Here is a 144179-nt window from a genome sequence, read left to right as displayed (position 1 = left end):
GAGGACAACATTTTAGAAACGCCTCTCAATATAATAGTCCAATACTACACCAGCTTCAACCATGACCTCATTAATGTTTGTAAAGGTAGAATTTATGTCGGAGCAGTTGTAATGGATTGCAATAGATCGTACAGAACAGAACTGTGCATGAGGTACAGTACAGAGGGAAGTTAAACTGATTAAAGAAGAAGACAACACAACACCCATCGAATCAGAATCTAGTACTGATCATCTAAGCAGCTAAAAGAGCAGTAAAAACTGTCTTTCCTGCAGTCATTTGTATGTAGGCTGCGTAACAATTCACACTGATCTGCATTCAGCTCCTAAAGCTATGTTAATGTTTTCCTCCGTACCATGAAGTCACACAACACATTTCTAATCTATGCAGGAGGGACATTGGCGTTTTGTGGATGAAAGAAAATAAATTAGTAGAGATGCAAAGCTATTTAGGCCAACCTGTAAATGCCATTTTAGGCCTTGGCCTACTTCTGCTTCACTTTTTACTGGCTACAATAAACTGTGGGATTAAATGAATGTCGGCAACAATTCAAGACAAGCATACAAGTCATTTGGATAAATCAAGGAACATAAACTACTAGTTGACTGTTTTGTACCCTAAACAACAAATGTTGGTGTTGTCTGAATTGACTTGCATGCATTATGTTATTATTAGTTTATTATTTTCTCCCACGATATAGACGTATACATATCTGGGCAAAATCTCAGCAAAAATACATTTCAATTTTTTTTTTAAACTCCTCCCCAATGAATCATGCTCACGGCCTCCCTCTTTTATCAACACTTCACACAGGGAAAAATGCCTCTGCACCAACATGTGTTACATGTAGACTCATCAGGAAGAATATGAACTGCCCAGAGAGTGTCCTACTACAGTCATAGTCACCAATATAAGCAATAAAACAGATCCTGTGCATTGCAATACACCTGCTGAAGTATTGGAAACGATGTCTAAGCTGCTTTCTGAGAAATCAATAGTGAAGCAGGTTTGGTGAAAAAGACTTTTGGTGCAAAATGAAGGCAAGGAAAGTGCCACCTCTCTAGAGAAACGTTTGAAGGATGCAGACATGGAGCGGGCCTCTCTCTCTCAGGTTGAATCGGCTGATTCAAAAGGCAGCGATTTTCAAGGTGCTTAAAGGCTTTTCTGATGACGCCCTGCTGTGTCCATCTATTTACTCAGTCAACCAAGGCTTCGTTGCTTGAGTAAAATTGCTGAAAGGCTTCAGCAAAGGAAATCAGAACCTTTTTTTAGAAAAATGTGCTGAAAATGAGAGGAGCGTTGCAATAGGTGAGCTTTTTGCTGCCCCGTTGCACACAATGGCATTTATCCAGCTGATTAATACCAAAAATTGGATGTGTTTTCACTAAACAGCTGTTTTTCTTGCCTCAGTTACAGGCGCCATGAGAGCTCACAGAGCTGCTGATGTTGTTGCTGTTCCCACTGGTCACCAACAGAGGTCAATAAAAATCTGTCAAGAAGAACTCTTTGATTCTCCTCAATATGGCCCGGACCATAACTCTGATCATTACTTTATCCATAAGCATCGTGTTGATCGATGTACTATCAGTATTAATGATAATTGGAAAAAGATGAAGAAGAATGAGAGAAATAAGAATTATAAAAAGATTACAGCGCTTTTCCCAAACAGTATTTGCTTTACAACAGCATTTGGAGAAGTTTGAGCAATTAAATTAAATTAAAAAAATAGTTTTAATGTGCACAGATTTAACAAATGAGATATAACACGCTTAAATGGTAAAATTGGATTAAAGGTGGTGATAGATATTTTGTTATCTTTGGACTGAGCCTGGCCAGCTTTGTTCCCCCCGTTTCCAGTCTCTTTACTAAGCTAACCAACTGCTGGCTCTAGCTTCATTGTTGGGGTAGAAATAATCAGAGTGGTATTGATCTTCTCATGTCACTCTCGGCAAGAAAGTGAATAAGCCAATTTCCCAAAGTGTCACACTGTTCCTTTAATAGGGGTAATACGCCCCCCCATAAGAACAATGTATGTTTTATTTTACAATATATATCATTTGAATATCATTATACCATGTAAACAAGAGCTATGCTCAAGTAAACACAGGTATAGGTTAATTGAACCATAAAAGACTATAAATGTATTGTCATAAAACAGAATGTAAAATCTTGTAAAGGGGCCTCTTCCCCCACGAACCAGGGAAGATCTTGCCTCATGAGTAATTCTTCCATACAAACTTGGTATTTGTGCATTAAAAATGTTTACATTGCGCTTACTTTACCTGCAAGATAAATGATACATAGCAAGCGAACCACCACGGATGCTTATAGCAAAGAACTCAAGCTAGCTAGCTAATGCTACAGCAAGCTAATGTTGCTATCTATAACATTATCATCGTAACATAAAGTCAGTTAGATAATAATACATTTCTTACCATTGGTTTGTTGTAGATGATGCTGTACATACTTTCTCGGAAATTTAACATTAGCATTGATGCATCGGGTTCTTCTTACCCTGATATCAGAGTGGGGGGGATACTTTCCTCAAAAGTCAAACTCTTACAATCCTTTCATACAGGACGCACCGTAACTGCAATCGCCCATGGATTCCTCGCACATTAAGGTAGCACTCGGCAAGCGGAGAAACGCAACCCACCGTGGTGCCGTGTAAGCCATTGAAATTAATAGGTTGTAACGTTGTGTGTGAAAGGCCATTTACATATATTACATATCCCCAGGGGGTCATCTTACCATGGTCTACACTAATTAGCACTAGCAGACATAGAAAAGTCATAATAAACCTTTTTCATAAAAGTTGGTTTAAAAGAGGAGATAGCCTTCACAGAGAGGCGGAGAGTTCCAGAGCTGAGGAGACCTTTCCACCTAGCTCAGTGCTATTTGTGCTCAACAAGTCATTCTGCTTTCTTACCATCTTGCAAATGTTTGGATGTCCTTGCCATCAGAGCAGTCAGGCTTCTTTATAGTTTTCAAATGCGTCATATTCACAGACCTTTCTTACAGCAGACCTTCTGACTTGACATTTTGAGCACATCAAACTACTGTAATAACATTAGCGCTGGTTCCATTCCAGCAATGATTGCAGAGCAATGAAGCAATACAAGTCTGCGTTTGACAAGTCTGCAGTGAGAAAACTCTATTCACCTACTTCTTTAGCTGGTTCATTATACCAAAGCAGCATTATGTAAAAGTGTATTTCTGCCCGCCCTGATTTATGCTATCCTCCATCTCTCAACTCTCCAGCCTGACTCAGCCCTGCTGTTCTCCTCGGCCCACTTTCCACACAGCCTCTGTGTGTAATCTCATTATCGACTTGCCAGTGGAAAAGGGATTTATTTAATGTATTTGAGGAACAAACTACCAGAAGCTTAAAAACACTGTCTCCGGGGGCTCAGGGCGTCGTCTGTTTTTTTTGTATTGTTTCCCTAAACCAGTTCCAGCCTAAAGCTAAGCCTGTTTGACTCCCATCACTTTCAGATCTGATGTGGCTGCCAGCAGCAAGTCATTACAGGACGTCGAAAGAAATATGAAGTGATAAAGTTGTATGCACTTTATTCCCCTTCGAAGAACCTCCCAACGACTCCTGCTGTCTGCTCCCCTCGGAGGTTTTATGCATTCATTTGACATTATGAAATGACCCATCCTCCATGTCACATGACAGTAGTGATGACAAGATGAACTGAAAATTTCATTAATGTGTGTGTTGGTTGATAGTTAATGGGTGAAAGGTCTGGTTGTTTCCAGACATGAGTGTAGATTCCAGTCTCAGCCGGATCTGCAGTAAAGCAGATCACTGCAGAGAAGCCTTGACTAAGGGGATTTCAGGGAGAGGCACTGCACGGATATCTTATCCCTCTGCCTTTAAACTGGATGCCTAATTGGCGCATCAGTGTTTTCTAACCATGTTTTTACAGTTGGTGGGAATGTGAACGTTTTAGCAACGTTTTATCAGATCGACTGACAATCAGGATACAGTCGCTAAACTTCCAGAGGAAACTCCCAGGAAGTGATGTGTTTAATGCTGGAACTGGAGCCTGAACAGTGCCAGTGGTTAAACGAAACAAGACAGAAAATGGACAGGCATCACATTAAAGATATAATTGCAAAACAACAACAAAAGACCAGGCAGTACTTACATTTGAGTACTTGCCAAGAGTACCAACATAAATACTAATACCATTACAGTTCTAACCATGAGTTTGAAAACATGTTTTATTTTCATCAGATGTTCCTCACTTTCTGACTGTCACAAATTAAATATACCACATGATTTTTTTGCTGACATTTCAACATTCAACATTATGTTTTCCTGATACATGCAGAGCATAGTTTGCAGTAGGAATGTTGATAAGTGACCATTAAATCATGCTATTAGTTAAATAGAAATGTTAAAAATAAAAATGGTCACATGAAGAAGAATAACTGGTCCACGTTAAAGGTCAGCCCACCTTGATGGGGCCTGAGCCGGAGTTGTTGCTAACTCCAGGGCTAAAGCTGACAACCTTGCAGCTAAATACACACTGTGTGTTGTAAGTGGACACACACTGTGTGTGGACACACACGCATGTGGACATGGGTCTACAATGTTTGTTCGAAAGATGTATCCAGGATGTCAAACTGAGTCAGCAGTGAAAACAGATTAAAGAGATAAAGATAGAAGCTAAAGCTACAGTTTTAAAGTGAACCACCACATCACCTGGAGATCCAGACTGAAGACAATGACATTAAGGAACAACAGTGTTCCTGTAAAGCCAGGTAGGTCTTTACATATGCTGCTTTTGCTTTTTAATGATTGTAAAACCAGGACTAGCTCTAAATCCTCTAAACCAGCCTGAACATGAAGAACATCTGAAACTTTTGATGAGGGTCTGTGGAGCAGAGCTGGAGAGTTGTTGGGCCCTGGTCAGCATTGGCCAGTCTGTGTTCAAGGGAGGGGACTTTGTGAAGGGTCAATTCTGTATTGAGAACCTTAGACCTTAGTGTTTTAATCTATTCTTCTTCTTGTGTGACCTATATTCCATGTTGAATGACAGACACTTTCACTCCCTGAAGTGAAGACATAACCTGCTCTGACTTGTATGATGTATTTCAAACTCTCTTTCATGTTTTTTGAATGTGTTCAAAAAGGCTCATCACATCAACAACAAAAAAAAATAATCCTGCCCTAAATGATGCTTTCAATATTTCTTATTCATTCTTCATGCACTAGACTGCAGCAAAAGACATCGCAGCAAAAGACATTGCATGGTATCTTTAGAAGTTGCTATACTGCTGCACTACATTCATTAAACTTCTGTATGATGTTGTGGGATCTTTAAAATAAAAAGGAGCTGACATTAGAAGGTCTTCTGCACTTTAGCATTGGGTTAACCTAGAAGAGTAAAGAAAAGAATTAGGCATCTGAAAGAAGAGAAATGGTGGTCGGACAGAGTAGATAGATAGATTCATTTAACTAAGTTTCCCCTGGGGATGAATAAAGTTTATATTAGTACTGAAACTGGTTTGACCACTAAGCATTAGGTCTTCTTTGATCATGACTGTGACAGATTTGGGATATATGTCCAATTAGGTAAACTGTCTCAGAAGTTGTTGGATATACTCCAGGTTTCCTAGAAAAAGGTTAGTATATTTGTGATTTCGAAGGAGACTTTTTGGAAGACGATTTTGAGACAATGGACTCTTTTTCATTTATCTGATGATCCTGAATACAAACACTTTTAGAAGTAATGGAAGCTCAACATGCCTCATGATGTAAATCTTCAAATATGATGAATAATTCAAATGTAACAAATAATCTGTAATATCAGGATTGAAAAATAATGATCACTTCTTCTAAAGCATTTGTTTTCATTATGGGCTTTACACATTGTTTAAGACCCCCTAGAAATATGCAAGAGCAGGTGGTTGGATATTCAGTTGGATAAATATTGAATATTACTTTCTTAATACTTGGGTATGTTTGAACTCTGACTATGTTCCATTTCATCTGTTCAGTGAATTTGGATTTGACTTGTTCCAGTTGCACTGACTGTGCACCAGAGGGCACTCCTGCTGAAGCTTTGAAGGTGGATAGACCAAGTTTACACAGGCACTCATAACTATGGCTGTCTCATCTCATGAGTCTGCTACTGATCATTCTGTGTATTCTCCATAGATGCATACACGTTTTTTTGTTTTTTTTTATCACATGCAGACTTTTATCTCAGAACAACACTATTGTCAGACTCTCCAGTCAACCCCATCAACTAACCTTCAAATCGATCAGGCATATTAGTTCTTAGGTGACAGAGGACCAGACGACAGCCATGAACTTCTTTGGCTTCACTGTTATTTGATGGGAAGATCTAAACAGTGGTATCTTTGAAGCCTTTTTCCTGTCTCGTCATCATTATGATCAGCATGGCAATATCACCATGAGGACCATCAACGCACAAGTTGCTGAAACTACATTTCTGAAACTAGAGCCCTCTTTTTCAAAACTCTACACACAGACACACACACACACACACACACACACACACACACACACACACACACACACACACACACACATTCAAGGTGGACCAGCTATTCGCCCCTCAGCATCGGAAATAAACCCTCAAATGCACCCTTTAGTGTTTCTCAAACTGTGGGGAGCGCCCCTCCAGTGGGGCGCAGTGGTATTACAGGTGGGGTGCAGGGGGAAATGCGGATTTTTTTTATTTCAAGAACTTTGTTGAGAACTTCACATATTACAAAAGTACACAGACATAAAACTAAGTCATTAATAAATACATTGCGAAATGCCTGTACTTTTGTGTAAATGTTTACGTTACAGCGTTAACAGGTTACGCTTGCGCATGCGCGACGGTCAAGATCCTTGGCGACTCACGTGAACTCCACTCATTGGACAGAGGGCTGAGGGCATTCTGCTTCCTCTGTGAGATCGGCTTTTCTGCTGTTGCCTCTCTCAAACCCAAATACAGATCTAAGCTCAACAATGAGCATAAATTGAGAGAGGCCGTATCAAGTCTGCAACCCCGTTTTCAAAAAGATTTTTAGTGGAAAGCAGGCTCATTGCAGCCACTAATACTGATAAAACTTGATGGCTCACACATTATCTGCACTAATTTTGTTTTGTTTTGCACAGGTTGCACGTTATTGTTGTTTTGAAAAGATATTCAGTGCAAACAGGTTAATTGCAGCCACAATAAGCAATTTTTTGCCAAAAAATCCGTTATTTTTTGCACAGATAGAACTTTATTTGCATTGTTCTAACAAAGTGATTGCACATTTTATTTGTTTTTGTCTGATGGAGCAATCTGGTTTACTTGAAAGTGATTGCAATTGTCTTTATTCTATTATTTGAAAAAGTCCAGATGGAGGAGTCAAAATGTTTTTTCAATAAAAATTCACCATGGACCATTTTGTTACAATTTTGTTGGGGCGGTGAGGCATGAACATTTTTCTTCCTCCAAAGTGGGGCGTGACAGAAAATGTTTGAGAAGCACTGCTTTAGTGGCTGTATGTGACGCACCAGGCTTTCAACTAACTCCATTGTAATCCATCCAGCGGCATTAGTGGACCGTAAGAGCATGTGATGTGATAAAAAGTGTGTGACAGTCTGCTTAGGTCGGCAGAAGGCGTGGTGCATGGGTCAAACAAACACAGGACTCTTGTCCAAGAGAACGGCATTAGCGTCCTGAAGTCCTAATGGGCAGGTGGCACCTTGCATGGTAGCCATCTCTGCCATCAGTGTATGAATGTGTGTGAATGGATGAATGATGACATGTAGTGTAAAGCGCTTTGAGTGGTCGGACGACTAGAGAGACGCCATTCACCATAACTTGTCAGTCGCTAGTGGCAGGAGTCGTTCGAAAAAGTTAGGTAAAATAAATGTCAACCACGCTCTTTTCCTAAACTCAAGTGGTTTTGTTGCCTAAACCTTACTTCCGGTGAAGACGGATGTATATTTTGAAAGGACACTGTGCTTGGAGCAAGCAAATATTGACCCGCCACACATTATAATGTGCTTATGGGTCTTGATAATCGCAAAGAACTGTAACTTGGTACAGAAGACTTATGCATACCCATGCATGTGCTACATCCATCAGGGAGGAGCTCATTCTCCTCCGCTCACTGTGTTATGAAGGTTATTTGGTATTTTCTTCAATGAACCCGCACAGCATCTGGAATACAGTAACCTTGTTAGATGATGAGACACTGGACTGGAAGCTGTATGTTTATCTATAACAGAACTCAAAAATCTGATTTGAAACAAGACAGCTATACTGACATCTTCAGGAAGCTTTACATTGATGCAGTGCTATGAGCAACTTCTAATACAAAAATAATTGCCACAAATTTAAGAATAGTACAGTTTATCTTAGATTGCAGAGTGGTGGTTTAAGAGTCCTGGATTCATATTTAAAAGCAATTACATTTTAATTATTCTCAATTTGACACCAATTTGTTGTTGTTAACCCTGTGGTTTTTTGAGAACCTTGTTCAAGTTGTTGTAGATTTATTTCAATTAAATCATAAATAATAACTTTAGAGTTGACTTCAGTAAAAAGTAAAAATAGTCTAATTTATTCATTTGAATTTTTGATTTTAGGCAGAGAGGACAGATTGACAAGTCACAGAGAAAAGCTAAAACAACTTTACTAGACTATGAGTTACTAATCAGCTAAGAAATATGAAATATATCGTGGGTAGTTATTATAGTACATTATTTCTAATTCTGTCTGCTGACAGACCTTTGAGCTTGCCACAAACCAAGGCTGTATCTGTGTGGACTACAAGAATAGTTTACTTCCCTTTACTTTAATATTGAACACAAACTGTAAAGATCACATATATATGTTTTGTTAGTCCAAGTGAGAATGGTGATCATAGGTTAACCTCTTCTTTTTGCAACTCCATCCCTGACAGCTGGCTGAGTGTGTGTAAACATGCATGTACCTCTGGTTTTACCCTGATTCTGATTATGCAATAGTGAAAGAAGGCGTCATTGTTGTTGTAGTCCACATAAAATGCATGAGAGCTGATGGGAAAAAGATATTTTCACTCAAGTAGTACATATTTTAGGAGGGAGTGAAGGTGGATAGCTCTAATAGGCCCACTGCTTCTTGAAAACTGTGTGGCTGATTGTCAAAAGACCATAGCAACCATTTTGCATCTTCCTCAAGAGCTAGAAACAATTCATACAAAAAGAAATGGTAATGTGAAGCAGAGACAGACTGGGCTATGGTGGAAAGAGGTCTTCTACAGTTTGTCGTTGCTAGTGATTTTCACTATTCACACACGCCTACATTCAGGAACATTTCCCCCTTGCGTCTTTTCACACGAGCCGTGGCAATGTTGCAATAAATGGGCCAAGAGATGGTGGAGGTAATGCAACACTTGTGTGTGCCAACTGCCATAAAAGACAACAGAAGAGGCGAGGCCAGATATACGTGTATGTGGCAGAAGTCTGTTATTACTATCAGATACACGGCGTGCAGGGAGCTGTTTATGTCCTGTGCCAATGTTTTTGTCATGTATTAAATATTCGACAAGTGTGTGAGATGTTTTTTCATGATCTACTTGAATCAGAAACACGCATTCAATACATCAGCAAAATCGCCTGTCGCCATCTTGGCAGCGACGACACAGTTTAAGTCTCGTCTAATCCAAAGACTGGCAAAGAGGTGGATTGTTGGTGGAGCTGAGTCAGGCTCAGGTTAGGAAGCAGAGCAGACAGCTAGCAGCTGGCGACCTCACAGCACCCACCTGTCACTCAAATGTCCTTATTTATGCATAACTTTAGGCCTTGCTATAAATCAAACGGATGAGTTATATGAATGTAACTCCTCCACAGTTGTCATGGATGGAGAAATTAGCTAAAGAGACCAAAACTATTTTTGTTCCAGGTTGTAAATGGTAAATAGACTTAAATAGATATCATTTCTTACCACCTGCACAAATTTAAATTAAAAAAGATGGTACAGTCTTCAGGAGCAATTTGGGGTTCAGTATCTTGCTCAAGGAAACTTCAACATGCAGACTAGTTGAAATGGGGATTGAACCACCAATCTTCCAGTTCGAGGGAAAACTAGAGTACCTCTCAGCCGAGGCTGCTGCTTTGTCTTAAAGTGGGAAATTGGCGGTACTGATTTCCCTGCATATTGATCCCAATCACACACATGATCCCATGCAGGAAAGGTTCCTGAACATTACAGGGATATACTGCATGTATGAAAGGGACTTAAGAGAGCACTTAACAATACTGGTCTGAATGAGGGCGCAAAGCTGTCTCTGAATAAGAGCACAAATGCAGAAGAAGTTCCGCTTTTTCTGTGCGATAGACGACATAAAATTGTTTGTATCCAACAGGACCCATATGGTTGAGGCTATTTGGAGTGGAGGCACACAGCCACAGTTAGCAGTACAGGTTTTAATCCCCGGCTTTCCCCCTGCACAAACACAAGCCCGGCCCTGCTCGAGGTGAGCGAGTTGCTGGCCAAGCCACTCCAGTCTGGTCCAGACAGACATCTCTGCTCATCCCCATGTCTGCTGCCTGTATCGACTCCCCTCCGACGCATAATTCCATTAATCAGTTCAATTTCCCTGTGGGCAGTGGTTTATTTCTGTCATCAAATGCCTGATGAAATCTTTAGACGCTGCGTATTAGGGAACAATCCCTACAAATAGCTGATAGTGTTAACCAGTCACAAGCTGCGCCGAGGCATCGCTCAGCTCTAATTTGAAAGGGAGTGAGGTGATAATGCGATGTGTCATCCTTTTGTGGGCGTGCATTAATGGCGCCAGCCAAGATGGCAATTGATGGCAAATCAACTTCTTCCAGCGGGAAGGCAACAGGGGAGGGAGGGGGGCCCGGGTTGGATGAGAGAAAAAGAACATTGACTGGCAAACTGCAGAGCCTCAGCGGCCTTTAATCCATTACTCCTCCTGATGGGGAAGGTTTACTGCATCTCAGCCGCAGATGTAGCATGTCTCTCTCTCTCTCTCTCTCTCTCTCTCTGACTCAGCTGCTGCCTATTACTAGGAGAGCTGAGTGGCTTGATGTGTGGTGTTCAGGATTAATGCTCTTAATTCATTCTAGTTTTGTTCATTTCCTCAGTGGAGTGTGTGAGTATGGAAATCTATAACAGGGTTGGATGAACATTTTGAGGGTGTATTGTCTTGGAAGACACTTATAATATTGTGTCTACACAGCAGGCACAGCTTCCCTCTGCGGTACTGTTTCCACTGATTCTCTACTATGCATTGTTTGTATTCACAAGCACATCAATCATCTAGAATTGATGGGAAACACAAAATATCACAGAGCATAAAGCGACAACTTTTTCGATGTCGAGCACCAATTTACAATGATTATACTTTGTCATAATACTCCAATACTACCAAATTGCTCTACAATGCTAAAAAACAAATATACTAATGACCTGTAGCTTATTATATTGCAGGCTTCAGGTGGAAATATGTCTGGATGTCATAATATATATCTCTGAGACGCTGCGTGCGAGAGACTTACTTTTGCTGAGAAGCCAACTGATGTGCGGTTATGATGAGTGCTCCGATGTGATCGTATCCCTTTCAGAAGCCTTGCTTGGGAATCTTGTGTGTTTTATCTTCGTACCTGCACAGGCTTCAGACAACATAAAAAACTGATATTTAGGAAAAGCCATGGGCTGAAAGGCTACGGCATTATCAAAACCCTGACGCTCCGTCAGACCTACTGTTAAAGCCTAAATTTAGGTTTGATATTCTGCTGACATCTTTTTAATACTGTGGCAAGAAAAAACACATTTGGGAAACAGCATGGACCTCAGTGCAGCATGGTGGCTGATTTATAGTGACTAACCAAGGTCAAAATATCCCCCAAACACTTTTAAAGCTTAAAATTGCCATCCCAACACACATTAGAGGAAATGAAATACTGTGTCCTTGACTTGTGGAACTGCACCTCCATATTACCTGTAACCAAGCCCCCAGGAGGAGCGCCAGGCTTTGAGAAATGGCCAAATGGTGGAATTACAACTTCCAGGTCAGTAACGTGATGCCATTGGGCCCAAATTAACTATTCCCATAGACTTACATTGAGAAAGAGTAGTCTGTAAATCAGCAGATTTTTTTTTTTAAGTGAATCAACTTCTCAGTATATGAACACTTGAACTGCCCTTATTTAAATCAAAAGTTGTACAATGCATTAGTAGCCATATCCAGAGTTCTTGAACTGAATAATGAACTGCTGTTCATGTGAGCGAGCTGAGACCGAGCAGCTGGGAGGCGGGATTAAAGGAAACGCTCATGCACTTGCTCTGTGGTAAGATCGCCGGAATATCCGGGTAATTTTTTCATAATTTCTTACTCCGAAGTTGAGCTTTTCTTGCTTCAAGAGCTACTTTCATAGGAATGCAATCAGTTTTCTGTACACTGTGTAAATCACCAGCTAGTGATACATGAGCGGAGATGTCTTGTATGTCACTGAGACTAACTGAGGCCAGGATCTGTTTCAGCTCCTGTACATATGGCTGTGTTGTTGTTGTTGTTGTTTTTGTATGGGCAGCATATCATTTTAATTGATTCATTCCACTCCAAAGGCTCCTTGTCTACCAGCCACCCAAACACCCTCAATGGTGTTTTCATCATCACTGCTGGAGCTGCCATCTGTCTGCTTGGTGCATCCACCTCCCAGCTGGGTCCTCACACTCATACACAGCGGTGACGGCACACAGTCTGTACGCATTGTTTCACATACACAAGCTACTTTTTGGAGTAAATATGTGAGGTACTTCTACTTCACTGATCATTTCCATTTCACCTACTTTGTACTTCTACTTCAGTGCATTTGAGAGGTAATATTAAACGGTTTACTTCACTATATTTATTTGACAGCTACAGTATAGTTTATAGTATAGTATAGTACTTTGCAGATGGATATTTCACATATAATCGAATCTTCTTGTAAAATATGATGCATTCGATTAAACTATGTAACAGTATTGCATTAATTAACTTGGCTCCACATTGACCAACTATGACTGCTATTTGTTAATGTATCAATAATTATAATGCTGGTTTGTTATTGAGGGCCATGTGCTTATGTTTTTGTTTTTGTGTCAGCCTACAGTTTTCATACCCGAGTTCCGCCCTCTACCACGCCCCTCTCCTTAGGCTCAGCTGTGGGTAATTCTGATGATCATCTCCAGCTGACTTAAATACCTGAGCTTTCCGCCGACACGCCGTCCGTCCGTCCGGTTACCTGTCTGGATTTTGTGCCACGTGAGTCTGAATTGTTTGTTTAAGAGAAGATCGTTCTAACCTCTCTGGCTGTCTTCTGCTCTCCTGAGTCGATCCCCGGGTATTCACCAGCGCGAAGAGGCCGATCCGCGTAGTACCACGGAGTGCACCGATCGACGTCCTGTTTGTTCCCTGTCCGGACCATTTCCAGGTGTGAGTTCGGTGGAGTTTCCCTCCCGACTCCGAAGGCTGCATGATTCCTTCTTCGGTGGAGTTTCCCTCCCGACTCCGGAGAAGCTTCGGTTCGCTGGACACGGTGCCGTAGCTTTTTGTTTGTGTTTTCTGTTTGAACTTGCTTTTGAAATAAAGTCCTTGGCTGGATTAAACCTGCTGTGCAAGTGTGCGTTTGGGTCCACCTCCTACACCACATAACAGAACGGACTGACCAAGTATGGAACCAGCCACCGCAGCAGAATCTCCTCCGGCGGATCATCTGCAGAAGGCGATTGCCAACCAAGGCGTTCTCCTTGGCCAACACCATCAGTGCTACAGGACTTACTAGCCTCCCAGTGTTCGATCGGGTCCCAGGTGACTGAGATAGGAAGCCTGATGCAGGACCTCACGCTGCGCCGCTCTCCTCCCCCAGAACAGGTCCCCGAGGACTCATCCAGCACCTGCGAATCTTTTGTTCCCTCTCCTATACCCTATGATGGAGCATCCAGGGAATGTAGAGGTTTCATGCTCCAGTGTGGATTTGTTTTTAGACAGCAACCCCGCACATATGCTTCGAACAATGCGAGGGTAGCCTATACGGTGGGGTTGCTGTGCGGCAAGGCTCTGGTCTGGGCTGAGGCTTGGCTCAACAGACGCAGCACTGACCGGGTTTCCTACCAGTACTTTTTAGAGGAGTGTCCAGGGACACTGTACAGCGTCTTCTCAGTCTTTGCCAGGGTTCCACCAGCGCAGCGGAGTACGCAGTGGATTTCCAGATTCTGGCCGCGGAGTCCGGTTGGGACGAGGAGGCGCTCAAGGGAATATATCAACAGCCTTTCGGAGGTTTTGAAGGATGAACTCGCTGTTCGAGTCACTAGAGGAACTTCTCTCTCTCTCTCGATCAATATGAACAACCGTATCTGGGAACGTCTTCGGTTGCTGAGCCCGTCCCGACGGTACAGCCCTGCGTGCTCTCCTGCCCCGGCGCCTCCCCCTTTGGAGGCGGAGGAGCCGATGCAACTCGGGCGGACTCATAGAGCGACGCATCCGCTCTGGAAGCTGTCTTTACTGTGGTGAGTCGGGACACCGCGTGGCTGCTTGCTCTGTTCGGCCAAAAGAGGGAGGTCGCCGGTAAGAGTGGGGGTGCTGGCGAGCGATTCAAGGAGATTTCCCCATCCCAAGTCTCGATCACTGTTTCCTGCCACCCTGTGTTTATCATCCGGGCCTGTGCACCTGTCTGCACTCATTGATTCAGGGGCGGAACAGTGGAGGCGTTGGAGCACGCTCTGTTGGAGAGCGCACTGGATGGCAGCTCACTGGCCAAGATAACTCACCAAACTCCGCCAATTTCCCTGCACATGTCCGGTAATCACACTCAGAAGACCTGGTTCTACGCGTTTCCATCCCCATTTTGTTTTTGTTTACATTGACGACATCCTTATCTACTCCCCGAATCCCCAGGAACACACTCTCCATGTCCGCCAGGTTCTGCAACACCTGTTGGAGAATCAGCTCTTCATTAAGGCTGAGAAGTGTGAGTTCCACGTCACCTCTGTTCAGTTCCTGGGTGACTTCATTAAGGAGGGTCAGGTGAGAAAGGACCCTGAGAAGGTCAAAGCAGTAATGGAATGGCCGGTCCCCACCTCACAAAGAAAGCTCCAGTAGTTTCTGGGGTTCGCTAAATTCTACGGACGCTTCATCCGGGACTACAGCCGGACGGCAGAACCGCTGACACGACTCACCTTCTCCAAGGTGCTTTTTTCATGGACTCCAGAGGCCAACAAGGCTTTTCGTGCCCTCAAGGAGCGGTTTGCCTCGGCTCCTATCCTGGTCCACCCAGACAAGACCCACCAGTTTGTCGTCGAGGTGGACGCCTCGAACGCCGGAGTTGGAGCTGTACTTTCCCAGCGGTCAGCTTCCAACTCCAAGCTCCACCCATGTGCTTTCTTCTCCCGTAGACTTTCTCCGGCGCAGAGAAACTACGAGGTAGGCAACCGAGAACTGTTGGCCGTCAAGTTAGCCTTGGAGGAGTGGAGGCACTGGTTGGAGGGATCGGTCCTCCCTTTTGACGTGTGGACTGACCACAGGAATCTGGAATATATCTATACGGCTAGATGCCTCAATTCCTGCCAGGCCCGCTGGGCCTTGTTCTTTGCCCGTTTCAATTTGACCATCACCTATCGGCCGGGGCACAAGAACACCAAGCCGGACGCACTCTCCCGTCAGTTTGCCACGGACGAGGGAGACCTTACTCTCGACACCATCCTACCCGCCTCGAATGTGCTCAGTGCTGTTACCTGGGAGATCGAGATGGTGGGTGGTACGTGAGGCCCAGCACACCCAACCTGACCCTGGAGGGGGCCCCCCGAATTGCCTATTTGTTCCTCTGGCTGTCCGGTCCCGAGTCCTGCGGTGGGTCCACGAGTCCCGCCTCTCTGGTCACCCCGGCATATAAACGCCGGACTATAAACTGGCTCCGCCGCACCTTTTTGGTGGCCATCTCTCAAGGAGGACACCCGTACGTTTGTGCTGGCCTGCACTATGTGTGCCCGTTACAAGGCCTTGCACCCCCCCCCCCATGGGGTTACTACGACCACTCCCTGTTCCCCAATGCCCGTGGTCCCATATCGCTATGGATTTCGTCACTGGCTTCTCCCCATCAGACGGCAACACCGTCATTCTAACTGTAGTGGACCGGTTCTCGAAGGCTACTCACTTCATCCCCCTGCCCAAGCTTCCATCAGCACATGAGACCGCCGACTTGCTAGTCCAACATGTCGTTAGGCTTCATGGCATCTCATCCCAATTATGGAAGGCGTTCTGTCACACCCTCGGCGTCACGGCCAGCCTCTCCTCAGGATTCCACCCACAAACTAATGGCCAAACAGAGAGGCTGAACCAGGAGCTCGAGGCCATCCTCAGGTGCATGACCGCCACCAATCCCATCCTACAAGTAAGATGGCGCCGGGACAACGGCAGCCTGTTGCAGCAGCTCCCTGTGTGTGTTTTAATTTTAGTCTTTTTTCACTCTTTCCCCTCTTCTTGTTGTTTTTTCTTTTCCTTAACGTTTGGTTTTACGGTCAGACAAAGGACCGTAACTTTTTCCCGAACTTTTTCCATGGCTTTCTGTTACTTTTCTCCCCCTTCGTAACGGAGAGCCACACACAATGAGTGGGGCCATTGTTTACTCCCGCGACCAGCTGATCGCGCTGAGTGAGCCGAGGCTGACGCCCGGCGCCAGGCCTGAGATCCCGAAGGAACTGCGGAGAAGACGTCGGGGCTGCAGGTCTGGCGCTAAGCGGAGGGCTTCGAGGAGGAAATTCAAACCCTCGGTACCGGCGATTATAATGGGGAACGTGAGGTCTTTGGCAAATAAGACGGACGAGCTCGGCGCGCTGGTAAAGACCGTGAGGGTCTTCCGTGAGTGTAGCGTCATGTGTTTCACGGAGACATGGCTGCACGCGGATTTCCCTGACCACAGTGCGTCGGTGCCCGGCTTCAGGACTTTTCGGGCGGACAGAGACGTTATACAGAGCGGTAACAAGAGAGGTGGCGGGATTGCAGTGTATGTGAACAAGAGGTGGTGCAATCCCGACCACCTGTGTGTGAAGGAACGTTTCTGTAGCCCGGATATTGAACTGTTAGCCGTGGGAATGCGTCCTTACTATTTGCCAAGGGAGTTCTCATCCGCCATTGTTGTGGCTGTGTACATACCTCCATCAGCTGATGCTGAGAGGGCAGTGGACACCATCCACTCCACTATATCTGGACTGATGAGTCAACATCCTGGTGCATTTTTGGCAATTACTGGAGACTTTAATCACACCACCCTGGATAAAGCACTGCCAACTTTTCACCAATATGTTGACTGCCCCACACGGAACAATAAAACTCTGGACCTATTGTATGCAAATGCCATTGATGCATACAGTACCACTGCCCTCCCCCCGCTTGGCAGGTCCGATCACAACCTGATCCTGTTGACACCCAGGTATGTTCCTCTGGTACAGAGGCAGCCTGTGACCACCAGGACTGTGAGGAGGTGGTCTCGGGAGGCTAATGACGCCCTGCAGGACTGCTTTGAGTCAACGGATTGGGATGTGCTGTGTGGACCACATGGGGAGGACATCAACAGCATGACGGACTGTATCACAGAATACATAAAATTCTGTGAACACTCTACCATTCCATCCTGGACTGTACACCGTTTCCCAAACAACAAGCCATGGATCACCAGTGACCTGAAAGCACTTCTTAATAAGAAAGCTGCTTTCAGGTCTGGGGACAGGGATGAGCTCAGGAGAGTCCAGCGTGACCTGAAGGTGAAGATCAGGGAGTGCAAGGACACCTACAGGAGGAAGCTGGAGGCCAAACTCCAGCAGAACAATGTGAGGGAGGTGTGGACCGGGATGAAGCTGATTACTGGCTTCAAGGTTGGAGGGAGACAACCAGGGGGCTCCCTGGAGAGGGCCAACGAGCTAAACTGTTTCTTCAATAGATTTAGCTCACAGCCCTCATCTGTCTCCTCCACACACCTCACCTCACAAACACCTCGGCGGCCTCCTCCCCTCCCCCCTCTGTCCCCCCTGGTGAGCGGCACGGACAATGAGCCCTCTACTTCAAAGGGCTCTTCCACCACCGACACCATGACCACCCTCCCCCCCTCTCTGTGACGACTGGCCAGGTTAGAAGACAGCTGGAGAGACTCCACCAAGGAAAGGCTGAGGGACCTGATGGCATCAGCCCCAGGGTCCTGAAGACCTGCGCCATCCAGCTGTCTGATGTCCTGCAACACCTCTACAACCTGAGCCTGAAGCAGGAGGAAGTCCCAGTGCTGTGGAAGACGTCGTGCCTGGTTCCTGTACCTAAGAAGACGACACCATCTGGCCTCAATGACTACTGACCAGTTGCCCTCACATCCCATGTGATGAAGGTGCTGGAGAGGCTGGTCTTGGCCCACCTCCGACCGCAGGTGAAATCATCACTGGACCCTCTGCAATTTGCATACCAGCCTCATGTGGGAGTGGACGACGCCATCATCTACCTGCTGCAACAAGCTCAGTCGCACCTGGATGGAACCGGTGGCTCTGTGAGAATCACTTTCTTTGACTTCTCCAGTGCATTTAACACCATCCAACCAGTGCTGCTGAGTGAGAAGCTGCGGGTGGTGGGGGTTAACGCGTCCACCGTCTCCTGGATCACTGACTACCTCACAGGCAGACCACAGTTTGTCCGACTGGGCAGTGTGCTGTCTGACACGGTGGTCAGTGATACTGGAGCCCCACAGGGAACTGTTCTGTCTCCCTTCCTGTTCACCTTATACACCACTGACTTCCAGTACAACTCGGGGTCATGCCATCTGCAGAAGTTCTCTGATGACTCTGCAGTGATCGGGTGTATAAGGGACGGACAGGAGGAGGAGTACAGGGCAGTAGTGGATGACTTTGTGGAGTGGGCCGGTAGAAATCACCTGCTTCTGAACGTGGCCAAGACCAGAGAGATGGTGGTCGACTTCAGGAGGAAGACGACGGCTCCACAGCCGCTGAGAGTTCTGGGAGAGGACGTGGACATGGTGGAGGAGTACAAGTACCTGGGTGTCTCCATCGACAGCAGACTGAACTGGAAGGCCAACATCAACGCTGTGTACAAGAAGGGGATGAGTCAACTCTTTTTCTTGAGGAAACTTCGATCCTTCAACGTGTGCAGCAAGATGTTGGAGATGTTCTATCAGTCTGTTGTGGCCAGTGCACTTCACTTTGCTGTAGTCTGCTGGGGGAGCAGCATTGGAGCCGGAGACACCAACAGACTTAATAAACTGATTAAGAACTGGACAGTCTGGAACAGGTGGTGGAGAGGAGGACACTGAAGAAACTATTATCCATAATGGATAACCAGGACCACCCTCTCCACCACCTACTGCAGGGACAGCGGAGCACTTTCTCCAACAGACTGATCCAGCTCTGCTGTCATAAGGACAGATACAGGAGAACATTCCTGCCTACCGCTATAAGACTCTATAACAAATCACTTCGGGCCAAATTAAATCGTTAAACCTCTGCACTACTGTTTATTTAGTTGATTTAATATTATTCTATTATTATAGTTATTCTATTCACTGTGTATATAGTGTGCATTTTTTATATAACATCTTTACTCTATTATAATTGTATATATTGTGTATTGTGACGTGTATTTTTCTTGTATTTTTCTTTTTTCTTTATATATAATATTAAGATTTTTATACCTGTAACCTATTGCTGCTCTGGAACCTATTGCTGCTTGTAACGAAATAATTTCCCCTCGCGGGATCAATAAAGTTACTATCTATCTATCTATCTATCTATAGAGCCGTCACCTCCCGTGGGTCGAGTACGCCCACACCTCTACTGCCACCGGACTATCCCCATTTGAGGCATCCTTGGGCTATTAGCCTCCCCTGTTCCCTAGCCAGGAGGTCGAGATTGCAGTTCCCTCAGTCCAGAGAAATGCCCGTCGTTGTAGGCGTATGAGGAGAGAGACTCGGGCCACGCTGCTTCGCACGGCTGAGCAGAATAAGAGAGTGGCGGATAGACATCGTGTTCCAGCTCCTGTTTACCGTACCGGACAACCGGTTTGGCTCTCGACCAGGGACATCCCCCTATGCACCGAGTCTAGGAAGCTCTCCCCCAGATACAGTATATCGGCCCCATCGTCTCCATCATCAACCCAGTCACCGTAAAACTACAGTTACCTCGCTCCATGAGGATTCACCTGGTGTTTCATGTCTCCCTCCTTAAGTTTTTGTTTTTGTGTCAGCCTACAGTTTTCATCCCTGAGTTCCGCCCTCTACCACGCCCCTCTCCTCAGGCTCAGCTGTGGGTAATTCTGATGATCATCTCCAGCTGACTTAAATACCTCTTTGTGCCACGTGAGTCTGAATTGTTTGTTTAAGAGAAGATCGTTCTAACCTCTCTGGCTGTCTTCTGCTCTCCTGCCGCGCTGAGTCGATCCCCGGGTATTCGCCAGCGCGAAGAGGCCGATCCGCGTAGTACCACGGAGTACACCGATCGACGTCCTGTTTGTTCCCTGTCCGGACCATTTCCAGGTGTGACTTTGGTGGAGTTTCCCTCCCGACTCCGGAGAAGCTTCGGTTCGCTGGACACGGTGACGTAGTTTTTAGTTTGTGTGTGCTGTTTGAACTTGCTTTTGAAATAAAGTCCTTGGCTGGATTAAACCTGCTGTGCGAGTGTGCGTTCGGGTCCACCTCCTACACCACATAACATATAGTGTGCTATTGTTCTTTTACTAGAAGTCTGGTGATCTATATTGTTCCTTTTCGTCAACTAATCATCAACAAACAATGAATATATCCACTAACAATTATCGTGTGTGTCTTCTCTTCTCTTCTCTATCCAAATACTATTAAAAGTACATCAGTGAGCCACACTGTAGCACTGGGAGACATGTTCCTTCATCGCCATGAGCGCACACACTGTAGTTTATTTTGACTCGATACATACACCGTCCTGCTGCCACAGATACTCAATAAAGCACCAAATGTGGATTCATCCGCTGCTGAAAATAGTCCCCAACAATTTCCCTATTTTTTTAATAAAGTTGGCCAGCTGTTTTAAGAATTGACTGAGCTTTAAATCCAACTATATATTTGTGCTTCACTTTTAAAGATTTATATATTTTGAACCAATGGTTTTGAGTGCTGAAGACAGGGAAGACAGAAATGTCTTTCCACAGGACAATAAAAGAAATATAGAATAACACTACTTTAAGGTATCTGAGTACCTCCTCCACCATTGATGGACAGATAATGTAAAAGTGGTCGAAATGTGACAAATGTTTCTCTACAATAGCTGAAAATATAATCAAATCCAACAATACAGTAAATAGAGTCGGTGAAGAATAGTCCATTTAAGATGATGTCATGACGTTATCAGTGAATCTATTATGCTAACAGCTTCTATTTTAAAACCTGTTTAAAGGTGCACTGTAGGATCTGGCTACATGCTCAAGACAAAAGCCAACTACTGACAAACAGCAGAGCAACAATACGCAAAATTCAGAACAACTGCTGAAACTCTGAGAGCTTATAATCGTTTCGTTTGGCGTCGGCCTATTTGTTAGCCATCATTGTGTTTACTGATAAACTAACCGGGGCAGTACGGTCTGTATACGCTTTGATAAGTTTCTTAGGCCACGTCCACACTACTACGTTTCCATTTTAAAACACATGTTTTGCTACGTTTACACTGAGCATCCACACTACACCGGCATTTTCGAGCATCGAAAACGGAAGAGTTTGGAAATGCTCCCGAGGACGGATAAGTTTGAAAACTCCGGAGTTGCTTTGTCGCGTGGACGGCGTAAATGCATAAGTTTGGAAACGATGACGTACACTACCGCGCTCACTACTTTGGTTGGTTCTTAGCAGTCCCAACGTGTCCTTCCCTGATTCGTCACACCCTAAGGAAAATCTTATCGATCGACCACAAGGTTAATTTAACATGGACAACTGATTACAGGTGTTGCTGACCTTGTCTTTACTAGAAGCTGTTGTGCAGTTAAAGTCTGCATTTTACACAGGAAGCAGCTGTTAATGGAGCGATTAGTGAGCGGCGTCTCCAGCGGCGTTAACAGACCTACGGAGCGGCTGTCTGAAGTCACGGTTAGCAGCTTTGAGGGGACGATGTACACAAAACAGAGGACTTTCTTTTTCTTATTAATGCTTATTCTGTTCTGCACAACTTTTGTGAAGTCCGCACACATAAACTATAAAGGAACTAAACATTGATTGCTCTCCAGTATGACAGAGACTTCAGTCACCAGCAGAGCTACGAGTGAGAACAGACAACGAAACCGAGAGGGAACGAGTGAGAGACGTGTGTTGACCACATTAATGACCCATAATCTAGTCAACTTTTATGTGTAAGTGTTGATTTTAAAGAGAGATAGAGGAAGACCCCCAGCGCTGTAATTAAGTCTGAAAAATAAAACTTCTAAAACTTTCCATGAAATTTGTTTGAGTTTTTAGAGGAAGATTTTAAGAGTAATATCAAGCACGACCGTTCATTATTAAAGTCTACTTTATTACTCTGTCGTATGTTTTTAACGAAGCAACCAATCTACTTCCTGTTTACACCGGCACCCACCCGCATACTCGGTGTACGTGAATAGTCACGTGATATTAATTTTCAGGCGTTTCGAAAACAATGCTGAAACGCTGTGTGGACGGAGATCGTTTTTGTCTGAAAATGAAAACGTTTAGTGTAGATGTAGCCTTAGATGTATTAAATCCGATGTGGCAGAAACGAGAACACGTCAGACTCGTCAGACTCCCGGTGCTGGGTTTCACTGATTGACTACAGGCTAACTGGTAAATGAAGTTCCGTCTCCCGGAGCTGCTGCATGCTCTCCTCCCGGCAAAGCTGCCTCCTGGCGGCAGGAAGGATGAGACAAATTGTTTTCTTCTTTCTGCAATCGATGTAATACAATAAACAAACTTTTAAACGTTCACAGCCATGGATGTATTATTGACAAGCCCTCGGGGCCGCTCTACGTGTTAGACTCAGCTTTGTGCCTTTGAGGTAGATGGGAACATCAGCGGTGTGATCCCTGCCTCCTGGTCAGATCCTAAACGTTGCATCTTTAATGGTTAAATGTGCTTTCAGTATATTTAACTTACTTTAAATTTTTGAGGAGCTGGTATTTCCATTTTGAGAGCCTTTATGCTTTAAGTCCACTATATATATCTGACGACTGTTATTTGTTACTTTGCTAAGAATGCACAGTGTTTGATTCTTCAATAATTTGCCATTCTGACATGGATCATTCTTCACACTGAGTATGTGTACCTTTAATACCTGTTTAACTTTGATGTGGGTAACATTGTGAATTCAGGATTTGAATGCAGTGTTTTTAAATTGTGATATTGATACTTGCATTGTCTCCACCACTTCCCGTCTCACACCAACATGGCCTGGATAATGGCAGGTTACATCACATTGTTCTCAGGTTTTCTGTATGTTTATTGTACAGATAAAATGCCTGGGACATCCATAACAAACCTATAAGCAATACTTCATCAATAACTGAAGTTCATTAAGAATGTCAGATGTATCACACCAACTCGGAGTAAACTGAGAATAAAAGCCAACAAAACTACAAAATCAATTTGATGAATACATTTGTGTACCAAATTAGAAAAAATATGATTATTATAAAGAGTTACTATATGATAGAATGTGAACAGAGTTTACGGAGGGCCATATTTTTCAGCTCGCATGGTTGAAAATACTTTACATAGCTGCCAGCATCCTGATGAAATGAAGTATCATACATCTGTTCTTTGTGTTCAGAATTGGACAAGTCCAATCACAGAGAAATGGGACAACCAAGTCTCAGAGCATCCAGCGATTGGACCTTAATATCTGCTTTAATACATACACAGCTTCTTATCACAAAGACCCCCACTTCACACAGCTACCCCCAGCCTTTCCAATGCACACACCAGCACCTTATTTCCCTACGAGAGGCGTCTTTATAATAGCCAATTGTTTCTCCATCACAACAAATGCACAAACCTCAGCCAATAAAGGACTCTATGAGTAACCCTACGCACATTTCATCATACAGCTGCACTGAGTGTTCCCATAGTATTCCATCACTGCTAGGCAGGCTTCAGAGATGAAGAATGAAAGTAATATGCACAGGTCCTGCCCTTAATTTGTACATACATTCTTCTGCATTTACACAAAAAACATGTGGTGGGGGGGGGCTTTGCTAAGATTCTCCTCTTTGGCAGCTCTACACTGAGAAAGGCAACAGCTGTTCATTTGATGCCGCCTGCACCTTTGTTGACCCCATTTCCGTCTGTGCGGTCGCTGAGACAGTAGAGAAATTAGTTGTATTATCCTCTCCCTACTGCGGCAGGTCTAGCTGTGATTCTGCCCAGATTCTGTCCATTACAGTGGCCCCTCTGTCTGATTAGCCCAACACACTCACTAACATGCCAAATCACTGCCTCACTCGGCCGCCACAAACCACTCGCTGACAAACAGATGGAGAAAAAAGGGAAACTCCACAGCAGATAGGCAGAAGTGTGGATGACAAATGTGCATACTTTCATTCAGACCGCAAAATGAAGTTGTTGTTTCGTTCCAGATCAAAATGTCTGGAACGCGACAAAAACAGATACATTTTGGGATATAATTGACAGTGGATTTGCAAGATAATTTGACATATTAAGAGAATTCATAGAACCCAACAGCAGTATCTTTGATCTTTAGGCACAATTAATGTCTGATTTGACTCTTCATTAAAAAGAAGGATGGACTATCTCTGTTGCATGATAGGTATGAAGCTGATAAAGATGAATAGGAGTTTATTTTGTTAAAGTGATAAATTGACAGGTTTTAATCATATCCTAATGCATCAGTTCTGAGTGCATGTGACCTCTGTCTAGAGTCCTGATTTCTGGGTCCTTATTGAACAGCATTGCGACCGGGTCTTTGGAAAGCTGTTGCCGTCACAGAGCAGAAACTTTTCTGTTTTATATCTGTGTTTGCTCCTAAATCAAAAGACTTGAGAGTGACCACAGGTTCTGATCTAAATCAGTCGTGGGGATGAGAATCTGATCACAGACTAATCACTAATGATGTCTTGAGCGAGAGAAACAGAATCAGCAATGCATCATTATAGCGGATATAACAATGTGATAATTCAAAACTATGTGATGAAGTCCAGTGTGTAACACAAACATTATGTTTTATTCTCTCTTTTTCATTTGTTGGTATTGTCCCATGACTCATTGATTGAGGGCTCCATCTCAATCAGACCACTTGGTTTGTAAAGAACTCTATATTGAGATAGAGACACTATTCATGAAGCACATCTGAGGCAGTCAGAGTTTAGGTAGTTTTCTTTAAATGTATATAATATTGAATTATTGAGTTCTGAGAATACAATATATTATTCATCAGTAAAAATAAATTTGATTAATATGCGTTATTTGCAGAAGATAACTGTTGTGTAGTTACTGTAAATACAGTACTTTTATAATATAAATATGCAGTAATGCTGGGTACACTTATACGGTAAGTACTGCATTTACTTAATACATAGTGATGAAAGCGATTAGCATTTAGTGACAGAACAGTAATTACTGTATGTATTATAAAAGTATGCACTAGATATTTATTCTGCTTACTATACAAATACTATACTAAAAGGGTTACTGTCTTCCATTAATATCATAAATTACTGTAGAATTATAAAATAAATAACAGGTATAATTATGTACGTGCTTTATCAATATGTAATGATAACTGCAGTAAAATCATCAATCAAAAACACTGTACTGTAAAATAAAGCAGTGGGGCAGAAAATGGTCCCAGTTCTAACTTATATGTGAAAATGAGGCATTGATATGATATGACATTTTAAACGTTACATGTTGAGTGAGGTGACTCTGCTCTCTCAGTGATGTACTGCACACAGAGAGAAAAGAACTGGTAGAAAAGGTTGTGGGGGTCGAGGGGGGGTGACGTCCCAGCATGTTGACGGTACATCATGGAAACAGTTTTGTTCTGTTTTGTTCCATAGATGAAATTATTCATACTACATTATTATGATTATTAATACTATTCTCAAGAAAACCCATGCAGATTCTGCAAATGACATGTAAAGCTACAGCACAGAGTGTATGGGGCCTCCAACTCTGCCTACCCCCCATCTATTTTTATTGACTTTGTGCACAAGAGACATTTGAACTGAAATACCCTTTTTTAATATTCACTCTCAACACAACGGCAGCCTAAGTCATATCGATTGTGGCTGAATTAAAAGCACCTGATGCAGGGCGTCTCTAATCCGCAGGGTCTTTTAAGAGTCACCTGGTCTGACAAATAGGCCCTTTTAAAGGAGTATAATGTGTTCTTAAATTATTTTATTGATGGGAGGGGGACAGCCTCTCCAGGTACCCATACAAACTGACATAACACGCTGTGAAAGGGTCAATTTGGCCTCCATTTTCCATTTCTTCGTTATCTGCATTTAGAGTCACGCTGAGAGGCTCGACGTGAGCTGGGATGGGCTTTGAGGAGGTTTGGCAAATTTCAGCATTTGCTCACATTTAAGAGGTTCCTCCATTGCACTAGAAATTTGCTAATAGTTTGTGTTTGCTGTGTTGTGGTGTTTGTTAGTAATGGTATAGTGGTATTTGATTGTTTTGACCTCATGGAATTCTTCTGTATATATTTTTATATTTCTATTTATCTATAAATTCATTACATTTTTAAAGGGAAAGGACAACAAACAGTGCACTTCTACCTGATTTATTAATTGTAGCATTTCTTTCTTTCTCTCTGCCAATGCTTTCAAGCTCAGAATGATTTTTTTATGGCGAGTGACTTTGTAAGTAAATCAAGTTTCTTTAAAACCTGAAAAAAATAAGTGAGACTTGTGACTTTTTAAATGTTGCTTGACCCCCACAATTCTCCCTCGCAAAGAATATCAAAAGTCCTCCCTCTCCTGCAGTAGGTTAACACATAACACAAAGCTTTTCAACCCTCCCCGTGCACGTCTAACAAATCCACTCCAAGAAAGAGCCTCATGCAGGGGCCAGCCAGAATGACATTTTGTCTTTCATAAGCCTGGCAATTTCCCCCTGAAAACGAATGATTAATGCTGAATGGAGGAGAAAAGGTGTGTAACGCTTTTCAAATCAGCAGAGTCTGTAAAAGGGAGACCGCTAATTACATTGCTGTTTGTATGACCTCTGCTTAAGTGCATGAAAGCCTCCTGCAAACGACAGGTGAAATTGCATTTTCAAGTAACATTTTAAAGGTCCATGTGGGCACTCTGCCTAATAAAGCCATTTGTAAATGACTCCTCTTTTAGACTCCATTAGGAAGTCGAGCAAGGAACATTTCGTCATAGGATTCAGAGTCAATAAGCATGTAATCAGGACGTCCAGAGAATGTAGCAACCAGTGAAGGGGATAATTAATGAGATTGCCTTGTGAACTGCTTAATTACTGACTGTTGGCCTCCTCAATTGTCCCTCCAAGTGCTTGCATTTGTTCCCTGGTTGCCATTATGCTCTGATTGACAGAGGTGGCAACCGCAGGAGAGAATCAAGACATCGGAGGGCATATTAATTGGCTATTTACACATGGAAACCAGGCTGACAATTACTGTGACCAGTGATTAATATCTCTGAAGAGGAGAGGTCAGGCTGCAGTGAAGAAGCCTTACAGCGTAAACATGATGCACAGTGGTCAACAATTCATCAGTGTCCAAGTGATCAGGCCTTACATGACACAGATATTTAGCTACATATGACTTTCATTTAAATGCTGGAGTGAATGTTTTAAGACATACATGGACACATCTACTAATGTACAGTCATGTTTATTATTTCTCACATTTAGATTGTTTGAAATAAGCTACGCTTAACTAAAATAAGCTAGGATGAAAAAAGATTAGACTTTGTTAATGGCCAAGTGGAACTTTACATGTTACAGTTGTACGAGACAGGCTGAGGGATGAACCTTTATTTTTTATTTTTAATGAAATTAATAAAAAAAATCTAATGTAAGAGATTTTAAGAAACAGAGAGGCTACATGAAATACAATATACAGTAAAGTATATAATAAGACATTAACTTATACTAAATAGGAATATATATATTCTTCGTATATACCTATTTTTTTACTAATAATTGAAGTATATAGAATGTCCCTATAAAGCATATAATAATGAAATAAAAATGCAATAATTGCAGTCTATCTCTATATCTTTTTTTCATTATTGCCACGATCATAGGAGAACAAATATAGACTCAAAATTAGAATACCAAAAGCAAAGGATGTCCACACACACACACACACACACACACACACACACACACACACACACACACACAGAGATCATTTGGACACACACAGTTGTATCCTTGTTTGATCATTTACTTAATACCCAGGAAGGATGGAGAACAAGTAGTAAGACTTATCAGAGGGGCTAAAGGGGGTTAAAGCATGTGAGAGGCAGAGAGAAGAACACGCTCAAGATTTATAGTGTGTGTGTGTGTGTGTGTGTGTGTGTGTGTGTGTGTGTGTGTGTGTGTGTGTGTGTGTGTGTGTGTGTGTGCATTTGGGATGTGGAGAGGGCCAGGGTTATTCAGAACCACATGAGTCCCTGCATCTCCGATTTAAGTCTGGGCTTTGTAAATCTTGCCCCCCCCCCCTCCAACAAAAAAAAGGAACACCGTGCGTATGCTCAACAGGGGTGTGGAACTTCCAGCCAACAGCCAACCCCTCCTCCATCCACAAACACATACGCAGCCTGTTAACGTGTGTGTGTGTGTCCATTGACCCATTATGACCTGTCTTTTCTGAAGGCAACAAAGGTGGGAGTGAAAGAGGAGTGAGATCACACACATTTAAATCAACTGGATGAGTGCTCTTATTCACGTGATACCCACTGGGGTGAACGCTGACAATGTCTTGCTTGTTCACTGCCTCCATATTAGTCCAGGACAGGCTGAAGTGGCTGCAGTAACCGCCACACTGCTCATTAGATTAAATCATTGTTTTTACAATGTGGGCATTCTCATTGTGTAATTACTTCAATACCTGTTAGACTGAAATTATTGGCTGATTGATTAACTATGTGACTGTTCACTACTGTGAACTACAATATCAAATTAAGCACTTTGTATTGTTTAATATAGAGGCGGTTTGTTAAAAGAATATATCAGATTTCCTTCAGAAAAGGGATGCATTTATTATTTTCTTTTACCAGACTCATAAACTAAAATATCTTGTTCTTTATTTAGCTTAAAGGTTCTCGATACAATGCACATTAATATAGCAGAAAACAATTATTGTCTATGTAAAGATATAGAGTAATGGTAGAGTAATGTCTACCTGAGTGGAGAATGAAGTTGTTCTCCCTCTGTGTGTGTTGTTATCAGAGCTTCTCTGCACTTCGTTGACGTAGCCGTGTGGGTCTGGTCTTTTACTGTAAGTTAGTCCATTTGAGGCTAGCTCACGGTGCTTTGCACTGTGCTCATTAGGCAGTTATAGCTGAAAAACGCCGTCCCGTCAGAAGCGTCGGCCCACCCACCAGTTCCCCTTAGACATTGCCATGTTGAGAGCAAAGTAATAGATACATTTAGCATCTTTAACAAGGCTGCATATGTGCCCACTCAGCCGGCTAGCTTTCTAGGCCTGATTATGAGCTTGGATTATTACTCTGTATTGAAGTGACCTTTTGGCTGAGTGACCACAGAAATATCTTCAGAATCAGAAATGCAGCTAAAATAACTCTGAATTAACCAGCTAACGTTAAGAGTTGTTGCTAACTGCCACACACTGGCCAAGTGTGGTAGCAGTTGGTGAGATTGCTTGCAAAGAGACATGGCCATGTGATTGGCTTTGGGCTGCCACGCATTCGCTGTGAGACACATGCAGTTGACCCTTCGCTAAGTCCCACCCCTTTAACGCAGACTGGTCAATCTTAGCGTAGCATCGGCTAGCTCTGACCAGGGTACAACAACTAACCAGCTCTTCATTTACAGGCTGGTTTAGTGGATTTGGACCAAGTCGGTTAAAAGGTGTGTAATAGTGATACTCGTTACCCAGAGAGGTTGGAAGAAGATACACATTTTTAAAAGGTTACAATTCTACCTAAAAACATGTGGAGCTAACATTAGCAGAGTATGTTAGCACATCATTAACTAGCTTTAGCACTTCTATAATACTGAAGGTATACTAAATGTCTACATTCTGCTTTTTCATTTTAATGATTGTAACAGTGAGCTACCCGGCTTTACAGATTGCTTTATTTGAGTGTCTATCTCCAGGTGAGGGTTCATTTTTACACTTTGATCTGCAGACTTTAGTTTCTAACTTTTTACTGCTGAATCAGTTTGACAACCTGGATATATCTTTCAAAAGCATATTGTAGACCCTTCTCTATGCTTGTCTTTGAAATTGCTTTTTGTTTTTTTCCAAAAATTTGATATTTATGCAGGGAGTGCAGTGACAGTGTGGGCTCCATGGTAGTTCTGACAACCTGACCAAGGAATTGACACTTGACACTTTTTTACTGCTCTAATGCCAAACGTCATGCATTTTTTCACGCCGAGAATAACCAAATGTATAACTGATAAATTATGTATATAAGTAACACAATCCTGCGTGCATGCTACCTATTTATAATAGGTAGCATGCACGCAGGATTGTATCTATGCACACAGGATTGTAACTATATTTTGTAAAAAAAAAATCGGGCTGGTTACCACATACTGTATCGCGTTATAATCAGCATATCAATGAGGTCAATCACATCTATCCTCTGAATCAGCAGCTGGTATTTTCTCTTTTTTTCTCTTTTTACCTCCACAAGTCGATGGTTTGTTGCACAGAATAGTCCAGCTCTATTTTGGTGAACCTGGTGGCCTGGCCACATTGCAGTCAGGAGCATCCTGCCAAGTGCATTTGGAGCGTGACCAACGCACATTTAGTAATGTCGTGGCCATGTTTACTTGGCGCACCTGTGGTGCTCTTGGCAGGAACAATTCCAAGATTTTTTAAAAGAAGTGGAACGGGGGACACTAAAATAGGAGAGGCCCATCAAAAATCAGAAGGTTATAGTGTAAAAAATTGTGACATTGGGCTCGATTTTCAGGCTCTTGTGCAATGCACTGTGCCGCAGGTATAGGTACTCGTCAGATAATGCAGTTTGGTCATATGCCCATAAGAAATCCTTTTTTTTTTTAAACACTATGAGCGGAAAGTCTTCAATGTGCAAAACTGGAATTTACATGAAAAATGTAAACAAGACCTGGAATTGCCCCTGGTGATGTAGCTCAATGGCATTGGGGAGGTGGGGCGTTGCGCCCCTTTAGACACGTCCCAGGCATAAGGAACAGAAGGAACAGTCCTTAGGGAGTTATAAGCAGAGTAAATAGTTTTAGGGAAAGTCATTAAAAATTATTCCTGGTGTTGTGTGAACTGTATTCATTGTGTCTGTCTCCAACCTACCTGTTGTTGTGCAGAAGAAACTGTGTAAATTAATCATCAAAACCGCACAATGTTTGATCTGCACACAAGCATGGTGGTTCTGTTGTTATTTTACAGTCTGCTGATGGCACAAAATGTAACCAGCAGATCTGCTGTGCTGAATTGTGGCTTGACAGTGAAATCATCTCTCCAGTATTACCCGTTTTCCACAAAAATGTTAGCACATATGCATTTTATTTTTAAATGCAGGAAAACCTGCTGAAAACAGGTGATAGATTGCCTTTATTAAACAGGTTTAATTAACAAACTACACTGAAAAGTTAGTAGATGTGTTGGCTGAAGCATGAGTAAAGATGAATAAAAAGTACCACGAAATAAAAGTTTAATTGGGGAAAAATTCCTCTAAAACTCTATTATTACAAAAATGATGACTTGCAATGACTGACGAATAACTTTTCATAATAATCACAAATTATTCCTTGATTTAGACATTTTACACAACTTTTGCATGTGACTTTATTTCATAATTATGTATGTATGTCTGACACGTTTCCTCAAATCTCCCATTTTTAAACCATAAAATTAGGCTAGTGAGTAATTGGCTTTAGACATTGCTTCATTGCTTCTTTAATGGCTAGCCTGAGAGTATCAAAATTATCCATCCACCCATTCATCCAAATTCAACCCCTGTACTAATACACCAAAACCACAGACACATGCAGAAAGCCCTTGTATTGGGCAAAGAGAGTTCACTTGATCAACTTAACACCAGGTCTACTAAGTGGTGTTCCACAATTTCTGACAAGTGTTTGATGTTGACAGAGCAGAAGAAATGAATGAAGAACAAAGTGCACCAACAGGTCAAGATTTATTACACTCCCATATCGCAGATTTGTTGAGCGATTTATTCAGAATTATGAATATATAGTTATTTAACAACAATAGTACAAAATTTATATTCAAATAGATACATACTAAATAAATATGTAAAATATGAATGAATGACTAGAGACCTTTTTAAAATGTATTCACTTTGTTCTTTTTTTTTAATTCTACCTTTTCAGAAACAACTGCCAAGTAGGTCACAAAAGTATAGAGAGTAAGATGCATTTTCAGATTTGTCCATGTGAGCGTGAACGTTGCCTTAACTCTACTCTCCAGAGGCAACCCTCGCAGAGACAGGAAGTGTTGGACTCAGGGGGTGGTGTGCTGATTGAATGGGAGCGTTTGCACTCGGAGCCGGAGTCCCTCGCTGCTGCACGGTTCCCTGCTGGATTGGCCGAGCAGGCCTAAGCCCCTCTTTTCTCACTGCCTTCCCTGTGGATTAAATGGCTTTCGCTCGCCTCTTTTTCCTTCGCTTGCTGCCGACATGAGTAGCATTTCACTTCTTCCCATGGCCTCAGCAGATGAGGCAGCAGTTTTCTGTTTTTCTTCTTGCTCACTTGGAAGGAGCAAATGACCAGCAAGAACTCAATTAGCAACATGTCCTTTCCGGCCGGGGGTCCGAGTCGCCGCTTGTTCAGCCCGTATCAGAGATCAAGCCAGCCTTAGTGAAGTGACAGCAAGCGAGCCAAAATGGTAAACGAAGTGTGTGTGTGTGTGCGTGTAGGGGGGGAGCAGCATCTGCCCCCATACAGATTTGCTTAATTGGGTTTGACTCCCACAATTACAGGGTAATAATGGCCTTTTCAACCCGGCCATGTTGAAGTGAAAGGCAGTTGCTCCGCGCACCCGCATGCTGTCAGATGATTTGTAGCAGAGAGTGAGCGACAGGGAGACGGGAGAGAGAGATGGGGGAATTGCCAATGGACTTTGGTTAAGCAGTGGTTATTGAGTCTTTGATAGGACTCCAGGAGGCCAGGGCAGCAACAATGACAGAATTAATGGGCAAGGCACGATGAGAATGTCAGCTCAGCGGGGGGCTGCTGTGGCCTTTGAGCTGCCTTCTGACGTCTCTGTGATTGTGCTCTCCACAACACTGTGAAAAGGCTTGACCTGTTTGTTGGTGGATCTGGTCTTGAATGTGTTTCTTTTTTCACAAAGCTATTGTGCGTATGATAGCGCAATACCCTGGAGTTGTCTCTGAATGAGGGAGTAAAGCAATGAGGTCATGATCAAGTGGACTTAATTTGTCTAATGCGTACATATTCAGTCAGATAATGTTTTTCAAAATAACACTGGTGAAATACAATCAAGCTGACTGGAGTGAGGGCAAAGGAGGCGACATGCTAACGTAAGTCAAACCCCTGCAAAGTAAAAACATTTGTATCGTCATATAAGATTGCCATGACCTGCTGTAAGGCACCCAATGTAGATGTAGTGAAAGACAAACAGGTGGAAGGTGAATCTGAAGATGCAGAAACCCTGATTTCAGTTAAGCATAGATTTCCATATCAACTTGATGGAGGAAAGAATGGAGATATTCTTCCACAAAGCAAAATAAAATGTTTTGTTGTTGCAGACAGTTTTATAATAGATACATTTTTGCAAACAAGAAATGTGAGGAGAAGGCATGTCATAACAAACCATGGATGTTGGGGCCACCGAATATGCCATAACCACATTACACTATTGACACACCCCAACCCACCGCACAAATCTGTTGTGTTGTGTTCACGGGGCCCTCCCAAAATCCCTGTAATGACGGTAATAGAATTGCTGGTGATATTGTGACCATTACATGGGTATATAAACCAGTATACCAGCATATAGTTGGGTTATATTCAAAGATTGCATGCTATGGTTAATGTAAATATAATGGTTCAGAGGTTCAAAACATTTAAAAACATGTTTGATTTAATGCACTTTGGAAAACAGAAGCTAATGATGGGAAGAGTTAGGAAAATAAAAAAAAATAATAATCTTCACTCTGTATTTCAAACAGCAGACACAAAGAGGTTGGAGGTTCAGTGTGAGGAATGTAAGCACTGTAGCCTCCATTACTGCCTTGGCTATTACTAATAACGTTGTGCATTCATATAGACTGAGGTGTACTTACCAGGAATGTACTGTAGATGTTTCTCTTTACATTTTGAATCTTTACATTGTAGCACTTTATAAAATCCTCTTCTTTATTAATATCTGGATCCACATTTGATGGTATCAGAAAGCAAGACAGCGTTTCACTCTTTGTGCACAAAAATAAAAACTAAATCCACAGGTCTGACACAAAAAAACTCAGACACGGAAAGTTTCCAGTGTGGGCCAACTTGTATGGACTTTAGAGCACCTTGCTGTCAGTCATGATTAGCCGTAACGATTGGCCCATTTTGACACTTCAGAATCAAGTCTTGGCAAATAGCCCTGGGAAGAAGAGCCACATGCTACGAGATGGATTTTCCCTGATATAATTTGTGGCTGCAAATTACAAAACAGAGGCAGAAATAATGTGTAAAGTCAAGTTTGGTGAGGGAGAAAATGGAAAAATTTAGGGCTGTGTGCCACTCTAATGGATATCCTTGTGGCTAGGAGAAAATGGGACTCAATAATGTGTCCTTAATGTCTGCCAGCGCTGTTTCAGGGAACATATCAGAAGAAATGTCCCCTGCCATTTCTGCAAGCAATCACTTAATGGCACGGGCAAATCTCAACAAAATGGATCTACTGATATATTTCTGGGCTTGACAGATGGAATGAATCCGTGGCTCTTGAAAGACAAAAACGAAAAAGGTAGAAGGCAAAGAAAAGAACAGGCTGCAAACAAGAAAAGATAAAAACAAGCCTTTCACGATTCATTCAGCGACGCAGCATGCCTGCAATGTCTGTGTGTGGCTTAAGTGCAGACACTGACAGGAATTTCAATTATTTAATTAGGGAGGGAAAATGAAAAGACTTAAGTGTTGTGATTTCTGCAGTCTTTCATAGATCAATCTAATGTGCGCTCACATTGGAAATCAACCAAGATGGAAGAGGGACAAGTGAAGTAGCGTCTTCTAAATCACGCAATTAAAATGGCAAATTAGTTTCTTGATATATTCATTTAAGTGGTTAAGTGGAAATGTTTCTCTCCCCGTCCACGCAGCTGTCTCATGGGTGGGTGTGGAGAGGCAGTGCCATCCACATGCTCTTATGATTAGAGCCACCGTTCATTTGCTGAGAAAACGCTGAAAGCACTTGCTGCACAAATTAGCCATTTGAAGGCTTGAAAATTCAATTCCGAGGAGTTGATTTTAGTATTTAGGCAAAGCGTGGCTGGAACGTAAAGATTTCGAAGCATTTTGCCCGCTAATGTCGATGTCTTTCAGAGACCATTATAGGTTTTAGTGGCCTTGTGACTTAAGAACGGCACAGCTGGAAAATACCAGCTTTTCACACTTTTTGGCTCATTTCAGCTTCATACCTCTATTCTCACATGAGCTATAGGCCATTTTCCTGTTCAACAGCCTTGTCCTTGTTATAATTTGGACATTTTGTCTATAATGAAAGGTCATCTGATGCTCAGTCACTTGTTCCATTAGCACGAAGATGGATCGAAGCTTCTTACTGATAGAGGATCTGTTAGTGGGGTTGATTTGGCAACACTGAAGAGTATAGAAAGAGATGAGTGATAGGAGCAAATAAATACAGAAATTATAGAAAAATTGGATTCATGTGATGCAGGTTCTTCCTGAACTATGTGACTATAAATGTTAAAAACATTTTAGATTTCCTCAGCTGTGAATTTGACAAGATATGAACAGAATAAAAGATGTTTCTTACAGTCATGCGTTTATAATACCGTGAATCTTACAATGTTTTTCAAGAAATTTTAACGAAGTTTAAAATTATTAGAAAGAAATGAATCATTAAGGAGCCCAGTGATTACTATACACTACAAAAAGAGGCAGGCAATGTGGGAATGTGACTCCATGAACATACATTTATGTTAATATCTCACAACACTGATTCAGCCATGATTTAGTAGTTGTGATTTTCAGACTAATCCACCTCTATAAAACCTACAGCAGCTGTAAAGCTACGGGCATTTGTCTCCTGCAGTCTGCAATTATGAAACAATATTCATCATGTTTTGATTCCACTCAAAATAGCAATAACACTGTGTATAAATACTCTTTTACAAGAAAAGTCCTGCCTTCAATATTCTACTTGAGTAAAAGCACAGAAGTATCAACGGCAAAATGTGCTTACAGTATCAAAAGTAAACTTACTCATAATGCAGGACAGCCCCTATCATTGAGGTATCATGCATTAGTGGATTATTATTATTATTGAGGTATAAGCATGTTCCATCCCAACAGGCTGTTTAACTTACTTCTCCTGTGTGGCCTCATACACACTGCCCTAATTGACATGATAGATTTTGATGGCCTCACATTAATCCCACCATGCAAGCAGAAATAATAACAATATTAACACAGCATAATGTATACGTTTATCATATGTTTGTGTGTAATGTCATAGTTAACCAGCAGACAGATTAATGTGGTGTAATAAAAAAAGTACAGTGTAGAGAGCTGAAGATATGACATATTTTGTAGTCTAAAAGGAAGTTAGCATCACATTGGTTGGCTCAAGATTTTTCCATTGAATTTTGGATTATTGCAGAAAAATCATGCTTTGTGGCACACAAACATTTATGACATTTACACGTTTTGTTCATCCAGATAATCTTCACAAATGAACACTTTTATGATTGTTGAAGTGTGAATACAATCAGCATAAGTAAAAAGCTAACGTTAGGCTATAAGGGAACTACGTCACGGCTACATGACTTCACGTCTCCACCACTAAGCTGAAGGAGGACTAGTGTTCTATGACGACGTTTAGTCGTCTCATCTAGACTCTTCTTTAAGACGCGTAAAAGCTTCTAAACTCACCAAAGGGTTTTTAATTACATATTTTATATCATAGAACAAAAGAGTAAAATCTCTCCAGCTTGTGTTCACCACAGACCTTATTTCACACACCTAACCAAAAACACATTAAAAATAAAACATTGACTTTGAGATGATGGAACAAGTGCAACAATAATGTGTGTTAGGACTCATTCCTGCAGCATAATTTGTAAATACTAAAGTATTACTCAAAGTTATTATTACTATTATTATTTTCATTATTATTATTACGCTGTTGTTGTTATTATTATTATTATTATTATTAGTATTATTATATCATTATTTTTATTAAAGTAAAGTACCTAATATTTGTGCTTAATTGAGTTAATGTACTAAGTTACACATGCAGGGTCTCAGATACATTGTCATCATTGAAATGCCACCAAGCACCGTGCCTTCCTGTGATCCAGTAACTCTAAAATGGAGTTTCTCAATGAGACAGTGCTTTACCACAGCTTACAATACGAAGACAAGACACAACATGAGAGTGTGCGGCTCATCTTGCTCGTACAGCGGGTGCACATGAACAAGCTCATGAGCCGGGGGCTTCCAGACGTGCCTCAGCTTAGTGACTTTACCACAACAATGCGGCCATGCTGGCCACACACTCTTTGTAATTACTCCTGTCACATTACCTTCCCAAGTGCTGCATGAGCTCCTTACCCACTGATGATACCACATAAATGTAGACTTTCCATAACAAAATGAATCTCTCAAAAGCTGGATGGATTCAAGAAAACATGGATTTGCTCTTCTGTCACAGAGGCATATTGTCCACTTTGATGGTGCATGGGAGGATATCAAATGCCCTCCTGGCTGCCACACTCCAGATGGAAGAAAATAGCCTGTGGTCTATAAAAATGAAGTTAGATGTAAGTACAGCACTCAAATCTCGGGGAGAAAAAATGCTTTTTCTGGGGCATTTTGTTGTTGTCAATTGGTCTGAGCAACTTGCTGTAATGCTGGTAATGGAGCTACTCTTCTCCTTTCATCTTTGGGGTTTGTGCATGTGTGTGTGTGTCAAAGCAAAGGGAGGCCGAGCTGGATATGGGAAAGAGGCACAACAGGAGGAAATGCAGCCAGACGACGGTCAGAAACATTGAGTCAGAGCACAGTGACAGGGTCGACACTGGTGCATCTACCATATCCATATTTCAAGTATTTTATTATTTAATACAGAATGAATAGGCTCGATTCCAACTCATCATCTGCCTTGATTATATTGTTCTTGCTTTTATTGTTTCTGTCTTTACCATGTAAAGTGCCTTTGAGTACCTTATAAAGCACTATGCAAATAAAATGTATTATTATTATTATTATTATTAATAAAACTATGAGCGTCGTGCTTTACAACAGTGACGGGCATCACATATCCACTTTCTGCCTAATTCTAATGTTTACTTGAGACATCTTTTCCCTCAGCAAACAGAAAACTACTACAAACACTGATCATAAACACATTGATCATCTCATCTCTAAACCTTTTAGATTTGTTTTGCTACTTTGGGGAAGCGTAGCAAGCTTTAAACGCAACATTTATAACCACCTTGTAAAGTTGTTATAATGAATGTGTTAGCAAAGACTTTTTACACATCCAGCAGACAGAGAGCAACATTAGCATGCATTTTTGAATGTCTCCCGACCAATCAAAGCACTTTAACACATGTCATCATTCACACACTGATGACATCAGAACGAACTAACATTCATACAACATTCATACACAGTAGGCACAGCTACAGGAGCAATTTGCAATTTGCCCAAGGACACATCAACATGGACTAGCGGAGCCGGGGATCGAACCGCCGATACTCTGATTGAAGGACGACCCTGCTCTACCGCTGAGCCACAGTCGTCCCACAATGTAAGCCCTACACTCGCTCTCCTCCTAGCTTTTCACGGCTCCGAGGAAAATATCTGCCACTTCAGCTGCTGGACTCTAGTTCTCTGGCGTTGACTGGCTGCTGTCTGGTGCTGAGCAGGTAGTGTGCGTTGGGTTTGTTGGTTTGTTTGAACCGAAACAGTAAAGTGGTGCTGAGAGGAAAAACACTGATACTGACTCAGGCATTTCTTTCCACCTGACCCACCTGTTGGTTTTGAATGTGCAGTCATTGGAACAACATGTCAAAGTGGAATTCTGTTTCATTTGTTGCCAATGATACCATCACTATAACCTACAGCTTTAGAACGTTCACATCCATGTTTCATTAACAATGTCAGGCTCGTAGCTCTTTTTATACATAATACACATGTTACTTATTGATGAAATGAAAATCAGGAGTAATAGAAATGAAATGGTGCTTTAAAACTTTTTTTTCCTAATCAAAATGAAAATGGATAGCTGTTTGCAATGACTAAAATGATAGCAGCATAATGACAAGTTAAAATGTTGCAGCATGTGGTTGTTGGTAATTGAAATCATCTTGTGTGATATGTAGCTCCCCGGTTTACTGTGCTCAAAGCACTGCATTTACACTATACACATATAATATTAGGGACATCATGCTGATATACAATATCTGCTGTCTCAACGTTTTACATTGATGTATCTCCTCCTTTGTGATTCGTATAGACTTCAGCACATTTTAAATGGTGATGTAGATGACCTGTATGTGATAATATTGCTTCACATTTACTGAAAGTGAAACTAAAGTTCATTGTAGCAAATTTACAAATGAAAAAGTTCAAACTGAACCGGCATATTGAGACTTAATAAGACTGTTTAAACGTGGTGACGGAGTTTGCTTTAGAAATTAGCCAGAACTCAGAAGCAGAGCAGCCAAAGACTGATTTACTGCCTGGCTTGCCCTCCACTAAAGCCAGTTCAGCCCTCTACTTTCAATCAAAACCATGAAGTCATCAGTATTACTTCAGCTTGCCAAGCTTTAACCATTTCTGTTTTTTCAGCAGATTCCCAAACCACAAAACTGGTGCGTGCTGATTGGCCAGTGTCCGGCCTGGCCTATTGTCTGAGTGCTGTGTTTGTTGGAACCCCAGTTTCTCCCTATTCACCCGTCAAACGCTAGTGCTATTAGCCTGCTGGAAATCTGCCTGTCTTGGCATTATAGGATCTTGTTGTATTTTGTCAGGTAACCCTGTCTTCATAAACATCGTCATAAAAGGCATTGATTAAGGTAAGATGATATTAAATTTGGTTCATTTAGTTATTTCTGTTTTTCTTTATATTTCTTTCTGTTATTTCCTCCCATGTGAAGACATAGCTGCAGCTCTAGGAGCTCCACAGGGAACGTTGTAAATATTAGTCATTGCTGTATCAGAGAATGTACACACCAGTTTCTGTCTCACTTTATTGTCTTTTAAAATGTCTTTATACATAACTCCATGGAGAGGAAGGTTTTCACTCTGCAGCAAATTAGGTACAAATGTACAGACATGAGAAACTTCTGTGTTCATGGGGTGAATGAAATCCCAGTCTCCTTTGGAGGCCAACAAATAAGGAAAGATAGAGATGGATATATGTTAGCCTTATACTTAGTCTGTGTCTCTTTATCTTGGTGAGTCCGTTGTCTCAGATGTTTTACAGGAATATAAGACATTTGAAGTTAGAGTTGACGGATTTCTGGGGAAAAGATTAAGTGATGTGATTGAGAGGAAACAGTCAGTCACAAGGCCTCTCTTTGAATGAAAAGGAAATTCACTAAACTTGTTTTTTGTAAGGGGGGTTTAACCTGGCTGGGAAGAAATGACTTCCTAAAAATTCATTAAATCCAACTGGCTGACTGATTATTCAATAGAATTTGATATATTCCACATAACCTTGACATTATGAGACCATCTCCACTTGTTTCTACTCGGTGGGGATCAAATGGATTATAAAGTGCTCTGCTTTGGACTAAGACAGCTCCTGTAACTGAGGCTGCTCAGAAGAAAATGTGATCCTGCGGAAATACAGAGCTCTTCAATGAATACACAGAGCTCTTCAACGAGCATCACGTTCAGGTTTCAAACATATCTATCTATCAACCCCCCCCCCCCAAAAAAGAAGAAAAAAAAGAAAAGAAATCCATGGCAGTCCTCTTTGGGAAGGATGGCTGCAGGATATTGCATTCAGGGGGAACAATGAGCAATAGATGTATCAAGTATCAAAGCATCGCTGTGTGTGTGTGTGTGTGTGTGTGTGTGTGTGTGTGTGTGTGTGTGTGTGTGTGTGTGTGTGTGTGTGTGTGTGTGTGTTTGCACTGGGGGCGGAGTGTATGTACTGACTGATATCCTGGAAAACAAAGTGGAGCACACACACACACACATGGGCGACCCCGCAGCTCAATCCATTGGAAGTAATATGTTCATTACAACTCAATTACTGACACTTAGAGCCTCTCTCTCTGAAGTGTGTGTGTGTGTGTGTGTGTGTGTGTGTGTGTGTGTGTGTGTGTGTGTGTGTGTGTGTGTGTGTGTGTGTGAGGTGGGGAGAGGAAGGGGCCCTGCCACTGACCGCTGATGCTAAGTGACCTTTTGTTCCTCTGTGTGTATGTGTGTCTGCAGGTGCAGGATGTACAGCTTTATGGGTGGAGGTTTGTTCTGTGCAGGAGTGGGGAACATCCTCCTGATCGTTTCCACAGCAACCGATTACTGGATGCAGTATCGGCAGTCCAGCAACTACATGCACCAGGGCCTGTGGCGCTACTGTATGCCGGGCAAATGCTTCCCACACAACGACAGCATCGGTAAGTGTTGACACGGAGGGTTCATGGAGACGACTGGGAAAGTCACAAACATGTCTCAACGAGGCAGAAATCATTTCATTGGCTGAGGTAAAGCTCATCCAATGGTGGTAACGAGAGAGACGGGACGGTAACAGGTTTTATCACAGATCACGTTGAATAAACAGTTGAATAAGTCAACATATTATTGGGATAATCAGGAACATCATCTAGAGTGATGTGAAAAAGCTGTCAAGCTCACCATCATGGTAGAGAAGTAACAAACAGAGGTTGCTCTTTCTGTTTTTTCTTTTATGTATCCTTTGTTTATGGAGAGGGAAATTATAAATTCATAATCATCCATTTATGATTGTTTGTTTCCTCAGTTATACAATAGAAATAATTGTTTCTTATAAAAACATACGGTAGAGTGATTCCAATATGTTTTAGTGCCGTTTTAAGAGTTTAAAGAATATGTTGATGATTATGATTATCTATCATGAATCGCAATTATTTTGGCCAGAAAAATCATGACATGAAATTTCTGTATCGTCCCATGACTAGCAGTAACTATGTCAAACATTCAGCATACTGGCAAACAAAATGCTTTTATTCTTAATTTGAATTTGGAAGTGTAGCTTTGCTATCTTGCAGTAGCATATTTTAGCATATGGACTTCATATCGCTCGCCTTTTTCACTGGATTTTAGTCTAATGTAAGAGATATTTGTGTCACAAACACATACTATTTTCATATTAAATACAAGAGAAATGAGGGTAATATTTGTCAATAACACAGAAAATGTGCACTTTTATTTAATAACAAATAATATGCTGTGATATTTTGATATTAAAAAAAGAGTTATGGTTATGGTAATGATTTGGTCATGTTGATACTTTATTTAGTGTACAAATAAATAAATAAATTAATTAACAACTATCTCCCAAACAGCAACTTAACTCTATATTAGAATGTGTCGTGTGGTCGATGGGTTCTGTTAAAGATCAGATTGATATATTCCGGATTTCCACCTGACATGGATTTTTTTCTCACAGATCTTTACCCTTCTTCATCACATTGGTGTGTTAACATGGTCTGAACTGTTGACTTGCACTGACCCCACCACTGACTTCCATTGACTTTTGACCTTGTCCCCAGCCCACTTAGACGCCACCCGTGCCCTCATGATCCTCTCTCTTTTGGCCTGTTTCATCGGCATCATCATTGGCATTATGGCCTTCATCCATTACTCCTCCTTCGACAGGTTTGACAAAACCTTTGCTGCAGGCATATTGTTTTTCATCTCATGTAAGTTCAACTCCATTGTATTGTTTTTCTTCTTCGTTGGTTTGGTTAGAGCTGTAACTTGCAATTGATTTGACCTTAATTGATCGATCCATGGTCACAAATGAAATACCTAAAAAAAGCATAATTTCAGTGATTTTCCAAATGAAATATTCCACGAGCAGCCAGTAGTAATGGTTGTCCATTTCTACAAACATTTTCTTTACGTTTCACTTTTTTCTTTTTGTCCTGCTCAGGCTTTTTAGTGTTTCTAGCAATGGCTGTGTACACTGGTGTGACTATTAACTACTATGGGAAACGCTACGGAAACTGGAGGTTCTCCTGGTCCTACATTATTGGCTGGGTGTCAGTGGTGCTCACCTTTTTTTCAGGTAAACATGCAACCCAACAAACCGAACTGCATTATGTTTCCTCTCTTTCACAGCCTGTGTCAGGGCTCCACTCATGGCGTGTTCTCTTTGAAATGCAGTGACATTTGGCTGTGATCACTTTCTGCTAAATGTTAACTTCTTAAGTGAGTTCCTGGATAAGCAAATAGTGCACTCGGTGAGGTGTACATGAAACCTCTGCATGGAGGACATATTTTATGATGCCATGGCAAGCAACAGGTTCAAAATTTAGGTTTAGGATTAATTTGACATTAGATTATGTATCCTTTTGACAATTCAATGTAAGATAGCAGATACAATTGTTTTAACCTCCATATTGTCAATGCCTCAACTCAAACCTGCATAATGCTACTTAGACTGCATGTACTATTTGTAATAAAGACAACAACCTACTCTCTATATAGTTATGATAGAGAGTAGGTAAAATCAGACAATGCAATGACTCACTTCCTGAGCAGAAAACAGTCAAGACCATTCATCGGGGTGACCGTGGCTAAGTGGAGAGCAGGGCCGCCTTTCAATCAGATGTGTCTGTTCAATGTGTCCTTGAGCAAGACCCGTAGCTGTGCCTACAGTAGATAGATACTGAATTGTAAGTTGCTTTGGATAAAAGCATCTGCTAAATGACTGTAATGTAATGTACATGGGACAACCCAGCTGAATCAATGATGGGACATTATCAGTAAGTGATGCTTGTAGTAAGTGCTTATCTCTGAATCTTCCACCATGCTGTGCAGAACCTGCTGTTCTGCAGGCTTTTCACTATACTGAATATGAAAATTGTTGAGAGGTAAACAGCATCCATATGCTGAAAGTACCATGAGGCTGAAAACAAACTATGGTAATTATGGCAACAAACTATGGTAACTAACAAGGAAGTAGTGAAGAACAACAATGATACCACAATATGAAAACAAAGCTGCTCCATAGACTCACATACACAGAAAATCAAGAACTCAATTCAATGCAGTTTTCTCAGAATGTCACTGAACATGGCCCAAAAGAAATCCGCCCATTAAGTGCTGCTGAATTAAAATGACACAAACCATCACACATAGCTGTGACAATAAAAGACAAATACGCATGTATGCTCTAAATCACAAAGAATAGTTCACTTTTTGCTGGATAATAAAGACCTGCCCTCTCTTTCTCTCCAGGTATATTCTATTTGTGTGCCTATCGGATGCATGAATGCCCCAGGAGCACTAACTCTCATTAGAAGACTGACACCATCATCCAGAAATAAGCCATGGATTATGATCACGAGAGCTGCATCTAGGCTGCGTGTGCATTCTCACCATCAGCATGGAAGCAGAGCTTAACACTTTGAACATGAATGATCAAAGTTTAAATGATTCCAATAAAACGATTGGGGAGAATATGATCTTGCTTTTCATCCACAGACACTGTGCATATGTTGTTCACTCTCTTTAAGTCTGCATGATTTACTCATCTGCTGTTACTGTGCCTCTACAGTTCTGTTTAGCGTTGTATTGTAATGGAGGCTGACCAGCTGGTGTTATGTCAGAGTCACCCATTCAGAGCCCTTCGCTTTATGACACTGTGTGTCAAGAACCATAGAGTTATTAATAAGGTAGCCATGTCTATAACAGTACTGTATTATTGTAGTCTTAAGCACTAAAACATATTCATAATGCTTTTTTACTATTTATATTATAAAAACACATTATAAAGCATTGTAGAGTGAATAAGGTCAACAATCATATTAGTTCATAATTTTTTTTGTGTGTGTTGTTCTCGATAGACTTTATTTTTTTCCATTTACTTAGAGCAAACAGTGAGCACTTTATAACCACCTATAATGTGTTATATCTGCCGATACCTCGGGAATGTCATTACTTCAACTGAGATCACACTATAATATTATGCCAGTAATTATAATGAATTATATATATTATGACCAGCGACTATGAAGTATTATGATACTTTATATATATTATACTAGAATGTATTATTATTGGTATATAGTATTATGAATGTTGATATGTTGATGTGTGTTTTTTTTATATATATATATATATATATATATATATATATATTTATATATATATATATATATATATATATATATATTTATATATATATATATATATATATATATATATATATATATATTTATATATATATATATATATATATATATATATATCTCGGTTTTTTTTATTTAAAGCACAACCAGATGCACTTTTCAAAAAGGTTGTTGGCAGATGCAATGAAGTCACACAAAGAAAAAGAGATATGCCTATGAAAACTATACTCATTCATAATTACGCAGTAAAGGTTTTATGTGCCATCCTGGAGAGTGCATTGAAAAAGTGCATACAATTGACGTTGGTCCTTGTTTTAGGGCAAGCTTTAAAGCGAGCATACAAATATATGATTCGTGGGTAACCATGAGGGATCTATGACATACTTTAGAATAGATGAAGGTGGGTTTATAGCGTTCACTATCTCCAGCACGGCCAGTATTACTCGTTCTAAGAAGTACCCTGCACTGCTGCAAATCTCTTATCCAAACGTGCCACTTAACGGAGTGACGCACTGACCGGCTCAAATTTTTACTTAATGAAATGGCCACATAAAGCCGCTTAACCGCGCCTCAAGAACGGATCCTTAAGACGATTTCATCACCATTTGTTTCATTTACTTTCTAATTTTCCCCGAAAAGCAACTTGTTATCCTGGTGCGCTGCAGAAAGGGGATTGACGCACAGCCAGGTGCAGCAGGATACCTCCATCTGCTCTGGCCATGTCTATAAAAACGGGTTTCTTTTCTGCTGCTTACATTAGAAAAAGGAAGAAAAAAAACGTATTTGGTTTTGACTATTACAAAATGTCATGTGTTTTCTGAATGACTTTTCCGACCTATTCCGATGGAATCGTCAATGACACAATGTGTATCTTAGAGAGGAAGGATGTAATGATTAGTATAGAGCTGTCTTAAGGTAGAGCTAATGTTCAGTCCCCACCATCGGCGCATGATTTGCAACCATCCAACTATGCTCATATGCATTTTGAGCGCACGTGTCCATTTAACACAAACCTATGCAAACTAATGCGGCGGAGCAGCACTTTTCCAGCGCAACTGGCTGACAGTAATTAATTTGTTCTCCCTCCATCTGATCAAATGGAAATCCTGTCCTCCAGCACCAGGATTACAACTTCCGCTTTAACATCTCCCTTAATTGCCTAATAGCATTGCAGCGTGAATTCTGCCTACGTTAAGACACTTTCACATTAACCGGCCTGATTGGAAATGTGATGACAACACCATATCAACAAATTATAGCGCAGCGCTTTCTTTCGCAAATGGGCACAGGAGCGGCACTTGTACTCTCCCAGATTTTAATACCGACAATTACAGCCAATTTGGGCGGAATTACTAGACAGACCTGTAGCGGTACAATCCTCCTGCGACACGGGCTACACGGCTTCATTCTAAAACCACTAACATGAACAGTTGCATGTGGATACATGTGGTCGCTTGTTCAAGTTTCAAGATAAGAAATCTAAAGTTCCGTGTCAAAAGCATGGATGACTAGAGAGCCATTATAATATAGGAATAAAGTTACATCAAATCGCTCAAGTCCATTCATATTGTAGGGATATTATAAAAACGCCACATTGATGCCGTGAGAAATACAATTTAGACTAATGGTGAAATATACACAAAATACGAATGAGTGTGTTTTTACCAGCCACGTGTACTAACGCAATAACATCGCCACATGACTTGAACTCCACAGAGAGTCACTTTTAACTCACAGCTGAATCTGCCAAAGAAGAACTGTAGGCATATTCAAATCTATTAACCAGGAATAATATTAAGGAGTTTATAGAAGTCACCATTGGGCTTAAAATGGAAAGTAGATGTTCCTTACAATAAAATAAAACAACGAAACCATGGAACCACCTTACCAACGAGCGGGGTTTTCAGCACCATGGCCAGCGCCAAAAACGAAACTAGCCTCTTATATCCTAATAGATACTTAGTGAGCAACGTGCTGCAGGTTCCATGAGGAATAGCTCATCTCCTTTGTGCATGTGTTTTCAGGAGATGCTGCAGGAGCAACACGTGTGTTTCTGAACGTGCTTCCTTTGTGTATTTTGTCCCGTTAGAGCCCGAAAAAGAGCCCGACAAATACACTAATATAATAACAAATTGAGAAATTGGCAAAACTATATTCATAGCATAGCCTACAACACAGCATAACGAAAGACACCTGAGTGTAGAGGCTTTTATAAAAGATATTAATTGTGGGCTATAAATGTGGCTGGCTCACATCAGAAAAGCTATTACAAAGTAATAATACATAACTAAACTAGCCCATGGATACCCCGTTAAATGCGTAATAAGCATCATACTGCAGAGAGAGACAGCAGCTACATCTCATTCGTATCCATAATCAACATTTAGCACAAATTGTGTTCGTGGGCTCAATAAAGAATAATTCTTCCACAAGGCCATGTGTGGTCGCGAACCTGGCAAAAACAGCATGGTTGCTAGGCAACCACATAAGCACCGTTACGAGTGGTGATTCTCGGATGGATTTTTAGTTGCTATTCAAATGAACTGTGACGCTGCGGTCACAGGTGCGCTGCATTTCTGGACTCTTGGTTTTTTGTTTTTTTTTGTTTTTTTTCACCAGCTCTGGACGCGTCTCAGCCAATCAGAGCGAAGAACGCGCTCCTCACGTCTCCCCTCCCCCCATCCGCAGCTCTAATTGGCTGATGCGTAAATCAATTTCCCCTATCCGCTATCCGCTATTTAATAAATGCTTGTTGGAAGTTCTGCCCTCCCACTGTTGTCTCTGTAATGCTCTGCGAAGTGTCATTCACTGATCACACAGGGACTGCATTTAAGCCTGGGAGACTTGGGGAGAAGAGGCAGATGCTGATGTAGGTTTGAAGGCAGGGACATAACAAACCCAAACTAGCACCATGAGTATGAACTACGCGTCTGCGGTGCCCACGCAGAGGTCGACGTCGTTTTTCATTGAGGACATCTTATTGCACAAACCCAAGCCGCTGAGAGACGTCATCCCCTCGCCGTTCTGCGGCTCCCTGGCCTCCCGGATGCCCATCCTGGAGTACGGATACCCGCTGATGCCAACGCCGATCCTGGCGCCACATCCGCACCATCCACTCCACAAGCCAGAGCACCACCAGTACTTCTTCACTTCTGGTAAGCACGGGAGAGCCTGTGAAGGAGCGGTGTAGAGAGAGAGAGGCCGTCGAGTTACACGGAAACTTGTGTCAGATAAAAGACAGTTAAAGTGGCCATGCTGCTGGAGTATAAACGCTGTATTTGATTAGGCACAACGGAAAGTTATTATCAACTCTTATTAATCAATGGATGTATTACCTTATAGTTAAGGTTTATTACCGCTAGGGAATAACATCATTTGCAGTGATAGATTGGTTGAAATGAGTCAAATAGCTTAAGAAATGGAGGTGGGAATGAAATGTTGAACTCTCCGGAAATAATAACCAGTACCTTATACAGTTCTGCTTTTTTTTTCAGGAGATAATTATTATATAGCCATAATATAATAAATGGGTTATTCATACGGAATTAAAATTTGTATTATTTATTTTCATCTTAATTTAAGCCCAGAGGGCAATTATGCTGCTCTGATTATTCTGTAAACTAAGTTATGTTTTTACATTCATTATAAAGTAATGTCATTAAAATATGAATGACCAGATGCCTATTATTTCGTTACAATTTCTCAGACATATGAAGAGTTTGTGAGTTTGTTGAGTGTGTTGTTGTTGAACAGTTAGAATGTCTCATCACCTGTAGGCATGCAGATGCCGGCCCTGTTCCAGCACCACGCAGAGTTACCGGGGAAGCACTGTAGACGCCGGAAGGCCCGGACGGTTTTCTCCGACTCGCAGCTGTCTGGCCTCGAGAAGAGGTTCGAAGTCCAGCGGTACCTGTCCACACCGGAGAGAGTGGAGCTGGCCACGGCGCTCAGCCTGTCCGAGACACAGGTACACACACACACACACACACACACACACACACACACACACACACACACACACACACACACACACACACACACACAGACATCGGCAAAATTATATTTATATGTAGCTGTTAAACATACAACAGTGTACGGCGATAGACAGCATAAGACAATTAATTTTGGCTGTATATTTGGCAGCTAATAATATAATTATTATGTATAATGTATACTTTTTTCACTCATGAAGAATTGCTGTTTATGTCTAATTGTGTATGAATATAATATAATGATACATACATCATATACCTCCAGGGAACAGATGGTTTTTCAAATTCTACAGGTCATTCTCAGAATGTAAAACCCACTGGAGCAAATTTGAGATTTGAGATTTTGGGTTATACAAATAAATTGGATATCATTTTAAAAGTCTACTTCTGAATATATATGCCGTTTTAATATCACACATAATTTAATAGGCCAACTCGTACTGTGTCTTTAGGTGTATACATGAATAATGAATAATATTGACTAATATATCTAAGGGATGTCATTAGATCACAGATCATTTAGGGATGAATTGCGTATATTTAGGATCGGTTTTATAATTCACATAATTCACTCTCACATCCTGCCGTGCAGGTAAAAACGTGGTTCCAGAACCGGCGGATGAAGCACAAGAAGCAGTTGAGGAAAGCGCAGGACGAGCGGAAAACGCCCGGCGAGCTGGACCGATCCGCAGGGAACTCCAGCGAGAGCGAACTGAACGAGAAGAGCGCGGAGGAGCTGAAACACGGACTGGAGCCGGACTCGTACCTGCTGGAGGAAAATGACGACGACGTGGACATCGAGGATGACATTTGCTCCCCGGATCATCTACTATAGTAGGCTGCAGAGTTGTTTCATCAGCAGCTACTTCCGCACTGTAAATGCACTGTAGATAACACTGGCCTCTTCCCCTTACCATTACAAATATATAGCTTATTACTGTTTTCAAAATAAAAGGGGAATAGGCTTTACAATACAATGTTAATATTTATTCAAACATGCAAAGTGGGCCCATTCATTTTTAACATTTGCCCCGTTTCCTCTATGATAGTTTTCGTGTTGTTACATCCGACAAGACACAGAATAATTCACGCTTTTATTAGTACTATTATTATTATTATTATTATTATTATTATTAGCTAAATATTATTAGTAAAAACTAGACGTTTATTTTGACGTCATCTAGCTATGTCTTTTTTATTTTCAGACCGAAAATGTATACAGATGGTTATAAATAAGCCAATGGAACAGCTCTTTGCTTTGTAACATACACGCGTAATGCTAGCCATTCTTTTGCACTTTTATCCCAAACAAAATTTGCCATGCTTTTCTTTTTTATGATTATCTCTTTAATTTCAGTGTATTTTTTATATATTTTTTTGCCGTTTGTTCATATTGTTGAAAGTTTTGTAAATTAAGTTTTGGTCGAAGATACTTCAGTGACTGGCATTTATATTTGTCTGTAAATATATATATATAGTATATAAATGAATCGGTTCTTCGTTTATTCTGATATCCCTTTTTTTAAAGCCAATTTGTGTTTGTTGTTTACATTTTCATACCTCCACCAAAAAATAATAACTACATAACATAAATGTAGCTACCAAATGGATTATTAATATGTCTGCATTAATATTAATGCAGTGTTATTATTTAAGCTGCACGTGCGCATGGGATCCTGTTATCATGCTGAAGTGAGCTCAAACGGCTCTTTGCTCGGCTCTTGTCAGCCTTTATTTAGGAACCGGTCTCCACAGCATGGAGCTCCGGTCTGAATGCGAGGCTGCTTGTTCTCTGCGGTCTTCCTGCGCAGTGGCCCGGAGCCCGCTGCGCTTTAAACCACTAACACGGAGGAGAAACACAGACAGCGAGACATCCCCACTAGTCAGCAGCTCGCTAACGCGATGCTACACCAGACTGTAGGTTTAAGAAGTATGTATTCCTCACTAAAGGTAAGCCTCTGACAGGGCTCTTTGTTTATTTACACACTGAACTAGAAGGATATTTCTAGTTAAATGATGCTCAGTTTAGAATTAAATTCACCAAAAACAACGGCAGGATGTTTACTTCATAATACTCACGGGTGTGGCGCATGAGCCGTGCACGCAGTAACGTCTGTTAGTGGTATAAACTTGATGGATGAATGTCGGTCAAGAAAATCAGTCATGACAACAGTCAACAGATGGAAACATCTTTAGGACATATCCGGACCACCAAAAGAAATGGTTCAGTTTTCAGAATAAACATAATGTTAGCGGCGCAGCTGTGTTGAACACTTGTGCTCACGGCAGCAATGTGTTTCTGCCGGTAAACTGTCTGAAAATGCAGAAAATGACTCCATGTGCGTAAAATATTTGGTCCTACAGGCAAGTGCTTGGAAATCCTGCAGCCTTATATTTTTCATGAAAATGCTTTTGTCATTTATTTTGAGTCATGGTCAACACCACTGAGAATAATTTAATATGAAATAATACATATCTATTTGACCTGAAAAAAAATATTGTTTTTGCACAAAAGTATGAGAATTTAATTTGCCAAGAAACAAAATAAAAATGCAGTATAGTTCAAACATTTAATGTATTTATTGTGGCGCCATAAATCTGGTTTTTCGATGCAGAATGTGGCCATGGGACAATTTTATTTTATTGATTTGAACTGTATTATTATTTCTAAATCAGCAGCAGTCCAAATTCAGTTTGGCAGTCAAAATACATTTTTACACATTTCATTTATATGGTGTTAAGACATAACATTCTGAGTTTTGTTCATGAAACAAATGGAACAAAATAACAACAAAAATCTATCCAAGAAAAACATTCAATATCATTTTTTGCACATTTTGGCATTTTACTGTCAGTGAACATTGTAAAGATTTTTGATTTGTGTAACATTATCATTTGGAGCTGGAATTTCCTGCAGCAGTGCAGTTTTCTGGACCATGTCAGTGTTATTCTATTATTTCACTGGCAACGCAATATACTAATGCTGCAGACTGATGTGTCATTCACATAATCTTTCAATAATCTTGTTAAACGAATGTCCAGCATATCAACTATCCAATCCACCTCAGGTCCACAAACAACTCTGCTGTAAAACTGTAGCAGCAGATTCATAAAAAAGATCAGCCTTCTTGTGAGTGTTGTAGTCAACTCTTTATTATCTAATTATTAATGTGATAACAATGGAGGGAAGAAGTGTAGTTTTTTTCTATATATTTGATGACACATGAGCCACATACACATACGTACATCTTAAAACAGTCCTGATTACATGTTTTATTTTTTTTTACCATAAGCTGCATCTCTGACTGGGCTTTTGCAGAATAACATGCTTTCCTCTCTTGTCCTTCGTGCTGGAGTTGCCATCCTTTCCTGCCTTTTGAAAAGCAATTCATTTTCATCTTCAAAATGTGATCGTGATTAACAGGCAGTGGGGAAAAAAACTGCGTGGCGAACAGGCCATGCAGAAGGTGATCAATTAAAAGATTAAGTGTTTTGCAACACATGGACGCATCTGCATTTGGACCTAATAGCAGGGCCATCAGCTCATTTTCAGGAAGCCTGCCGCCTACTGAAAGCGTGCTTCTCACATCAAAGCCTCCACGTCTGCCTTAGCTTCCCAATGGGCAGAAAGGGATGCTAATTTGGCCCCCTTCATGTATAGCGGGGAGAGACTCTTTCAATTAACTGGATTTCAATGGCAAAAAATGAGTAGGTGGGAGCTAAAAAAGAAGCAAAGAGACTCAGTCTGGATAGGCGGCGTTTCTCATTAAATTAAAAAGGGCTCGGCCATTTGTTTCCAACCGCGCATCTGAGGACTTAACACTAAAAACACAGGGCTTCAAAGAGTCCATGATGGGTTAAATAGAGACTATAATCTCATTAAAATATTGCACAGAGGTAAATAGTGCTTTGATAATGATCTGAGGGTTCAATTAGTAAAATGAGCTGCTTGAGAGTGCTTTGTGTTGGGGAGGAGTTACTACTTACAATAAGGCTATAAACGCAGGACTGCGAGCAAATCAGGGGAGCTTCAAAGTGTCATCTTCATTTGAGCAGGTTTTCTCTTCCGTAAAAGGAAGACTGTGACCCACAACAAAGGGCGTGTGGAATATTCTAAGTTAAACAGTGTGTAATGGGCTAAAACAACAATATGGGGAAAAATGAAAATTGAGTGTGGGCATTAATAACTGTACTGTGGGACAGTTGGAGGTGGACTGAATCATATCAATGAAAAAGGCTCAGTGCAGTCAGTGACATACAACAACCACACTGCATTGAGGCCAGTAGGTGTTACATAGAGATATACAGTTTTGTCTGATAATATTGCATAAGTGCAACTACGAAAATCAATATAATGCATAGAATACTAATGTAATCTTTGCTGCTTGTGGTAGGTGATAGGATGTTCCTGTGTGTAAATATATATTACAGCAACAGGAAGGACGGATTCAGAGCTACACTTGCTTCATCATTCATCTTAACACACTGGAGAAGAATTCATGAGCGCCAAAGTCGGATGTAATAGACGAGGCATGACAACAGAATTCATCCCAAGTGCAAAGGTTCATTTATGCTAGGGGGGGTAACGTCCCGTTCAGCCTACCTCAGGTACGCAGAGTTGCTTTGACATGTTTTTAATAGCAGTATTGTTTGCGTATAGAGAAGATAACATCAAGATACTATTAAAATGCTATATTTTCCATTTTGCAACATAGTTTAGCCATTTCAAGTGCGATTTAGGCTTGCATTTTTTCAAAAGAGGATTCCGTTTCAACTTTTCGCAACAGAGTTGTTGTTTTTTTAATCCCAAACACACTCCACACATTCAAATAAATGGAAGGAGTGGCATTTTTGCTGCAATACCTGATTTGGTGTGAATGCAGCCTAATTCAGACGTAACAAGGAGCCCGTAGCTACAGCTGAGTGGTAAAGCCAAGGCAGAAATGCTTTAAACTGCACTTCCTTTAAGTGTGAATAGACACCAGTTAAAAAAAATCTTAGATACAGTGGGAGTCCATTCAAAACTGCTCTTTTCTTTTTTAAAGTACACCTGAAGATGTTAGGATCTCAGTAGTTAATTCCTATAATCGGTCTTGGTGGCTCCAGTAAATAAATCCAAGCTTCAAAATGACCATTGTAAACCTATTCTCTGGCATCTATGATTAAAACAAACACTAGAAATTAGTAATCTAATGCATTTCTTGTCAAATCTTTTCTGGTGACACACAATGTTAAAAGTAAAACACAGATGCTGGCTAAGGCTCTTCTCAGAGATCTTCTTTATTACCTAACTTTTGTAATTATTATGTTGGCGTGATTCTAGGCCAAGCTAATTGAATGAGGCAGCATGTTGTGTCCTACATCTTAGAATATCTATGAGAGCATGGGATCCATGGACTGTTTACTGGAAGTGCACCTTGCCTCAGACAGCAGGTACTTTTCTGAAGAGTGCCACAGCCTGCTTTTCTTCTTCATGCCGTTTTCTAAGGACTTCCAGTGTGGCCAGCTGGGAGACGTCCGAGTAAGAAGCATGCTCAGTGAAGCCTTCGGACCGGTGTTTCTGTCTCTGCTTTGGTTGAGACTGTACAGGGGGTTTGGCTATGGTCTTGGCATATTCCAAGGCCTAAGATTGAAAAAGAGAGAGATCCATGTTAATGTACTAACTAATTACTGTAAACAAGCTGCAGTCAAAAATGGTACTGGTCCTCCAGATGTGTCTCTAAAACCTCTGTCCACTGCGAATGGTTGTGTTTATCTGATGTACAGTACAAGGTACATGTCATGGTTCTATAACTTTACTGGTACATTAAAATACAATACAGTTCGGAGCAGGAAAAAGACAATAGCATATTAATCAGCTGACACCCGTTCCCCGTGAAAAAATTGAATTAATCCGAATGAACAACCTCTGACTCTATTACAGACTGTACAAACTGGAACGTCAAACTCAAAGTAATATATACCTAAATAAATAGCCTATATAAATCTCAAACTCAAAGTAATTAATAAATCTATATCTGGATCACTGAACAAAACAAATCTCGCTGAGAGCATTTGATTTGTTGAAAGAGAGGAGTGAAAGGTTTCTCACGGCCACATCAGCTGGAGTACATGATGTGCTTTACTTCTGCCGGTTATTTTTGCATAATCAGCTGACTGAATTGAATCATTAGTAAGAGAGTATCTTTAAGTCTGATTTGTTGGATTACATAGTTGTTGGTACATATTCCCAGATTAAGGGTGATTCTAAAGTGTGTGATTCATTTCATGGTGAATAGTGAGGTGGCCGATTATTTAGAAGAGAGAATGCCAAATTGGTAAATTAGTTAAAGTAACAAATGAATGATGTCTTCTATTGTGGACAAAGAGCTGATAGTGCTGCATAATGTATTCAAGATCACTTTTATGGGGAGAAATAAACTGAAAATCAGATATATCGCATCGATACCACTTTTCAGCTGTTCACTGGGGCCACAAAAGTTTAGCCCAAATCTTCTAACCGTATCGCCAGAAAGAATCATGCGCTGAAGGTTTTGGAGTTTTTATGGAGTGGAGAAAAAAATTCAGATGTAGTCTACATTGAAAGACGTAATTTAAAGTCTGCCACACAGTTATTGCTGGAGTGCCGGCGCATTGTCTTATTTGGGAATTTATTAAATTACGTTACACATAAAATGATGGTGACATTATTTCATTTCATTTCTGACAGTGACTTTTTTTGTGTATTGCGCTCAAATTCCATCAAAGCATGTGGCAACATTATGAATTTAAAAACATTTCTATTGACTCAATAAGATGACAACGATTAAAGAAGATAAAGAAATAATGCCCTGGTCTCTTTGAGCATCAGTGATGACACTTTAGGTTTTCAGACTTTAAGCTTTATCAAGACAAGCATTCATCTGCATCTTCTCTACAGTACAACAACTTCCTAACTTTGAATTATCATGGTGTTTTGTGTATTTGTTAAATACACATACAGTAAGAGCGCAACTGTTAAGTTAGTCATTATTTAAAACATCTGTATTTTCCCCTAATGTATAGTCATATTTTGCTCACCAGCTGTGTGAGACCTGTTATCCAGGATCAGTCATGCTGAGTGAATCCAGATACCAGATTGGATCCATGTAGTGACATTCTCCCTGATCTCATACGCTCTTTGTCATTTCACTTAGTCAAAACTTGTCTCTCAAACAACCACAAGCACACATGCCTGTTGACATGTGCTAGGTTTCACACACATACACATTCAAAGAAGCGCACACACACACACACACACACACACACACACACACACACACACACACACACACACACACACACACACCTTCATCCTGGGAACTTTCTTGTCATTGCCTTCCGGGTCCTTGGCCAGTAGAAAGGGAATCCTACTTATCTTTTTGTTCTGCTCGCGGATCACATTTGAATACAGCTTCTGTCGTTTCAGTTTCTCAGCATGATGACGGCGAAAGAGTGAGAGAGGGAGTGAGAGAGAAATTGAAGCAGATTATAAAAGGGGGTTTTAATTAACTGAGCCATTTCTCCCTTAAGGCCCTTCTCTTTGTGCTCCCCCAGCAGAGCCTCTCCACGCAGCCCAACAATACCAAACACAGCCAGCCATTCAGTGGGGCTATCAACATTTACACATATCATTCACTAATAGGCTTGGACCTGGAGATGCCTAGGGCTCAATCTGGTGTAAATTGGCCAAACATGCTCACTTTTTACAACTGGGGATTAAAAGATACATCCCAGCATAAAGCACTTAACTTCTTTGAGGTACCCTCATTTGCTTTGTAGATGTAAGTGTATCTGTGGAACCGCATGGGAGCCTTTAAATAAAGAACTATGACAGTTGTGAGAGAGTCAGTGGACACACAGTGACACTCGTCATCAGGATGTAGACACAGACATCATGTTTGACCAAACAAATTCTAATCACATTTGTGAGTCACTGCTTACAGCTGGTATTGCAGCAAAAACAGCAAATGAATATAAAATCCTGGTATGTAGGGCAGCTTTTGTATTGTGTTCTTCTGTATCGTTCTGTATCGTTCTGGTATTTAAAGACCAGAGAGGCTCTGAAATAGAAAATAGAAAATGTGCACACTAGTCTACAGATTAATTTCTGCCTCATATTGCTGAAAAGCTCTAATTCATAGTTTAATTCTAGTTCATTTATGATATATCATAAATGAACCCACCTAACACAAACGGTTGGGTCTGTGACAATTTCTGCTGAGTTGATCCTGACTGATGTTGCATTTCAATACTTACTGTCTCTTCCATGGCTGTGTAGTCAGGACCCAGGCCACGCAGATTTATATCTGACTTCAGCTGCTTGTAGTCTTTAAGACTGTATGCCTGAGAGAGAGAGAGAGAGAGAGAGAGAGAGAGAGAGATTTGATTTTTCAAAAACATTTAATTTACATATTTATATTTTTACAATTTCAACGATTCAATAAAGTGCTAATGCGTTTTCCATAAATATACATAATATTCTACCTGATAAAAACTTTTGCAAATGTCAACTCATTATTGACCACAGAGCAAACAATGTTGTTAAAACACCAGCGCTGTTTAAAAGCATCCAAATCTCCAATGTGTTTATAAAACCTAATTTCTAGCCAGAGTCTGGCCCTGATGTTGCACAGCCAGACTACCTTGGCCTCCTGCCTCTCCCTGTTCTCTACCCGGTTCTTCCTACTTAAATAAATCGCCATCTTGGTTTCTCCTGAAAGATAGCTAAGGAGCTGCCACTTTTCTTTTTCCATTTTTTTGTAGGCAGCTCCCATGATAAAAACTCTTTCAGTAAAACCCACCTTAAAAAGACTAAAAACCAATGTTAAAAGAGAGAAGAACTCTGCGAGTCTCTTGCACTCAGTAAAAACATGGTAAATAGTCTCTCTAAGGCTGCAGAACTGGCACTGGCTAAGAACAGCGGGGTTAAGAACAGAGATAAAAGCATTGGAGGCGACAGCACCGTGTAAAATCCTCCACTGGAGGTCGTCAGTCCGTTTCTTGAGGGGAGGTTTATATAAAATCCTCCACTGTGGGCCAGGTACGTTCTGTCCCAGTCTGTCTGACCACACAGTGGGGAGTCTTTTCCACCAGCTGCTGCAGGCACAGGGTTTTGGACTTGCGCAGCGCCCCTATCAGGCCAGGGGTGACGCTGCTGCCGATGTCCAGCTTGGCCCTGTGAATCAAAGGTTCTCTCAACAACCAGTACAGAGAGTTGGACTTTGGGCACCTTTTATGAATGAAAAGGGCCCAAGACTTAAAAACACCCTGATAAAACGGAGGCAGCCCACTTACCTTTAAAACACTAGAATCAATTAAAAACAGAGCAGTATCCAGCCCCAGGTTATCTGCACGTCTGAGAATGCAGCTGGCCACATCTCTCCACACTAAACCCTCTGGACTTGTGAGATATTTTTGCACAAACTGAATTCTAAAAGTGGCCCTCCGGGTGGCCAGGTGGACGAGGCCCTGTCCCCCCTCCTCTCTGGCTAAAAACAGCACCCGTTGTGGCACCCAGTGTAGACCCTCCCAAAAGAAATCAACCATTTTCTTCTGTATGTGGGCTAGAAAGCCTTAGAGAGGGTCTAGACAGGTTAAACGGTGCCACAGTTGGGATGCTATGAGATTATTTAAAACCAGTACTCTACCTTTAAAAGACATCTGAGGGAGCAGCCATTTCCATTTGGAAAGTTTTCCTTCAATCTTTTCCGTGACGCCCTCCCAGTTCTTCTGGACTACGCTCTTTTGTCCAAGATATATCCCTAGGTATTTAAAGCCGTCCCTTTTCCACACTAGGCTCTGGGGAAGAACTGGGAGACCGTCACGCCATTCACCAACAGCGAGGGCTTCACTTTTCTTCCAGTTCACCCTCGCTCCCGATGCTGTGCTAAAATCTTTCACGATGTTGGTTAAAAGGTCTGCATCCCTTTGGTCCTTAATAAAAACAACAACGTCATCCGCATAAGGTGATAAAATAGTGCTTTCACTAAAACCAGGTAAAACCAGACCTTGTAGGCTAGAGTGTATTCTGATGAGGAGGGGTTCCAGGGAGAGTGCATAGAGCATCCCGAACAGAGCACAACCCTGCCGGACGCCTCTACACACTCTAAAAGGAGCACACAGACTGCCGTTTATCTTCAGCACACTCTCAACCTCACTGTACAACACTTTGATCTTAGCTACGAAGCCAGCGCTGAACCCAAACTTCCCCATAACTTCCCCATAACTTTCCAGAGGAAGTTGTGTTCAACGCGGTCAAAAGCCTTTTCCTGATCTAGAGAAATCAGACCAGTATTAATGCCTAATGCCCAAAGAGCTGGAGACCTCCAAAACATTTCGAATGAGGTAGACATTGTCTAACATGGACCTGCCGGGCACACAGTAGGTCTGGTCCCGATGGATGACCTGCTCCATAGCTTCTCTCAGCCTGGAGGCGTAAACTTTGGACAGAAGCTTGTAATCCACACACAGTAGAGACACAGGACGCCAGTTGCCGATGTCCTGCAGATTTCCTTTTTTTTGCCAGCATTACTGTGGCAGGACATCGGCATGGAACCAGAGGCCAGACTTTCATTAAAAACCTCTAGGATGTCAGGAGCGAATATATCCCAGAAGGCTCTATAGAACGCTGCAGAGAGGCCGTCAATGCCAGGAGCACGCCGTCCCTGCATGCCCTGCAGGGCGGCTTTTAGCTGTCGAGCTTCTTGTTCATCTCCTCAGAGACCTGAGGTAGTTTGCCACAGAACCCCTCCATCAGTGCCTCCTCCTCCCTGTACTCGCTGGTATACAGGGAGGAGTAAAAGCCGACAGCTCGCTTCCTTATCTGGCTTGGTTCCACCACCGGCTGCCCTGTGTCTGCTAACAGTGAGTGGATCACCCGCCTCTGCCCACTCTTCTTCTCCAGGCCGAAGAAGAAGCTAGAGGGAGTGTCCATCTCTGTGATGGTCTAGAATCGGGACCGGACCAGTGCACCCTGAACTTTAACATCCAACAGGTCGGCCAAAGCCATTCTTTTTATCTTGAGGACTTCAATATGTCCTACTCTAAAAGTATCCATTGTGAGTAAGGAAATTAAAACAAAAGTAAAAACCAATAAATTAATTAAAACACACATTGGAGTTATTGCCATAACCATCATTAATTGCTCTTTTTGCTTTCAGCACAAGTTTTTTCAATCTAAAAACCTCCTCATCAGTGAGGCCAGACTCACTCTGGCTCATGTGGAGTCTGGCTGAGTTATAAAATAAAACCAGGTCTGGGAAAGACTCCTCAATTTTTACATTCCTCTTGCTTTTTACTTTCTGCAAAAAGGTTTTTACAAACTCTGCAGTGTAGAGCTTTTCTTTCTGGCTGCTGGTTAAAAGAACACTCAGGACATCGCTGCTGTCTGACACACAGCCCTCACTCTCACTGCCGTCAGACTGAGCCTGTCCTCTACTCGTCTCCTTGTTCTCTCCTACCTTACTGGCTTTAGCCTCACTGCCTGTGTTCTGCTTCTTTTTCTTCCTCTTAGTTGCAGGTTTTGGCTCCCCTGCTTCCTCCTCCACCATCTCAGCCTCCTCCACCTGCTCCTCCCCCATATTCACTTCTCCACCTGCCTGTACTTCTGCCTCAGCAGACTCCTGTACTCCACTACCCTGCTCAGTGATGTCCACACTACCTTCACCCTTTTCCTTTCCTTCTCCTCCATCCTCACCATCTCCCACCTCACCCAAAGCCTCTCCCTCACCACCCTGGACACACTCACTCACACCGTGCACATCACTCATACTCACCCCGTGTAGGTCAGGCAGGAGGCATCTCCGCTGTGGCCGAGCTCGAAGCGGGACCGCCCGCCGCTCCCTTGCGACCGGCGGAGCGCCGGACGGCCCCGCCACAGCGCCGAGCGCCACACCCGGGCCAGGTGGATCAGGTCCCCCTGCCTCGGGCAGGCCCTCACGGTATGCTGCTCCTCACCGCAACCGAAACATTTCATCGCCGACGATGTTGCGAAAATCACGTAATCATAACCATCTATCTTAACGTGGAAGCGGAGGTTGAGCTCCTCGTTCCTGTTGTTAAGTATCATATACAGGTGTCTGCGGTGAGACACCACGTGCTTCAGCAACTGAGACTTACATCCAGACAAGATCTTCTTGATCGGTGACACCACCTTTCCGTGTCTGGAGAGTTCTCTGCTGAGGAACTCGTCGGTGATGAAAGGATTGACGTTTGACAAAACCACTTTTGTGGCAGGTTGCGTCAGTGGCAACACCTGAACGAACATGTCGTTTACCGTGAGGCCCGCCTCGATGACTCGGTTCACCTTCTCCACCCGGGTCCAGGAAAATGACCACGGCGCTGTTCATCCGAGCGGCCAACTTTACGCTGCTGTGTCCGACCATGCCCCCCACAGCCAGCCCAATGTCCTCCACGCTGCACGGAAAGCAGGCGCTGATCTTAATGCCGTGCTTTGGCATGAGGTGGGACAAAGTGTCTCCATTCACCATGGCGTCTTAGGACGCCGACCGGCGAGACACCGGTAGGAGAAAAACACACCAAACAAAACAACCCAAACTCCCCAAAACAAGATTAAACCTAACCTAAAGTGCAAACCAACTAATAAACCACATTAAAGTAATATACATAAACTAGGGAAAAGAAAAAAAAAGTCCAAAAACCACTCGCTCAACGACTCACTCACACACGCTCACTCCCAGCATGCACTGCAGAGAGAGAGAGAGATTCAAGTTCTGCAGGACACCATTTGTGCGATCAAACATCAAGTGACACTTTTGATTACTTAATTTGAAGCTGACCTTTGTTGAACTGAACTCTATTTATTTTGATGGCAGTCAAAATGGCTCAAACAATAGATTCCTGACTGCAATTTGGATCAATTTTGATGTCCGTCAATGGTGCACTGAGAAAATAATAATAATATACCAAATAATAGACTAATGCCGGGCGGATGACATAGTGAGACAAAGCCTCAACGTGAGTGACACCGTTTTCACCAAACATTCTGTAACATGCTTCTTGTTTGGCTTGCAGAAACAAAGAGAAACACTGATAAATCAAACAGTACAATGCAGTGGACTCCAGTGAGCTCTAAGTGTGCCAGAAAGTGCTCAGCAATTTCAGGAATATTTTCAATATTGCTTAAATACAGTACTATGGGTTACACTACAGTATCTCTAACTGCAACATATATACGGTGTATGTAACTGTGTATGGTGAAATATATCAAAGTCAAGATGGCATTCCTTGGTCTGATTAAATGGGGTGAAGTTTAAGTGCATGTGTTTGGGGGATTCTTGACATGATAAAGCCTGGTTCACATGCCTCACACCCAGTGACTGTTTTCATACTTTCAGTCACACTAGTGACGTGACTACAGGGACGGCAATGTCGGTCAGTCCACGACTTTGGTCCAGACTGAAATATCTCCACCAAATAACTATTGAATGGATACCCTTGATATTCAATGATCCCAGACGATGAAGCTCACTGACATGAATGATCCCCTGACGCCATGAGGGTGACCTTTTTAGTGAATTGCATTTTGGATGGGTGTCATGAAATTTGGTACAGATATTCATGGTGCCCAGAGAATGTATCCTGATGAATTTGGTGATTTTCTGAATAATCATCTTGTCCTGCTTGCACATTAAAGTTCTCATTTATCCAGTGAAGTCTCTCAAAGACTTCTTGATGAATTGGCAGCCAATTGTGTGCAGACATTCATGGTTCCCAGACAATTTATCATAAAGACTTTTTCTTGCCTAGTGCCACTGTGAGTGTGTGAAATGAAATGAGTGAAATGGTGGCAACCCAGAAACCTATTACTCCTGTGTATTAGTTTGTGTGCATCAGTGGTTGTTAAATAACTTGACACAAACAGTATAGAGTATAAATACGGTGTCAGCTTTGAAAGGATTTCCTAATCAGGCTTTGATATTACATTGAAGTACTTTTCTCAGGGAACTCGATGTTGAGCTGAGGTTGAAGTGATACTGGCAAAGCAACAAAGAGATGTACTGTATACCCGCTCCTAAGCAGCCACTGGTGATGATGGCGTGTGTGTGTGTGAGACCATAGGTGCACGGGGGCATGCAATCCACAAGCTGCCCCAGACAAAAGGAAGCTAATCATTCCAGATTTTACTGGCTGCTTTTTCGGAAGGAGGATTTCAGTTTGCTTTAGCCATTGGCCATTGACACAACAGGGTACCTTTCTTTCCATGCCCTCTCCCCTCTCACTCCACCCCTAAGTCACACTCATCTGCTTTCATGCTCGGGCATGCAACAAGACTGCTTTACAACTTGAGCCTGTAATCTCATCAGACATGATGACGGGAGGTCAGGGGGTGAGAAGGCTGGGCACCACAGGATGAATATGTGTGAATGCAACATCCATACTTTCTAGCCTTCCTTGGGTCTAGCTAACTCAATTGTTAGTTGAGGTAACAATACATATGATGCACTATACCAGGGGTATCCCTGACTGATCTGATTGGTCAAGTCTTGACTATCGTTGACTGATTTGCTCACTGATCCCCCCTCTGTTTAAACTCTTTATAAAAAAAACTATAAAAACAACAAAACGATTGTCCGAGATACACGTGACTATCGTCTAGCTGTTGTTTCACAATAATGGACCGCGCTGTTTATTGTGTGTAGTGTACAGTGCCGGCTCTAATGAGCAGAGATCGATGAGACAGGCAGAAGGAGAGACATGGTTTCTAAGCCTGCTTGCTTTTCGTGGCTGTAAATCAAACTTCCGGTTCTTATTACATTTCCACATATTGTATCAATCCACAGACAGAAGGGAGGTGAAGAGAACGTCAACGAGAGCCACAAACATCTGTTTCTAGTGCCTTGCTCTGCAGATTTTAGAGATCCTTCATCAATTCATAAAATATCTAGAGCTCTGGTAGTGCTACATATTTATGTGAGCACTCTGATTAATAGATGTATTCTTTAATTTTTAAACGGTAGCTTTCTGTTGTTGATATTTAGCCTTACTGAGGCCAAGATGCTGCTCCGATGGTCCTGCAAATTTTGGATAGTGCAACTTACTCTAGTTTTATTCTCACACGCTAAGGAGATTAATTGAATGCACTAGTTATTTTGAAATGTTTACTTACAGTATTAAAAGTAATGGCAACGGTGGCGCATGTACATGCTGCGGCCAATAGTGCCCATGAATTTTGCTAAATTTTTGTCTATATTTGTTGTTTTTTTCGTGTTTATCACTAATGGCATACAACGAAATACATTCATCAACATCTAATGTGAAGATGTCGGCCATATTATCTGCCCAGAGAATTGTTTTTCTTGGTGCTGTTTACATTCCTTATAATGCAAATTCCTTATTTTTTTTGTTTGTCATGTGTTTGTTGTGAATGAGCTACAACTGAATTGCATTGCGCATCCCTGTATGGCATTATGAAAATGAATGATCCTTGTAGCCTTGAATCCTTGAATAGACTGATATTTAAACCAAAAAAGGATATATTTTAGGATTTATTGGGAGAAACCAAGCAATTTATGTAAAATCAGACATTCAGCACCCCCATATAACCAGAACAGAATGGTCCTATATGTCATAATCACATTTTTACAACACTGCGACAATGAAATCAGGCTCCTCCTTAGATCAAATCATCAAATAGTCGACTGGTTGAGGTCCCCCATACATATGTTTCCCTGCCTGCAATTGGGGACATTGCGGGACAGAAGGGTATATTTGCTGAGAGCATGGCCAGTCATGTGCAAATGTATGCACACAGAGATCACATTATCCTTTTGTATTATGACACTTAAAGCTAACCTGATAAGTCAGACGGTTTGTTATAGAGAACCATCTGACAAGCTGTCATTGGTGATTAGTCTGGCCACAAGTTGTTCAGACAAAAAGGCATTACTTCAAGAAGATGGATATCCTGTGATCCCGCGATTTTAACATAATCTTGTGATGTTGCAAATTCAGCTGCTGTGCGAGGTAAACTTAAAGCATGGCAGAAAAAAACACTAGGTTAAAATATCAATATTTAGTTTGTTTGTTGTCAGTCTGCACTAATTATGGGATTAGTTTCACCAGTGAGACTTGTACCAGCTTGAACAGCAAGAAGTATTTTTGCGACCGTCACCTGCATTTAAATATACCCGACATCAGGACCCATCTCAGCCTGGCAAACCAAAGGAGAGATGGAAAAAAAACAACAACAGCCAAATCATTAAATGCAAATGGGCATCTTTAGTGGCCCTGCACCTCACAGACTCTCTCCCTTCTAATCACCTTATCCTCTAACACATCTTTAAATGGCTTTTCAGAGCCTGCAGCTCTGTGGTTTATATAGTCATCATCTTATGGCAATTAAGTGTAGCTTAGTGGAGCTAGACAATTAACCTGATGTTTTGTGCCCTTAGTCACCAGAACACTCCTGCTGGATTAAGCTGTTCCTGCATGGAGACAGCTGAGGGGATTATCTAGGACTTCAAAGGGGCATTTATTTGTGTAACCTCTCGTGTACGTGGGGATTAAAGGGGAATGCCACTCAATTGAAGAATTCATGTGTCACTTTTGTTAGGTGAAACTGCATAATGAGTCCTTTTTTTTCTAACTAGAACGCAATTATTCAGTATGTGTTGAGTGAGTTTTGTGGCCCTTGAGCCCTGTTTAACCACAGTCTTAAGATGCACGGATTTCAAACAAATACTCACGTGGTGTTTTTTATTATCTGTGTGACATCCAAGATTAGATGGCATCTAAACACAATGATAAACTGACGAAAAACTAATATAACCTCCAAAGTAGGTGACAAAACCGTCAGTATTCACAAATGACGCTCACAGACACACCAACCTTGTAAGTGACTCTCGCCCTTTGCTGCTTCTGTTTCTCCATCTGAACCAGGTAGCCGTTAGAGCTGCTTCTATGGACGGGATTGGCTGTGTTCCCATCAGGGCTCAGCTCGGTCTCTTTTCCTGTCATTGACTTTATAGCCGGCAGAAGTGGGTAGGAACCAGAGCCCAGTGACACAGGGGTGGTGGGTGTCCTGGGGAGGTTTTGTGGAACTTGCTGCTGGTCCTCCCCTTCACAGGTTAATGGCCACTTTAATGCAGCTGCCCTGAAACACAAAGTTATTGGTGGATGAATACTGATGACACCCATAATAATAATAATAGACTACTACACCAAAAAGTATTTTTCATATTGTATTATTTTATATATTTGGGGTATCATTGCTAATCAGTTTACATAAAACACAAGTGTTCTGTCATTTGTGACCAGTGTGTTTTTGAACCACTATCATCCGGTGCAGCAATGATCCAATTTATCAATGAGATCCTCAAATTGTGAGATTTGGTCAGAAAACAAATTCTATGTATGGTTCACCTTTGTCGTTGTTCGGAGCAACTCTCCAGGTCTCGGTGGTGCAAATGTGCGTTTACCCCTCTCCAAGACATCTGGGAGGACATTCCTGGATGTATTTGTTGATATCCAGGGGACAAGGCAAGTTCGTCTTCAGATGCAGAGCTCCAATGTGGACAACCATGAAGAGACGCTAAATCGATGATGTCATTCTGGCCTCTCTGCTGGATTAACGGAAGGAGATGGGAAGAAGCGTTGGGGTTGATGTTGAGGTGGATGGCGGGGAGCAAAGGCTGCGATGGAGTCGTCTTCTGGGGGTTTGGCTGAGTTACGGCGGCCGGTCCTGCCAATGGGGAGCTCAGACAGTCTCCCCAGTCAGCTTTGACCCCCGGGGCAGGGGGCTGCTGCTGCGGTTGGGGGGGGATGGGGTATTCTTTTCGCAGGGCTTTCTTCCTTTCGCTGATCTGGGTGACCTGGGGTTAGAGCAGGATTAACAGTCTGAGGATAACATTTTTTCATTGATGTAAAAAGTCAGAGCAACAAAAGGGTACTGATAGTGACTTTGGTGTTATTTCACAAAACCCAGACATATGGCAAGATCCAAGCATATTAACATGATTTCCCACATAAAGCCTCCATATCCAAACAGGCATGTAATCACAGAAACAGTCACTACCATACACAACTGGAATACTGTGTTTTAATACCTGCATACAAACTCTAATTGTGGGTCTGATTTTGCCATCATCGTAGGCAAAGACTGCTGCTGTGAATGTTGACTGTCTGAATCCTCTGTATTCTGTGAGATATGCTAACATGCAGAGTGTAGCTTTGCCTATTTCTGAAAGTGTTCTGGAGGACAAAGCATCAACTCTGAATCTACCCATTCACATCAGAAAAACAACAACAGACAAACACAAGCTCTTTATAAGAGGCACGATTCATTCCCAAGTGTAAGAAGGGCTGGAGCTCTTCTTTGCATGATCTCACCAAATTATTTAGCAGGAGGTTTATGAGCAAGTGAAAATTGTCCCTGTTCAAATAAAGAAACATAACATCATGCATCTAATGCCGCTGATTTAGCAACCATCAGCTTTGCCCATTCCAGTGGGAAAATATTTATCAAGTGCTCAAAATAATAATGCTTCTCAAATCCTCTCCTTTTCACTCCGGCGCCTCTTTTTTATTTTTTTAAAGATCATCTCTGGAAAGCCCCAGTGCAACAACAGCATCAGCCACTGTGTTTATATTCCCTAAAGGAAATTAGAAGACAAGGTGATAGTGTCCCAACTGTGCAGCAGCGAGGTGGCCCTTGCAAGCACGTAAACATCTAAGTGTCCATAGACACAATACTGCAAAAGAAACTACATATTACTAGATTACTAGATTTTCACACTGCTGTTTGTGCTGACATATCAACCAAGTGAAAAGATCAAGAGCATCCTACCCTCAACTGGTGTGTCTTCAGCTCGGGCTCTGAACTGTCCTTTTGACTTTCTGTGCTGTCCGTCTCCTTAGGAGTTGCGTGCACCTTTAGACAGAACACAAAGAGAAAGCAATGTGTTGAAACAGAAGTCTGTCTCTACACTTTCCTAAAGCCGTTTAAAACCAACTAAACTAAACCTCCTCAGTGGCATCAATACTGCATCCATCACTATCAATGCCTGTCTTATTGGATGGACTACATCATAATACATTAATTTACTTTTTCAGTTGTTCCTAATGTACCCGTTTGTGGCATGGAAATATGTTCCGTTAATGCTGTAATGAAAATCATTTAGTTAACTTCAGGACTCCCCTCCGTGGCAGAGGACCATCTGAGTGGATCGATGGTATTGACAGGCTGAAGACTTTTCCACTGAATGCCACCAATTCTGTGAGCTTGACTAGTTTAAGGTCACAAGGAATGAGTGGATCCAGTTGTAACATATCCATCAATAAGTGTGTTTGTGATTGCATCTAATAGGCTGAGATGCAACTATTATGCTGAGAGCACAAACCACCTAGATCTCATGCAGTTTCAATATGTAAGCTGTATGGTCCTCTGTCTGTGGCTTTTGAGGACATTTTTATGCTTTTGGTAATTAACTGAGCCATATATGAACTCACCAACCAAACAGGGGAATCTTTTTGAAATGACAGAGAGCCTTTTAGGGTGCTGTAACAGATGATCAATAAGGATAGAGCAGTCGTTTGAAGATCAGGAGCAGGTGTCAGTGACTACTTCATGTCCAGCAGTGTACACACTTGCGCACACACCTTTACCCATTCCCCCTGCCATTGCCTTTTGTCACCCATTATAAACCTCCCAATCAGTTGGAGCAAATGATCAAGCCTGTATTGCATTTTGAGCATGGTAAGCTGTGTAATATCTTTTTTACTAAATTGGGAGGCTCGTAATTGCTTTCCTGCGAGACGATGTCACAACAAAGTCTGGCAATTGCAGCAAGCTGTATTACCTCCTGTACCCGGGAAACATCTGCTTTTTGCAATGAAGACTTCAAAGGGGCTGTGGATCTTGAATTGCATTTAGCTGCTATTGTGGCCAGCCCAGGTAATCTTGATTAGGTGTTTAGACTGAGGCAGGGTATACAGTGGCAGAGAGCTCCCCAGAGCTTTGGTCTAAAGCTATTAAAAGATTGTACATTATGTTGCCCTGGCTTTGAAGTGAGGGCCTGCAAGAGGAGTAGGGACTCTAAGGGGTGAGTGCAATAGCAGAAGATTGATCTGCTACTTCTGTCTTTATCAAAGGAGGCCCAAGCCCCGATGAAGCCAATCATGGCTACTGCCACTTGGCTGAGCTAAACATTTGCTGCATTAGGAAATTGTGTACATTTAATAACACGTCTAATTATCACAAGTTGCCTTCAGATGGCCGCGCTCTTCAAAAGAAAGCTGTTTTAAAAAGGGCCGAGTAACAACAGGTTTGTCTGGGCACATATTGATTTGTGAAACTGATGTGATTTGTATATGGAGTGTTTCTATCTTTTGCAAGAAGTCACAGACAAGTACGGGTGGGAGGAAGCACAGCAAGTTTTGTGATATAACATGTGTTATCTTATGATGTTATCTCTATCTGACCTTTAAAATGACATTTCCAAAAATCAAATACTGAAGGTAGAAGATAACAATATTCTCATATTACTTCTTTGATCTTATGATGATATGATATTTCATTCTGTGCTTGTGAAAATAAAAATACCTATTCCAAAGCATTCTGAGACACGAGGCACCAGAAGGTGCTGTCTTAATAAACTGTGACTCTGTAGAATCAGTTCAATGTTTGTGTATTTAAATGAACAGTTAAACAAAATGTGCATTTGCCACTGACATTCAGCCTCTTATTTCATAATTATTCAATAATGCAGGTCAAAGAGAAGTCTCATGATAATGGCATCTAAAGAGTTTTGGATCTTTTGATTTTGAGAAACCTGCTCATGTTCACATATCAAGAATGAACTGTACAAGTTGATAACAATTGTGTTTACTCTGTCTTGGGATGGATTGTCTCTGTTGGCATGTTAATGAACTGCAGTTTTTACGTAGATATTCCTATATTTTGGTGTCTTTTTTTTTAAATATGGTTGAAAAGGACTTTGCTTTAAGTCTATTTCTGATCAGCTTTGTTGATACATTATACAGTTGCCAGAACATACCAATTCACAGATTAATCTTATGATAAAACAGGAAATAGACGACATGCAAATTGGTGCCCCTTCTTTTGTGCCCTATGTCCCCCATTAAGTAAGACTTTGGGGAGACGGGGCAATGGAAAACTAATAAGTGAATTCAGAGGGAAATGACAAAACACAAGGGTTCCGGAGAGGGAAAGGCTCTGGCTCTGTTTACCATTGCACAAAGCTAACGGCTCTTGACTATGTAAATGGTGATGATATGAGACATTGTCGAGGGCTGGGGCTCAGGTGGTTGGGGGGTATTATAGCCAGCAAACAGTCTTGTGGCCCAACAAATGGGGAATGCGGGCCATCCCAACCAATTATGCCACTGTGCCAGGTGCAGGGATCTCTAAGAGCCTATTGGTAACCATGTGTCTCTGATGTTCTTGTTGTACACATCAACTCATAATAAGCACTGCATTGCCAGTCATGGCTCTTTTTATATGGTGGAGAAGAAGGCAGATGAAAACAGCTATGCTCCTCTGCCAAATTAATTTTGCAAACTAGGTCAAAGCAAACATCATAGGATACTCTCTTAGTTGTCTGAGGTGACAATAAAGGTATATAGATACCAATAATGTTACTAAATGAGAATAAACTTGGCTCATGCAGAAGGAAAAAAAAACAAAGAAGCAAACAATCAAGGCCTATATTCTGCTCGGGGGAACAGCTGCATTCAAGGAACCGTCCATTAGCAGTGTCTCCAAGAGGAGTAAATATTGTGACTCACAGTGCTTTTCATGTGAGAGGACAGTAAACGCAGATCTCTGATAGACATAAAGACACAACAGCATGTGTGGTGCAGGAGCACTAACAAGCCCCAGAACTGACCTCTGTGTTTAAAACATCTTAATGTTTTAAGACATCGCAAAACATACCACAGCTCTATCATCAACATCACATTCATTCGCTGATACTGCTGTTCAGGCCTAATATCTCAATCATGACTACAACCACAATCTGCCATCTTCATTTCCAAAACAAACGGTCATTCATAGAGGCCAGTATCAAATAGATTAATCTGTCCATCACCAAACAAGGCCAAGCGGCAGATCACATAAACTCAAGTGTAAACAGTGACAGTTTATTCTGTGATTTAAAGAACTAATATTATATATTTCATTCCAATATATTTTCCCGGCAGTCCCCAGTGAAACCTAACCTTAAGTCCTGTAAGTGTAACGAAAGCTCGACGGCCCAAGAATCATTATCAATGTTAGTGCAGCTCCTGCTGTCTGTTTCTGTAATTGCAACCTGTTTCAAGAGAGGGCCTGCCTAAGAGTGGCCATTACACAGCTGTTTGAGAATGTATCACATGACAAAAACCCAATTCTCATTCAGGAATTTTATCCGCCAGCGTATGTCGTTGGTTGAGAAAACTCCAAATGATATACACACCTTATTGACGTTGTGAGGCATATCCTGCTTACGTACATGCACACTCGCATAGGAGCCATATTTGGACGTGTTGCGTCCCAGGGTTGTTTTGTTGCGTTCCACTATGTCCTCTTGCAGTCTTTCTAGCTTTTTGTTGAATAAAACCTTGGGAAATGTGCTCATTTGCTGTATTTGAGTGGGTCCCCCTTGCGTACGTCTCAGTTCTTGCAGGCTGGACGTAGCATGAATATCCTCGGTCAGCTCAGGAGACCTGCTTGCATTTTCCCCAGCACTGTCACAGCTATTCAAATACTTTGCTCTGAATCCTTTCAGCGAACTTTCGTCACTTTCATTTTTAGTGATACTGCAGGATGGCTTTGAATGGTCAGCCTCTGGTGATTGAAGTTGTAACGTATGGTTGTAACAGTGGGCTGACGTCGCTGTCTGAACGTCTTCTGGGTGGAGGCGGTACGGCCGCGCAGGCTCATTGCCAGCCATGTCAGGAGTCACCAGAACAGCTGGACGTTCGACGTTGGTGTCGACGATGTATCTGTATCCTCCTTTTATTACGGGTCCTTGGCTGTCACCGCGTGACTGAGCGGGTTTCTCTTTACGGACCTGGTAATATTCCTCAACAGAAATGTGTGGACTCTCGCTGAAGCAGCCCGCTCCCCTCAGGTTGGTCCTCCAGTTGGGGTCATAGCGTAGGTCATAACAGGCATCGTCAGTGAGCAGCTGGCTGCGAGGTTAAAAAAAAGACAATAGCAACAATGATCATATGTTCAATAACTAGCCTAAGACTAATAGTTGCATCAGTAAGTTAGAACTCTATTGCTAATTGTAATCCACAAGAATTAAGAAAATAAGAGATAAGAAGAGATAAGAAATACATTGGGAATTATCAAAGAATATGTCCATATATGTACACTACAGGCTCAATCATATTATTGGTAACTGATTTAATTGTTGGTAAGCAGCTTTATTAATGAGACCTGAATGTCACATAGGCCTTTACTTTAAGGTCAAAGGAACAAGGGGCATTAGACAATTATTAGAATGATGATGTCCTCAAACAAAAAGAGCTGGGCCTTATCAGAGACTTCTGAAATTGAAACAGATGAGGGAGATTATGTGCCTGTATTTACAGATAATTTTCGTATTTTCACCTCCAGGCTCACTAATGAGAGTGTATTTGAGAGCTACTAGCGGGGGAATGGTTCACAAACGGCAATTTTCAGCTTATGAAATGGCTTGAAAATTGCAGGCTAAAATGCTCTTTCTGATGGTGATGAAAAGATCTCATTAAAATAAATAGCAGAGAGCCTCTTTGTTGTGCTTACGGAGAGGACGAGGGGAGCCTAATTCTCCTGCCGTTATGTTGTGCATCGGGGGGGGGGGTTGCCTAGGTGTAGGGCCCTTCACTTCGATGAGGCCAAAAGGGTAAGGGATGTCTCTCTAATGACTCAGACTCAAACAAGTTGGAGAATGCATTATAGACAACATGCAGCTGAACGTGATGCTTCCAACACTGGCAAAACACCACAGCCTAATATTTCTTTCCGAGATACAGACACCTAAATACAAAAGCCAAAGAAATATTGTGACAAACACTGAATGGGAAAATGAAAAAACTGACTACTCAAATATGCTTTCGCAATATCTCGAGCGAGGTGTAAAACATAGTCATGAGGGATGAATGGAGTTGCTTAAATAGGAATCTTTTGCTTGAATGAGAAATGCCCATTGGGATTGTAAACTATGCAATGGCACTGTGTGAAAAGGCTTACCCGCTTTGAGGAGGACTATGAGAACACGATGATGGGAATGAGACTGTGTCCACTGCCTTGGCTCTATGAAATGGAAGCTTTTGTGAGAATATGTCATGGTCATTTTCCTCTGAAACAATGTACTTTGGAAGCGGACCCACACTTGGTGTGCATCAATCTGCGCGGGTTAATGATGGGAAAATGGAGAATGCCCCTTCTATATTTTGGAGGGAAGTGGCTGCGGCCGTGTCCGCTAGAAAGTGAAGGGAAACAACGGTACGAGTCGAATAGAGTGCAAAAAAAAGATGTGGTGTTGTTCTCACCATAGATGGCTACCTCTGCTCCTTCAAAAGAGAGAAAGAGAGATCTCCTTTTCAGCAACAATGATCCTTGTTAATGAACCACGAGTGACACTTATTGTGATCCACCCAAACAAAACAAAAATCTAATTTACCTCAAATGAAAGCTGTTATTCTGAAAGCTCCTGAATTAGGCCATTTTCTCTACAATGTGCCATCGGTGCCTGCATCTCATTAAATTAACTGACACCACTTCATTGTTAAGTGATGAATGAGGGCTATTTGTCTTTCATCATCCATGTACTGTTTAAACGGAAAAGGTTTGATTGCTGCCGCCATTCTCCTTGCTGTATAGCATCTAAGCAGCACTATTATCTGCTTAATTTCAATTACTTTGTCACAGACATTGAAAGTGACCGTCTAGTTCAATAGGCAAATTGAACAAGGGCGTACCCATCTCAACCTCATCATGTTAAATAGCTTATATAATGCCACGTTTATATCATTATTGTGATACACAAGGCTACACAGCCAATAATGTGATAAAAACATTACAAAAAGTTATTTTCTATATTTTTATCACCAAGAAGTGAAGCCTGCAGGTTCTTTTTTTCAGTTCTTAGCAATTGTTCCACTAACATAAATCACTGCCATCTACTGGCCAAACCTCATAACTCTATTTAGTCACACGTTTTCTAGAGTCATCTAAAGGATAAAGTGGGGGATTTTCTTTATTTGTCTTACTGTCAATAAAGTCCATTAAAGGGCAAAACCAACATGTATTCTGTGTGTATCAATGTTGGATGTACTCTACTGTTCAAACGGTTTTAACTAAATGAAACCCTTATAATACAGACAACAAATGTATTATTTACATTTGAGATAGTTTTGGCCTCAAAAGAAGAATGAAATGAGTAAAATGCTGCTGTAACCATTTCCCCCCAAATACACTTTGATTTTGAATTTGTTTCCAGTCCACAAAAGCCTAAGTGACCCTGGATCATTACTGAATATTGGTCTCTGAATATTTTTGGGACGTTGTTTTGTCTGCAGTCTACTCAGTGGTGTGATTGAACAGGCTTGAACTGGGATTGTAAGTATGTTTAGCTGATATTACCCGATCAAGTTCCAGTAGAGCTTCTGGAACAATACCTGTTAATGCCAGCTTGTTTTAAGCATCATTGTGCACTTGACACTGAACTATTGTAATCTGCACACATTTTGATGCTCATCTTCCAGTTTCTTTTACCAATGACTGGTGGTTTTCAAGGGTTTTCCTCTGTGCCACAGAGCTCCACTGCTGTCCAAACACTACTACAGCACGCTACGTGACATGGAGCCGGGACAGTGACTTAAGATTTTAGCATTGAAAAGAAAACCTGAAGTGAAAAAGAAAACATTGGCATTGAAAGGTTATATTGGCACTGAGTAATAAAACAAAGGCATTAGAAAATAAAGAATGAATGTAACATACTTTTTAATTTTTTACCATGCACTTAAATCTTTTTATCTTATTATATTTGTATATGTTTTTTGCATTCTTTGGATTTCAACAACAATCTTCAGAATTTCTGCTTCAGGTCAGTCTTTTTTTCATTTTTTATGCTTACAGTTTCTATCATGTGACAGTGGTTTCACTTTTATTTCCCTGTCATCGTTTTTATGGGGCGAGGGTAAGGAGAGTGTGATTTCCATATCGTCCATATTGCATACTAAGGACAAAAGGCCTTGCTTCCTGAACCTGCAGCTACTCCAAAGCCTCTGGAATGACTTCCATGCTACACTTGGAACTCCCAGACGACAAGTAAGTCTGTCTCTCAACGCCGATGTTTGATCACGTTTAACCACGCTGGGATCAATTCACTTTTAACTTATGTTATGTTGTACAGCATACTGTAGGAATATCTGTAACACTTACACAACACACTTGTATACATGCACACAAACACTTACAATACTCCCTATAGCAAATACAAGCTAAGTCCGTACCATATTCAGAATCAGTTTAATACGTCTGTTTATGTTGTGTAACACCTTTGTCTGTATAATTCTTCACCTGTTTGATAAACAAAAAGCTAAATTGGTTTATCTGGTTTGGCAGAGGTCTGCTGAAACACGCGCTAACATGAGCTAACATGTATGAGTTAATTGTAGTTACTGGATGGAACTCCAGTTCTATGAGGACATGAATAGCCCTCTAACGGGCTGGTCAACCACCTTAAAAAAGTTGGCGTGAAAATCAACGTAAATTTCGTCATCAGAGGGTGTACACTATAGGCTCTGTGCTAACGTCCTGATGAATCAGCTCCATAATTCAGATACATAATACCCATATTTAAAGCGATATTGCATAGGTCAATTTGTTCTTCATCAGCCTATAACTATCCTAACATTGGTAACATCCTTTTTAGTTTGAGATGACTAAAACATGAAAGAACTAGAGTTCATGCCCACGCATGATAGAAGCGTGCCATCTGTACAGGGAGGAACAATGCAACATCTCTCATTTCTGGAAGAAAGTTATGGAGTAGACAGGAAGCAGCTGAGCACTGATGCACAGCAGGGACATCATCTACTGTCCTTAGAACATTAGCAGTGAATCTGCAAACTGTTTTTCTTTCAGTCAGTTTGTCTTCAGAAATCCTCATAAAAACATCTGCACTTTCAACCTGGCTGGACCAGAGGTTTTGGCCAATTTCAAATGCCAACGTAAGATAGAGATACAGACAAAACTACAATACATCAGAAGATGAAGTATTGAAGAATATTTTCCAATATAGTTTTGTTTTTGTTCGTAAATTGTTTTTTTGGCTACACTCCAAAGAAGACAATGTGAATTTAACTTCTTCTGTGTTGACAACAAAACAAAAATGTTGGTCCCATTCAAGCTTTTGTCAAAAATTTTGTCGAAATTGAATTTCAACAAAAATGTTCTCACTTAAATAAATGGGCCTGATAGGGATGTTTACCGGAAATTATACATAAATCAACCATGATGTCAAATACACGGGACACCGGGCAATGTGTTTATTATTGTACTGCAATATATTACACACTGTCTTCTACATTTAATGCAGCGCTTCTGAACCAGAGTAGTACAGACACGCAGGTTTCTTGGACTTTTATTGCACATATGCGAGACTGAAACCACTCAGATGAGAGGCGTTATAGTGCTTCGGCCCTAGTATTGAAGAGCTGCTGTAAGTTCTACAAACCACCAGATGTCACTGTGTCTTTTCTGTGTGTGAAACCCCAAAGCTTCAAATCTTTTACGGCACAAATAAACAGGAAAACAAATATAGAATACTGCCACTACCATCTTTTAACACAACCCTGAATCCTTGTTTTACTGGTGCTCTAACTTTGCCGGTGTGATATGTACTCAATGTGTTCATTACAGCCTGATGTCATTGTTAGGTGCCGTTTCATGGTCAACAGAACACACCTCCTACCACAACTAACTGATGCGGGGTGTGTATATGTGTTACTTTGGATACCATCATTTAATTGCAACACCAAACAGAAATTGAGTAACTTACCTTGTTCCCTCTCTTTCATCCATGTGTGTGTCTGAATAGGCAGTCTGTAACAAGGTGGGGGTGTGTTTGTCATGGGGGTGTGCTGCTACATCAAGGCTATCATAAACCTGATGATCCTCAGTTTCATCATCATTGCACGCATCTTCATCTTCGTTCAGGCGTTCAGCATTCTTCTTTTCAGGCAGTGTGTATTTGTTTTGGTCATTACGCATTTGTAGCTGCAGCTGGTAAGTTCTCTCGTGAGCCAAGCTCTCCGTGTCGGACTCCACAGAGTCCCCCCGGTCGGCCAGAACTGCTGGTCTTGGAGAAGGGCGCTTGTCTTCCTCCATCTTCAACATTTGAGACATCTTTTCATGTTTCAGTCCCTTATCCATCCAACATTCAACTGGAGAAGGTTGCGACAGGATGGCAATTATAAACACTGCAACCAACAAACAACAAAAAAGACAGATTTATTGTACAAGAAGAACAGCAGGCTATAAAAGCAGCAGAAGTATGTTGAGCATTCGTGTCTTATTGATGCTTTAAAAACATCATGATCAACTGCATGCTCTTTACATTTTTGACCCCCTTTCTAACCCAAGTTCACAATGTGCACTTGAATAAGTCACTGAAAGCCGACACTAAACATGTGTCAATATTGTCTCATGCATAAGGATACTGGCAGTATTATGATTGATCTTTCATACACAGTATAATCAGGCAGCCCCACCTGGATTATACTTAACAAATTAGTCTACACCAATAGTGAAAACTAACAGCAAATTGTCAATCTGCCTTTTACTCAGAGACATTTTGACTTGTCACTGTATGGAACACAGCTGTCACTGCAACAATATCCATGGCTCCAGTCGATCAAAGTGTTCCAGTAAAGCCAATGGCTTGCACAATACCAGGACCCAGACACTGTGACACCTGAATGGAATTCAGCATCATTCATTTTTTGTACTTTCACCTGTTGTTTTTCTCCTGTGACATGTCAACATGTCCACTCTGAAAAGGGGTGAGTGAGAAAAATAAAGAGAAATGTTGAAATCTGTAAGTGACGCACTTGAAAAGATAGCAGACATCACTAGTGGCGTTGATTAACACCCACAATGTCGTAAAAGGTACCACAGCATACAGACGTTTGAGGAACTAGCTGATAACAGCGCTCAATCCCTTTATAAAAACGCACTCATTATTTTACATTACAGCAGCTGTACCTCTTCCCTTACAAACTGGTAGGAATAGAGCGATCTAAGCCTGAATGCATTGCATGTTGGAATATAACCGCGAGTAAAACTGATGTTATGTCATTGTTATACATTCACTTCATGCGAAATGAAAGCACCCATCGTTTTACATTGACTTGAAATGAAATAAATAAATAGGTGTATTTTGCCTTCAATAAAGCTTTTACACTAAAGAAAATAGTCAGTTATGTCTCTTTCTTTGCCATCGCTTAACTGTAACCTATCGAATGAAGTCAACTTAGTATAACGTTAAAGCCATCTGTCAGCTAGCTTAGCAGCTATTTCGCCAAACGACGCGAGCGTTGAGGTAAAAGCTGAATATATTTCAGTTCAAACCACGTGAACATATCCAGCGCACTCCTTTAACAGGCACTGAAGATGTGTCGGGTTAAATAAACCTTCAGAGAGTGAAGTAGAGCTAATGCGAAGTGAACTTCAGATACTAACCTGTTTTCCTGTCAGTACTCCGCAGCAACGTAACCATGGAAACGCCAACGCATACATGCTGCCTTCAGGTGCTCCTTAGAAAAGCTGAGACTTTTTTTAAATGAGAATTAATACACTATATATGTATTTATTCACAGCCAAACTGATTTATTTACAAATGAATGGTCGTATTGGAACTTCATATTAGTGACAATTTTAAAAAACGTCAGTTATTCAAGAAGAACCCCACTTACCATAATATTTAGGATCACCCTCAACATTTCACACTTTTTGCATGCACTCCACGTCTCGTCATGTGTTAAATATTGGTTCACTTCAGAACGCAGCTTCGACCAGTAGATGTCGCTATACAGGTGCATCTCAATGAATTAGAATATCTTCGAAAAGTTCATTAATTTCAATAATTCAATTCAAAAAGTGAAACTCATATATTATATAGATTCATTACACACAGTGTGATATATATTTCCAGCGTTTATTTCTTTTAATTTTGATGATTATGGCTTACAGCTAATGAAAACCCCAAATTCAGTATCTCAAAAAATTAGGATATTGTGAATAAGTTGAATATTGTAGACTCATGGTGTCACACTCTGATCAGCTAATGAACTCAAAACACCTGCAAAGGTTTCCTGAGCCTTTGAATGGTCTCGGTGTGGTTCAGTAGGCTACATAATCACAGACAGCCTACACATGGAGGGTAAGCCACAAAAGATCATTGCTAAAGAAGCAGGCTGTTCACAGAGTGCTGTATCCAAGCATATTAATGGAGAATTGAGTGGAAGGAAAAAGTGTGTACAAGCAACAGGGATAACTGCAGCCTTGTGAGGATTGTGAAGCAAAGCCCATTCAAGAATCTGGGGGAGATTCACAAGGAGTGTACTGCAGCTGGAGTCAGTGCTTCAAGAGCCTCCACACACAGACGTATTAGGACATAAGCTACAACAAGCCAGTCCTGTACCAGAGACGTCGGAAGCATCTTAACTGGGCTAAGGAGAAAAAGGACTGGACTGTTGCTCAGTGGTCCAAAGTCAGATGAAAGTACATTTTGCATTTCATTTGGAAATCAAGGTCCCAGAGTCTGGAGGAAGAGTGCAGGCACACAATCCAAGTTGCTTGAGGTCCGCATTGATGCAATAATTCTTGCAATAGGAGCCCCAACCAAGTATTTCAGTGCATACTGGACATGGTCACACTTTTCAGGACATTTCTGTATAAAAAAAAAAGTTTTTTTTATTGGTCTTGTGTAAAATGAGGTACTGAATTTTGGGTTGTCATTAGCTGCAAGCCATAATCTTCAAAATTAAAAGAAATAAATGCTTGAAACACATCACCCTTTGTAATGAATCTATATAATACAAGTTTCACTTTTTTTAATTTAATTACTGAAATAAATTACCTTTTCAATGATATTGTAATTCATTGAGATGCACCTGTATACCGAAATATGATTCTCACATCAATACATTTTTGTCTTGTACTTTGATTACATTACCGTTCCAATATTAATTTATTGTTGAAAAATACTTTCATCTCCGCACAAATCACCTCAAAACATTCTAATCCTATGAGACGATACAGGGCTTCTGGTGAAAACCTAATTGAAGTTACAATTTTACTAAGAACCAGCAAGCACAATGGAGCCATTATAGAAACTTAGAATACAGATTATTCAACGGAACATAAAACTACCAAATTAGTCATTGGCCGCTGTTAGTTTAATGATTCTACAGAGCTTGAAAAATAAAAATAAAAAAAATGAAATTTGATCAGCAGAGGGTTAAGATTTTTTTTATTGTCAAGGCAGTGACATCTCAGTATACAAAACTATTTACCACACATGTGAACCGACAGTTCAATTGTGCCAACTACAAGTTGTTCCCAGTTGTGTCGCAAACCATGCAATTAAGTGATCCCTGAACCCAGTTTTTATTTATTTTGAATACACTCTTTAGCGCGTTGCAACTGAGCTAAAAGAGGGTTACTTTCTTAGAAAACATTCAGGAGTAGCGGTTGAAGAGATGAATGTTTAGTCGACCTCCTCAATGGTTGGTCCGGAGGATCCACCGCCGCCAGGTGCGGCACCACCAGCTCCAGGGAACCCACCAGCCATGCCTTCTGGCATACCACCAGCACTCTGGTACAGCTTGGTGATGATGGGGTTGCACACCTTCTCCAGCTCCTTCTGTTGATGTTCATACTCATCCCTCTCGGCAGTCTGCAAAACAAAGACATGCAAGTGTTCTAGCTAATTTTTCACAGCCAAAAATTAATAAATAAAAAGCCTACAAAAGATCAAAGATTTACCTGGTTCTTGTCCAGCCAGCTGATGACCTCCTTGCACTTGTCCAAAATCTTTGTTTTGTCGTCATCACTGATCTTGCCAGCAAGCTTTTCATCCTCCACCGTAGACTTCATGTTAAAGGCATAGGACTCCAGGGCGTTCTTAGAAGACACCTTGTCACGCTGAACGTCGTCTTCAGCCTTGTACTTCTCAGCTTCCTGGACCATGCGTTCAATGTCCTCCTTGCTGAGGCGACCTGGTGCAAATTGCCTAATTGTTAGTAATGGTGTAACAGCACATTTGAGATTAGGTTTTGAGTCTAAAGAAAAACTCACCCTTGTCATTGGTGATTGTGATCTTGTTCTCCTTGCCGGTGCTCTTGTCTACAGCAGACACATTCATGATGCCATTGGCATCAATGTCAAATGTCACCTCAATCTGGGGAACACCACGGGGAGCAGGAGGGATGCCCGTCAGCTCAAACTTGCCCAGGAGGTTGTTGTCCCTGGTCATGGCACGCTCACCCTCGTAGACCTGTTTGAAGTATGCAGGTTAAGCAGACAATTTTGGAACAATGCGTCTACAGTTCTTACAACTTTATTTCGCTCAGACATCCAAGGAAGGTCAGGGCCATCTTTGGTCTTGCAACCTCTGGTGGAAACTACGAATGGCAGGAATAAACATCATCACTGCGAAATTGAGAGACTGGTATAGTTCATGTTGGCTTACCTGGATGAGCACACCAGGCTGGTTGTCAGAGTAGGTGGTGAAGGTCTGAGTCTGTTTCGTAGGAATGGTGGTGTTACGTTTGATCAGCACAGTCATGACACCTCCAGCAGTCTCAATACCTAGGGACAGAGGGGTGACGTCCAAAAGCAGCAGGTCCTGGACATTCTCAGACTTGTCACCAGACAGGATGGCAGCCTGGACAGCTGGAAAAACAAGCAGCAGTTAGACAAAGACAATTTTAAGTTTGAAATAAAAAAAAAATAAAGTATAGGTTACCAAGGCTCATGATCTATAGCTGATATTGTTGTGGAGGTCTCACAATGCAAACAGAGAAGGAAATATGAACTGATGTGCGCATCCATTTGGCTGAAGACACTTACCAGCGCCATAAGCCACAGCTTCATCTGGATTGATGCTCTTGTTGAGCTCCTTTCCATTGAAGAAATCCTGGAGCAGCTTCTGGATCTTGGGGATACGGGTTGAGCCGCCGACTAACACGATGTCATGAATCTGACCCTTATCCATCTTAGCGTCACGGAGTGACTTCTCCACAGGGTCCAAGGTGCCACGAAAGAGGTCAGCGTTGAGCTCTTCAAAACGAGCCCTGGTGATTGAGGTGTAGAAATCAACTCCCTCATACAAAGAGTCAATTTCAATGCTGGCCTGGGTGCTGGAAGACAGGGTGCGCTTCGCCCTCTCGCAAGCGGTGCGCAGACGACGGACGGCTCTCTTGTTGTCGCTGATGTCTTTCTTGTACTTGCGCTTGAACTCAGCGATGAAGTGGTTGACCATGCGGTTGTCAAAATCTTCCCCACCAAGATGTGTATCTCCAGCAGTGGACTTGACCTCAAAGATGCCATCCTCAATGGTCAAGATGGACACATCAAAGGTGCCACCACCAAGATCGAAGATGAGGACGTTCCTTTCAGCGCCAACCTGAAATTAAAATAGATAACATTTTTTAAAGCTACTCAATCATGATGAACTTCCTCAATTTGGTCATATACATTGGACATTGCGTAAAAATAACATTTACATAAATTATAATATTGATCATTCACATATAATCACAATTGTTCAAAATTTTCTACCTTTTTGTCCAACCCATAGGCGATGGCAGCAGCGGTTGGTTCATTGATGATACGCAGGACATTGAGGCCAGAGATTGTCCCAGCATCCTTAGTGGCCTGGCGCTGGGAGTCATTGAAGTAGGCGGGTACCGTAATTACAGCATTGTTGACAGTCTTAAAAGGAAACAAGTCACACATTAGCATAATTTCCATCAAAGATTGCATTTTTGGTCCTGGGTTATGCTAAATTACATACTTTTCCGAGGTAGGCTTCAGCAATCTCCTTCATCTTTGTCAGCACCATAGACGAGACTTCCTCTGGGTAGAAAGACTTTGACTCGCCCTTGTACTCTACTTGAACCTTGGGACGAGTGTTGTCATTGATGACATTAAATGGCCAGTGCTTCATATCAGACTGCACAACGGCATCGTCAAACCTGCGCCCAATCAGTCGTTTAGCATCTGTAAAATAAAAAAGAAGTTTATTTAAAAAAATCAAAAGACACCCACTTTAATGTCAGCTTCCATTAAGATCACTCAGACATCCAAGGAAGGATTTAAGCCATCTTTGGTCTTTCAACCTCTGGTGGAAACTACGAATGGCAGGAAAATCGTCATCACAGTGAGGAAGTGCTTTAGACGGGTCATCTACGACCATTTATAATTCAGTCTGTAATTCTTGTCACATGTTCATACTGAGTCAAAACTTCAACACCATCCATTGACAGGTGCCAGTCAGGCAGTATTGGGCTGCACTTTAAGGTGCAAAAAACAGATTACTTTATTGGAATCGAGAAAAAAAAAAGAAAAGCTCAACATGTTGCCATTTTTCAGAAAACAAGTGTGACAAGAATGAAATATGACTACATTACTATTAAATACAAAAAAAAAGTAACTCGTACCAAAAACTGTGTTGGTGGGGTTCATGGCAACCTGATTCTTGGCTGCATCTCCGATCAGCCTCTCTGAATCTGTGAAGGCCACATAGCTGGGTGTGGTCCTGTTGCCCTGATCATTGGCAATGATTTCAACTTTGCCATGCTGGAACACACCAACACAGGAGTAGGTGGTCCCAAGATCGATACCAACTGCTGGTCCCTTAGACATGATTCCTACACAAATAAAGGAAATGCTTTATTTGATAATGTCCTTGATTCAGTTTGACTTGCCAAAGTACAAATACTTGTTAAAACAAATATGGAGGAGACAAAAATTGAGGAGCTGAATACAAGAAAATGGTGGACATAACTTGGCCATTACAGGCATTTTAGAGAAATGAAGGTTAAATATCGTATTTAATTGCATTTGGCTGCAACAAATATAGTCAAAAGAAGATTTTAAAGACTTCCAGGTTCTAAAGCATTTAAAAACGAATATATAATCCCCAGAGATGTAAATAGTGCTTGGATTTTTTTTCAGTCACGAGTAACAAAATTTCAGAGGTACACGACCAAGTGCTGACCATTTGCGGAGCCTACAGGCACCGCGCGCCGGCCTTGACTAAGTCATATCCTAGCTGCCACAGATCAGGCATCTTGAGAGCGTCGCGCTAGCTCTGGCCATGAGACATCAAATGTACCAGACAGCCAGAGTTACGACCGGAAGTTGAAAAAAAAGCAACTTTGTAGTTGGGTTATTACCACATAAGAGCAATAAACCATCCAACATTACCATGAAACAGTTTTATCAGAATTGTTAAGACTGAACTGTAAAAGCCTACAAATAATCTCAAGCAAATGGCGATTCAAAGACTTTTGTTCTGAAAAGTTAACCGGAAGTCTGTTCATAACGGCTAGCTTGACATCGTTTGTTCGAGAACATTCTCGAACGTCTCAGAATCCCTACCCCCACCCTTCCCACGCTGCTAAGTAGCTAATGTTAGCTAACGCTCGTGAGTAACGTCCCCGTCTTTACCAGCATAAGAGTAGAGTATTCTACATTGTTGATCATCTTTATCGTGAAAAATCAGCACATTAAAAACCAAAAGTACATTTCGAATATCAGTAGCTAACGTTACCGAGAGACAGTTAGTGAGCAAAACGCTAAGGCCAACGTCCCTCACCCCATTGAAGAGACCCACGAGGGGTGTGGGGAGTTTAACTAAAATATATAAATAGTCCTGTGACTATTTAAAGAACAACTTACCGAATTGATGAACCGAATTTGATTTTAGGTGCTGTGTTGGAATGGACAGCGGCGAGGCTTGCTTGTCCTTGCCGGTATGAGAAGGGAAAGGGTGGATCAACCGTTATCGCAGCTTTATATATTACCTGCAAAGCAGCCAATGAGACGTCGAGTCTCTGAGTCTTTGCCCAACAGTCCACCAATGACGCTTAGTATAGTTGATGACGTTGTAACGATCCAGGATACTTCCTGTTTTATGAAAACAGTTCATTTTGTTTTATTTATTTTATAATCAAAATGAAAGACCGCATGGCTCGACTATATCTGGTGGTGGATTTTATATCCATATGAACTATGTATGTACAACGTTAGACAATAGAATGAGTTTATATTATTTTTCTATTGAGAAGTTATTGAGGAAATAAGAAAAAAACAGCAGCGGCGATTTAGGCCCCTGGACTTGCCATAGTGCAGAGCAATGTACACATGTATTGGGGTTAATACATAGAATACATATAGTGGGTAGTTAAGAATATGTTTACATGGCATGAACAATATTCACTGTTCCAGAACGCATTCACCAGACACCAAAACTTGGCACAATATCACTCCAGTCCTAAAAACAACTCTGTTGGCTTCCTGTGTCCCACCAGATCAACCTGATTTGCTCAACTTTTTTGTTCACCACAGATCGTACACTGGCAAGGAAAATGCTGGGTAGAGATAGCCTGAGGAGTAGTTTGTATCTCTGAAATGAACTGCTAAAGTTTACCAAGTTGTGAAATCCAACATCTTCTTCATGGCCTAATGGAACGTCCGGTGCACCATCCGGTTTGAATTTACACAATTGGTTATGTTTGGCTTCTAGCTTGAAGGCATATGGTTAGGCTGTGCTCCCCCAGACAGGTGGTGCTCTGTGGCCTGGACACTTCACTTATTTCCGCATAGTTAGCAATTGGTTTTGAGTTGCTATGCGTAGATTTGAGCCCAGCTAGGAGTACATCACATCCCTAATTGCTTCTGCCGTTAGAGGGCCTAGTATGTAATAGAAATAATACTGGATGAAACTCCAGCTCTATGAATACATGCACTGTTCCTTTCTAGTTGTTGATTGTAAAAGGGGGTGAACATTATTGGTGTTTTATAGTCTGTGGTCACTACCTTTACATTCAGTTAACCCTTAAAAATCACTCATCCATGTTCAAACAAACCATGCCAGTCTGTTCTAGCAAAACATCATTTATTGGTTCATGTAAAGACAAAATGTATACAATATTTACACGGTTATAAGCAAGTTATCACATTATTTTCTGTGTAAACATACACCCCTTGTTCCAGTAAAAAGCTAATCAGTTTAATCTGTGAGCATTCTAATGGTGCTCATGATATTACTGATATTGTACTGTATTTTACAGATTGTCATAGCTCTGTCTCCTTTATGTCACACTTGGCTGAAGTTTGTCCCGGGGTTTGAGGTTGAGAAGGCTGCTCTTTATTTACACTCTCTGCTGCTGCCATCGCATTTGTGTTTATCACTGAGCTTATCACTGTTGGTTTCTCAACAACGTACTGTGTGAATGCTGTGTTGAAGAGCCCTGTGAGACAGAGAGAGAGAGAGACTTTTACAATCAGTGATTCATTGCAGAAGGAGATTACTGCCCTTTTTCTGTGGAAAGACCAGTACTGCAAGTTTAATGAATCACCTGAGACTGAAATAAAAGAGTTGTTTTTTTTAAGAATTCAGGAATTCAGGAGAAAAATTAAGTGGTAGTCTAATAAGACAACTAGAATATACTAATATATGTGCTAATATACAGATACACATGTTGTACACGTACAGAAACAGCACTAAAAGAAGGGCTGACCAGTAGTTAATGTAAAGGGATTAATACATTTTAATAGAATGAAATGTTTTGATGTTGTTGAATTTAACTCAGAATTTGTATTTGGTTTCCTTGGTCAGCTCAAATTACCTTTATTCCAACAATCAGCAAACAATCTCCATGTTTAACCATGTTTTAATGAGCTTCATTAATTTCTAAAAGCTAAAAGTTGTATTCAGTCCCATTCAATTTCAAACCATAGCACAACATTTCTGTAAATGATCCATGTCTTTACAAAGCATGTCATGGGGACAAGAGGAATTCAAATGTTTGCAGATGTATTCCAGTCTCTGCTGGCATGAATGTTTCTCAGTACTTTTCCACATTTCCTCTGCTTTAAAAAGAGAGATGAATCATCTGCTCACCTCTTCGCCTCTGTCCTTGGGCGTTTCTCTCTTCCTGGCTTGATTTTGATTTACTGCTCTCCTCTGATGGATCAGTGTCCTCATTCTCTGTAACAATCAAAACTGTCATATGTTTTTAAAAATATAATTTCAACAGGAAAGCACTTGCGTCTTTGTGGTGTAATTACAAGATGCTATGCAGAAAATGAGAATATGTTCTGCTTACCTCTTTTCCAGGCAATGTGCGCTCTCCTCAGCTTGATGGCAAAGAAAATGACGACCACCAGGAGACCAAAGATCAGGCATGTAACCAGGAAGACCAGTAATGATGAACTTCCTCCGGTTCCTGTCCGCATCTTTGGGTCATTAAAGCTCCCTGGAAATTGACACAATGCTAGTTAGTTCAGCAAAACCTGAATCACTTTAAAGACTGTTATCTCATTCTCATTTTCATAGCAGGGCAACTGAACTTCAGGCAACCTCTGTTAAAAATGTGAATGTACCTGTTCTGTTTCCATCCGTACTGTTATTGGATGTGATGTCCTCCATTGTCTCAGAGACAGACTTCCAGCCTATGAGGCATTATGGAGAAGAAAGGTACACTAAATAACTCTTATTAAAAAAGCTGCTAGAGTCAACCATGTTTTCTAAGTGGAACAACGCAGCTGTGGTTGTTCAGACGTACCACTAGGTGGGATCAGACATCTGTCAAGAATAGTGTTGCATAGAATCTTACGACACACTCATATCATACCTGTTGTGCTTGTTGCATTACTGACGATGTCATTCCTCCTCCCGGTCGAGCCTGATACAATAGAGGTTGTTGAGTCATCTATAAGAAATAAAGACAATTTGAAAAATAAGCCTCATGAGAAAATTGTTTTCATAAAATGTACTTTTTTTTTGTTGAACAAATGAACTAACATTGTCAACAGAATGTGAAGAGATGTCAATAACCTCTAGGTACTGTGTTGCAGAGATATCTATTGAAATGAGCATGCAGCTAACCCCGGCCTGTCCTGTCTTGTAATACCACTTGAACCTCGAGAGGTATTGTAGCGTCCAGTCTGCCCTCCAGAACATGAGAGGACAAAGAAGTAGATATAATACATTCATGAGTCGTGTATATTTTGATAGTTTGTTTAATGGATTAAATCCAAATTGGCAGAAACAGGAAAATTACGTCTTCCTCGCCACCAAGGAGGCCCCTGTGTCATGTTTAATGTCAAAAAGGATTTTAATTTAAATATTTAAGAAAATGTAAACAGAAGTTTTTTGAGCTGGGATCTCTCAGTGTATCTTTATATGCACAACTCTGTGTATCACATAACAGAGTTTCACACTATATTCGGAGACTTCCGTCACAGGAAACAGATTTAGTATCACAACTAGTGGTGGTTAAGCGCCTGATCTAAATGCATTGTGAAGCTATCTGTATCTCCAGTTTCCATCCCATGGGCTGACAGTTTGTTTGAGATTCAGGTATTTCAATAATAAGAAAAATAAGTGAAAGAGAAAAAATAAAAAAGAAAGAATAAAAAATATTTAATAAAATGTCATGTAGACATTAATATTATGTTTTATGAATTTTGAGACTTTCAGGCATGTCATCATTTACTATTTGAATCTGATGTGACATTTATTCTGCCATGTTACATTAAAATAACCTCTCTTGTTTTTGTTTAAAGATTCTTTAGGACTGTTCCTTTTGTGTTCCTCATCTCATGTCTGCGTATCATCCGATGTGGAATATCTTGTCACTTAAATTCCATGTAACATAAAAATGTTACATCAATGAAAACCGACCCACTCACCACTAGTGCTGAGATGTGAGAGTGTGGATGTAACGGGGACCAGAGGACGTCCACTGGGTGCTGTGACTGTCTTTGGCTCGTAGGAGGAAAACAGCTGATTGGAAGGAGCAGTTGATAAAGTTATAGAGCTCTCTGATGACGGCCCCATCACGTCTCTGGTTGCAAGGTACACTGTTGTTCTCGCGTGTCTGAACCGGTCGGTTGGTGTTCCTGGCACCTCTGTTGACCCTCGAGGCTGGGTTGTCGGGGAACTGGTCGTGGTTGTGCGCCGACTCTTTGTTGCTGTGACATTGAAGGGGTTTAGATTATTACTAAGCAGAAGTAGCATTAAATACATGAACAGTGTAAGTGAAAACTCTTGCTGACATTTTAACAATCTGCAGATAACACATCTGTATTTTATTTATTTATTAGAATACAGGAAACCCAAGTATTTGCAACACATAAAAAGAGGAAATCACATGGGGCAGTTTTTGTTTTTTTGGGGGGCAGTTTCACATCCTGGTGCTGTGGACAGTGTCATGGAGAAACTTGTGAGAAAAATAACCCTCTCCAGTGCTTTCCCTGCTTTGTGACGACACAACCACATTGTCAATGTTCCTCAAATATCAGCCATTAAGCAGAAGTACTTCAAGTAAACAAGTTTTGGTTAATGCAAGCGCCATTTTTACTCAATTTCTCTGGCGGTGAAAGTTGGAAGGGAATAAATTGTACTCACAGTCTGGTCTAACTTTGACGAAGTTCATCAGAGGTTGTGAGCGCAGAGCTGGATGGCGAACAAGGCATTTGACTGTGATCCTGTTCTTGACTGAGTTAAGTTGTAGCATATCCATTGAGACATATTTGTTGTCTTCATATTTTCTAACTTCTTCTTGGCCATGAGCTGTGGAATAGGACAGATGCCATTAGTATTGTTTTTATGCAGGTGTAGTAAGTTACAAAGAACAATCAAAATATGACATTGCTGAGAACCGTCCAAAGAGAGTTTCAACTGTTAATCTTCTCTATAATCTCTATAATCTAGTTGTTGAAGGTTATGGCCGTCACCAGGGCTTAACATCCGGCGCCAACCCACTAACCCACCATAAGGTGATAAAGATGATGTCATGGAGAGACGAGCCCACTCTATGGTTGCTGAGTCTGATTATAAAGCACCCACAAAAAAGCATTTTCAAACGGCAGGCTGTTCAAAAACAATGACAATGTCCAAACATGCTGTTATTTTTGTTCATATATATTCACTGAACTGGGCACAAAAAGATTGAATGACACCGAAATCAGAAGGTGACATTTCATCTCTCTAGCGTAGAACCTTTTCTTTAAGTAGAGTAGAGATTCAGAATAGCAGGGAGCAAAGATGCAACACCACCAACGCACAGCTAAAGGTGGCAAGTGATGAGCCTTTATGAGTCAGATTCATGGTATTTTGCCTTATATGTCTCACTTTGGTTCACTTCTTCATTCCAGCGTAGCTTTTGCCATTTCTTCTAAGTTCACATCTTCTGTCGTTACAAACTTACCAATAATTTCAGGTCCATTGTCCAATTTCCAGGAGATTTGGGGAGGATAGTGGTTCCCCTCAGCTGTGCATTTTATGACAAACTTTCCTTCATGCTTAGCTACTTCCATTGTGGGACGGCCTTTAAAACAATCAACACCAGAGCAGATGTTATGACATTATTATGAAATGCTCATCAAATCATCAATGGTCAGGACGACTTGTCGTGAAGGTTAGTAAAAATCATTGTCAACGTCACATAGTTGGCTTGAACAATAATGCAATCTGAGACAAAATCCATTATTCTCACCTAACACTGTCACCTCCACTTTCTTCTCTGTTGTGTGAGCGCCATAATGAGAGCACGTGTAGTTGCCTCCATCTTTGAAGTTGATGTTGGAAATGCTGATGGTGAATTCTGATTGAGACAGTTTGTTGATGCTGTAGCGCTTGTCCTTTAAAGCTGGGAGCGAGTGAGGGAAAATAAAAAGATGCTTAATATCCGTAACTAAAAAGTCAGAGACAATTTGGGTTGTTGCTTATGTTGGGTGATTGAAGCAAGAGATATGTCATATTCACCTTGATTATGATTGAAGAACATTATATATCCTTCAGGGTTCTTCCAGTCAACATGGGTCATGAGAGCGTTAGTAACTGGGCAGCTTAAGCTGAGTGTCTGACCTTTTTTTACAGTCACACGCTGCCACACCGCAAGTGAAACTGCAATCAAACAAATAGAAACGTCAATTTCCTTGTAAATTCTCACTGAGAGCACAATGTCATTTTCACGCCATTGCAGTTTAATGATACACATAACACTTCATAAAATTACACCAATTCTAGGCAGCGACCCCTTTAGTCCTCACGAGCAACCTTCTAGTGGAATCAAAGTCCAGAATAGTTGAAGCATGTTTCCCTCCCTCGCACACAGAGGTGTCCGAACCCTGTTTCTCTCAGTTTGACTCATCTATTCCTGTCTGTGTGTGTGTGTGTGTGTGTGTGTGTGTGTGTGTGTGTGTGTGTGGAGGTGGTGTGACAGGAAAGAAAAACTACTGTTCTTCACTGTACTGCAACTACAAAAGAAGCAATGTCACACACATAACGCATATTTTCATGTGACAGGAAGTAATGTGGTCAGTTCTTTCATGGTGAAAGAGAAAGTAAAGGTGGGTGTCGGAGAAATACTGCGGGTTGTTCTCAGGGGCTTTGGGTGCTTTTTCTTTCCTATGGGGTGAGAATGACGAGCTATTTGGAAAAAACACTCGTGGGGGCATATTGACACCCACAGTGAGGACAGGGGGCTTCAAGGGTCAGAGATCATGAAGACTTGTTCACACTCGTGGGTTGTGTTATAGATATACAGTAACATATTAACTGAACATTGGAACATATGGAAATTATACGAGTTATACCTTTTTTTCCGTCCTGTATGGCAACATGTTTTTGAGAGTTTTCTCTAGACTTTAGTTATTGGTCTTCAGAATTTTTTCAAGTTCTTAAAACCTGATTTATAAAGAACATTTCATTTCACAGGAAATACTATATGCAATGTAAATTAAATGCACCACAGAAGAGCAAATAAGCTGGTAGTATACATACATACAGAATGTATTAGAATGTGGGTGAATGAAATGTCTAAAATCATTAAATAAAATTCAAAAACGTGGGGAAGTTGGATGGAAATCCAAATGGTGATACAATTTATCAAAGTTGACTGATTCAAAAACCTTTCATGTAAAACATACAAATCGAATGCCTTAAAAAGCACAAGCTCAGGCAACATTGCTTTTTTAATGACGACAAGTGCAACCATTTGATTTGTCAGAAGCGTCAGACTTTATAACTTGGCCCAAATATTCCCTGATGAACATTCACATTTCGAAACATCACACATTGTCATAGAAAGACGACTACTGTAAATGCCATATGTTAGGAAGCCATGAGCAAAACCATCACTTCCAGTAGCTTCATCTGCCGCTTTTTAATGATCAGATTCAGCTCATTGTCTCATTTCAGCATTATACTTTTCATACCAAAGCGTACCTGTCAACAAGTATTGAAAGTGAAGGACTCACCCTGTATGAGTAACACGAAGACGCTGAGCTGCAGCTTCAGTTCCATCTCACTAACAATCACACTTCCACCCTGCCGCGTTTCCTCATCTCTCGATCTATTTGTACTCTACTGAGGGACCTTCCATGACATCACAGCCCTGTGGTTTCCATAGACGTTTTGGTTTAAGGGACTGTGATACCTAGTAAAAGTACAAGGTTAAAAGTTCAGGATTCATACATATTATTTATTTATTCATTTTCTATTTAGCAGGGACACTGTACTATACATATATCCTACCAGATATAGCTAAAAGCTCATTTTCATCTATAGTCCATGAGCGGAGGTGCTGTTTAGGTTGCAGAGATAAAGATCAGATGGATCAAAAACCTTATTATTTAAACACCAATCAAAAACTAACAAACAAGACACTTAATGAACAGCTTGCTTAGCAAAGCACCACCTGTCTAAGCTGGAAAACCATGTGAAACCACAGCTGTAAAGGGAGAATCATTCATTCAAACTATATGTCGGTCCACACCTCAACAATGTTGGATGGATTGTCATGATAGTTTGTACAGACATTCATGGTGCCCAAAGGCTAACCCGCTTTAGCCTTCTATACATAGCATAGCATTACACATAATAGCATAGCATAGCAGTATAACCACCAATGTATAGTGACCTCAAGAAGACCATGATCACTTGAGGTTGACCATAAAAGTCTGCCAAAAATGAGCTTCAATTATCATTTCTTTGTTTTTATATATATATATATATATATATATATATATATATATATATATATATATATATATACACATCGTGGCTCAAATCGTGGCAGCGGCAGCTAGTAGAGGCATTTCCTGTTGCAAGCTCAGGAAGTTTGGGAGAGGTGCCGCGACAGTTTAGCCTTTATTTTTCGTAATTTGACAATATGTGACAATACATTAAGGTCATTGAAGGTATGACTGCATGTACTGTATGTATATGTATATATATATATATATATATATATATATATATATACATACATACATATACGTGTATATATATATATATACATATACATACATATACGTGTATATATATATATACAGTATATGTATGTATATATTTATAATATGTTTATATCACTTTTTTCCTCTGTTTGTCCTGTCTGTCTCAACAGGACAGTAGTTTGGGTGAGGCAGTAAGAATAACCTGATCACATGAAGCTTGAGCTACATCATTACAGTTATTGTAAACCACAGATGACCGATCACAGATATAGACCCCAAACATCTGTTTAGATGACCTGCCAATCACCTACTACTGCCACTCCCCTGCCAGTGAACGCTGCCACAAACAGCTCAGAAAACCTTAATGTATTGTCACATATTGTCAAATTACAAGAAATAAAGGCTAAACTGTCGCAGCACCTACCTCTCCCAAACAGTGGCAGCTGCCACAGCAGCTGATCTTGCCACAGGAAGTGCCTCTACTAGCTGCCGCTGCCACGATTGATCATTTGTCCTCGATATAGGTAATGCCAATTTACGTCAACCTTCTGAAAGAGTTTTTACAAACAGTTTATCTTGTGTTGGTTTTGTGCAAACACATTGCTTAATGCAGGGGTTCTTAACCTTTTGACCTCGAGGCCCAACTTTTCAAGTACAAAGTGGCCCGGGGCCCATTCAAATATTAACACTGTATTGGTTTAACTAATTGATCTCACTCTTGGTTTGATTTGTATTCAATAACAAAATCAAATTCACTTACAGTTTAACAAGCAAAAACCTTGTCAAATAAATGACATGATAAAATGTGATCATCACATTTATTTAGCTTGTGTATGTAAACCTGCATACAACAAGACGCCCAACAGGCTAACAATTCATGGAACAAATCAAGGTAATACAAGAACAAATTTAAAGGCTCAAGTCAGGTTTATTAACACAAAATTACTAACTAATAACTAATAATTAGGTTTTACTACACACAAAAAGGAGGGACTCTCAAAAAAACTGAGAAAAAAATGGAAATTTCATAAATATGTGGTAATAAAATACATTAAAAATAATAAGTTTCAAATTAAATAAACTGTAAATAGAATTGAAATAAAGTGCAAATGAAAATATGCAAATTATATGCTTCAGCAGTCTTCATTTTTGCATGGCAGAACCAGAAGTTTTTCTTCATATCTGTGACAAATGAACAATAACAACAGTCACAACAGTCCACACACTGGGCTCTCGGCTCTGCCTCGTTACTTCCGTTCACAAAGCCGTACTTAATGAAGTCAGGATTGTAAATTTAGACTTTTCTGGGGGTTTGACACCACTTTCGTCTTCATTTTTTTTGTTTTAAATTAGTGCTGGGCAACGATTAACATTTTTAATCGCGATTAAGCGCATGACTTTCTGTGATTAATCACGATTAACCGCATTGTTATGCACAATGTTCAATAATGAATTCAAAAGTAGTGTATTGTGCACTTTTATTTTAAAAGTACTGCTGTATGAACAAAAGTGCAATAACATTTGGTTTGCAAACACTTTAAACAAAGCAGTATTCTTTACACAGTATCAGTTATATTTCTTCACTATCTGTGCTCAGTGTGCTGACTTTATTTAAACGTTCCACTGCTGTGCAACATGAATAAAATGTCTTCTGTTTTCATGATAGTCAGAGCATGTGAATGCAGCTCCCACTGTTCATCAATATAATGCACCGTAACTCTGAGGTGATGATGGTTACTCGGCGATGTCCGGGAGTCTCCAGTGAGAGCAACAGCCGGTGCACGTTGTAACGCCGTCTCTTTTGTAGTCCTCTCCTTTTCATACAACTCATGTGTTCTTCTTGTGACGGTGCGTCTTGAGGGAGGCTTATACGTGCCGTCATTCGTTGATCCTAAGAACGTTCCTCAGACCGACACCTTCACAACACTAGTCGTCCTGCAGTTTGTATCTATTCACTTCTCTGTGACATTTGTTAGCTTGTCTTGCTTTTGTTTATCTATACTTCTCCCACACGCTGCATCAACGTAGTCTGATGAAGACTCCCTCCACCGTTTGTTTGGGTGATTTGCTGGCATCAACGGTGTGCATTGCATTCAAACTGCGTTAATGCGCGATAAAATAATTGTCGCCGTTAATTAATTAATGCTTTAACGCGCTAATAACGTGTTAACTTGCCGAGATAAGGCTGTTCTCGGCGTGTACCGTGAGCCCTGACCCCCCCCCCGGTGCTGCTTTACTGCCGGCCCCGCGAGCAACACCTCACATCTACGAAATCATTGGAGCTGACTTTTAAATCGGCTGAATCTTGACAAACCGACCACAGATTTGATGCGTAAACAACTAACTTCTCGCCTAAAAACATCCTGAAATTACTTTCAGTGACTCAACAACAGTAGTATTTTGAAATTTCAACTTCCAGTTTTCTCCTCCGCCATTGTTCCCTATTGCTGGTGCAAAATTAATTCTGGGATATTTGGCTGTCCCAAGTACACACAAGTCACCTCCGATGCATCCCCTGTAAAATGGGCGGAGCAAGTCACATCCGGGCATTTGGACCGTGCTTGGCTCGATGCAGACTTTTGAATTGGAACAGTACTTGGGCTGAGACTGATGACATTCCACAAGTCCATGAGAACACAAGTACCTACAAGAACGTATATTGAGAAAGGCCCAATAAGTTATATGGGTTGTCATCATTCTAAACAGTACAATGCATCTTATCCATATTTACAATTTGCATTCCTCCGGTCTGCTGACTGAGCGTGTTTACTGACGTTAGCCTATATTAGCTTAGTTTAATTAAAATGAGTAGCCATACTGTGACAATTCTGCATTTTTTTACTAAACCAATTACAACTATACAAGCATACCTTTAAGGATCTTAATGCTTTGTCACATATTGTCAAATAACAATAAAGGCTAAAAACTGGCAACTGCCACGGCACCTCTCCCAAACAGTGGCAACTACCAAGGGAAGTTGTGGCAGCTGCCACAGACAGTGATAAATGCAAATAGTTGTGGCAGCTGCAGTTGTGGCAGCTCCTGTAACGATCGTCTCGTTATAGGATCAAATGTGACAATATCAAAATACATATTGTCGTGTTTTTAAATAAACATATAAGCACGTGAGAACAAACTGCTCTTAACTGCAACTCTTTATTAGCATAACTTCCACATGCGCGTTACTGCCACGGTACAGACTCCCTCCACGTTTCATGCTTCACCTACATTCCTCTGGGTCCTAAGTCCCTCCAGCTACAGCTTCTTATCACTCTCTATGTACCAACGTATATTTATAACAAATACCACACATATTAGAGTTTTTAAAGTTTTTTGTTTGGAATATGTATAATAAGCATATAATTTAGTTATCGCTACTGAGAATTTAACAAACATAAAAACATGACGTAGAGAGGTTTGCAGTTTTCAAGGTGTGTATTTCAAATTGCATCTATTACACACATGAAAATAAAGTTGTGAACACCAGCTGAATATCTATGATCAGAATCATTATAACTGTATTTTAACTGCTGCTGTGTAAAGGGAATACTGCTGTTAAAAATAACCTAATTTGTTTAGTGTTTGCAAACCAAATGTTATTGCACTTTTGTTCATATAGCAGTACTTTTAAAATAAAGTGCGCAATACACTACTTTTGAATTCATTATTGAATTTTGCGCATTACAATGTGATTAATCGCGATTAATCTAAAAAAAATCATGTAATCAGTCAAAATTGTAATCGTTGCCCAGCACTAATATATATACAGTATATGTATATATATATATTCGTATTTTGACACTGTAACTTAAACTGAAGGGAACTTGAGTATTCATCTCAACACTGGAACAGATACAGATGTTTATCAAAAACACAATTAGTAACCTATATACTTAACACATGTGGTCCTATAATCTTTGATGTTTGATATTTCCAGCTGGACTGTGGGAAATACCAGCATGCTCCATCATTACCACTCTGTGATCTCCTTCTACTGGGGTTGCAGTTTAGTTGTGCTTTTAGAATGGCGAAATAACATGGAGGGAAACCTTGAATACTACATGTATTGTCTGAATTTTGGTAACATCATATTGCATGTTAAGATTTTTTAAAACAATGTAGATGTTCAAGTTTAGGCTAAATGTCTAACAGAATATTCTTTTTAGACAACTCTGTCTGTCAATTGTCATACGGTGTTGTATGTGATGTGGTCTATGTTTGGAATGTAAAGATGAATAGACTGCAAGATGTTATGTAATGATGTTAGCATGATAACAGTGGAGTCAGGTTACCAGGGGATCGAGACTTTAAAGGCATAGAGAACACAGTAACCTATGACTGACAGTGACTGTTAAGGCTCTTATTGTTTAAGCACAAAGCCAAGACTAACAGAATTATTACATGATACACAACAACATCGACATGGACTAGCGGAGCCGGGGATCAAGCAGTCGATCCTCTGATTGAAGGACGACCCTGCTCTACCACTGAGCCACAGTCGTCCCACAGCATCATCATCATCATCATCATCATCATCATCATCATCATCATCATCCTGGATGATGCTGTTGGTCAATAACATATCTGAGGCTTCTGTTGTTGTTCCAGTCAGCCCATGTGTGTGCAGTCAGGCTTCTTACTGCCACTACCACTGAGGACAGGACCGGGACTGGGACCGGCTACTGCAGCAGGCTCACTTTTTCCTTCAGTCGTAGGCTGTGGGGGAGGTGCGAGTGTCCTTCTATCGGAAGTGGTCCACAGCTCAGCCGTTTCAATAGCGCTCCAATGAAATGCTACTGCAGTCAAGTCAGCCTCCACTTTGAAATGTATAATAAATAAATACAATACATACATGAAAAAGTATATATATATTCAATCATTAATACAAATAAATGATAATGAAAAATAATAACTACCGTCTCCAAAGTGTAGCCTATTTCATAGTAAATTAGAAAACTAGAAGCCTCATTTGAATTGTGTGAAAAATTTGTTAAATTTAGTAATCTGACCTCAAAATGACAGTAGGCTACACCACCTCAGTGTGTCATTGACTTCCTGTTCCTACAGACCAATTTCACTTTAAAATGATAGCAGACCACTTCAGAGTGTAATCTATGTGTCACTCAGACAATATCAGAAAAATACATCTCTAAATAAAACCTCTAAAATGTCTAATTAAAGATTACATTTTTTTACTCCGATACAGATTGATATTAAAAGGAAAGTCACGTTTCCACAATTTTACTCCGGAATGGTAGCAGACCATCTCAGAGTGTCACTCAGACAGACATTGTGAAGGGGAATTTAAAAAATAAAATGCCCTATTAAATAAATAGCTGGGTGTCGGGGTACACACTGTCCCACAGGCTGCACAACCCTGCTTTCCAACAAAAACATACTTTATCAACTGTTACAACAAATGTAGAGAGATGTTGCAGGGATCTCTGATTGATATGTGCAACTGAAGACCCTTTGAATCACTTGCCCAGACCCACTGTCTATACTGTTTCAGTTGAGAATAATTTTGTTTCTACTGCCTACATGACTAAACCTAAAACTCCTTTTCAAAATATTACCATATGCGACTTCACCACCCTGATAATTGAGTGTTATTGCCCCCTGCTGGAACAACATGAGCTTTAAATGGTTTACTTTCTCAGAGCAATCATGTCTAAGGGACCAGCAGTTGGTATCGATCTTGGGACCACCTACTCCTGTGTTGGTGTGTTCCAGCATGGCAAAGTTGAACTCATCGCCAATGATCAGGGCAACAGGACCACACCCAGCTATGTGGCCTTCACAGATTCAGAGAGGCTGATCGAAGATGCAGCCAAGAACCAGGTTGCCATGAACCCCACCAACACAGTTTTTGATAAGGTTGCAGCAGGGGGAGGTGATATATGTCAGGAAATATTTACTTCTCCCAGTGAAGATTTTGACCACTTATGAGGGTGCAAAAAAGGACAAATGCTGCTTAACTGCTGCAGTGTTATCCCGACAGCAGATGGTTAAATGCTCATCTTGCCTATTTCATGGCAGGAAGCTGAGAAGTACCAGGCTGAGGACAAGGTGTCTGCTAAGAACGCCCTGGAGTCCTATGCCTTTAACACAAAGTCCACGGTGGAGGATGAAAAGCTTGCTGGCAAGATCAGTGACGAGGACAAACAGAACAATGATTTACTCACACTTTACTTTTGAAGTGAGCAGAGCAGATTTCATTAGGGCCCGAGCACCGACGTAGTCAGAGCGGAGGACCTATTGTTATTCTAATGTTTTTTATTATTAGGGCCCGAGCACCGACGTAGTCGGAGCGGAGGACCTATTGTTATTCTAATGTTTTTTATTATTATTATTATTATTATTATTATTAGGGCCCGAGCACCGACGTAGTTGGAGCGGAGGACCTATTGTTATTCTAATGTTTTTTATTATTATTATTATTATTATTATTATTATTATTAGGGCCCGAGCACCGACGTAGTCGGAGCGGAGGACCTATTGTTATTCTAATGTTTTTTATTATTATTATTATCGTACCAGTTTCATCGCAAAAAGGAGGTGCTTGGGATACTGGGAATCTTTTGAAATTTGGCACAAAATTCAATCGTGGTGAAAATTCCAGTATTATTGGGGTGTCCAGCTGCGGCATGACATTTTGGCTCGATAGCGCCCCCTACAGAGTAGCCCCAACTTTGGGTTTCACCTAGCTGTATGAAATTTGGTAGCTATGTGGAACGTGATGGGACGTACAAAAAAGTCAAAAGGAGGTATATCCTAAACCAAACAGGAAGTCGGCCATTTTGAATTTTATGACGTTTTTGGACCGTTTCAAGGCGCCGTACTTTAACGAACTCCTCCTAGAGATTAAACCCGATTGCCTTCAGATTTGGTCAGTATGCTCTTGAGACCTTGGCAGTGAAACGATACTCAAAGATCAAAAAGTTATCGAACTATGTGTCCGTGGCGTGGCGGCAAAAAAACACCATTCGCCATGAAACAGGAAGTTGTTGTAACTCGGCTGTACATTGCCTAATCTGCTCCAAATTTCTCATATGTCATAACATCCTGACCCTAAACACATGTATATGACCATTTTGAATCATAGTAATAGCGCCACCTAGTGGCAACAGGAAGTCATAGGTTGTGTACTTTGACACCCTACTGCTCACAGATTAATCGGATCCCTCTCAAATTTTGTCACAAAAGCCTTAACACCTTGATAATGCTTCATTGTGAAAATTGTAGGAAGTTGTCGAAGCGTGGCGACGTGGCGGCTCTGCGAATTTCGATCCTTCGCCATGAACGAATAAACTGATGTAACTCGACTCCGCATCATCAGATCTTTACCAGATTTCACATGTTTGATTAAACTCCAGGCCTGAAGACATCTGCAAGCCAATTTTGAATCATAGTCATAGCGCCACATACTGGCAACAGTAAGTTAAAGTCTTTATACTTTGGCTTGTTTCTCTAAGTTGGAAAATTAGATCAACATCAAATTTGTTCCACACAAATGTAAGAAGTTCATAATGCCAGTTCTCTAAGCTTTTGATGTTTCGTCGAACGCCGTTGCTGTGGTAACGCAGTCTTCGCCGTGAAAAACGATGGTCATTTGGAGAGGTTAAAAAAGCTCGAAACACAAGCAAACTTGACACACAGATCACAAGGCCAAAATGTAGTTCTATAATATGATTTTATTCAATCAGAGTGTTAAATCGGCTCAATAGCACCCCCTACAAAATTTCGACGAAGCAGCCCTCGCAGTACGTTTCACATAGATTAACAAAATTTGGTAGGCACATGTATCACATGTGGACTTAAATAAAAGTCTCTTGGGGCCATGCCCTAAACCCAACCGGAAGTCAGCCATTTTGAATTTAGTCTGAATTTCTAGTGTCGTTTTTTCAATTTCCAGGCGCTCTACTTTAATGAACTCCTCCCAGGGAACTAATCAGATCAACTTAGAATTTGGTCAGAACAATCTAAAGACCTTTGTGATTAAAAGTTACTCAAAGCTTGTTGTTTCGTGAAATGCCGTTGCCGTGGCGATGCATTCCTCGCCATGAAAAACAAAGGTGTTTTTGAGGGGCTAAAAATACTCAAAACAAAATCAAACTTGTCACACACATTTAAAATCCTGAATGTAGTTATCTGATGTGATTTTAATGCTTCAAAGTGGCAACTCGGCTCGATAGCACCCCCTACAATATTTCGACGATGCAGCCCTCGCAGTACGTTTCACCTAGATGTATGAAATTAAGTAAGCAGGTGTATCACATGTAGACTTAAAAAAAAGTCTTAGGGGTCCATGCTCTAAACCCAACCGGAAGTCAGCCAATTTGAATTTTGTATGAATTTCTTGTGGTTTTATTTCCTTTTCCAGGTGCTGCACTACGAACTCCTCCTAGGGAAATAATCCGATCAGCTTAGAATTTGGTCAGAAAACCTAAAGACCTTAACAATTAAAAGTTACTCAAAGCTTGATGTTTCATCGGATAACATGGACTTGGTGTCGCGGCAATTTTACATGATTCGCCATCATCCATCAAGCTTTTGTAACTCAACCTTACTTTGTCAAAACTACCCCAAACTTGACATGCTTGATTGCTGTCGTGATTTTAGGACTTCTGCATGCCAATATTAACTCATAGTCATAGCGCCACCTACTGGCAACCACGGACGTAAACAGAATTCTTTAATAACAGCGGCCCAAACAGGGTTTGTGGGCACACCATGAGAAAAAGACTTCTCTGATCTAAATATGTGCAAACTAAGATGCTTGGAGAACAAAAGTTAATCAACAGTGTTTTTCAAACCATGTCAGTGGGCATTAGTATAAATGATCTGTCTAGAGCTTCTACATGAGAATCAGGTTAAATGTTACAATGAATGCTTCACACTACAATCTAAAGTTACAGAAGAGCTTAAAATGAAAACAGTGTAAAATTAAAGTGTTCAAGTAAAAACAAATGACACTGCTGTTCTGTTAACTTTCATGTAAGTCCAAATACAATCAGTAGGACACTGCAGGGAGTTGAACTCCATCCCAGTAACCTGACAGTCTGTTATGTTACAAATACTGAAGCACATTCACACGTTCATTTTCTTAATGATCTTAACAGGCTTACATTTATGATTGTATCGGAGGTACACTCAAAACATTTGAGGCTTAAGACCTGGCAACATGGTCTTGCTATGCTGCTGGTTGACGCAGGAAATATCATCTAACTTGTGCATGCAGTGTATGATGGTCACAGAAATGCATTGCCGCATCAACCAGAGTCCTGCCAGTACCCTCGACGTGTGTGACGTTGCGAGGGCCCGATCAATGCTGCTTGCAGCTTTAATTATTATTATTATTATTATTATTATTATTATTATTATTATTATTATTATCGTACCAGTTTCATCGCAAAAAGGAGGTGCTTGGGATACTGGGAATCTTTTGAAATTCGGCACAAAATTCAATCGTGGTGAAAATTCCAGTATTATTGGGGTGTCCAGCTGCGGCATGACATTTTGGCTCGATAGCGCCCCCTACAGAGTAGCCCCAACTTTGGGTTTCACCTAGCTGTATGAAATTTGGTAGGTATGTGGAACGTGATGGGACGTACAAAAAAGTCAAAAGGAGGTATATCCTAAACCAAACAGGAAGTCGGCCATTTTGAATTCTATGACGTTTTTGGACCGTTTCAAGGCGCCGTACTTTAACGAACTCCTCCTAGAGATTAAACCCGATTGCCTTCAGATTTGGTCAGTATGCTCTTGAGACCTTGGCAGTGAAACGATACTCAAAGATCAAAAAGTTATCGAACTATGTGTCCGTGGCGTGGCGGCAAAAAAACACCATTCGCCATGAAACAGGAAGTTGTTGTAACTCGGCTGTACATTGCCTAATCTGCTCCAAATTTCTCATATGTCATAACATCCTGACCCTGAACATATGTATATGACCATTTTGAATCATAGTAATAGCGCCACCTAGTGGCAACAGGAAGTCATAGGTTGTGTACTTTGACACCCTACTGCTCACAGATTAATCGGATCCTTCTCAAATTTTGTCACAAAAGCCTTAAGACCTTGATAATGCTTTATTGTGAAAATTGTAGGAAGTTGTCGATGCGTGGCGACGTGGCGGCTCTGCGAATTTCGATCCTTCGCCATGAACGAATAAACTGATGTAACTCGACTCCGCATCATCAGATCTTTACCAGATTTCACATGTTTGATTAAACTCCAGGCCTGAAGACATCTGCAAGCCAATTTTGAATCATAGTCATAGCGCCACCTACTGGCAACAGTAAGTTAAAGTCTTTATACTTTGGCTTGTTTCTCTAAGTTGGAAAATCAGATCAACATCAAATTTGTTCCACACAAATGTAAGAAGTTCATAATGCCAGTTCTCTAAGCTTTTGATGTTTCGTCGAACGCCGTTGCCGTGGTAACGCAGTCTTCGCCGTGAAAAACGATGGTCATTTGGAGAGGTTAAAAAAGCTCGAAACACAAGCAAACTTGACACACAGATCACAAGGCCAAAATGTAGTTCTATAATATGATTTTATTCAATCAGAGTGTTAAATCGGCTCAATAGCGCCCCCTACAAAATTTCGACGAAGCAGCCCTCGCAGTACGTTTCACATAGATTAACAAAATTTGGTAGGCACATGTATCACATGTGGACTTAAATAAAAGTCTCTTGGGGCCATGCCCTAAACCCAACCGGAAGTCAGCCATTTTGAATTTTGTATGAATTTCTTGTGTCGTTTTAGACATTTCCAGGGGCTCTACTTTAACAAACTCCTCCTAGGGAATTAATCAGATCGACTTCAAATTTGGTCAGAACAATCTAAAGATCTTTGTGATGAAAAGTTACTCAAAGCTTGTTGTTTCGTGAAAGGCCGTTGACGTGGCGACGCATTCCTCGCCATGAAAAACAAAAGTGTTTTTGAGGGGCTAAAAATGCTCAAAAGGTAACCAAACTTGTCAAACACATTTAAAATCCTGAATGTAGTTATCTGATGTGATTTTGATTCTTCAGAGCGGCAAGTTGGCTCGATAGCGCCCCCTACAATTTTTTGACGATGCAGCCCTCGCAGTACGTTTCACCTAGCTGTATAAAATTTGGTAAGCAGATGTATCACATGTAGACTTAACAAAAAGTCTTAGGGGTTCATGCTCTAAACCCAACCGGAAGTCAGCCATTTTGAATTTTGTATGAATTTCTCCTGTTTTTTTCCATTTCCATGTGCTGTACTACAAACTCCTCCTAGGGAATTAATCCGATCAACTTAGAATTTGGTCAGAACAATCTAAAGACCGTAGCGATTAAAAGTTACTAAAAGCTTGAGGTTTCATCAAACAACATGGACTTGGTGTAGCAGCCATTTTACATGGTTCGCCATCATCCACCAAGCTGTTGTAACTCAACTGTACTTTGACAAAACTGTCCCAAACTTGACATGCTTGATTACCGTCATGATTTTAGGACTTTTGCATGCCAATATTAACTCATAGTCATAGCACCACCTACTGGCAACCACAGAAGTAACCAGGATTCTTTAATTACAGCAGCCCAAACACTGAATTTATTTAAAGGGTTCGTGTGCACACCATGAGAAAAAGACTTCTCTGATCTAAATATGTGCAAACTAAGATGCTTGGAGAACAAAAGTTAATCAACAGTGTTTTTCAAACCATGTCAGTGGGCATTAGTATAAATGATCTGTCTAGAGCTTCTACATGAGAATCAGGTTAAATGTTACAATGAATGCTTCACACTACAATCTACAGTTACAGAAGAGCTTAAAATGAAAACAGTGTCAAATTAAAGTGTTCATGTAAAAACAAATGACACTGCTGTTCTGTTAACTTTCATGTAAGTCCAAATACAATCAGCAGGACACTGTAGGGAGTTGAACTTCGTCACAGTAAACTGACAGTCTGTTATATTTCAAACATTGAAGTGCATTCACGCACATTCATTTTCTTAAAGATCTTAACAGGCTTACATCTATGATTGTATTGGAGGTACACTTAAAACATTTGAGGCTTAAGACCTGGCAACATGATCTTGCTACGCTGCAGGTCGACGCAGGAAAAATCATCTAACTCGTGCACGCAGTGTATGATGGTCACAGAAATGTATGGCCACGTCAAGCAGAGTCCTGCCAGTACCCTCGACGTGCGTGAAGTTGCGAGGGCCCGATCAATGCTGCTTGCAGCTTTAATTAGGGCCCGAGCACCGACGTAGTCGGAGCGGAGGACCTATTGTTATTCTATTGTTTTTTATTATTATTAGGGCCCGAGCACCGACGTAGTCGGAGCGGAGGACCTATTGTTATTCTAATGTTTTTTATTAGGGCCCGAGCACCGACGTAGTCGGAGCGGAGGACCTATTGTTATTCTAATGTTTTTTATTATTATTATTATTATTATTATTATTATTATTAGGGCCCGAGCACCGACGTAGTCGGAGCGGAGGACCTATTGTTATTCTAATGTTTTTTATTATTATTATTATCGTACCAGTTTCATCGCAAAAAGGAGGTGCTTGGGATACTGGGAATCTTTTGAAATTTGGCACAAAATTCAATCGTGGTGAAAATTCCAGTATTATTGGGGTGTCCAGCTGCGGCATGACATTTTGGCTCGATAGCGCCCCCTACAGAGTAGCCCCAACTTTGGGTTTCACCTAGCTGTATGAAATTTGGTAGCTATGTGGAACGTGATGGGACGTACAAAAAAGTCAAAAGGAGGTATATCCTAAACCAAACAGGAAGTCGGCCATTTTGAATTTTATGACGTTTTTGGACCGTTTCAAGGCGCCGTACTTTAACGAACTCCTCCTAGAGATTAAACCCGATTGCCTTCAGATTTGGTCAGTATGCTCTTGAGACCTTGGCAGTGAAACGATACTCAAAGATCAAAAAGTTATCGAACTATGTGTCCGTGGCGTGGCGGCAAAAAAACACCATTCGCCATGAAACAGGAAGTTGTTGTAACTCGGCTGTACATTGCCTAATCTGCTCCAAATTTCTCATATGTCATAACATCCTGACCCTGAACACATGTATATGACCATTTTGAATCATAGTAATAGCGCCACCTAGTGGCAACAGGAAGTCATAGGTTGTGTACTTTGACACCCTACTGCTCACAGATTAATCGGATCCCTCTCAAATTTTGTCACAAAAGCCTTAACACCTTGATAATGCTTCATTGTGAAAATTGTAGGAAGTTGTCGAAGCGTGGCGACGTGGCGGCTCTGCGAATTTCGATCCTTCGCCATGAACGAATAAACTGATGTAACTCGACTCCGCATCATCAGATCTTTACCAGATTTCACATGTTTGATTAAACTCCAGGCCTGAAGACATCTGCAAGCCAATTTTGAATCATAGTCATAGCGCCACCTACTGGCAACAGTAAGTTAAAGTCTTTATACTTTGGCTTGTTTCTCTAAGTTGGAAAATCAGATCAACATCAAATTTGTTCCACACAAATGTAAGAAGTTCATAATACCAGTTCTCTAAGCTTTTGATGTTTCGTCGAACGCCGTTGCCGTGGTAACGCAGTCTTCGCCGTGAAAAACGATGGTCATTTGGAGAGGTTAAAAAAGCTCGAAACACAAGCAAACTTGACACACAGATCACAAGGCCAAAATGTAGTTCTATAATATGATTTTATTCAATCAGAGTGTTAAATCGGCTCAATAGCGCCCCCTACAAAATTTCGACGAAGCAGCCCTCACAGTACGTTTCACATAGATTAACAAAATTTGGTAGGCACATGTATCACATGTGGACTTAAATAAAAGTCTCTTGGGGCCATGCCCTAAACCCAACCGGAAGTCAGCCATTTCGAATTTAGTCTGAATTTCTAGTGTCGTTTTTTCAATTTCCAGGCGCTGTACTTTAACGAACTCCTCCCAGGGAACTAATCAGATCAACTTAGAATTTGGTCAGAACAATCTAAAGACCTTTGTGATTAAAAGTTACTCAAAGCTTGTTGTTTTGTGAAATGCCGTTGCCGTGGCGATGCATTCCTCGCCATGAAAAACAAAGGTGTTTTTGAGGGGCTAAAAATACTCAAAACAAAATCAAACTTGTCACACACATTTAAAATCCTGAATGTAGTTATCTGATGTGATTTTAATGCTTCAGAGTGGCAACTCGGCTCGATAGCGCCCCCTACAATATTTCGACGATACAGCCCTCGCAGTACGTTTCACCTAGATGTATGAAATTAAGTAAGCAGGTGTATCACATGTAGACTTAAAAAAAAGTCTTAGGGGTCCATGCTCTAAACCCAACCGGAAGTCAGCCAATTTGAATTTTGTATGAATTTCTTGTGGTTTTATTTCCTTTTCCAGGTGCTGCACTACGAACTCCTCCTAGGGAAATAATCCGATCAGCTTAGAATTTGGTCAGAACAATCTAAAGACCTTAACGATTAAAAGTTACTAAAAGCTTGATGTTTCATCGGATAACATGGACTTGGTGTCGCAGCAATTTTACATGATTCGCCATCATCCATCAAGCTTTTGTAACTCAACCTTACTTTGTCAAAACTGCCCCAAACTTGACATGCTTGATTGCTGTCGTGATTTTAGGACTTCTGCATGCCAATATTAACTCATAGTCATAGCGCCACCTACTGGCAACCACGGACGTAAACAGAATTCTTTAATAACAGCGGCCCAAACAGGGTTTGTGGGCACACCATGAGAAAAAGACTTCTCTGATCTAAATATGTGCAAACTAAGATGCTTGGAGAACAAAAGTTAATCAACAGTGTTTTTCAAACCATGTCAGTGGGCATTAGTATAAATGATCTGTCTAGAGCTTCTACATGAGAATCAGGTTAAATGTTACAATGAATGCTTCACACTACAATCTAAAGTTACAGAAGAGCTTAAAATGAAAACAGCGTCAAATTAAAGTGTTCAAGTCAAAACAAATGACACTGCTGTTCTGTTAACTTTCATGTAAGTCCAAATACAATCAGCAGGACACTGCAGGGAGTTGAACTCCATCCCAGTAACCTGACAGTCTGTTATGTTACAAATACTGAAGCACATTCACACGTTCATTTTCTTAATGATCTTAACAGGCTTACATTTATGATTGTATCGGAGGTACACTCAAAACATTTGAGACTTAAGACCTGGCAACATGGTCTTGCTATGCTGCTGGTCGACGCAGGAAATATCATCTAACTTGTGCATGCAGTGTATGATGGTCACAGAACTGCATTGCCGCATCAACCAGAGTCCTGCCAGTACCCTTGACGTGTGTGAAGTTGCGATGGCCCGATCAATGCTGCTTGCAGCTTTAATTGCAATTTAAAATTTCAATGGTTGTTGAATTTTGTAGGTTTACATAACCGCTAAGCTCTATAGATATGTCACTGATGTCATCAGAGAATGATGAGAGTATGTAGTTAGATACCTGCTGGAATGTCAGGTGACTTCTCTGGAGCTGGTGGAGGATCCTTTGTACCAACCAGAGGATTAATCACATTCATATACCTGAATACTAAATGGACATTCCCAGAGACCTAATACACAATGTCACACTCACGATGATAAGTGATATTTGCTGTGTGAACATCTGAAGATCAGAAGAAGTCATATTTTCAGCCCAGAATAGTAAATTAGGACTGAAGCACGTGTCTTGTCAGGTGTTGCTTCTGACGTTTCATGCTGCTTTGTGCTCATGTATTATAAAATTCACATAACTACAATAATGCAGTGTAATACGCAGATTATAAATATGTTTATAATGCATTATAGACATGGAAAGTTTGAACAAATAAGTTACATCAGCTCAAAAAATTCTGAGGCAGAACAGAGCAGAACGTTGTCTGAATGTGTCCCAATCATCATCTTCTATCATCATCATGTTCAGATTCACGCTTTATGTCGGGAGTTACATCCATCTGTGGCCAAAACAAACAATGCAATGAAAGTCCACGTTACAGAGTTCAGTTTGGTCAGAACACGTCATAAAGGTATGAACATGATGTAAACTTCAGAATTATCAACCACCTATTCTATCGCCACAACACGTTTCCTCAGGGCTCCTGGGATCAACTGTAGCAAAGAATAAAACCACCATAAACTAAAACTCAATTCAGCTTAAAATAAAACATCAGTTGCCATGGTTTCCTTGAAGAACTGTCATTCATAATTTCAGCATGACAAAAGGCACATGATGGATTAAACCCTCGTGATGTGGAAGAGCCGACCTTAAAACAAAATGCAGGACTGCTCACAGCCACATACTGAACAGTAGCCTACCTCTTTAAACCCTGCACAACCCTGAGTCCTCTCTCACATACAGCTGACAGTACACAGGCTCGTGCAGACCGGATGTATTCGCCCTGCGCCACAAGGCTGCGGGGCATTTATTGAGAAACATGACAGAAACAACACAACGATCTGCAACGTTTAGTAACAGCACAGCGAAACAATAAGAACCCCTCCCCTCAGAACTGGTCCAAGTTAACATCTGGTTTTCTCCCCGGCCTTCTGATACGCCTCCATTTTCCAGAGCCGACACCACGACAGAGACTGAGCAGTCTGTGAGCAGCCCCGATAGGAAGCGAGTGTATGTCTTCATAGAAACAGCAACACCAAACACTGTCCACGATTCGAAAGATTGTTTATCCAAAAAACGAGCAGTGGTATGAAAAGGTGGCAGGCTCCGAGGTGAGCCCTACGTCCCGGCTCGAGTCTTTTACTTGCTCTTGGCCGGTTTCTCCGTCTTCTTGGGGAGGAGGACCGCCTGGATGTTGGGCAGCACTCCCCCCTGAGCGATGGTCACACCTCCCAGCAGCTTGTTGAGCTCCTCGTCGTTGCGCACGGCCAGCTGGAGGTGCCTGGGGATGATCCTGGTCTTCTTGTTGTCCCTGGCCGCGTTGCCTGCCAGCTCCAGGATCTCAGCGGTCAGATACTCCAGCACGGCCGCCAGATACACCGGAGCTCCGGCGCCGACGCGCTCGGCATAGTTGCCCTTGCGCAGCAGCCTGTGGACTCGGCCCACCGGGAACTGGAGTCCAGCCCGGGAGGACCGGGACTTGGCCTTCGCTCGGGCTTTGCCTCCGGTTTTCCCTCTGCCAGACATGATCGTTATAGATAGTTATTGATCGGGCGGACTCGCCGTGAACCGGTGAGTGAGAGATCTCGTACCTTTACGTAATGCTTTAGAGAGGAAAAGAATATAGACCGCAGAGGCTTATCCGATTGGCCGAATGAATCTGAAACACGCGAGCCAATGGCGCTGCGCGCCGAGCGGTACCGACGGTCCTCTGGTGAAAGACGCTCCAATCGCACAGGAGGAAAGGAACACTCGCGTTTACACAGCCACGTTATAAATATGGGGCTGACTCCAGGGCGGTGACTGGAGGCGTGTTCCTTCATCGCTGTCTCAGACTGAAACCCAGAAGAAAGGAGACACAAAGCGTCGCAAGAACGGGAAAGGAAGCTACGCCATCAATGTGTACAAGGTGCTGAAGCAGGTGGACCCGGACAGGGGGATCTCCTCCACGACCATGGGCATCATGAACTAGTTTGTCAACTACATCTTCGAGCGCATCGCCGAAGAGGCCTCGCGCCTGGCGCACGGCAACAAGCGCTCCACCATCACCTCCAGGGTGATGCTCCTAATAACGGCGGACAGAGACCCGACACGTTGAGGGGGGACAACAACAGTCCGCAAATCACCACAAATTCTTAGAAAACTCCGTGTAACATTTTTTACAAAAGATATAATAACAGAAGAACGAGTGTAAGTCGGTGGCCTTAGCTGCTGATGTCTCCTGTGATTTGCTCCAAATGTTAATACTGATGAGTACACATGCACCATAGGAAAAAAAAAACACACAACACACTTTATTATTGGCGTTTGCACAGTCCAAGCCTGATATTAAAGCTGTGACTTGATGCAGTGGGTAGTTCTGTTTCTGTACTTCGGTCAAATGAATGATGGGGGACAAACAGAATATCATTAACACCAGTTAATGAGGGTAAAGGATGCAGGTGGTGCATGAACACTCCCCAGGGTTATTATGGGGTAATTTCTCTTAATTGGAGTTTTGGAAGTGAATGCTTGGATTTGAGTTTAATTGGCAGTGTGGTTCAACAAAAGGCTTCCTCTGAGCAGGAGCTTAAGGTTCTGTTTAAATCGTTTATGGAATTAAATGTTTTCCCGTTACTCCAACATCTCCTTCATTTTGTTAGACATTTGAAGCAAATGCAGCAATACAAGCAAATACTCAAGTAAACAGCATTTAGCTCCACCAACAAACAACAGATATTGTGTCTTGTCGAGACAGAATAGCAGATTTGTGTAAGTAATAGCACTAACGATGATGTGTTTGGGTGTAATGAAGTACAGTGACTATCCCGTTAAGATTCAGTGATGGATGACACGACACCATCACTGGTGTCGTGTCATGTCAAAACATGAAGCATGAACAAAGAGAGTTCAGCCCTGTGGTTGAGGGTGGTGCATAACATTAAACAATCAACAACAATCAACACAGTGCAAAAAGTAGAAACATATTCAAATTTACAGTAAAATATAAAATAAAGGGAAATATAAAATAAAGTGCACAAACGAACAGATAACAGGACTATAAACAAGTGAGATGTACAGAAAGTGTAATGTAAAAGTGTTAAATGTATTTAAATAAGAAACCTGGAGGGACAGCAGATTGCAGCCGGTCACCCTCTCAGCAGAGCCAATGATGGAGGAGCAGAGGATGGACTCAATGATGGCTGTGTAGAAGTGCACCATCATTGTCTTTGGCAGGTTGAAGTTCCTCAGCTGCCTCAGGAAGTAAATCCTCTGCTGACAATTCTTGGTGATGGAGCTGATGTTAAGCTCCCCCAGATCCCCTCAGCAGGGGACATGTTCGATTTTATGACAATGGTTCAGAAAGCAATGCTGCAGCTACTGCGAAAGACACACTGTTGTGTCCAACAACACTGAGCTTATCTTTGCAGTAGATTCTTTTTTCCTATGAATCTGGGGGTGGGTCAACACACACACACACACACACACACACACACACACACACACACACACACACACACACACACACACAGTGCTCCTCCTCCTAAATGACAAAGCTTTCTTTAAGGGTCCATCATTTTGAGTTTATAATCTGCTAATTTCTAGATTAAATTAGCAGAAAATACAATTGAACAGCTAATTGAATAAACTAAAAAAAGGAATCTACTTTATCAATAAAATGTGTCATGTCAATGTTGTCCTGTCTTGGCCAGTAGAGAGTCCGAATGTGATTTAATACCAAGCGCTGTTATTTGCACTAAATAGCTCCAAGGACGGAGCATTAATTGATAATAATATTCGATAAAAGCACAACAGGATCTTTCTGATATAATGCAGATCTGGTTACCGCCGTATACAACTTCAATCAGGACTTCACTGGATATTTAGGTTATCGTGCCCTCAGGTGATGGAAGTAGACACCAAAGAGAGAGGATGCTGGATGGGCAGTATAACTGTAATTGATTCCAGTAATGCACAGCACACATACTGATGCAAGTTTAAAGAAGTCAGCATGTCACTGTTTCCTTAAGGGCCAGATACTTTTCAAAAAGGAATCAAATGTTGCAACACACACAGATGTTTCAATAAGTGAGCATTCACAGTAAAACCATGTATATTGAGAGAGCTGCTCCAGATCTGAATGAGCCAAACATGATTCATGAGAGAGGAATTTCACATGACATGAAAACACACTTATGCTGTGTTTGTACAAACATGATGTCCCCCTCAAGTCTAAACTCCCAGGATTAGGAAATAGTCGACCTCTGCAGTAGGTTATACGCTGCCGAATGGGGGAAAAAGGACGGATGGAACACCTTCTTAATGCTCAGCTCTGTGTAAACTCATCTCCACTCAATTGTTCCTGTGAGGTCTCTGGGATCCTGAAGAGGATCTGGGGGTGATTCCAGGTTCATGTGACACTTGTAGGTTTTGTTTGGCAGGGTGTGGCTCTCTCTCCAAGTCTGAGATGATGTAAAAGAGACTTAATTTCTGAACAAAGAGCGGTGGCCTCCGGCAGAAGTGGGGGGATGTGGCAAATAAACTGCACTTTAGTGGAGCAGAATTCCATAACAAGGCCTTTTTGAAGGGCCCTTGCATAAATATGTCTAAAACAATTCAGCAGGTATTAATGCTTCGGTTATGTAACAAAAGCATGAATTAATGGGAGCTTGTTGGTCCACCAGACCAAAGACACTCCAAATGGGTCCACCTATTGGTCATGTCTGTCAGATGATCCATGCAGCTTGTGTTGCTCTCCTACCGTTCCTTTTCTTCTCACTAGGCTTCCTGTGGACTCCTTTGAGGCCAGTATAAAAGGCTGAAAGTCATGAAGGTAAGAGCAGACGCAGAGGATGTACTGAGGGAAAGAGGTGGGACAACACTCTGTGGTCATCCACACAAGGTAAGAAATAAGTCTATAAAGCTTCTGGCTCAAGGAGACATCTCACAGCATGCATTATTGTCTTCTTTACAAGATAAATGAATATTATATTAGAATTATATGTTATTATTATATTTGGCTGTCAGCTCAATCTTCAATTGGACTTATATTATTTCTTTAAATATATTCCACAGCTATTCCACAAAGGTCCGTACTGCTACCTGATATTATTACAAAATAGTCACACATAGTGTCAGAGCCATGAAAGTCTTCAGTGGATTCTCCAGTCAATGATGTTATCAAAGTCTCCACAAGAGGAACGTGTCTGTGCCTCTCTAGGGTCTTGAGTCACTTGTCACTTGTATCACTCGTTTAAATATACCTGCAGCTATGACTGATTGACCTCGTATTTATGTCATCATATTAATTCATTAAAAAGTGTTCACAATTTGTTTTTAAAAGGTGTTTACTGATGCATTACATTGGTTTGGCATTACTCATGTCTGTAATATGTTTTTCACATGTCTGCATTTCTAAAAAGTAGATTAATTCAAGGACATTAAGTACAATTTTAGCTACTTTTTACCTATACCTTTTATATCCACTTCATACTACTCCACCACATTTCAAAGGAAAATATTGCACCTTTTTCCAGCTGTAGAAACAAACCCACATATGACAAAGTTATACAATACAGTACAGTGCATTTATAAAATCTATGATCTATGAACGTCTATGAGTTGCTAGCAGTTCCACAAAAGAAGTCCAAACTTCTCACATGATTTTTACTTCAAACACTGATCAAGGCCTGAGGAGGTAAATTGGTGATGCAATACTTCATCAACAAAAATATGTATTAAAAACAATGTTCAAAGCTCAGAGGGAGAGTTCTCTCTCTCCCCCATGAAACCCCTCACGACCCCTCACATTTATCTGGTGACCCTTTGGACAGGTCGACCCATACATTGGGAACCCCTGGACTAAATAAAGTAATTCAATTGGCATCAGCTAAAACAGATTTTGGTAAAATGCTGTTTTAACCTTGATGCTTCAGTATTAACACATTAACAATGTCATATATAATAATACATCAGTCACAGAGGCCATGTCACTTTTTGATACTATCAGTATAAGTACATCTTGATAATACTGCTGCACTCTCTGGTTTTGAATGAGGGACTTTTACTTGGAGTAGTTGTACATTGTTGTATTTGAGGATTTGAGTACTTCCACCACTGCACATCTGGGATGATCAGTAAAGGAGTTGGTCTGTTTTTGTACATTTCATAGCCTTTTCGAGCTCTCTACCATGATCCAGTGGAGAGGAGAACGAGAACCTCTGATTTCTGTCATCTGATTTTTCCAGCAGTTTGAGGACAATGTGGCTGGCCCTTCTTACCACGCTCCTTCTCACCCAAGCTCAACATGCCTGCATCTGACACTCCACATTCAGAAGTCTAGGTCAGTGAAACTAGCCAAGCTCACTCTGTTGCCCTCCTACTGCTCTGACTTCCTCTGCTGCCTCCACTCTTTCTCCTGCAACCAAATAAGAAGCAGCTCAGTGGCAGCCGGGCCATCTGAAGAGTGCGTCTTTATCTCTGAGATGAGGAGTGTTACAGCTTTGGGGAGTTTGAAAATGGTGTCATGTATCAATATTCAGAAGTAGGTAAAAGAAGCTGAATGATGTTTTTCATGCAGATGGAATCCTTAAGGACAAAAAAGTGGAATTAATACTCTCAACTGCATGGTACTAGAGCTGGCTGGTTTACTGCTGTTTTGCATCGATAATGTATAACTGATATTAGATGAGGCAGCCTTAAAAATGTATTTGAGAAGTTTGGTCTCATGCTACATTTAGCTGAAAATATATCAAATCAGACAGTTTTAGAACTCATATTAACATGTAGAGCACATACAGTTGAAAAACAGTATGTTTAGTACAGTAGTAGTACTGCAGTTTACAGGAAGTATTTCATGGGTACGCCGTATGTACAAAATTGTAATACGGAAACATACGTGCTGTAATCTAAAGCAGTACCAAGTGTTTCATAGAGTTTTCTTTAAACAATCTCCTCAATGTTGCTTTACAAAGAAACAATACTCTCAGTTTAAGTAATTTTCTTTCAGAGAATTTCGGAGAAAAAGCTCATCAGACAAATTCAATATGCTTTTCTTTAAATTTGTGAACAAAACATGGCTCCAGAATCCAAAGTGTATTCGATTTTAGCTGCAATTCTATAATAGTGTAATCTTTAGTTCTAACTCACCCAGGCTCTACGCTTTACTCTGTGGTAGCACTCTCATCCAAACACAAGCATGCATTCGCCAACTGAAGATTTGCATAAGAATAGCCGGCCAATCAGGACATGGCTAACTGAATACCTGCGACAGGTCATGATGCACCTCATAATCACCAGCTCAGACCGTTCCATGTTGGTCCCCCATGGGCGAGCCTTCCATTCATGGAGATCTGGCGGTGGAGATGGGCAAGACAGGATATGTCAGCTTACTAGCTGCTGGTTGCTCGTCCTCCATCAGTTTTATGGGGAGCGGTGGCACAACTTTGCATTAACAGAACGGATGGAAGGCACAGTGAGACTGGGTTATTTTCTCAGTTCTGCAGCATCTCTCCTTCGGTGTCAGGAAGCTGACTCTATCCAGTCACATCAATAACTGACAGTACAATTAAAAACAAAAAAGATTGTTTTATTAACAGATTAGAAACACAAAATAGTTTGCATCTCTCATTCCTGCCGACCCAAAGTCCTGATCCAAGTCCCCAACCCCCCCGCTTTAACGGAAACATAGAACCAACATCTGAGCAAGAATCTGCACCACAGGGCAAGTCAAGGTAAAGAACAGTGAAGACACCACCTCTTCTACGTTTAGCAGCTTGTGACACTTTGAAAACATGGAGGTTGACCACCGTCCCTGACACACATTCAAGCTTCTTAAAAGGTTGTAATGGCAACATTAGAAAACCCAATTCAGTCATTTTAGTTTATCCAGCTGGATCGGGAAAAACAGCTGTAGCAGATATGTGGAGACACCGTTTCGGGTCATGTGTGACATGTTTTACGTTTCACTCCAGGATACCAGCCGTCGTTCTCTATCGTTGACATGTAGTAATCACAGTGACCGCCCACTGTACTATCGATAGTTATGACAGATTTGCAGTTAATGTTACAATTCACCAGATTAAAGATGCGTTTTATTCAAATGAACTGACTGTACGTCCAATAGCATTAAATACACCATTTGTAAATGAAGTGCTTCCACTTTTTGTCATTGTTTACAAATATAACTGCAAACTATGTGGCCAAATCCATTCTGGATTGGGATCCATTGAGAATTCTCTGAAGAACAGCCTGCGCTGCGATGAAGACCGTTTAGTGGTGCTCTTTGTGTTAGGACGAATACTAACCTCACGACAACACAGTGTGGTCAATGATTCAGTGCATAAGACAAAGTTCATGCCCATGAATGACGACCCAGATTCTAACAGAACTCTGCCTGGTCAAGTGTCCATATAGTTTGAATGTGGCCGAGCGCTGAACACACCTCCCTCTCCATCAGCGTGGATGATCTTCTGTTGGACGTCAGAAGGTATTTTGTCTGGACCTGCATCTATAATCCTGGGCTTTATTTTGTTGAACTGCTTCTTTGTGGTGTTTACGTGTCCGTTGCTTATAGAATCCATGAAAGACAAAAGAGATGAACAGCGCAGAAGAGGAAGGGGTGGGGGGGTTGGGGAGCAAGATGAGTGATCGCCAATCCTTATCCAATCAGCTTCCAGCAGTTCAATAAACACGGACATAAAGACGAAATTAAAGAAAAACCAAACAGAAAAAACTGAGTGAGAAAGAACTCAAATATTTATACACTGTCAATAAATATAGTGATTTTTTTTTTTCTTCTTCCAGTTCCAGCTGTTATAATTCATCGCCTATGTGGTTTACAGGTTGGGCCTCCTCCGTTGGTCCTGGAAATGAGGGCAGAGAAGGAAATGAATACTGTGGGTGTGTATGTGGGAACACATCAACTCACTTCATTAGTGCTCTCTGTAGAGCACATGTTCCCTCTCTAGTCCACACGCACAGTGCCGAGTCACCTGAGCCCATGACTACTGATCCACTACAACCACCGTCAGCACCACAGAAGTAGCAGACTGATACTTTGGATGAGAATGTAATAAATTGTATCACATTGTTACGCAGGATTTATTACTACAACAGAAACAATCAGTCCATGTCATGTTGTTTTTTTTATTACGGTTTACTGTCCAGAAGGGATCAATGTGAAGTTGTTAAAGTACTTGAATTTGAGTCTTCATATAATCTGCCAGAGTTGCTGAACAGATCAACTTATTTACTGATAAAATCAATCCCTCAGGTTCACCCAGGAAAAGATGAGTAACGAGTGTAAAGCTTTTAAAGCAGATTCTACACATGTGAGAAAAAGAACCACATGTTGTCAGAGTTGGACAACCTCACCAGGAGTCTCATTTATAAACGATGCGTACGCACACAACGGGGTCTGAAGAGGCGTACGCTACATCCCACGCAAACGTGATCTATAAAAACAAAGAACATGACCTGTACGAGAACTGTGACTGACACACACACACACACACACACACACACACACACACACACACACACACACACACACACACAATCAGCTGTAAAATACCATCGATTTTCAATAATCTTCGAATACTGGGCATACATCACCAAGTACAATATGAATTTTCAGTAAGTGTTGCTGCAGTGAACACAACTTTATTGATTCATTTGTGGTTTATTCTATAGTGACAGCATGCTCTGTGATGTGTCAGAGCTCACTGCAGTGACCGTCACTCACTCACCTGGCAAAGCTTCACCAGGGATTAATGATTGTGTGGAAATAAAGCCAGTGACAGCTCTCGTACGATCACTCCATATCTTTATTCTTATCCATCAGTCCTAATCATAATGCCATAAGAAAACATAAGTAAATAAAAAGGTCACCAATCAAACTTCCTTTTTTTGTTAAATGAGTTACACTGATTGTCACGATTATTTTGGAGGCAATCAGTCTGATTGCTGTAAATATAAATACTAGGGTGAAACTGGTGATGCGTCATGTTGCATGATAGATACTCTGGCACTGTTAGGACTGAGAAAATGAAAGATCTAGGAGTGGACGAGTGTTCTTCCTCTCAGTAGTCTCTGTGACTCACCGTAGAGACCCACTGATCAGCAGCTCGTGTTTATGCATCAACATTCATATGGTCCTTTGCATTGACCATATATGGCATGTAGAAGGCGGGATGTGAGGCTGAACCAGCTGCACACATTTACAGGTTGATTTGGGTTTTATAAAAGGAAATAGCTCACTGACAGTCATATGCATGGTTTTATAAATCTGAATATGTTTTGGTGTATGTGCATTTCCTCTTTTGAACGTACGCAAACGTTTAGTGTGGATCCTACACACTGTTGTATAAAGGAGACCCCTGGATTTTACATGGTTACTGCATAAAGTTACAGAATGTTTGACAAGCTAATATAATCTATTACAATATTCCAGCAGTAATCTAATGTTCTATTTGTGTCAGTCAGGAGTTCATTCTGTTCAGAGGCGATTTCTGAGCCTGCAGTTTAATGTTTTGGACCACATTGAATGTTTTTCAATTATTTTTGTCCACCCCTTAAAGTTCTCCGGCATCATCAGCAACAGGTTTGGCAGACCGACCTGTAGATGTGGTTTCTTCTGCGGGCTGTGATTGGCTGTCAGAGTCTGTGTGTACAGTGCTCTCTTCAGTGGGCGGGGCTTCGCCCGGCTGCACCTCCTCTGGGTTTTCTAGAATTGATGAAACGATACATGAGAAGTTATTTTAAGCCTTATTACAGCTCATACATGGAAACAATAACCAGCCAGATGGGAGTTCTGCTGTTGGACCCACCCGTCTTTGCGTCGGTGCTCTCCTCTCTGGGGGGGATGACTTTCTCCTCGGCTGTTGTGGTGTTGTTGGCCTTGCTGCTTTTATCAGAGCTGGTGCTGTTCTTGGCTTTGGCTTTAGCTTTGGGTTTAGCAAACTTGGCCTTGTTGAGCAAGTAGTTCACCTCTCGATCCAGAAGAGTTAGCTTGGACTCGATGTCTTTGGACAACAGGATCGGCCGCTCTATTGGAGAGCGTTTCTCCTGCTCTGCTACCGTCTCATTCTTCCACATCTGGAGAAGATGGAGACAATTTGACACCCGAAGGTCAGTTTACTCAATACAAGGAGAACTACTCCGCCTGTGGAGACCGTTCTAAATGTATTCTGTGGCCCTGGAAGGACCTTCTTAAAGCTAGGTTTGGTATGGAGAGTATGAAAGATTAAAAAAAAAAAAAAAGAAAAAAAAAAAAAAGTGTCCAACCTTAAAACCCAGCCCAGTGTTACCAACTCTTTCTAATGAAAGTGGTTAGCAGCCCTTAGCAAAAGTAGCTACAGTTGTGGTCAAAAGTTTACATACACTTGTAAAGAACATAATGTCATGGCTCTCTTGAGTTTCCAGTTATTTCTACAACTCTGATTTTTCTCTGATAGAGTGATTGGAACAGATACTTCTTTGTCACAAAAAACATTCATGAAGTTTGGTTCTTTCATGACTTTATTATGGGTTAACCAAAAAAGTGACAAAATCTGCTGGGTCAAAAATATACATACAGCAACATGAATTAGCAATTTTGGTGACTTAGAAAGTTGTGTCAATGAAATGAGCTTCATAGCATGGCCTCTTAACTTCTTGTGAGTGATTATGAGTGACTACAACTGGTGACTTCTCTGAGGCCATTTAAATAGGGCTCATTGGATACAAACGCCCACAAACGCTACAATGGGAAAGTCAAAGGAGCTCAGCATGGATCTGAAAAAGCAAATCATTGACTTGAACAAGTCAGGAAAGTCACTTGGAGCCATTTCAAAGCAGCTGTGGGTCCCAACAGCAACAGTGCAAACAATTGTTTGTAAGTATAAAGTGCATGGCACTGTTTTGTCACTGCCACGATCAGGAAGAAAACGCAAGCTATCACCTGCTGCTGAGAGAAAATTGGTCAGGAGGGTGAAGAGTCAACCGAGAACCACCAAAAAGCAGATCTGCCAAGAATTAGAAGCTGCTGGAACACAGGTGTCAGTGTCCACAGTCAAGCGTGTTTTGCATCTCCATGGACTGAGAGGCTGCCGTGCAAGAAGGAAGCCCTTGCTCCAAAAGCGGCACCTTAAGGCTCGACTGAAGTTTGCTGCTGATCACATGGACAAAGATAAGACCTTCTGGAGGAAAGTTCTGTGGTCAGACGAAACAAAAATCGAGCTGTTTGGCCACAATGCCCAGCAATATGTTTGGAGGAGAAAAGGTGAGGCCTTTAACCCCAAGAACACCATGCCTACCGTCAAGCACGGTGGTGGTAGTATTATGCTGTGGGGCTGTTTTGCTGCCAATGGAACTGGTGCTTTACAGAGAGTAAATGGGATAATGAAGAAGGAGGATTACCTTCAAATTCTTCAAGATAACCTAAAATCATCAGCCCGAAGGTTGGGTCTTGGGCGCAGTTGGGTGTTCCAACAGGACAATGACCCCAAACACACATCAAAAGTGGTAATGGAATGGCTAAATCAGGCTAGAATTAGGGTTTTAGAATGGCCTTCCCAAAGTCCTGACTTAAATCCCATTGAGAACATGTGGACAATGCTGAAGAAACAAGTCCATGTCAGAAAGCCATCAAATTTAACTGAACTGCACCAATTCTGTCAAGAGGAGTGGTCAAAGATTCAACGAGAAGCTTGCCAGAAGCTTGTGGATGGCTACCAAAAGTGCCTAATTGAAGTGAAAATGGCCAAGGGACATGTAACTAAATATTAGCACTGCTGTATGTATATTTTTGACCCAGCAGATTTGATCACTTTTTCTGTTAACCCATAATAAAGTCATGAAAGAGCCAAACTTCATGAATGTTTTTTGTGACAAAGAAGTATCTGTTCCAATCACTCTATCAGAGAAAAATCAGAGTTGTAGAAATAACTGGAAACTCAAGAGAGCCATGACATTATGTTCTTTACAAGTGTATGTAAACTTTTGACCACAACTGTAAATGTAGTGAGAGAGACGCAGAATGAAAAGAGTGGTCGGGTTTATTACAGTCCCCCCCCCCCCCCCCCCCCTACAGAAAGAAACCTAAAGAAAGTCAATAGTAAGATGCATTGTGGGAGATGTAGCATTTGACCCATTCTAGAAACTTAAAGTTGATGCTTCCTCTGCTGCTTCAATTTAGACTATTCTGTTCCATTTCTCCCCCAACTTTATTGAAAAGCGACACTAAAGTTTGCAGAGTACCCTTTAAGGAAACGGAATCATCCTTAGTAGTATGATGACAGCATGGCAACATGAACACATTCACCACATACCGTTGTTTCGTTGATCACTTTTTCTAACGTATTCAGCTCAACTTCTGTAAAGATTTGGTCATCCTCTGGGATCAGTTTGGCACTCCTTTAAAAGAAAAAGAAAAATGAGTCAACACAAAAATACTGAGCTCACATCTTGCCCCCCTTCCTCTCAGCACTCACCTTAAGAAGAAGCTGGAGGTGTTGAGCATGCTGTCCAGGGCGGCCAGGCGGTCCGGCCACTTCCGTCGCTCCTCCACTCTGAAAAACACGTCCTTGCACAGGCTTTTGAGCTGAGACAGCTTCTCTCTCAGCTGCTTGGTGGTGGCCGCGTAGCCATCCTCGTCCATCCACTCCGACGCCTCGCTCAGCTTGGAGGAGAGCTGCTCCTTCTCTTCCTCAGACACCACCAGCTGGTAATCCTCCTGGTACAGCTTATCCTGGAGGAAGAACCAAAGTATCGTGTGTGAGATCTTTTTTCCTCTAGCCTGCTTTCTGACTACACTGGTTGGATCTTTACATTAAAGGATTTAACATCTGGGATTGATGATGTTGGCTAAGCTGCACTGGCAAATACAATTTCTTTAAAACAAAAAATAAAAAGATAAAGCTCAAACATGTTGCTCACCTGTGTCTCAAAGATAAACGCTTCCAGGCTGTTCAGTGACTTTTCCCTTTCCTGTTTGGCCAGGTCTCTGTCTGTCAAATCCTGCAGCCTGAAAAGAATACAAAGAATTGTCTTAGCCAATAAAACGGAGAACCAAAAAAAACACAAGAGCTGACAGAAATAAAAACTGCTGCTTTACTTCTTCTTAGAGGAAGTGACATCATCTGCCGTGGGGTTGAGGATGTCGTTGATGACGAGTTCCACCGTGACGTCTTCAGCGATCTTGCTCTTTTTTTGAGGTTTTGCCTTTTTCTCTGCATCCTTCTCTGCATCCTTCTCTGAATCCTTCTCTGAATCCTTCTCTGAATCCTTCTCTGAATCCTTCTCTGAATCCTTCTCTGCCTCAGCGTTCCCAGATTTCTCTCCATCCTCATCCTTTACCAGCAGACATGTGGTTACTTTCAACACCAAGTCAGTTATTCTTTTTGAATATAGATTTTCACCAAGTGCTGTGCAGACCCACCCCACAGACAGTCTAATGATGAATTCACATCAAAGGGATTATCAGAGAGAGCATGTGTAACAGACCTTACCTTAGCATCAGTCTTGCTTCCTGCCTCCTCTGTCTTCTCCTGACTTTTCTCTTCACCTGCACTTTTCTCTTCATCTTCCTGCTTCTCTTTGGCAGCCTCGTCCTTCTCGACGTCGTCCTTACTGTCCTCTTCCTTGCCGTCCTTTCCAGACTCTGGAAGCACTTCCTCCTCGTCCTGGACACAGCAAACAATGTTGGCTACAATCTCAGGCCGGGCACGTCTGAGAATCATCAATATGTTGTTAAACCTCGGTGCAGCAGTGTGAAATCTGTGTATGGTTAATAAACACCCCTGAGCCTGCCTAACTGATACGGAGCTACAAATACCTGGACAGGTTCAGTTACATTTGAGGCGGGCTCTGACGATCCTCCTCCAAACAAGGTGGAAATGGTGTTACCCAGTTCTGAAGAAGAGCAAAGTGCTGGCTCAGTTAGTCAGTAATAATGAGTCCTATGAACTAAAAGACAGGCTGTAGAACTGCATGAGTCAGTAATCACGTTACATGTGATCATACCGGTGACCACGAAGGAAGCGGAACTCTAACTTCTAATGTTTGCATAACCTACTAGTTAATGTTGATTCCTCTTCTTTCTCCTCCACAATGGTTTCAAACACAGACTCCACCTGTGGATGACAACATATTCAAATAAAAAGGTTTTGATTATTCAAGTTTATTAATAAAACTAAAAATAGTAGATTTCCTTCCTTTATACCAGAGCGAGAGAGTGAGAGAAAGAAACACTGAAATGCTGAGCCCTCACAACAAACAGGAGCTACCGGACCAGTTACAGGTTTGGTGGAGTGGCTGTGTGACTGACCCGATCCAGCAGCAGCACCCCACTTTCATCCATGTTGAAATGGGCTTTGATGCCTTTTGACTCTGCGTCTGTGTGCTTCTGGAAGCTGTCACCTACCCCAGATAGTTTGACTGTGGTCAGGTTCAGAGAGCCAAACACACTGAAACACAGGCGGAGAGGAGAGCAGGGCTTCATTCACATCGTGACAGAACACAGCGATTGCCAAAAGAAAACAACATGGGAGGACAATATATTTGAAGTAAAATGCTATAACCCATAATAAAACAGGTTGCTTTTTTATTATTATCCATCCAGCGAAGGCATTAACACTGCTAACGTGGCTAGCAGCTAACTAACCTGAGGTCGTCCTGACTGAGGAAGCTGAGGTCGCCGTAGTTGATGTAGAAATCAAAGTCAGCGTTGTAGCGGTTGAATGTGATGACCTTGCGCTGGGGGTAGGGCGCCATCCTCTGGAACAGGATGCGCTTGTTGTGTTTAAGGCTCTTGATCCCCTCTTCCTCCTCCGTCTCTCGTGTGAACTCCACCTGATGGAGTTAAATAATGTGGTGTGTTAACACGGCTTCGATTCAGGATTTATTTTTTTTACATCTAATGTTGTAACTGAACAATGCATCCTATATGGATTTTAGTCCCGTTCAAAAAGACATGGCAACAATGTACAAATGAGGGACGGTACATGAAAAAAACTGCATATCCATCAAAGGGGATGTTATTCAGACTCCAGCAGCCTGAGGCACTGAAGGACCTGCACTGACCTGGATGGGGAAGACCGCTGCGTCTCTCACCAGGAAAGGTTTGACCTTGAAGGCCTTGCTGAGGGCTGCGGCCTGGTACACGGCACCCATGGCCGCTGCCTCGTCTGCATTGATGTTCTTCCCCAGCTCATCTCTGCACAGACAAATACACCATTACAGTTGCAGCTCCGCTCAATGCAATGCAACCTGCCGAGGTAAAACTCAGCTTTCTCCAATTCATCACAAGCCTGTCAATTTCAAAGTAGGTTTTCACATAACAGGTATTTGCTTTGTTGCATAAACAATACAACGATAAGAGAAAGAAGTCAAGAAACATAAATATAGAATAGAATATGTAAAAATACTATTAAATATGTACAATATATCTGAAAGAAAAGATGCTGAAAGGTAAAGTTATTCTGTGTGAATAACACCTACTTCTCCACAGCTTTGAGCAGCACTTCCTGAACCTTGGGGACCCGGGTGGCGCCGCCGACTAAAATCACCTGCTCAATTTCATCCTGTTGGCAGAAATAAAAACTCAAGATTCCCAGCAGTGATGCAAACATCCATTCATTTGTACTCACTGCTCATCATTTCAAAAATAATTCACATTTCATGTGTCCACACAGCTTAAGATGCTAATGACCTAAACATGTTATGTCAAAAGGAGTTTTGCTTTAGTGCCACTTCTCAGTGAGAAGTGGCACTTTGATTGATTGGAATCAATCAAACCACATTTTGTAGTATCTAACATGTCAATATATTTTTTACACGGAATAAATAATACATGCTCAATAAGCACAATCTCAGAAATATTGAATAAATAATACATTTAAGCCCTAAGCCTATTTGTAGGCCTCTCTTCGAAAATTGCATACCCATAGTAAAGAGAGTGTATTTCGTCTAAATATAAGGTGTATTTTAATAGTTTTGATATTTTAGAAAGCTAACACTTGTGAGATTTTTGTGTGTGTGTGTGTGTGTGTGTGTGTGTGTGTGTGTGTGTGTGTGTGTGTGTGTGTGTGTGTGTGTGTGTGTGTGTGTATATATATATATATATATATATATATATTTTTTTTTTTTTTTTTACTGGTTAAGAGTACATTAAGATGGAACACAGCACAAATTTAAATTTGTTATCTCCGATTGTAAAATAATCTATCATATGCAGCAGTTTGGCATCATTTAGAGAGCCTGGATCCTCTCTGAGCCTGTTTATGCCTGTCATCCATGGGATTTTCTCATCTGGCTTCCACTCCAGGTCTCCTAGCTCAGCCTATGGTTGATCGATTTCAGTCAATCGACCCGCCTTAGAAGCGTCTGAGTCCTGGCTATTGAACAGACCAATCGTGATTTTGATTGACAAAATCGTTAGCTTTATAAACGTGGTGCGTCGTCTAAAACGTGCGTAAAGATTCTCCGAAAATCAAATCCCTTCCCCCACCGCCCCTAGTTAGACAGACCGTTGTTTCTACACGGGGACATTTCAGAGACGCACCGGATATACGTAGTAATGTGTTTGATGGAATTAAGCGGAGATTTACAGCAGAACAACGAAAAGGTAAGAAGCTTTGGATGATTTTGAAGGATATTACGCATTGTGCTTCTGGTGTTTGTTTGCTCACAGCTTTGTGGTGCTTTGCTGGTTTACCGGAGAGACGTTCTGATGGTAGTTCTGGAATCTGTGTCGAATGCTCGTGCTTTTTGCTATCTCGGTTGTCTATGCTAACCGTTAGTTTTCTGATGCTAACTCGGAGAAGAGCGAGTTATGGCTAGAAATACGTGATAAATCTTTTAGTTGCGTATAATAGTTGTGTAGAATGGTGTTTGGAGTTGGTAAAAATGTTTGTTTGTTTTACCCAGATTTTTTTTTTTTGGTATATAACATTCATATTCATAAATTGTAGACATGCATAAATGGACTTTTTTCGATGGTAAATGCTACAGCGGACCCGAATTTGGGTCCGTCGGGCTTAAACAATACAAATGAAGTAAAGTGCAGCATATTACAACACCAACACTCTATGTGGGCCTGTTATCTGGCCTCTAAGCAGAAGGATAAGTAGGCAAAATTAATTCCCACCCAAACGTGTGCAGCATGATGGTTTCTCTGTGCTCACCATAAATACCAGTTCAACATGTACAGTATGTACCTGCAGGTTTTAAGATATCGCAACTAGCTTGGCAGCCAATCAGGGTCCAGTACGAGTGTGATATGAAATCATGAACGTTCTGGTGCACACAAACTTTTCAAATGACAAAGACATCTTGTGTCTGGCAGTTAATCTTCTTTACAAAGTGGCTGGCTGCAGGACGATACCATATATGTATATAGGAGTCCATACGCTTCCTTTTCTATCTAACTTTCCTGTATCCTGCGTCTGCAGTGACCTCCAGGAATCCCCAAAGTTTCATCTTATCCTGCCGTGTGGGACAACCAAGCTGCACTGGATGAGACGTGTGCTGAGAATACTGACCAGCTTCATTTCTGCGGTGGCGAGAGCATCCTGCACCGGACCCGGCACTCTTTCAAAGAGATCAGCACACAGCTCTTCAAACTCAGTCCGGGTCACCTTAGCTTTGAAGTCAATGTCATCCATCAAACCTTCCACCTGAAAAAAGACAAAAAACACGATGTTTCCTTTCACTGCAGTGGTGCTGCATCCAGCAGCTCCATCTATTAGGAGTCTCCATCACTGATCTGCCTTCTCATAGAAATACCAAGAGACTGCAACATTTCAAACACCTTGAAAACAAGGAATTTAAGATTTTGAAAATATTAGTCTTAAAATTTGGAGAACTTGGTTTTCGACGCTGGCGCGAGTGTTGCGGGTTCACATCCCTGGACTCACCTGGGCCATGAAATCCACATTTGCACTGAGCACCGTCTTGAGCCTCTGAGCCTCTTTGAGGAGCTTGGCCATGGCCCGGTGGTTCTCCCTCACGTCCTTCTTGCTCTTCTTCTGCTCGTTGAACAGTTTGGCCAAGTGGTCCCGGAGACGCAGGTCCATCTCAAAGCCCCCCAGCCCACGGTCAAACCTACATCCAGAACAAGAGAGAACACCTTAGGCTGAGGACATGTGGTTTTGGGGGGGGGGGGTTTCAATCCACTCAAACAAAAACCACAAGCATTCACTATCTTTTATATTCAGAGACTCAGATGGTCTTATCTGTGGATGTTAAAGAGCTTTAATGCTCAAGTAGGCTCAGACATTAAAGCTCCCACCTATCAAGAAAAAGACAATGTCACCACAAAACCCAGGTTGTAATAATAAAACCTAATTATTCCTTTACCCTCAGGTCATCAGCAGACATGCAGCAGTGTTCCTGGGGCAGCGTTTCTAAACTCTGATTCCAACAAGGCAGCTCAGGATAACAGAGGACAACAGTGGATAAGTGGAGAGCAGGGCCGTCGGTGGTTCGAACCCCGGCTCCGCTAGTCGCATGTTGATGTGTCCTTGAGCAAGACACTTAACCCCAAAGTTGCTCCCGTAGCTGTGTCTACGGTGTGATAGAACCTGAATTGTAAGTTGCTTTGGATAAAAGCGTCTGCTAAATGTCAGCATGTACCCATTATATATTTTCTCTCTCTCTCTCTCTCTCTCTCTCTCTCTCTCTCTCTCTCTCTCTCTCTCTCTCTCTCTCTCTCTCTCTCTCTCTCTCTCTCTCTCTCTCTCTCTCTCTCTCTCTCTCTCTCTCTCTCTCTCTCTCTCTCTCTCTCTCTCTCTCTCTCTCTCTCTCTCTCTCTCTACAGACAGTCAACACTACTCAGCCACAATGCTGGACTCACCCAACTCCTCGGATCTGTAACTGGGGCTGGGTCCCAGCCTCCTTGGTTTTGACTGTCTGATAAGTGACGATGGTGGCCGTTGTGCTGCCTGAGCCCATGTCATAAAACATCACATTCTGAAACAGGAACAACATCAGACTTTAGGCAATTTGTAGTCACTCAGATGAGATCGTTTTCCTACATGGTGGGAATTCTCATCATGCACTGCTCTACCTAATGGTGAGATACATTTAAGGATAGAGCTGTGGATGTTCTATATTTGTTATTGTCAATAAAACCAACAATGTGCTAGTCTGTCTCTCAATACTTTCTGACTTCCTTACTCTTTAAAATAGAGGAGAAGTGTGGCATTATGACCTTTAATAAAAGACTATAAACAAATGCTTTCCATCTGAAAACGTTCTATTGCATATCAGCCGCCATCCAGTCTTGCGTACCCAAAGAGCACCTGAGTGGACAGCATCCCTTTAGCTGTAGCCACATCAGCTGTGCCCTTCCAGCATCACAGCTCCAGTTACACTGAGCATGTGTCATACCACATACAGTAGCTCCAATAAGGTCAGAGAATGAGTCTCAGCCTACATAGTGCCGAACGCTCAGTCCTGGATACTAGGTACGTACGTTGTTATTATGGATCTGCACATGGGATTTGTTAACAATAAGAGAAATATAGAATATTACCAGGATGATTCTTAACATGTCTTTGAGAGGAATGCTGGAAGTGCACCTTAACAGTGTTGTCAATGTCTTTCCTCCTGAACACCCCATAGTTCAAGGCCACGGCCGTGTTGTCGTTGATGAGTTGAAGGACCTTTACACCTCCCATCCGTGCAGCCTGCAGGATTGCCCTGCGCTCTGCCTGGTTGAAAAAGGCAGGGACGGTGATCACTGCATCTTTGACTGGTTGTTCTGTGGTCAGGAGGAGGAAGAACTTAATAGATGCTTCACATATTCAAACATTCAGCGATGCATCTTATTCCAAACTGACCTGCGAAGTCCTGAGCGAGTCCACGAGAATAATTGAGCAGCATCCCGAGGAGCTCCTCAGGTGTGAACTGCATTTCTCTGGGAGAACAAACCACACAGAGCCGGATTAGATGACCCAGTCCCAACCACTGCTATCGTAACTCTAAAGGCTACAGTGCCTCATCAGTGACGTGCATCCATACTGTAGACACCATGTAGAAACTAAATGACAGACACACCACCCTCATGACTTCTGAGGTCAGGGGATTACCATGCAAACTATTTTACAGTAGCAGACAAATGTTTTCAGATAGCATGTATTGCATGATGGGAAAAGGAGCAAAGAGACTAACTCTGAGTTCTTAAAGTAGACGGTGCCTCTCACTGGGTCTTCCAGCAGCTGGTGCTCAGGGAAACGTTTCTGGTAGAGCGCCACCTGGAGGTTATCGTGCCTTTTGCCCAGGAGGCCTTGGAGGTGTCTATAAACAGTTTTGGGGTTCTTCACAGACTGAAACATATCCAATATGTGACCATTAATAGCATACAAGGACAAGATAGTTTGAGGTAATTTGAACTGTGGAGCTATGAGATAGCGTAAAGGATATTCATGACATTATGCAGATATTCCATCAAACTCAATTCAGGACGTTTGAGAAAAAGTAATACCACTCCCAGGGCACTGTCTCCCAAAAGTCTTTCATCTTCCTTCAGACAAACGGCCGTAGGCGTTTTCCTCCTCGACTCCCTGAAGAAAAACACAGCAGACATTGTGTTGAGCTCCGAAATGTACTTTCACTCTGTATTCACATGGAAATAAAAATCTTGGGTGTGTGTATGCTCACTGTACTACGATCAGGGCAAACACTCAGTGACACTCACTTGTTGAGAACAATCTCCATTGGCACACCAGGTTTCACTATCGCTACTTTCATCCACTCACTGCCCAGGTCAACGGACATGACAGCTACAGTCACTGCAGACACAAAGACGTGTTCCATAAAGACATGAACACCAACGATTGCTTATCTGTTTCCAAACACTGATCGATAACGGCTGTATGTAGTGTGGCAGTGTTGTAAAACTAGACTGGTGCTAAAAGTTCTGCGTGTCTTTACCAGCACCGATCACCGCTACGACCAGGGCTTCATGTTAGGGGAAATATGTTGTTGGATCACATTACCTGTGTGAGAGGGCAACATCGCCAGAACAAGGCCGAAGAGAACAAGTGGCGCCAGCTTCCTTTCCGCCATGATGAGCTGTATGATGAACAGATCAAACATTATAGTCAATTGAATCCCTACGGGTGACAACCTCATCACACACCACCATCAATACAGAACACCTTTAATCCCCAGCTCTTCTTTGTCCTTCCACCTGCACTGTAGAGACGCCTTTTGTCCAGTCTAGTTGTCCTTTTCACACAGGATATTTACATCAGTCTTTTGATAAATGTCCAATCATAGCTTATGTTTCCTCGTGGTTCTTCGGTGCTATTATGACTGTGATCACTGTAACCTAAACGGTGCCACTGACGGGTAGTGCCATGGCCTTTGCCCAGGGATATTCAAAGCAGCTAATGCACCTGATCCCACCCACACAATAGGTGTAGACAGTTCCAAACACGTGGCCTTAACATCATTCACAAGCTCTGATGTTGTCTAAAGCTTAAATGTCTACAGTGAACCACTCTGCACTCACAGGAAGTGTGAGTTTCATTTGCAATGCTGCAGATGTATCCTGTAGCAAGAGCTTCAGATTCAGCACCGTGACATCAAAACCAGAACAGCGAGAAACTTCAGTTCGTCCATCTGAGACTGTGACGCATGAATGCAAAATGGATGAAGTGAAAGCCTCACTGTAATAAAACTAAATGTAAGAACACTCTGGTCTTTAGCTTATGGACATCACTTGGATGAAGTGGCTGGTTGCAGGAGAAGCCGTTGATGTGTATTAGCTAGAACGGTACAGACACGTTGGATACAATGATTCGTGTTTAGCGTTAAACCTTAAAACGGTTCAATTCAAACGCAACCGGACAATGTGGACCTTCTCTGGACCTTTCCAGATAAAAGCTAGCGGTACTAGTTGGAGGACATAGCACAACATCAGTTGACAGTTACTGTTAGCTAGCTCACTGTCTGACAACCATCAATATGTAAAGCATGAGTGACACGCTGAGCTGTGGCAGGAACTCAACTTACCTTACTACACGACCACGAATACAAGTGTCGAGTGCGCTTCTCCGGGCGGTTCTGAGGTTCGTTTCCTGGTTTTGTCTTGATTCAGAGCCTCTTTGTGTCACACTTTACCGTTTTCCGTTCCCCTTATCACCGGCTCACTCTCAACTACCGGGCCCGGAACGCGGCGTCACCTCATTGGATCCACCGCTGCTGGGAGAAAAACTATTGTCAAGTTAACAATAACCAAACATACTGTTTCCGGTTAGCATTTAAGTGCAAAATGCAACGTAGCCTAACAGACAGGTATCGCAATTAACTCTAATAGCTATTTTTGATCGGGCACTAATTCAAAATGAATAACAGTAAATGTGGATCCAACTAACTATGCAATGCATTTCAAAATAAAATAATAGCTGTGAATGACATTCTAAAAGTTATATTACCTTTTTAGGACCCAATAAATAAAGATAGCAAAACAAACACAGGGAAAGGTGTACAGTGCGATAACTGCCTACTGCAGTTTTTTGGAGAAAAACTTTGTGTCACTTCACAAGTACAGCAAAGTTGTTATTACAGGGCTAACACTTACGCGTTTGAATATTTGTACTGGCAGAGACGATGTGCTCTTGTTTTGAAAGGAAAAACCCTTTATGTCCGGTAATTAACTCCAGCTGTCTAGACGCCTGGTGCAACAACCGGCAATGACCGTCCAATCCAGAGCCCGCCCATCGCGCTCCACGCACTGCACCATGATTGGTCCACGTGAGATGAGTGACGTCGAAAAACTTCTGGCTACTGTCAATTGGTCCACGTCCAGATAGTGGGCGTAAATTGAATGACTACACTTTTAGGTAAAGTGAGAGCCAACCACATGCCTCCTTAAATGAACTGATTTGGTTAACTGTTTATTCACTCACTTGACTTTAAGTGAACTGAAGAAATATTTTTCAAATGCTTTGTCGTTTATCTTAATTTTGTCTTTTCATTATAAAGCATGTACTCTTGACTTGAAATCAACACATCTTTTACAGATATCTATCTAAAGCAGTAAGAAGATGTAAAATGTGTTATAGTTCAACTTATGTGCATAAATATGACTCTTCCATGACAATTAAAAGGAATGAATAATCTTTTTCTCTTTGCAAAGATCAAGAAAGACCTCTCTCATTGTGACTGATAATGAGGAAACCTGTTAAGCTTTTGAAGAAAACCATCAAAAACACAGATAAAAACACACACAGTCGCAGCAGCAAGAGAAGCTAGACCTACATTAAGGTGTCACTTGGTATAAGCACAAAAGTGGACCTTCAAGTTCATGGACCAGTGTGCATTTCTCCAAGTGCATCACAGAACAGGGTTTGAACAGGTGTTGTTCTGAAGAGCCAGCGCAAGTAACACTCAGCTGAAATACATATCCTGCAACTGTTCATCGTGTGATGTGATAATCATATAGTAATATAATATATGATATATAAGAAATTCACTTAAATGATTTTATTCACAATTTGAATCCTCAAGTTAGAGTGGCAGACATCAAATAATTTCATCAATGAGAGACGGTTAACATATGTGTTATAACCGAGTGTTATGTGCAAGATTTATAATTAGTACAAGCAAACGCATCGAAAGAAAAAGAAAAGAAGAAAAAAAAAAGGTTTATGACAGTATTGCATGTTTATAACTAAAGTACATTTATACAGTCCCCAGTGCTTCATGACTAGGAACACAATGCAAATAGGTCCATCCCATCTTCTAAAAGCAGGCAGCTGCATTCACTGCTAAATAAAGTGGCATCCCAGCGTGAAGCGGCAAAGCATACGGTGGAGAGGCTGTTCTGTTGTGAGGCTGCACACAAAGTGCCTGCTCAGGTAGGATTCAAACCGGCATCACAAGCTGAGCTTTTCAGCAATTTCTCTTGGAGTGGACGAGAATGTCTCTCTGCAGGTTCACTTCCAGGCTCCCGACGGTTTTGCTGCCAGGTGGATCGGTGACCAGAGTCAGTTTGTTGAACACTCCTCGACCAAAATAGTCAGCCACGACAGAGAAACCATCATTAGAGCTGCGTAACTGAAAACCATATAGAAGACACAAGAACTTGCATTAACTCAAACATTCCAAGAGTGTTTAGAGGGTGAACTTTTATCGTTTTTGGCTAACTTCCTTCCAGTCAAAGCTCAAGTATTGTCACCTGTCTGTTGAAGTGGTCATGCAGGTCGCGCTTCTGGTCCTGGGCACGCAGCATGTCCATGACTTTGCGGTTCTCGGGAGTGCAGGTTGGGCACTCGGCCTCGCTCTCGGCGTAGCTTTCGAAGCAGTGTTGGTGGAAGGAGTGGCTGCACAGGAAATGAACAGACGGCAGCTCCAGGGGGCTGTTGCACATGTTACACTTGGTCTTCTGGAATATCTTGGCACTGTGTGGAAATACAAAGATTTACGGTCATATTGTCATATTATCTAGGTGATAACTACTGCAACTCTCTACTCGCCGGAGCCCCGGCGTCGATCATCAGACCTCTGGAGCTTGTCCAGAAAGCTGCAGCTCGTCTGGTGTTCAATCGCCCCAAGTTCTCCCACACAACTTCCTTTCTCCGTTCTCTACACTGGCTACCTGTAAGAGCTCGCATCCAGTTTAAGACTCTGGTGCTAGCCTACAGGGCAGTGAAAGGAACAGCTCCTTCCTATCTCCAGGCCATGGTCAAGCCTTACACCCCCGCCCGACCACTTCGCTCTGCTGCCTCGGGGCGATTGGTTGCCCCGTCGCTCAGAGGTCCTGGTGGCCGATCGACCCGGTCACGGCTGTTTTCTGTCCTGGCCCCACAGTGGTGGAATGAACTTCCCACTGATGTCAGGACAGCAGAGTCGCTGCCCATCTTTCGGCGCAGACTGAAAACCCACCTCTTCAGGAAGTGCTACCCTGAGCCTTCCACTTATTGTATTCATACTAGCTTGTTGCACTTATTGTATTCATACTAGCTTGTTGCACTTATTGTATTCATACTAGCTTGTTGCACTTATTGTATTCGCATTACTTATAGCACTTACTGTTTTTGTTTGTTTCTGCACTGTACTTTGGCTCTGAGTTATGCTCTGCTTCATGCTCTTAGATGCTTGTTTGGAAAAGGAAATGTACTTATGACTTCTGGTGACTAGTAGTTCTTTTGATTACCAATGTTGAATGCACTTTTTGTAAGTTGCTTTGGATAAAAGCATCTGCTAAATGACTGTAATGTAATGTAATGATAATCAATGAAATACTTGGGAATGATACATATGTAACCCCCATCCTTCATGTGACCCACCTGGTTTTGAGCTCCTGGATCTCAGAGCGGAGGTGAGACGTTTCTTCGCGGTACTGGTGGATTTTGCGTTCATCGTCCTCTATCTGCTGGCTCTCCCTCTGCAGCTTATTGATGAGGTAGTCCTTGATGACGGAGAGAGTGGCTGTCGAGTTGTGTGCCAGTGTTTGCACCACTACAGCAGCAGAAAAAGCATGGCTGTAATCATGTGCTTCATTTCAAACAACATCTTAATGACGCTAACAAATCTCAAAACCCAAAGAGGATTGCACGCAGCATTAAGTAAAACATCCAGCAGCTAACCAAGCAATGGAGGCATCAGGTTGTTTTGGTCTATGTGAAGTAGGACCTCACTGATGTAGGCCTTGCAGTCCTCTTCTTTCCTGGCGAAGTATCCCAACGCCTGCTCCCATAGGCAACCCTCTTGATCCCCATAGCGCTGGCAGGCCTCTACCACTTTCCCATACTCCTCATTCTGCATGTGGTAGTGCATAATCTGCTGGTACCTGCACAAGAATGCAAATCATGTAGAGAGAGAGAGAGAGAGAGAGAGAGAGAGAGAGAGAGAGAGAGAGAGAGAGAGAGAGAGAGAGAGAGAGAGAGAGAGAGAGAGAGAGAGAGAGAGAGAGAGAGAGAGAGATAGATAGATAGATATACGTTCATACATATTCATACACTGTCCTCTCACTTACAGTTTACCCTTCTCATAAAGGTAGAGGACGCCTTCTTTGAAGTTGTGCATCTGGCAGAGGACCAGGGCCTTATCGAACACAGTGCTGTCACTCCTCAACAGGGACACGGCTTCCCCCTGCAGGACCTTTTTCCTCTACCAAACGTATGCATTACAAAAAAAAGTTGAAATGATTTTTCCCTGGTTAAACAAAATTTCTGCAAAGCCTTCTAATTGTTTGGGATTGGCATAACCACACAGCAATCTGCTACAGAAACCTGTATTATTTATTTATTTATTTATTTATTTATTTATTTATTTATATATATATATATATACACACACACACACACACACACACACACACACACACACACACACACACACACACACACACACACACACACATATATACATATATACATATGTATATATATATGTTTGCGTGTTCTGGACTGACCACAGGGTCCTGTTCGTGCGCCCAGTCTTGTAGCCGGAGCTCCAGCAGTGTGTCATACACTCCCTGGGGACAACGGGAGTCCACCTCCATCATGTGTTCCAGGAAGGCTTTCAGCTCCCGAGGGTTGTTGGCAAAAATTGGGATGAATTCCTCGGAGTTGGCCTTATAACAAAACAAATATGGACAGGCATAAGAAAACCACATGAAAATGACAGGAGTTTCTTAAACACAAAGGAAACCAGAAGCCCCGCAGACTGACCTTGTTGGCCCGACCCCTACCCAGGCTGTCTCTCTCAGCAGCTTCTTCGCTGGGTTGGTAGTTGGTGCATAAACCCTTCAGGAGCAGCGTGGTGCCTTCAGGAACATGGTGCATCAGTGTTTTGCCGTAACGCTTCATGTTGCTCTCAGCTTGTTCGAAAGGCAGACGTCCAATGTAACGCAGCCCTTCCTGATAGTTCTGGGTTTTGGAGGGAATCGTAACGACTTAATGGATCTGTTAAAGCAATGCTTGTTCTCATTCAGACAGGAGTGAGAGAGATGGAGAGATGGCCACCACTTCTTACAATAAACCGGGTTGAATGGTGAATTGAGACTATGTAAAGCATTTTGCTTGATATTAATATATTCATCTATGCAGTTGGCATGAATGAAGGTTGAAATTTAGGAAGAGACTGTTACATATTAAACTGTATCCATGTTGGTCATTTTAATGGCTGCTCCTCTAAATGATGTGATTTTTGGCAAAGTGTCAATTCATCTTCTAACAGTTTTCTGAAACAATGTTTCACCTCTCACTGCTGTAATAAAGACTGTTGTGTAGGCCAACCAAAAGTAATGAATGTGTGGTTAAAGACATTTCATATTCATGTAGGAAGTAGCTTGAACTGCTTAATTTTCCATGTTAGATTGTTTTTTACTGCCATTTACACTGAAGCTAGGATAAGATATCAACAAAGTCTGGCCAGAGCTGCTCAGTGGGCCCGAGTGTATCATTGTAAGAACCAAGTTTGTCCAGATAAAATGAAAGCTGGTTTGAAGAAGGGATATTAATATTTAACCCTTTCACCATTAACCGTCAATAAGTATTTTGACCAATTAATGCCGACAGTTAAACAGTTTAAAGAAATATTAAAAACTTAAAAAAAAGGAGCCGCGCTAAACTCAGAGGAGCGGCTTGTTACTTAAAAGGAGAATAGCCGGTTCACCTTAAGGGTCAGTCCACTTTAAATGAGCCTGAGTTGTTGCTAACTTCGGGGCTAACCCCCTTCACGTTAAATAGCAGGTGGCAACAAGACACAGGAGCTGAGCTTGGGTCTCCTCACAGGTCTTGAAACATTAGTCAAACTTCAGACAGCACTGCACAACTAATCAGCTGAAAGTTGAAGGAGTGGTGCTGAACATTGAAATTCTACATCCATCTACACCTCCATGTTTTAGCCTGCTGCTTTGGCTACTGGCAGTTTATGTTCACACTGATAACAATTATTTGATTAGACTAGACTGAGTTATAACTCAGAGGAAGTGGTGTGGGACATTTGTTGGAAATCGTAACAGGGAAAAATGAATATTGGATGGTATTTGCATGTTTTTTCACCTTGAGGTCTTCCAGCTGGATCTTCAGGTACCATTCATGGTGCATGTGTTTCTCAGCCAAGAAGACAGCATGGCTGTGGTAGCCGGCCTGCCGAAGAACCTTGATGGCGATCTCGACATCGAAGTGGACCTCGCTTTCACTGCTCTGTTGAAGTACGGAGCAGGAGGACAATGGTTTTATATGGCAGCAATTAGTCACCAGACTGTTAAGAAAGTGACCTTTAAACTCTGTGTTGTATTGTTACTGCAGCCCATTGGTTCTCTGATGGAAGACACTTAGTAGTTCATCCCTTACTCCTACTGGTCAGTCACCTTAATGAACTCCTCCAGCTTGGAGCTGTCCTTCAGCTTGGTGTAACAGTTCAGCAGCAGTGTGGTGTGATCTGCGTTGGCCAGTGACTGTCTGTGCAGGGCCTGCAGATATGCGGTCAGGTTGTGGATCCTCTGTGCGTCCAAGAATTTCCTGATGACATACGATGGCTCCAGTTTCCCAATGGTGCTGTGGGGAAAAGAGAATGATGTTTTAAAGAGTGGTTTAATCAATGGGGAGAATGATCAGCAATCCAGTCTCTTACAGCTGGGCCATTTTAGAGCAATACGTTTGACAGCCAAGTGACATTGAAAATGAACTAAGAACAGAATCACCATCATGGCTCCTTTTGTCTCTCTAAGTTTCCACATGGTGTAACAGTAGAATAAAGGCTCAAAAATGAGTCAGACACATACAGGGCTCAAGTACAATGCCCCTTCAGACTAGCACATCTAGCAAGTGACTTGCATGATCGGCAAGTGGTAAAAAGAACACATTTATTGTTTCCCGTAGCAGATGATAGAAGTAGATGAGTGAGCCTTCCTTCTCACCCCTGAATTGGGCATTCAAGAGAAAAATGGCGGCAGGTAAAGACAAAATGTATCTGCTGAAGTGCAAGAGAGTCTTTGAATTATCCTGGAAACAGCAGTTCAGTTAGGTGGCATATTAATTTACTTCAATAAAGATTAAACATGACAATTCATTTTGGTCTTTGTTGTTATTTGATCAGCGCTAATAAAGAAAACAATTTGTGATGGATTGGGAAAGTAAAGATCGACTGAGCATGTAGATTTCTGACCAACTTGCCCGACCAGGCAAGAGAAAATGACCGTTGAACCCTGACGTTTAACATCCAACCTTAGACAACAGTTTCAGCCCTGATAAATGTTTAGTGATGCAATTACCGGATGTACTGCTGGATGGCCCCGTCATGGTCTCCCTTAAGGTAAAGGTGGTCCCCGTACTGTCTGAAGATCTCTGACAGCCCGTCACTGTCCAGGTGCTGGCTCTTAGCCAGGTTTATGGCCATCACAAACAGGTTCTTCTTAAACAGCATCTTAAGAGACAAACAAGGAGGAGTCAAGCCTGCTACCTGATCCATTTGATTTATAAAAAGGACCGAACTTACTGTTGCTGCTTGTGCATGTCATGAAGCTTTAAGTGCAGTAGGGCCCTCCACTGTGGACTCACCTCCAGTTTGGTCTGCGTGTCTTTCTCCTGAAGAACAGACATTCTTCCATCTCTGGTGAGGATGTAGAAGGAGCCCCACTCTGCCACCACATCTACGACGTCATCAAAGGAGGCACTGTAGGCGATGAACTTGTTGTCCAGGTCGTAGATGGTCAGAAGCTGCTTGTCTGATGGAGAGCTGCTACCAAACTCTGTCCTGAGTAGAAGAACATCCCTGTCAACGGTCTCATAGGAAACAGTGAGACTCTGGGAAGTTGCTCATCAACTGCTCGACTAAAACTTCATCTCCTCACCTCTGGCATAACATCAACTCACTGGTGATGGATGCACAGCACGTTTTCAAGACAGTGTTGAATAACAAGCTCTGTTTGACACACTGTTTACATGGAATAGTTTCTTCTTTCATAAAAAAGCCAAGTCCATTTTATTGATATAGTCCAGTATCAAACACACATACACACATACATACATACATACATACATATATATATATATATATATATATATATATATATATATACACACACACACACACACACACACACAATCTGTACAGCATACAACACCATCTGTCCTTCCACCCTTGATTCATATTAGAAAAACTCCCCAAATACTCATTTACTATTGTACTTTTACATCAAGTTCAGCTGACACTGGATCACAGTAAATAAATATTTTTGTTAATGACACTCACTTATTCTAATAGTGTTTTGTAACACAGTGTGACCTGTCTGTAACATTGTTTACCTTACCTGCCACTATTACCGCCAGTGAAACACAATTATGTGTTAGAACGCTTAACAATTTATCAGAACAATACCGAAGACTATATATGGAAATGTTAATTTGCATAAAGTGGCACCAATTTAAAATCTGATGCTGTTCAATGGAGCACACAAAAAAGTGTTTCTACTGCTGAACTTAGAATGATGGTTGAAGAGAAACTGCAATGTATCCATCATGCAAGAGGAAGGTAATACTGTATGTGAGGAAGTATTAGTTAACTAACAGGTCCACTTTATAACTATTACCGGCTGTTTTAAAGATATGGCACCGGACTGGAGCTGTGAGCCGTTAACAGTCAGAAGAAATTGATTTTACGGAGGGAAACATGTGAAAAACAACACTACAATTAGAACTACAATAAAGATAATCACTTTTTAGTGTCCTCTGGAAACAGGCCCCGTACTGCTACTACGTTTCTCTATTTGGTTGTTTACTAATTTGCAGATTTTTTTTATTTTTTTTTATTTTTTAAAAAAGCTACACGTGTTCCTGTACACCTTCATCCAATGCATTCAGTGTTGTCCTTACTTGTTGGGCGACTTGGCATCCCTGATGAGTAAAAACAGATACCCGCGGTGCCAGTGCGCCAACAGCTTGTGTCCATCGAAGGCGAAGCAGGGCCCTCGTTCGTCGGGCTGGTACAGGTACACGCATTCCTCACCGGCCACAATGAACTGGGAGTCCTGGGAGGGATCTGCCAGGGAGGAGCAGCGCAGCGCACAGCCGTGGGTGTCCAGCTCTAATTTAGGGTACTCCTTGATAGACAGGGTGTAGCACTGGGCAGGAAGAGGACAGGAGGTCAGACTGCATCTAGAGAAGAGTTACAGAAAAAGGTATATGTTCTGGGAGTGATCAGACTTACATGGACTTTCTCCAGAGTGGCAACAAACAGATGGGTGACCTTTGCCACCTGGCGGAAAGCGAGGCCTGTGACCGGGCTGGTTCCCTCATGAAGAGTCAGAGTTTTACTGTGACGATCTCTGGTGATGTCACCTTTAGTTAAAACCACGCTGCCGTCTGTGAAGCCTGTCAAGCAACACAACAACCATTATAAATTGGGAGGACAAGCAGTCGAATGGCAGAGAGCAGGCCCTTTCTTTGTGTCTTACCAATAGCCATGAAGTTGAGGTTTTCATGTACACTGAGGCAAGACACTTCTGTCGGTTTGCTGCCGGGAATTGCGGGGAAAATCCTAGTGCACAGAGGATTTCCACTGTCTTTCTTTTCAAGGTTCCAGACCTTTACCTAAAAAACAAGTACAGATTCAGTTTAGTGGCGGTCCGGTCAAGTCGTTTTAGGGTTCTTTGAAGAAGCGCTCACTTACTAGAGGGTTTATTCCTTGTTCATCCTGCCCCACTGACACAAGGATGCTGTGCTGCTTCAGCTGGTAGAGATGCGTTACCCGCAACTTGTAGGCCTGAAAAGATGTCAACTGCAGGGAGCGGGTCAAAAGCCAGATCTTGCCATCCATATGTAACATTGTAGTGGTTAAGAACAATTATGTATAGTTGTAGAAAGCGATGACATGTATGCAATGAATGGCAGTTCATGGCACTTCAGTTAAAACTTTCAATTATTACCCTGCTGACCAATTATATAATAAAGTACTTCTGTAAGTAATATGTTGTATCTAAAAATAGAAAAGCTGTGCATGCATGGCATGATGTGAAGAGACAACACATCCTCTGCATCAGCATGCAAAGGACTATTTTGTTCAAACATTTAATTATGTTGGATTGATATTTCAGTAATGATAGCACAACACTGTGATTGAAACCTGGCCTAGTTACCAGCAAAGCACTACAGATGTATCAATACTAATGCTATTCATGGAGCGTCTGCCTGTTCATTGTGTAGAATATGGACCGACAGTAGCTTCCAAACACTCATGAAGTGTCCCGTTATGTGGTGTTGTTTGGCTGACAGCAGGTCCAGTTCACACTTAACTGTGAAATATAAATATATATAAATAAATAAATAAATAAATAAATATATATATATATATATATATATATATATATATATATATATATAAATATAAATATAAATATAAATATATATAAAATATGTCAGAACAGAGTTTGGTGTGACGCAGTTTCCAGTACAACACGGAACATAGCCGGGCAGCACCGCGCAGTCTTCAGCCGACTGCTTCGTTGCTGTTCAGGTTAACTTATTCATTTCTTAAACAGGTCCCAGCTCACCTCTGTTGGAGATTTGCTTTCACATTTGCTAAGTCGTGACTAGCATCAGCTGCCTGTAACCTAGACTAGCATTAGCTGAGCTAGCTAAGCAGTGCTGTTGAAGGATATCTCCCAGAACGATATGACCGCGGCCGGAGTCACAAGCCGATATTCCGTGAGGAAGAACAAAGTTTTTCCCATTATCCACAGGGTCCTTCACTGTGTCTTTGTCAAAGAAGACGAATTTTCTCCACTGTAAGAACGCTGCCATTTTGTTAGCGTTAGCAAAATAGCTTTCACGGGGCGTTGTCATGTGACACTAAAGTCACGTGGGCTACCCGGTCGCTGCTGCTGACAGCATTTTGTTTATTCATATTATTTATTACCCACAGACCTCAGTCCACACGTATTGTTCTTGATCATAATATAATGCAGGCGCTTTGGAGGGAAAAATAACTTACAATTGACTTGAGATTACAAAACACAGATTTCAGTTTTTGTTGCATCTCATTCTTTTTAAAAGTCAGATCAGAGCAAGATAGACAAATATCCTTGTGACAATGCAATATTACCCTCGTAATGATGAGTAACTAGCCATAACAACATAGTATAGTAGTTATTATAGGGCAGGGGTGGACAGATGTTTTTTTATTGTGGGCCATTTACAGAAAAAAATGAGAAATCACGAGCCAAGCAATAGTACATGTGTAATGTTACACTCTAAGAAATCAGTTTCTACCTGAACCCACTGTGCCATAGAAAATACATTTTTTATCAAACTAACTATGCAAGACTACTAAACAGTAGTCTGTAAACAGACATTACAGTAGTTTATTGGTGTGGCCATATATTACAAAAAGTATTCTGTATTTGACTCCTTTAAATTTAGTTTTGAATGAATTCCAGG

General features: G+C 41.6%; 8 protein-coding genes and 2 non-coding genes across 11 annotated transcripts; 2 read left to right on the top strand and 8 right to left on the bottom strand.

Moving 5' to 3' along the window:
* Positions 1-41820: 41820 nt before the first annotated feature.
* On the top strand, positions 41821-44884 carry lim2.1 (lens intrinsic membrane protein 2.1). Its single transcript, XM_068721348.1, has 4 exons — positions 41821-41995; positions 43130-43279; positions 43513-43647; positions 44823-44884. The coding sequence occupies exons 1-4, from the start codon at positions 41821-41823 to the stop codon at positions 44882-44884; spliced, it is 522 nt and encodes a 173-aa protein (XP_068577449.1).
* A 3683-nt stretch (positions 44885-48567) lies between these two features.
* bsx (brain-specific homeobox) lies at positions 48568-51084 on the top strand. The gene is made up of 3 exons (XM_068721349.1): positions 48568-48870; positions 49492-49682; positions 50300-51084. The coding sequence occupies exons 1-3, from the start codon at positions 48627-48629 to the stop codon at positions 50540-50542; spliced, it is 678 nt and encodes a 225-aa protein (XP_068577450.1). The 5' UTR covers positions 48568-48626; the 3' UTR covers positions 50543-51084.
* Positions 51085-52330: 1246 nt separating this feature from the next.
* Positions 52331-78162, bottom strand: jhy (junctional cadherin complex regulator). The gene is made up of 8 exons (XM_068721438.1): positions 77745-78162; positions 72162-72879; positions 68534-68617; positions 67111-67559; positions 66577-66841; positions 57986-58071; positions 57035-57164; positions 52331-55330 (listed from the first exon to the last, which is right to left on the bottom strand). Exons 1-8 carry the CDS (start codon positions 78116-78118, stop codon positions 55130-55132), a joined length of 2307 nt encoding a protein of 768 aa, XP_068577539.1. The 5' UTR covers positions 78119-78162; the 3' UTR covers positions 52331-55129.
* A 3039-nt stretch (positions 78163-81201) lies between these two features.
* Positions 81202-85763, bottom strand: hspa8 (heat shock protein 8). The gene is made up of 9 exons (XM_068721168.1): positions 85655-85763; positions 84412-84621; positions 83766-83971; positions 83531-83683; positions 82820-83375; positions 82440-82642; positions 82046-82244; positions 81734-81966; positions 81202-81644 (listed from the first exon to the last, which is right to left on the bottom strand). Exons 2-9 carry the CDS (start codon positions 84614-84616, stop codon positions 81456-81458), a joined length of 1944 nt encoding a protein of 647 aa, XP_068577269.1. The 5' UTR covers positions 84617-84621; positions 85655-85763; the 3' UTR covers positions 81202-81455.
* On the bottom strand, positions 82313-82405 carry LOC137880229 (small nucleolar RNA SNORD14). Its single transcript, XR_011103801.1, has one exon. It is a non-coding gene; the product is annotated as a small nucleolar RNA SNORD14 (small nucleolar RNA).
* On the bottom strand, positions 84043-84135 carry LOC137880228 (small nucleolar RNA SNORD14). The gene has a single exon (XR_011103800.1). It is a non-coding gene; the product is annotated as a small nucleolar RNA SNORD14 (small nucleolar RNA).
* A 1089-nt stretch (positions 85764-86852) lies between the features above and the next one.
* On the bottom strand, positions 86853-93309 carry LOC137880123 (cytotoxic and regulatory T-cell molecule). 2 transcript variants are annotated; one of them, XM_068721264.1, is made up of 11 exons: positions 93248-93309; positions 91752-91892; positions 91483-91635; positions 91195-91314; positions 90393-90557; positions 89675-89956; positions 88615-88692; positions 88364-88432; positions 88087-88236; positions 87882-87983; positions 86853-87228 (listed from the first exon to the last, which is right to left on the bottom strand). In XM_068721264.1, exons 1-11 carry the CDS (start codon positions 93291-93293, stop codon positions 87053-87055), a joined length of 1482 nt encoding a protein of 493 aa, XP_068577365.1. In that variant the 5' UTR covers positions 93294-93309; the 3' UTR covers positions 86853-87052. The 2 variants fall into 2 exon arrangements, with proteins under 2 accessions (XP_068577365.1, XP_068577366.1); XM_068721265.1 differs by having other exon boundaries at positions 87882-87968.
* Positions 93310-110598: 17289 nt separating this feature from the next.
* Positions 110599-111490, bottom strand: h2ax1 (H2A.X variant histone family member 1). Its single transcript, XM_068721218.1, has one exon. It carries the CDS (start codon positions 111349-111351, stop codon positions 110965-110967), a length of 387 nt encoding a protein of 128 aa, XP_068577319.1. The 5' UTR covers positions 111352-111490; the 3' UTR covers positions 110599-110964.
* Positions 111491-117375: 5885 nt separating this feature from the next.
* Positions 117376-132964, bottom strand: hyou1 (hypoxia up-regulated 1). The gene is made up of 24 exons (XM_068721204.1): positions 132805-132964; positions 131784-131859; positions 131483-131576; positions 131270-131348; positions 130957-131111; positions 130626-130702; positions 130365-130546; positions 129638-129753; positions 128700-128886; positions 128325-128459; positions 126283-126365; positions 125866-125998; positions 125447-125634; positions 125111-125249; positions 124859-124916; positions 124619-124695; positions 124293-124466; positions 123899-124134; positions 123721-123808; positions 123276-123532; positions 123114-123198; positions 120633-120900; positions 120422-120529; positions 117376-118667 (listed from the first exon to the last, which is right to left on the bottom strand). Exons 2-24 carry the CDS (start codon positions 131851-131853, stop codon positions 118618-118620), a joined length of 3039 nt encoding a protein of 1012 aa, XP_068577305.1. The 5' UTR covers positions 131854-131859; positions 132805-132964; the 3' UTR covers positions 117376-118617.
* Positions 132965-134262: 1298 nt separating this feature from the next.
* Positions 134263-143567, bottom strand: vps11 (VPS11 core subunit of CORVET and HOPS complexes). Its single transcript, XM_068721313.1, has 16 exons — positions 143402-143567; positions 142414-142562; positions 142199-142334; positions 141952-142115; positions 141618-141865; positions 140304-140499; positions 140018-140169; positions 139115-139301; positions 138804-138947; positions 137469-137666; positions 137210-137371; positions 136772-136905; positions 136383-136585; positions 136083-136254; positions 134972-135194; positions 134263-134850 (listed from the first exon to the last, which is right to left on the bottom strand). The coding sequence occupies exons 1-16, from the start codon at positions 143541-143543 to the stop codon at positions 134686-134688; spliced, it is 2775 nt and encodes a 924-aa protein (XP_068577414.1). The 5' UTR covers positions 143544-143567; the 3' UTR covers positions 134263-134685.
* Between the last annotated feature and the right edge of the window lie 612 nt (positions 143568-144179).

This window comes from Cebidichthys violaceus, unplaced genomic scaffold (assembly GCF_023349555.1).
Source record: "Cebidichthys violaceus isolate CVI_PGR_0920_01 unplaced genomic scaffold, fCebVio1.0.p SCAF_27, whole genome shotgun sequence".
Lineage (NCBI taxonomy): Eukaryota > Metazoa > Chordata > Actinopteri > Perciformes > Stichaeidae > Cebidichthys > Cebidichthys violaceus.
Note: the sequence above shows the minus strand (reverse complement) of the source record. Positions and strands in the feature narration are given on the sequence as shown.

Bases quoted from the DNA above. Each gene is read 5' to 3' on its own strand.
- jhy (XM_068721438.1), bottom strand. From the start codon at position 78,118: ATGGATAAGGGACTGAAACATGAAAAGATGTCTCAAATGTTGAAGATG. The intron at 67,560-68,533 runs GTAGGATGCTCT...CTCTAACCCCAG, and splicing joins TGAAGACACACCAGTTGAGG to GTCACCCAGATCAGCGAAAG. The intron at 57,165-57,985 runs AGTAAGTATTGA...TCGCCGTCATCA, and splicing joins TACACAGCCATGGAAGAGAC to TGCTGAGAAACTGAAACGAC.
- hyou1 (XM_068721204.1), bottom strand. From the start codon at position 131,853: ATGGCGGAAAGGAAGCTGGCGCCACTTGTTCTCTTCGGCCTTGTTCTG. The intron at 130,547-130,625 runs GTCAGTTTGGAA...TCCTGACCACAG, and splicing joins ACTCGCTCAGGACTTCGCAG to AACAACCAGTCAAAGATGCA. The intron at 125,635-125,865 runs GTCAGTGCAGGT...TAACTCCATCAG, and splicing joins CAGCGGTCTTCCCCATCCAG to GTGGAGTTCACACGAGAGAC.
- h2ax1 (XM_068721218.1), bottom strand. From the start codon at position 111,351: ATGTCTGGCAGAGGGAAAACCGGAGGCAAAGCCCGAGCGAAGGCCAAG.
- lim2.1 (XM_068721348.1), top strand. From the start codon at position 41,821: ATGTACAGCTTTATGGGTGGAGGTTTGTTCTGTGCAGGAGTGGGGAAC. The intron at 41,996-43,129 runs GTAAGTGTTGAC...CCTTGTCCCCAG, and splicing joins CCCACACAACGACAGCATCG to CCCACTTAGACGCCACCCGT. The intron at 43,648-44,822 runs GTAAACATGCAA...CTTTCTCTCCAG, and splicing joins GGTGCTCACCTTTTTTTCAG to GTATATTCTATTTGTGTGCC.
- LOC137880123 (XM_068721264.1), bottom strand. From the start codon at position 93,293: ATGGAACTGAAGCTGCAGCTCAGCGTCTTCGTGTTACTCATACAGG. The intron at 90,558-91,194 runs GTAAGTTTGTAA...CCTATTCCACAG, and splicing joins CAATGGACCTGAAATTATTG to CTCATGGCCAAGAAGAAGTT. The intron at 88,693-89,674 runs GTGAGTGGGTCG...TATTTCTTATAG, and splicing joins CTCACATCTCAGCACTAGTG to ATGACTCAACAACCTCTATT.
- bsx (XM_068721349.1), top strand. From the start codon at position 48,627: ATGAGTATGAACTACGCGTCTGCGGTGCCCACGCAGAGGTCGACGTCG. The intron at 48,871-49,491 runs GTAAGCACGGGA...CATCACCTGTAG, and splicing joins CCAGTACTTCTTCACTTCTG to GCATGCAGATGCCGGCCCTG. The intron at 49,683-50,299 runs GTACACACACAC...CCTGCCGTGCAG, and splicing joins TCAGCCTGTCCGAGACACAG to GTAAAAACGTGGTTCCAGAA.
- hspa8 (XM_068721168.1), bottom strand. From the start codon at position 84,616: ATGTCTAAGGGACCAGCAGTTGGTATCGATCTTGGGACCACCTACTCC. The intron at 83,684-83,765 runs GTATGTAATTTA...TTTCCTTTTAAG, and splicing joins CTGAAGCCTACCTCGGAAAA to ACTGTCAACAATGCTGTAAT. The intron at 81,967-82,045 runs GTGAGTTTTTCT...AATTTGCACCAG, and splicing joins CACAATCACCAATGACAAGG to GTCGCCTCAGCAAGGAGGAC.
- vps11 (XM_068721313.1), bottom strand. From the start codon at position 143,543: ATGGCAGCGTTCTTACAGTGGAGAAAATTCGTCTTCTTTGACAAAGAC. The intron at 140,170-140,303 runs GTGAGTCCACAG...TTGTCTCTTAAG, and splicing joins ACACGCAGACCAAACTGGAG to ATGCTGTTTAAGAAGAACCT. The intron at 134,851-134,971 runs GTGACAATACTT...TATGGTTTTCAG, and splicing joins ATGACCACTTCAACAGACAG to TTACGCAGCTCTAATGATGG.